Genomic DNA, 122,264 nt, shown 5'->3' with positions numbered 1-122,264 from the left:
ACTTGAAAGGCAACTTCCATGTGGTTATCTCACCTAGATTTTGTTTCACAATCTTCATCTTCGTAGCAGCATCCAAATGCTGGTATGGTATGAATATCTCATGTAGTGTAGACATGTACAAATGCTCATACCAAATTATAATATTAAGTCGGCCTATATTGATCTTGAAGTTGATTTTCTTTTCTTTTCTCTTTTTGTTCTGTTCATTTATTATTTTCATAATGGCAATTTTCAGGCTCCTCCACGGGCTGAAGTTGTGAAAAGCTTGAGAAATGGCATAGTAGTGAATCTACTGGGCATGGGTGCTGCGATTCTCGGCATGCAAGCTACGGTTGGATTATTAGTTGCTAAGGCTCTTACTACCTCGGCGAATCCATATTACCAAGGAATCACTCCTGGTACCAGTCCTGTTCTTGCATTGGATGTCTTCTTGGTGCAGGTATTTTACTTATTTATTTATTTTCTGTGGAATTATTGGTTTCCAAGGCTGTAGGTACCATTCTTGCTATCAGAAACAATAAACATTATTAAGAAACTTATTCTGGTTAAGCTGTTACTAATATTTACACCAAATAATCTATACTTTCATATAAGCTGATGAGTCTGTCTTTTCAGGCATCTGCAAATACGATCCTCTCTCATTTCTTGGGTCTGGTTTTCTCGTTGGAATTATTACGCTCAGTGACATTACCCTCTCCAGAAAATACCCCTGTGCCAAGACTCGCATGAGTTCTGATGCCTCTGTAGAAGAAGAGGTGGTGCTTCACAAAATTGGAGAATAGAGGTGACTTGTTTTTGGAATCTGTGAATTGTGAATTGCTTTTCTCAGTATGGAAAACATTAGTGAAAAATAAACAAAGAAATGCTTTTGGCCGCTATGTTAGATGAGAAATGTCAAAATTTTATTTTATTTGAGAGAACAAGTAATGAAACAGTTTCAGGCTTTGAGCTTCCTTAGGCATCTTGCTCTTTGCTCTTTGCTCTTTGTTTTAATAAACGCTTACTATGGATTCTTTTGGTAGAAGTTGGAAATTCCTAAAGGCAGACGTTTTAGCTAATGGATTTTATAATTGATTTGCTGAAAAAAGGGAAAGAATTTCTTTATTATATTATCACATAAGGCAGTATCCCAAAAAGCTTCACATACGATGAGACATTTCAATCATTTTACTACATATATTTTTGTGCAAGATCAGCATATTTGTTTAACAAATCCAGTGCAATTAAAACTACAAAGAAAAACACATACCAAGGCACTAGTAAGTAGTAAATTCTGCCCCATTCTCAAAGATCGAGATGAACATGAAAAGAATAACCTCGAAGTCAAGGGCTAGACTGTATATACCAAAAAACTACCCCATAAAACGAGTCCAAAAGAACCCAAAGGAAAGAAAAAAGAAATTGGAAACGTTAATACTGTAGTCAACTCTTGTAAATCACCATTCTCCCTTACTCTTTAATAGGGGTGGAATTGCACCAGAGAGTAAAAAGGAACCACAAAAAGCCTCATATATGTGGAACACCCATCTATAAGGTCCTAATATTACTTTGCCTGTCCTGCATCACATGAAAATATGCACAAGTACATTGATATATATATGTATCAATACCAATACGATCAACAAATAGAACTAAAAATGTAGACTCGATGTAAGAAATATGCAATCGAATTGGATGAACGAGAAACACATCATTAGGAGTTAGGACAAGTCATGGACATTGTATCTTGAATTCCAAGTTTTCCCATCTCAATGATTTGAGTTTGTGCAGTGTGTTACGCCATAAAATCAAACTTAAAGCATAAGCATCCAAGTTTGATCAACCATACCATATAAAGGCATCTTAAAACTGCATTGTGTAATATTGAGCTAAGTTTTTAGACAATTAGGAGTGCGAAAGTACTCTTGGGCTTTTGGATTTTTTTCCAATTTCAGAAGTGGATGGCAGACACAACATGACATTAGGTAGGTTCTCTTAAAAGCATTTTGCAAGCAATTTATGAAAAGTAACCTACACAAGCTAGAAAGTGCAAGCCATTGGGAAGCATAAAATCAATATAGTGTAGTCAATGAGCAAGAGTAATCGCCAGAAGACAGTGCATAAGTACTAGAGTCCTAATGAAAATTGCCGAGCTGTACAAATGGTGAGGTTTGACCTTTGAACTATCAGCACCAACCAGAAAATGGTAAGGAAAAAAGAATAGACCGACAAAGAGGTGGTTGCTGTGTGTGTGAGAGAGAGAGAAAAGGAGATTTTACCTACTGCACCTTCTTTTCCTTATTAAGTGACATAGGAATCTTCTTTAGAACGTTTTCATCAATTTTTCTGTACTGTGTCTGAATCATCTTATGTGTTACGCAAAGTTTATCATCAATATGGTGCTGATACTTATCATACAACACTGGAACTGAAAAACTAAGAAGAACCCCTGCATTATAAAATAAAGAAACAAAAAGAATGAGAACATATTTGGTCATGTGAAATCACTTAATCGCAAACATTTATTGGCACAGTAGAAATCTCACCAACATAGGCAAGAGTGAGAAAATTGAAGAAACTTCCAATATAAGATGCCACCCATAAAACTAAAGCAACCTGCCCATCCATAGTAATATTGAAAAAGAAAGTTAAGCAAATAAAACAGCAAAATTCTGTATAATTTGACCAAATTTGCTGGAGTAAAAATTCAACTGGGATGGTAACACCTAACCTGGAAGAACAATTTCAAATTTCTACCAATTGCAATGTCTCGTGCAATTAATAATGCTTGATTAACCCATACCCGCAGTACATCGGCGGCAATCACGACAGAGTTTTCAGAAATTTCTAAATCAGGAAGAGGAGGCAAAGGTCTGCAAACAGATTAAAATCATCTGTCACTACAAGTATAGAATAACTCATCACCATCCTGGAAACTTCTGAAGTTTCCTAAGCTTCTAAACTAATTACATTTTGTAATTATGTCTTCTTATAAATGATGATTCCCATCATCTAAATCTCAAAATAAATCATCACCCCATCTTGAAAACTTTAACTTCACACCACGTAAATTGACGAATGTCATTTTAAAAACTACATGTATTCAATAATCAATACGAGTAGCTTCTTATTTCTTCAAACAGAACGAAAATTCCGGTAAATTATTACACGAATCTAGTAGAGCCATAACTCATCTCTGTTAAATCCACCTTTTTTTTCAGAAACCACGCAAAAGGGAAACTCATTTCTTAATCTGCATTGGTTCTTATATAACTTGAATGCACTCTGATTTCGCTTAGAACTTCTAGTTATAGCAAGCTCAATTAACATTCACTCTCCCATCTTTATTTTTTACTGTCTTCAAATTTAAATTGGATACATTAGATAAATTATTCGTCAATAAATGGTTCCTCAGTTGAAGGAAATTACTCAAAGAAAAAATTCCCATAACCAAAACCACTACAAATCAGACAAGACAAGAGATAACCAACTGAAAATGGAATCAAGGTGAAAACACTTAACAAATACCTGTTAAGAAGAGATGCAGATTTTGCCCAGAAGAAGAGAATGACGACAAGTAACAATAGAACATTGGCCACAAAAGATAACGGGTTGTAGCCTGCTCGTTCAAATAGGAACCATAACGCCGTTGATGAAAGTAGTACTGCAACTCCTACGCTCCATTTCTTCCATAGCAGCACATCAGAAACTAACCCCAAAAAAGAAAGAAAAATGAAAATTCAGAGGAGTAGACAAATAGTACAATCAAGTTCCAATATCAAGCGCGATATGTAACATAAATATGCGTAAATCAAATTCAAAATTGAACATAAATGTAAAGTAATTAGTTATCAACTGTCATTGGATGCCAAATAGATTTTCTCTGCAGTTTAATTAAATGAAAATAGATTGATTTGAAATTGGGGACAATGACGAAGAAGCGTATATAATATCAAACAGAAGATATATAAATATGAAAAAGGAAAGAGTACCATATCCACCGCCGAGAGCTTGGTGAACGGAAATGCGACGAGGAGGCATAGAATCTGCCATGGCGACTAGGGTTTTCAGAATGGGAAAAGTGAGAAACAGAGGGCAGATCACAATTTGGCAGAGAAATTATATTGTTCAAAATTCGTACTTTAGTTTCAAAATCTCAACAAATAAATGATAACATTTTCAGATTTGTCAAATGTTTCGAATTGGAATTTTTTGCTTAACAATTGGAAAGGTATACTTTGTTGGACGTAAGTTTATTTTTATTATTTTTTTTCTTTTTCAAAACAAATGTTAGAAAAATGTAGATTAAATATTATTTCGATACCATTTCAAAAAAAAAAATTATTTGGATAGTATTTATGTATTTATTTATTGGCTAATTAACAATTTTTCCCCCGAACTTTGACATATACTAAATCATGCTCCCTAAATTTTTTTGGCCGTTAAAAATTCCCACTGAACTATTGAGATTGTTAAATTTAAGGACTTTTATCCAATTTTAGTAAAAAAAATTTAACATAGATGAAAGTTCAGGGAGCATGATTTAATATATATAAAAGTTTGAGAGGCATGATTTGGTAGATATCAAAGTCTAGGGAGCATTTTCCTCAAAAAAAAAAAAAAGTCTAGGGAACATGATTTAGAACCTGAAACAGTAAAATTGAATGAAATTAGACAAAAGTCCTTAAATTTAACAATCTCAGGGGAATTTTTAACGGCCAAAAAAATTCAGGGGATATGATTTGGTATATGTCAAAGTTCAGGGGGAAAAATTACTAATTAGTCTTATTTATTTACTTAGCGGGAACTACATACAAGGCACGTTGTATTTTCTTTTTAGTTTTTTTTTTTTTTTTTGCAATTTTTTTTATCTAAAATATTTAATGTAATAATAGAAATATTATTTAAATTTTATTGAAAAAATTAGAAGATAAGATGTTTACCCATTTAAAAAATATTACATAGGATAAGTTTTTTATTATAATTTTTAAAATATTAATTAAATGTAATTTATAATTTAAGATAAAAATTTAGCAATTTCTTCTTGTTTTATTTATTCAATAAAATATATATTAAAATTCTTATATCGATCTTTGAGTCTTTCATCTTCTTTTGATCAACGTAAATTTGTAGTACCAGCACTTAGTTGACAATTTATTAAAAATACTTTCAATATATTTAATTTTTTTCAGAAAAATAAATTATAAAAATTGGTATTAATCTTCAATTATTGATGATGTTACTATATAAATAAATAAGTATAGCCTGAAATGTTACTTCTTCATATAATGATCCATTATTTATATTACATTAGATCTCAAAAGTTATTTTACTTCGTGATTAATAAGATACACTTTTAGTGTTGCTCTTTATTTAAGCATATAATCTTCCACTAAAAATATAATTATTTTTAGGCTTGGATGAACTTATTTGAAAAGGCATTTATGTATTTATTGAGGGTATAATTTTATTGGTTTTGAGACAATAACAATGTGTTATATAAATCTTAAAAGGTATCATATCGATTTCCAAATGTTCTTAAAAATGTTCTTTTCCGTGCTGAGGTTTTTGTCCGTACTACCTAGGTCTCAATCCCTATATTGATCCGTCTTGCGTGATCCTGGACTCTGTGCGTCCCTGTTTGTTATTCTTTCATCCTTGCTGTGGTTTTGTGGGAGTGTGTGTGGCTCACAATGGCTTCGAGGAAAGGAAAGGAGATAATGGAAACTGTTGAATGTATTTCGAAGGAGGCTCTCATGCTCTCGCTTGAGCAACCTGGTGAAGAAGGCGAGGTGGGTGCTGATTACATCGAAAAATCAGTGGTAGGTAAAGTGATCTCCAAACGTAGTATCTTCAAGGGACTACTGAGGAATGTTCTTTACCAGAAATGGAGATCGTTCAGGGGATGGAACATGGCTGAGGTGGAACCTAATATTTATACTATTAGGTTCCAAAAGAAGTTGGAAGCAGAGATGGTAGTAGAGAGAAGTCCCTGGCCTGTCTGTGGAGGCCATCTGATTCTGAAGCCTCTGGCTGCAGACGGTCGTTGGAACTCTACGGATCTTAATGTCGTCCCGATTTGGGTCCGTGTGTATGATGTCCCACCGCGGTTCTTTACCAAAAAGAATGCTACGACGATTGCTAACAGGATTGGTGGGGTTATTAGCATAGACAGAATGTGGAAGAATGGTTTCCCTACTGCGGAATACATTAGACTCCGGGCCAATATTCATCTGAAAAAACCTTTGCTAGTGGGTCTAAACCTTCCGATGGATGAAGGCGTAAGTCTGTGGTGCTACTTTAAGTACGAGAATCTCCCCCGTGTTTGTTTTAAGTGTGGCTTAGTGGGGCACGAGGAGGTTAACTGTAATCGGAGACGCCGGGTGATTTCGGACGATCTAAACCACACAGTGCCGATGTATGGGCCTTGGATGAGGTTCGGTTCTAGGCTAAAGCATTGTTTTGAAGGAGTTTTGGCGGAGGAACTGGCCAAAGAACTGGAGGGGGTCCATTTGGGATCTATGGTAACTAACATTGGTGAGGTGGAGGCTCCGTTGGCTGAAGACATCATAAGCCAGCGGGACACCGGAGTTGCAGGAGGCCATGAGACGGCCCTGGAATTTGAACCAGGATTGATGGGAACTGTGATACACCAGGAATACCTGGAGGGGAATGCTGGCACGACGGTCGCCGGTGAGATGGAGCCTATGGGGCTTTCTCTGGAGGGACAGGTGGCGAGTACGGAAAAAGGTACTGACGGAATGGTGGACGTCGAGGCCATGCATACGGGGGCTACGGATGGCACGAAGAATGTGTGTCGTGAGGCTGAGACAGGTGTGGGTGGCCCCACAGAATCACAAATTGGACATCTGGCAATGGTGTTTAAGGGTGTGCTGGATCCTACCAATGGATCAAATTCAAAATTGGCAAGGCATGATTGTAAAAAGATTAATAGAAGAGATATTACGGGCCTACTTAAACCCAGTGGGAAACCTCTCTTGGGCCCATGTCCAGGCAAGAAAAGACGCCTTGATGATAGAGAAGGAGAACCATTCAACTTGGACCAGGCCTTCTCTTTGCATCTTGATGGAATGGGCCTTAATCCAAAAAAGAACTGTGTGGAGGTTGCTTTTGAATCGAAGGAAGTGGTAACAGATGGGGAAGAGACTGTTAACCAGGCCCCAGGGGAGGAAAAGGGCGATGGAAAACTGAATTCGAATGTGAATTCTTTGGAGGTCGACAACTCAGGGAAAGAGAATGGAGACGAACCGGATTTTTCTCAGGCCGAGGAGGCGGGCCATTACATGCCCCCCATGTCTCAATGTTAGTGCTATCGTGGAACTGCCGAGGACTTGGCAAGCCTCAGGCAGTCAATTCGCTGCGTTCTTTGATACGCAGTGTGAACCCGGATCTGGTGTTTTTGATGGAGACTAAAAGAAACAATGTGGACATGGAAGGTATTTGGCAACAATTGGGTTTTCTTGATGGGTTAGCGGTTTCTTCCATTGGGGCTTCTGGTGGCCTGGCTTTGTTCTGGAAAGCGGGCTGGGATGTTCAAATTCTTCATTCTAGCGTGGACAAAATAATTGTTAGATGTGGGGCTGATCGTAACTTCAAGCCTTGGGTGGGTTGTTTCATCTATGCCCCTCCCAAAAGAAGTGAGAGAGACTCGTTCTGGGCTTCTATGTCTACAAACATGCACCTTTATGGGGAGGCATGGATGGTTATGGGGGACATGAACGCGGTGCTATGCCAGGAGGAAAAGATTGGCGGTAGACCGGTGTGTGATGGAGAGGGCAGAGGTCTGCGTAATTTCATTTTTGATAATGGGGCAGTGGAATTGGGGGGCTCTGGAGTGATGTTCACTTGGACTAATGGTCAAGATTGGAACAAGCTCATCAAGGAGAAACTGGATAGGGTGCTATGCTTAACTTCGTGGCTCTCCCAATTCCCTAAGGCAGGTACGAAAAATTTGCCTATTAGACATTCAGATCATTCTGCTATTATTCTTAACACTGTGATGGAGACTGAAAGGTTTAAAGCCCCTTTCCGATACATCGATGCGTGGAATATGGATGAAGGATGTAGCCGGGTGGTCAATGAGGCTTGGCAGCAGGTGGTTTATGGCTTCCAAAGCTATATCCTTTGTACCAAACTCCGCAACACAGCCACGGCTCTCTGTAAGTGGAATGTGGAGTGCTTCGGCCATTGTAAGAAAAAACTTGACTTCTTAGAGAAGGTGTTGACTGAGATTCAGAATAAAAGCCCTTCTGCTGAGAATCTCCAGTTAGAAAGTGCAGTGATGTTGGAAATTGATGAGATCGAAGCCCGTCAAGAGGCGATATGGAAGCAAAAATCTAGAGAGCTTTGGTTGAGAGATGAGGATCGTAATTCCCGATTTTTTCATGCCTCTTTGATCATAAGGCGGAAAAAGAACTTTATTTGGGCAGTTTCTGAGGATGGGGTTCACTGGATGGAAAATCGAGCACAAGTGGTGGATTACTTTCGCTCAAATTTTATTGAATCCTTTAAGTCCTCAAACCCGGTGATTGGTGAGGAGGTCTTTTCTCTGGTCAGTCCGAGCATTCTCCCTTCGGAGAACGTAATGATGTCGGCGATCCCCACGATGGAGGAAATAAAAGCTGTGGTTTGGGATATGCCAGCTCTGAAGTCCCCTGGTCCTGATGGATTCCCGGCTAAGTTTTATCGTACCCATTGGGAGACAGTTGGAGCTCAGACAGTGAAGTTTGTCCAAGAATTCTTCACTTCGGGTAGTTTCACTAAAGAGGTTAATCGGACCTTCCTGGTTCTTATCCCTAAGAAGAAAGAGGCTTATAAATTTGATGATTACCGACCGATCAGCCTCTGTAATGTATGCTACAAGATCATAGCAAAAATCCTGGCGAATAGGTTGAGGAAAGTGCTGGATAAGATTATCTCTCCCTATCAATCGACTTTTGTCAAGGGTCGATGGATAGCGGAAAATTCAATCATTGCCCATGAAATTGTTCATGATATGGGGAAAAGGCAAGGCCGCCAGGCGTTTATCGGGATAAAATGTGATATGTCCAAAGCCTATGACCGCCTCGAGTGGGGGTTCGTGAAAACGGTTCTGAAGGCCTTTGGCTTTAGTGATTGGGTTTCTGGTTTTATAATGGAATGCATAACTACTGTAACTTTTCAAGTCCTTGTCAATGGAGGCCTCACAAAAGCTTTTACCCCGTCTCGGGGTCTGAGACAAGGGGACCCCCTCTCGCCCTACCTATTTATTCTGTGTTCAGAAATCCTGTCTCGGATGGTGCTGGAAAAAGAGAGGTTGGGAGAGTTAACTGGCTACTGTGTATCAAACAACAGCCCCTCGGTCTCCCACTTAATGTATGCTGACGATACCATTTTCTTCACTAAGGCGGACTCCCAAGAAGTGGACACTCTTGCAGAAGTTCTGGATAGATACTGCTATTGGTCTGGCCAAAGGATTAATGTGAGCAAATCAAAAATCCTTTTGTCCAAAAACTGTGATACGGCTGTTGGGGAAGCTATTGCTGAAGCTCTCGGATTCAATATCATGCAAGGAGATGAGACCTTCCTGGGCAATCCTTTATTTGTTTCTGGGAATCGGAGACAAGACTTCCAGTTTATCATTGATAATGTGCGCAATCGGATGGATGGTTGGCGAGCTAAGCTTCTATCCCAGGCTGCAAGAACGGTCCTAATTAAGAATGTTATCTCGGCTATCCCTATCTATTCGATGTCCATCTTTCTCCTGCCTAAAACCATCACGGACTCTCTTGATGCTCTTGCGAGAAGGTTTTGGTGGACTGGGAGTGTGAGGGAGGGCCGGTTTCTTGCTCTTCGAAGCTGGGAGTCGATTTGTAGGCCCAAGAGCTGTGGGCGATTGGGTATCCGAAAGTTCCAAGACATTAATTTTTGCCTCATTGCCAAATTGGCGTGGTTTCTGGTGTCCAACCATCAGTCTCTTTTGTGTCGCATCTTCCTTGGGAAGTATTGGTATTATCATTCTAATTGGAGTGGTGGCCTTGGCTCGGGTGCTTCTCCTGTGGTGAGAGGCATTTGGAAGACAAGAGAATTCATTAGAAGACAAAGCTTGTGGATCATGGGACGCTTCTCCAATGTGGAGTTTTGGTACTGCTCTTGGACTTGTGCTGATGGGGTCATTTTTGGGCCTCAAGATTTGAATCGTGGTGTTGTTTCGGAGGAGAAACTTGGCTGGTTGAGATCTGATGACGAAGTTTGGGACGCTGGCAGAATTGAGAGGCTGTTTAGACCGGAGGCTGCCACTTCCTTAAGCTCCTGCAACATTAATGAATTGAGCCCATTTGATTCTCTCATTTGGCACACTTCTCCCACGGGGACTTTCTCTCTTAAGCAAGCGTACTGGGATCTCAACTCGCATAGATTTGGGAAGGATAAAACCTGCCTGGCTCTTTGGAAGTCGCCTATTCACGAAAGGCTCAAGTTGTTCCTATGGAAGATTATGACAGACTGCCTCCCTTTTGGATCACGGCTAAGTTATATTTTCGGCAACAATGTTGGTAATTGTATTCTGTGTGATTCCACCGGTAATGATACGTCTTCTCATTTCTTGTTGCATTGCCCCATTACTCAAAGTCTGTGGCGGTCTAGTAAATGGGCGATACAACCTTCGGATTTCCCTCTTCACTCTGGTGCGGAGGTGATAACTTGGATGTTGTTCCCTCAGTCCTTTGGGGGATTGGTTTCTGAGAATGATAAGGAGGAATTCTTAATGTTTGTTGCTGTGATGTATCATAATCTGTGGTTCTTTAGGAATGACAAGTATCACAATCATACGATTTGGACACTTGATGAAATGAAGCGAAAGATAGACCGTGAGTTTGTGCAGCACCGTGGGAGTAAGCAGCGCAGTGAACCCCACAGGATGGACCCGCCTGGGATTATAGCAATTCGGTGGCTGATTCCGAGACCGGGAAGGATACGGGCACATGTTGATTTTGCAAACAAAGATGGAATAGGTGCGGTGGGAGTGGTGATCCGAGATGAGAGTGGCCACATTCTTGCCATGTACGCCTCTAAAACCCAATTTCTGTCAATCATTCATGGGGAGTTATGGGCTGTGTACTGGGGATTAAAGGTGATGATCAGACTGGGATGTGCTGCGATGGACATAATTTCGGACTGCCAAGTTTTGGTGGTGGTGTTTCTCAAGAACATTGCTCCCCACTGGAACATTTCAAGATTGTTTGCTTTGGTAAAGTCTCTTCTAGTTTCTTTTGATGTTTCCCTTCTTTGGGCTCCTAGATAGTCTAATAGGGCGGCTCACTTGCTTGCTCAATGGGGTTTAAATAATGTTTGCAATGGCTTCCTAAACTTTTGGGAGGTGAGTCCCCATGTACTCACCAATATCGTTAACTCGCCTTAATGGAAGGCTTTTCTTAGCAAAAAAAACAATGTGTTATGCTATGATAATTTTATCTTTTTATGTATTTATTTAAGATGAGAGTCTTATTTATTTTATTTTATTTTTTTAAAAGGGATGAGAGTCTTATTTATTAAAAGTGATTTGCAAGCACGTTCTTGTTAAAATTATATCTCTTTGAATTCTAATAAACAACATCAAACTTTAAACCAACAAAGAAATTATTGAGAGCTTGACTTATTAAAAAATAAAATTTAATATTTTATTGTTTTTTAGGGATATATTTTTATTAAAAATTAATATTATATAAATAATTTACGCTATAAATATTTTAATTTAACTCTTAATTACAAATAAATAATTATTTTTAATTTTTAGTGATAATAATATGTAACTTATAATTTTAAAACTAGACCAATAAAAAAAAATGAGAATAAAATTAAAATTAAATATTTATACCATAAATTACCGTATTATATATTTTCTATTTTGGCTACTTCATTAATTTCCCACTCTATAGTCTATAATTTTATAAGTTTTATCTCAATAATTCAAAGATAGAATTATTTAAAGTTAAGTTTGTAAAATCTTACAATAAATTTAACTCTATTTTTCTTGAAGAATGATTTATCGTTTTTTGTTTTGTTTGGCTGCAAAAAAGAATAAGAATTTCTTCTTCTTTTTTCATCCTAAAGAAGAAGGGATCAAAGAATTTAGACTACAAAAATCCAGAACATCAAATGAATTTGTTGTTCTTCTTGCTACAAATATGCTACATCTTAAGTTTGAAAGAAAATTTGAAGGCATAAACTTAGTATTGGGATACAAGCTGTTCATTTCGGTCCTTCATTATCGGACTCCTCTTCTTCTTCTGAAGATTCTTCTTTCTTATTCTTTTCCCCATCTGCATTGGTGATGCTCTTCTTCTGCCTTTTCCTTTGCTTTTTCTTCTGACGTTTTAAACGTCTTTTTGCTGTTCGTTCTTCAGCGGCTTTCAATCTTTCCTCCCTTCGCATGATGAATTCCGCCTCTTCTTTCCTTCGTTGGTAATCTACATCCATCCGAGCAAGCCTGTCTTGCTCTTTCCGTCTCATTTGTCGATACTGTAGCAAGCAGAGATAAGGAATTTATATTTAATAGAATATTCATACAAACCGAAGTATTTAAATAATAAAAATATTAGAGGAATCTATATTGGAAAATTAAAGCTTTCTTAAACTAGAACAGAAAATAATCATTTATGAAAAATTCCAGAAATAGTACAAGTTCACAGAAGTTAAACATATTATACTGCAACTATTAAGGATTCAAATTTCTCAAAGACATAAACCTTATAAAATAACATAGGTTTGTAATGTGCTGTTATAATTTGGTGAAAAAAGGTTACCCAAATTTGAGCAGAAACTTTTGGTTTAGGAAAGCAATGTAACTCTTAGAGCTAATTGCCTAACGGCTACATATCAATTTGAAGATTGATGCATAGCACACCCAGCAATTATAGCGCAATTTTTTTTTCCATGAATAAGCAACGTTGAATGGCAGCAAATTCATTGTTAACACAACTTTGTGAGTACCATACTTCTCTTTTGGTCTCGTCGGCCAACATCAATTATTTGCAAGCTGGTGACACATGCCATTCCTAGGTTGCAAGACCAAGAAGAAACATAACAGCAAGCGCCAAAGGCCTTTCTATAACAGAAAAAACTACTAAAATCCTTATATGATTGTGTATCAATAGTGTAAAACACATTTACTTTTCTTCAATAGCTTTATCCAAACTAACCCAAAACGGATAGCTCGAATGGTGAAACATGCGGTTTGGTCCTATCCTATGAGCAATTGCTATAGTTTTTTGGTTCCAAAATATGGTGAGACAAGGTGGGGATAGAGAATTGGGGCAAAAGATTATTTCTTTGTCAGAGCCCAGTCTCAAAAAAGAAACAAAGTCTCATTCAAACTACTGAACTACGGCCAATGAGTTGGACTTGAGATAACTTCCATCAAATACATCAACAAGAATACCAAACCTACCACTAGCTCTCCTATCCCCAAGTTGACTCAGAAAAGTATCTTCATAGATGTGATCCAACATAAGCTTTCTCAGCATATAATCAACCTTATTTCACTGTGAAATGGCCTTCCCTTCTAATTTTGGTAGGGACTGTAATAGACTACAAGTAAACAAATATATTCCAACATTCTAAGGTAAGCCCTTCTGCAGTCCTTGCCATAAAATGCCATTCCCATCTGAGGAGTCGGATTAAAACTCCAAAGATCAAATGAAGATATATGTTATCTGTCTAATAAGACAGTGAGTACATTCTGAGTCCAAGTTAAGACCTGAGGACCTATGGACCTATCTGAGTCCAAGGAGAACATTCTGAGTACTCCTTTGCCAACCTGGTATTTTCCCACTCGATAGTGGATTTACAGAAAGAAAAAAGCCCCTTAAATGATAATCAAACATCACTAATGAACCCAATCATAATTGCAACCATGACAACTCTGAAAGTGTTAGAGAGATGTGTGGGAAAATGCCTCCCAGTTACAAAACTATATCCAAGCACCACAACAAGTAATGTATTCCCAAATCACCATACCAAAAACCCTACATGTACTAAACGCATACAAATTAAACAAGGCTGATCAATCCACGGTTTCGGAACAGTAGAAATGAAATTTCAGAAATCAGTACCTGATGAAAGTCGCCAGAGCCAGAACCAGCTGAGCTACCGGAGGTGTTGCTGACGCGAACAGGAACATTATCGATGATTCGACGGAGCTTAATCTCTATATCTTCTTCCTCTTCCTTGAACACTGGAGGAGTATACTCGACAATGGCCGATGATGTAGACGCTGAGGGTGGCTTCGGAGGAAGCATAAGAGATCTCTTCTCCGGCGCCGCCATGAGCTGCAAGTCCCTATCTTTAGGTCCACCCGTCGTCGACATATGGATCTTCCAAAACCCTAAAAATTTTGAATTGGATTTGAGTTCAGAATATTATATTTTGAATCGAATTGTGGTCAATCAGTGTTCGAAGGAGATGAATTTAGCGGCACACATAAATTGGAACAAGCCTTTTGCTTCGACGGACCCTTATTTGCTGTCTTTTCTATAAAAATTCAAATGTGTAAGAGTAAAAAAAGTCCATAAACAAGTATAAAAAAAATAATTTACGACATAAATACTCAAGTTTAATTCTCGATTATAAATAAATACTTAAGTTTAATTTTTGGTTGTATAATTATATTTTAAAATTTTATAAAGATCTCTCAGTTATATGTCAAAATATAATCCCCGTGTCATTTTTTTACTGGTATGTTAAAATTATTTTTTTTTTAAAAAAAATAAAAATTCATGATATGGACCAATCAGGAATTGTCACGTGACAATTTACTTAACACACGAAGACACACTACATTTCCTAGATGTCAAGTGAAGATATTCTAACTCATTAAAGATAACATTTTTAGCAATCACAATCTTTGGTCTATCCTTTTTGGAAATGTAGATTTTATACCTCTTGGTTCCTAAGGAATAACCTAAGAAAGTTCCCTTCACGGATCTAGGTTCTAACTTGTCAATAGATTAGTGTATATATGATGTACACCTAAATATTATTAAGTGTGTTAGATTGGGAGTTCTGCTGTACCACATTTCATAAGGTATTTTTAGGTCTATCACTCTATTCGGGCTCCTGTTTATAAGGTAGGTTGCAGTTGCTAAGGCTTCCTCCCAAAATAGTTTTTCTAATCTAAAACTAAACAGTAAACATCTAACTTTGTTCAATAGGGTTCGATTCATTCTTTTAGCAACACCATTTTGCTGTAGGATCTTCACTACGGTTTTATGCCTAGTGATTCCACTCTCTTGACATAACTTGTCAAACTTGGAGTTAACAAACTCCAAACCATTATCTCTCCTAAGGTTCTTAATTTTAAGATTTGTTTGGTTTTCCACCTGAGTTTTTCAATTTCTAAACTGTTCCAAGCACTCATCCTTAGCGGTTAATAAGTAGGTCCAAACACATAAACATCAACTATGGAAAGAAAACATTGCTTACCAGAGTGAGTAGACACCTTTTATGGTCCCTAAATGTCAGCATGCACATGTTCAAGTATCTTCATAGTTGTATGCCTTGTCGGAGTAAACTTTAGCTTATGTTGTTTTCCTAAAACACAAGCTTCACAAAATGGTAAGGCACAAGAATTTAAATTTTCAACGATACCTTGTTTGTGCAATTTTTTGAGGCCTTGTTAATTGATATGTCCAAGTCTGTGATGCCACAACTTCATGTCCAATTCTAGCCCTTTCACCATACTTGCTTCTCCAGCTGGGACAATTTCTCCTTGGAGAACATATAAACCATTGATCTTTTCTCCTTTCAGTACTATCAAAGAACCTTTGGTGATCCTCAAGCTTCTGTGAATGGATTTGTATTCGTACCATTCACCTCCAAGCACACACAGGGATATGAGGTTTCGTCTAAGATCCGAAATGTGCCTTACGTTTATCAGCACCTTGATTCCGTCATCATATTGTTTGATGGTGACCTTCCCAGTTCTAATGACCTTGCAAGAATGATCATTTCCCATCAGAACTCTACCTCCATCAATTGTATATAATTAAAAAATGACTCTCGATTTGGACACATGTGACAAGTGCATTTGGAGTCAAGAATCTACTCCATATTCATTAAAGATTAACAATTCTCCATCTTGGAGCAGTCGTCACTATCTTCCGCGATTATAGCAGAATCCTTCCCGTGGTGATGGTGCCAGAAGTCCTTCCTATCTCCATTGTGAGATTTTTTGAAGCCTTATTGCTCCTTGTACTTCTTGCAAAATCTTTGCAAGTGTCCAGACCTTCCACAGAAGTAACACTTCCTTGCTTCCTTATCTTTGGACTTCGATCTTGATTGAGAGTGGTGGTGTTTACCCTTCGAACTTCCTTTTTTGGGCGATCTTCCTCTTTCTAGGTACACTTCTTCTTTCTTAGATTCCTTCTCCATTTGTAACTCGAAATATTTCGATTTAGGTACCGTATGAACATCTTCCAAGGCAATAACATCTCTGCCATACTTGATGGTTGCATTGACTTCTCGATGTGCGATTGAAAGTGATCTTAACAGGATGATGGCCTGGATTTCTTCATCGACCTTGTGATTTATGCTAGCCAAACTTACAATAATCTCATTAAATCTATCAATATTCTTATCTAAAGAAAGAGAAAAAAATCATTCTACAACTGTATAACCTTTCTAGCAAATTAATCTTGCTAGCAATTGATGGCTTTAAGTATAATTCTTCCAATTTATTCCAAACTCCTTTTGCTTTCTTCTCTGCGATGAGTTTCCTTCGAACACTGTTTGATAGATACATGATGATAGTGTAGTACACCATCTCCTCCATTTATATATACTTTTTTCCTCTGGTTTCTTTTCTGCCAACAACTTCTCATCTCCAAGAACCTTGGAGACTTTTTGGTGCACTAAGATTCCTTTTAGGCTTTCTCTCCATAGTGCAAAGTCCCTAGTTTCATCGAACTTCTCCAATTTAAATCTTGCCATTGATGACATTCAAAGTTTCTTTAAAAATTATAATGGAATGACTCTTGATTCTTCGATCTTGATCGATTACCAAGCTTTGATTTGTGGAATAATTACGAATAATGGTGTAGAATCAAGATGTCAAAACTTTAAACAATCAAGCGATTAACGATGATAAGATTAATATATCGAGAACAACAATCAAATAAAAAATAGGACCAAACAGAGTATTGCAAAACTATAAAATAGTAAATGCATAAATTAATGAAATTAACACCAAGATATACACTGGTTCAAGTCCCATAAATCGATGTGATCTATGGCTCTACTCCAGTTCTAGAACCCTGTCGAAATCCTTCCTTATTGATTGAGCAAGAATAGGTAGAATACCGTCGAGTTCGGATTCTCTGTTGAGTTCTCACTAAGTGTTTCAACTCTCACACTTACACCCAAGAATCTGCTTGATCTACAGAAGATTCTTCATATAAATCCCAAACTCAATCTCTCTCTTTTCTCTCTCAAAGTCTCAATCCCAATATGAACCGAGCTTTCAATGTCATGTCTCGAAATAAATAACAAGTCAAGGTGATATTTATAGGCTTATGATCAAGATCCTAAAGTCGGTGGCTGCAAGAAATGAGATTGTTAAGTTGGTTAGAAATAACTAAGTTAACCAACCTCTCTTTGAGCGAAGTCTTCACGTCAGCTTAAGTATCAGAGCATTCGAGAACATATATGAGCTTCCAAACTCACTGACCAATGACACTCGCTAATGACGCTTCCAGATAGGATAAAGCCTACTGGAGTCGACTATCCAGAACTACCATTCCAGGTTGGACAGCTAGCCAACAGGAGCTCCATCCTGGAGAGAGGCTAGTTCTTCCTGACGCTTTTTCCCGGAAGGACAAGGGAGCCTTAGGAAGAACGATAAGCAATCCTGAAGACCCTTCCCGGAGGGACATGACTGTCTTCTAGGATTGGCTTCCACGAGTGAACAACTTTCCATGAATGATGTTTGCAAAGACCTTTTCATTTAGATGAACTATATACCACATTTGGGTTATTAAAGAATCACAAAATTACAACCCTAAATCATAAAAATGGAAGAACAACACCTATATTTTTTTTTTCCAGATTTTTAGAAACCACCAAATTTCTAGAACACGAACCTTAAATTCTCAAAAAATCAATCAAATGTGACTCTAATACTACTTGTTAGAATTCTTTATTACTTATAAAATATATATCAAAATTTAACCGTATAAACTTAAATCTAAATATATCTTTGTTGATTCAAAGAGAAAAACTCAAATAGCGAAAGCGTATCTGAATCTATAAATAGTGATGATTTTAATCCATTTAATATAAATAATTTTTGTGGTGATTTTAGGTAATGATTTTTCAAGAAAATAAGACTTGGATTTTTTTTTTTAATTTTCTCTCTTGATAAGGAAACATGAGAACAGAATTGACTAAGAAAATTCTAAAATGTGACCAAACCAAAAAATCATAAACAATTCAAATTTATTAAACTATTTACACCAAATTTATTTGGTCCAGATTAAAATAATTTGGTGGTTTAGGTTTGAAAGAGAGAGGAATGGTATGAACAGCTTAGAAATGATAAATGAATAAAGCATTATTATTGTTAAGCTTCTTTTTTAGTTGGGCATTATTGGTAAGTTAAGTTAGGGAAAGGAAACATCGTGTAGTCTTCTAAGCACGTGCAAATCGTTGTTATTATAAAATAAATAATATTCTTTGCACAGTCCACAATCCGAAGCAATTTTTAACTGACAATGTACCTAAATAAACTAACATGTTTTAAGCAAAAGATAAGAGTGTTGAATCAGAGGTTTTCCACTTTGATTTAGAAAAACTTGTCTTTATCATCATAAAACTACAACTACACCTTAATATTTTATTAGCTACGTTTCTCGGATACGAGTCATTTGATTATTCTTTACAATTTTGTAATGAAGTAAACATGTGCATTTGTCTGGAAAAAGCAAAACTCTCTTTGTTTAATACGCTAATTGTACCCCCAAATGGCCAGAGAGAAACATCCTCGATCATTCATTCTACACTCTCCACCACGTGTACACTACTTATATAAATATATGAGAATTGTTAAAATATACAGTAGAACCTCTATCTAAGAATAGAGTTACACTAGAAAAAAAAAATTAAAAAACCAAAAAATATCAATGTAACAATAATAACAATAAATAATCATTAATAATATATCATAATAGAAATATTTTAGAGTAAATATAATTCCATACATGTATTATAATTTAAAATAAAATTATTAATTTTACATGAATAAATTTACAAAATACATGTATATATTTTATTAAGATGTAATTATTCTTATATAGAGAGGTATACTTTGTTAATACAGGACTTAGAAAATGTATAACTAATTACAATTTAAGGGTTATTCTTATTTATAACTGGCCCAAATCGGGATTTGATTTTTTTATAACAAATTAGAGGTTATTCTTAAATAGAGTATTCTTAAATAGAGGTTCTACTGTATTACTCTTAACATCTTTTTCGGTATTATATTACTATTAGTGTAAAGTTGTATAAAATTTAAGAAAATAACTTTAAAGAAATATCATAACTAATTATAAAAAATTACTTATAAAAAGTGTTAGATATTACTTGTGTTTATTTTGGGTATTAGTAGTGGACTAGTAATACCTTCTATACGTGTTGTATTGCGATTGACTAGTAATATTTTTTAAAAATTATTACATTAAACTATATGGGACCCGTGGACTAATAACAATATTAACATGTAGGAGGGTACTAGACATCACTATGTTTTTTACTATTTCTCAAATATATAGGAAAATGCTGAAGGGCATGATGCTTAATATTTTTGTGAGGTGTAATATTATTATTTGTACAACTCAATATCGGATCCGATTTGTTTTATTTTAATAAATATTATAAAAAATTACTAATCAACTATAGAAAGGACATTTCATTGTAGTATTTAGTACTATGAGTATCTCATAGAAATGCTCAAGTTAATACTAATAATACTACAAATCCTTTATTAGTGGGTTGCCGTTTCTGGTTTCATGAACAAACAACTAAACCATTATGATTTAATATTCAAGATAAAAAAACAGATTCTTCATAAAAAGGAAAATCAGTATATATTTATTTTTTCTTTATAATTGTACTGTTTAACTGCTAATAAAAGTTGTATAACAAACACCAAAAATAATAAACTGTAATATTTTTTGTATGTTTATATATTTATACTTTGACAGTTTTTCTATAATGATCTAAATTTGTATTTTCTATATAGAGCTTGATATTCACATTAAATTCATTGATTTTTTTTAGGCAAAAATATCTAATTTAAATTATCATATAAAATGATCATTTATTATGTTTCGTTTATTAATTCAACCCAAAAAAGTTAGAGCACTTTCCTAATAGAAAAAGTAACTAGCAATATATTTATTTTGGAAATGGAAATAGAATTAATGTGTGGTGAAATCTATAAATAGGAAACTACTAATTTATTTATTTTCTTAAGGAAAAATTATTTCATTCTAGAATATGCTAATTTGACAATTATTTTTTTTAAAAGTTAAGAATTCAAATTATTATTATTTTTTTTTTTGAAAGTAAAGAATTCAAATGACAATTAAATAAAATAAAATCTAACAACCAACTTTTTTTTTTAAAGAAAAAAAAAATCAAGAAAAAGAGAGTAGAGAGTCCAATGCCTTTAATCTTAGTCAGCTTTCCGATTCATATGCAGCAAAAACGCCGTTTGTCTAAGTTGGATTCAGCAACCGACCACTTAATGCTTATCTTTTGAGTTAAACCATTAACTAATTAATAAAAACCTATTAAAATAATGACTAATGATCCTTCAAATCTACAAGTACGTATTTAATTATATTAAAAAAAAAAGAATCAGGTAATTAATTAAACAAATAATCAGAATTAATTAGGAGGGTGTCACGGTTGTCAACATCCGTACCGGTTGACGTGTTTAAAAGCTAAACGGCGACGTTTTACCGTTTATGATAATATCATTCGGTGACCGCCTCGTGTCGGTGGAGTTATGGCCGTTAGTATATTACCGCGCGCCAGGTATACAGCCTGGAGCTGGCAGCTTGACAGTAATCATCTACTTTCTCATTCCACGCCACCCAATTTGTCGTTTTCTCCACGTCAGCATCCCCAATTTTTTTTCAAAAAAGTAAATGAAAAAAAATGTTAAAATATGAAATTGCAAATAATAACATAATAAGGTTAAATAGATTTTTATCCTCCAACTATAATATATTAAATTTAATAATTTTTATCGAATTTTAGTAAAAACAAAATTAATATGAATAAAAATTTATAAGATAAAGTATTATTTAATATATAAACAATTATTAAATTAATAAAATTGAATAAAATTTGACAAAAATTTTTAAGTTTAATAATTTTTTAAGTAAAATTTTAGGGTTAAAAAAATTTAAAGAAATGATTTTTTATATATTTAAGTTTGGGCATTTTACAATTTTGTATACATTATTTTAATTAATTACAAAATATGTGCAAAAAAACTTATTATCATTTTCTCATACACTTTTATATATAATTAAAAACTTTTTTTCAATTTTTATTATAATATATATATGGTAATAATTATTGATTAGTATATATATGGTAATATTGGTTATGTTTATTTTTATGTTTACAATTATAATAAACATACTAATAATATAAAACATTTTATATATGTGTTTATTGGCTATGTTTATTTTTATGTTTACAATTATAATAAACATACTAATAATATAAAATATTTTTTATATGTATTTATTTTATATTCTATTAATTAAACATACTAATTTAATAAACAAAATAATAATATTCACATAAGTTTATTATATCACTCTACGTGTGTTATGTTTATTTGTTTTAGTAATTTTTTAGAAAATAAATAATATATATATAAAAAATTGTTTATCTTTATCTTTTTCTTTGTTTATTAATTGTGTCGTGTTTATTTTTTTTAATTAAATAATTTTTGGAATTTATAAAGTTATGTTTGTTTATTTATTTTTTGATGTAAGAATTATACTTCAATAAAAAACTTGTTCACTAACTCATTAGAAAATAATCAATATATAAACAATGAAAATATACTTATTTTAGTATAGTATAAATTTTATTTTTATGTTTACAATTATAATAAACATACTAATAATATAAAATACTTTGTATATATATGTTTATTTTATTTTCTATTTATTAAACATACTACTTTAATAAACAAAATAATAATATTCACATATATTATATCACTCTAATTATTTTTAGTAATTTTAAGTATTGATTTATATTTATATACATTAATGTTTATAATTTTGATATTGTATTTTATTAAAACAAATCTTATTAAATTATAATAATTCATACTAAAATAGATAATAAACATTTATCTTTTAATAAAAAATATTTAACTTGTTTATTTTTATAAAACCGTTTAATTAATTTTACGAAATTGTTTATTTTGAGGTTTAATAAACATATTAAAAATGTATGGTTTCATGTAATAAGTTTTCAAAATGTATAAATTTTTAAAATAATTTTTTTTTGCACATTTTTTGTAATTATTTTATTTTTGTTGTACATTTATGAAAAAAGCCCTTTAAGTTTAGTGCTAAAAATTCTAATTAGCCACATAATAATATATAAAGTAATTTGTATCATAAATATTTAATTAAAATTTTAATTGTAAATAAATATTTAAGTTTTATTTTTCACAGTAATAATACATAAATTATTATTTATGTTTATTTTTTATTAATATATTTAAATTAATTTTTAAGTGAAAAATAAAAATTTTATTAACCAGGCTAACACGTATTTATTAATTTAACTTACTTATATATTTTTTGAAAATATGATTTAAATATAAGGGGAATTATCCCATATATTATTTTTTTAAATTTACGGTTTGAGTTTTTAAAGTATTGCAACGCTTTTTGTTGCAATTTAAATTGCTTGCTATAGAAATTCTTATATAAAATTTCGTAAAAATACAAAAAAAAAAATTATTTTGATTTGTAAAAATAAAAAGCCAAAGCCACCTAAATATTAATACCATATAAATTGAAACAAATAATGATTTGAAAATGAAGGAAAGGTTAAAAACTTAAGTAGTGCAAATTATTCTAATATGTATAAAAGGGAATTTGTAAACGGAACCCAAATTCATCACGTAATGCTATCCAGCCTGGCTCGCTCAAACTTATCCCTAAAAAATAATTCTTTTCCAATATATATATACTCCATCCATTTATAATAAATTACCGGAAAACTGCCTTTACTAATTTCCATAACTGTACGACTCAAAACGGGAAACTAACTCACGTTGATAAATTCTAAATTACCGAGATTTTAGTTCTAATTTTTTCTTAATTAATAACTGAAACCTCAACTTACGTGTCAATTCAAAAAATATTAACATTTTGTAACGGGCCACCGCGAAATACCGGTTTCTTTAACATCCATTACCAGATTCGGTTAACCCGCTATATCAGTTACCCTAATACTGTCTTATATAAACCTCTCTTATTTATTCTCTCACCATATAATACAGAGGCTCTCTCTCTCTTTCTCCTCTCCTTCCCCAACCGTTTCGTCAAATAATAAAATAAAAAACATTCTAGTCATTTCTTTGTTTCTCCATTAATGGAGTCTTTATTATCGCGTAAGGTAAAGGGACCATGGAGCCCCGAAGAAGACGAGAAATTACAGTCTCTTGTCAAACAACACTCAGCTAGGAATTGGTCTGTCATAAGCAAATCAATTCCTGGAAGGTCAGGTAAATCTTGCCGTCTACGATGGTGTAATCAGCTCTCTCCTGAAGTTAAACATCGTCCGTTTACCGATATGGAGGATCAGATCATAATCGACGCCCATTCAAAACACGGTAATAAGTGGGCCACCATTGCTAGGCTTCTCGAAGGTCGTACGGACAACGCAATCAAGAATCACTGGAACTCGACTTTGAAGAGAAAGTGTTCGTCGACGTCTGAAAACGATGACGGCGACGACGATGAAACATCGAATCCGTCTAAGAAAAGGTTTGCCGGTGGCGGCGATCGTCCGGTTTCAGTACAGCGAAACTCTTGTAGCTCCGGCGGTAGCGAATCCGAATCGGATGATGCTTGTGATGTAATTTCGAACGGGACAAACTTTTTTCCGGTTTATTCTCAACCGCTCTTGAATCGATCCCTTAGTCCACAACAACATGTTGACAATCAGAGCGAAAGCTTCAACGATCCGTTCACTCAACTGACGTTGTCATTACCTGGAAGTTCGAGTAAATCTGAGAAGACGAATAAGTTGAACTTTGGACCCGAATTCACGAGATGGTTGCAGGAGACGATAAGGAAGGAAGTAGAAGATTACATGGCTAACATAGTTTGAGAATCAACAGCATTGCCATTGGTATAATTACTAAGCTCGATTCAACACAACTTAGCTACTCTTTTTTTGCACAGAAAGAATCAGATTTAAAATTAGGGATTCAGAAGAGATAGATATATTGGCTGTTCTCTGCCATGGTTTTTTTCTTTTTCTTTTTTTGTTTATTTTTTATTTTTTAAACTTTAAATAATTTTGAATTGTACATATATTAGATGATGAGAAACACTTGAGCTCGAAGAAATTATTATTATTATTATTTACTTTTAATATATTTTTTTTTTGATTTAGTTGAACATTTGAAGATAACTACGGATTTAAAAAGAAAAGAATAAAAATAAATTGAAAAGTGTATTTTTAAAAATGACGTCATAATCATCATAGTACGGATTGTACCGGGTAAGCATGTACTAAATTGCATGTGATTTTAGGTGTTTTGTGTTTGTTTTTTCTCTCTTTTTCTGGTGGAACTGTGGTACAGTCTACAGTAGTGTGAGACTTGACTACTGGTGATATGAATTTGGTATTGAGATTTTTTTTTTGAATTCTAAAATGATCTTCAAAACTAGATATTAGTTTGGTAGTAAAGAAAATTAGAGGAAAAGAAAATATACTGAAGAGATAAAAAATTGGAAAGATAGAAAAGAGAGAACATTTCATGCGCTCCTACAATCTACACAATTATGAAACAAATTAAATTAAAAAAAAACTCTTTTAATGTCGAAACAAATAGAGCATCGATGCACTCTTACAATCTACATAATTATGGAAAAAATTAAATTAAAAAAAAAATTCTTTTATTTTTTAATTTTTAAATCACAAAAATAAAAATATTTTCTATAATTAATTTTGTTTTGCAATTTTAAAACGAGAAGTGAGTTGTGTAAAATTTATTTTTATATTTATCTTTTTATTTTATTTAAGTTGGGGTTGGATCGATTTAGTCGGAGTTTAAAATATTAGTTAAAAAAATTATTTAAAAAATATTAAATGTAATTTTTTTATTTTTAAAATTTTAATTCTCAATTATAAAAGTGAAAAGTAAAAACTTTTTTTATAGAATATAATTTACAAAATATTTTCACTATTTTAATTTTAAAAACTAATTAAAAATTATTATATATGCAAAAATAAGTTTATTAATACACTTCATTTTTGTATTTATATATTTAAGATATCTAACATCTTCAAAATAAGATTTTGACAGTCTTATTATTGTACACGTTATATGCCTATAAAATAAAATATTCGAGCTGTACTTTTTATATTTTAACTTATTTTAAATTTTTTAAAATTTTTGCATCTTAAATATTTACAATATCTTCCTTCAAAAAAAATAAAATAAAATAAAATAAAATATTTACAATATCTAAACATGACGGAGTGCTTATCTATATTTTCAGGGTGCTCCGTAGAAGCATCCTATATTTACCAAATAAACACTGAAAAAACAAACAAAGAAATAAGGACACGAGAAGAAAAATAAAAAAAATATATAATTATACATAACATAAATCATTAATTAGTTTATTATTTTTTTATGATTTTTCTTTCTAAATAAAATAAAATAATCATCCAATAATAAGAAATAATAAGAAACTCATTCTATATTCCAACAAAACAATTGAATTAATATAATAATTTTTTTTTAATATAACACAAGTTAATTATTTTACATCTATTCTATTTCATTATCCATACAAAGTTTGACTATTTTATTTTCTTATTTCTTATTTTTGTTATTAACTGCCAATTATATTAAAAACACTCAATTGAGAAAACCAAACCACAATAAAATTTATGAGCCCCACCATTAACTCGTTCAGAGCCTCAAAAACAGTTGCAGACCTCCAATCCAGAGCTTTATGAGCTAAAATCCCATGTACTAGTTGTTGGAAATATGAAGCTAGAGTCACACTGATCCAGCCATGGAGTCTGCATAATTGAGCAGCATACAATAAGGCCCAAGTCTCTGCTTCCAACGGGTCACTCACATCAATCGTAACTAGCATGGCCTCCACAAAAGCACATGTAAGATCAGTAGCAACTAATCCTTTATAGGCAACATCAGAGTAAACAACAAAGTTTCCATTATTAAGAACCTGATCATCAAAGGAGCATTGGTTGTTGCTGCAATGAATGAAGTCTCTCCCGCAGCCACAAGCAACCTTACTGCTTCATTAATTCTTCCTTGAACTCCAAGGGCAGTTAGAGTGACCTGATCATGGAAAGAACGATTCCTAGAAGTTCAAAGTTCATCGCACAAGCACACGCTAAACCTTGTAAAGGAGAGTCGCTAGCATCTGAGGGCTATTAAAGCTCATATTTTCACTATCAATACCCCATTGACTTGTAAATCCAATCGATTTTGCCAGTGGACAATGTCAGTTTATGTTTTCGAAAGAATCTTCTAAAGCTCCACAAATAGCACATCTCACAGTATTGTCGAATAAACGTTGGAGCTTATTCCTGAATAGAAGAATATCCCATCCTAGTTTCCACAAGAAGTGTTTCAATCTTTCAGTAAGATTTAACTTCTGAATTTGGCTCCAAATTTGATCGTTAGATCCTGTACGATGCTTAATGACAGCCTGGTAGACCCCATTAGGGGAGAATTCACCATCTGTTGCTTGTTTCCAAACAAGCAGATTAGAATGGTGACTTGGAAGGCGAGGCACCAAATTCAAGGAGCTAGCAACACTCGACACTAACCAAAAATTCTTCTGATGAGGATTCCAATCTCCATTATCCCACAGCAGAGAAGCCACATGAGTCGAATTCGAAACTATCACTGGATTCCAGTTCAGTCAAGGTATCCAGGGAGAATTTCAGACCTCAGCTCTACTTCTGTTTGCAATAAGAAAGCAGGACTCTTCTCTTATCAATTCCCTAGTTGCCATAATTCTTTTTGTCCAAAAGACGCATTCTTAGGAATGTTGAAAGACCAGAAAGTTTGGTCCCAATACTTAGCCTTAAACACTTTACAATAAATCGATTCATCTTCACGCCAACTTCCAAAAGAGTTTGGCCATACTTGATGGAGACCATACTTGGGAGTTAACTTCTTTAACGACCCACCCCTATCAAAAGGTAAGAAAATCGAGTTACAATCCTTGAGCGCAAGGAACCTATCCTTATGAGCATAACCCGTCCACCAAAACTTCCTAACCACTTGATTCATCTAGTGACACAAGGTTCTTGGCAAAAGAAATGTAGACAAAGAATATGTAGGGAGCTTAAAGCTATTGTACAGATAAGCATCGAACGTCGGCTTGGGACAAGAGTTTACACCGCCAACCTTCAATCCTTGAGCAAATCACTACATTTCCCAAAAATCTGTCTTCACGTCACAACCTATAGAAACCCAACTGATTCACTATCATCCCTCGAAAGTGCTCCCTAGTATTATTCAAGAAAACATAATTAGCATATTTACTCACATTCAGAAACTGCCCAAACCACTCACAATACTTATTGAGACAATCTTCAACCTCAGCCACTTCCTCCATTTTAGCTTTACAAAAGATACGTACATTAGGTGCAAGAATGATGGGCTGCCACGACTAACCTTGAAGCCCATGATCAAGCCTCCCTCCTCTTTTTGCATCAACATTCTCGAAAGCACCTCACCGCATAAAATAAAAGGAAAATTTACTTGGTATCCTAACTTTTGCTATTTTTTTACAAAAATACTGTCAGGCGGTATTTTTTACTTTTTTACTATATTTTTTTATAAGTTTCATACTGCAGTATACGGTGTTAAGTTTTCACTGGTGTTCTACTAGTGTTTTACTGGTGGTCTACTGTTGTTTTGAGTTATGCTTTGTGTTTTACTAGTGTTTTATAAAAACACAGTATTTTTGAAAAAATTTCCGTGTAACAGTATTTTTGTAAAAGTTAATTCAAATTCTAATATTTTTGTAAGTTTCCCAAATAAAAAGATATGGAGAAATCAAATCACCTTGATGGAGACCATGCTTGGAGGCGAACTTCTTTAATTAACGACCCACCATTCAAAAGAATCGAGAAACTGAGCTTACACATTTCATAATAAGATGAATAAAATTTACCTCTCCGAAGTTTTTTCCAAAAAGCTCCATTTATAGGTTATGCATTTTATATGATTGGAACTTAATTTGGTGTAATGGTCCAATGTTTCACCTAAGGTCCTGTTGGATACGAACCAGTAATTTAAGTAAACACATATTCCACTACATTTACATATTATTCTGTTTTATAATAGTATTAATAGATGTTTATTTATTTGTTAAAAAAAAATATTTATTTATTACTTATTTCTTATTCATATACTTTATTTAAAGAGTAAACTTCAGTAGTATTGAGATACACCAACCATAAAGCAGGCATGCATGGTTGTGCTAGAGAAAATATGGGTCTAAGACTAAAATTATAGGACACTTAATAATTATTTTTTAAAGAACAAGGGAGAGTCGAAGAACTGAAAAAATCGTGATATAGAAAAAGTTATATGCATTTTATATGATTGGAACTTATTAATTTGATGTAATGGTTCAAGTGGTGTTCATATGTTAAACCAATTAAAATTTGACACGTTAATTAATTTTTTATTTATAAAAAATTTAAAGCTTTAATAAAGTCAATAAAATTAGTTAACATATCTAATATAAATTAAATTAGTTGATGTGTTAAATTTTGATATGTTTAATATAATATGGAACACTAATTTTTAACAGAGGATCTTGATTCATCCAATGTTTCACCTCTGGATCCAAACCAGTAATTTAAGTAAACACATATGCCATTATGCTATTTGTTGTCTCTCTCGTATATATTTAACTACTATTGTGATATAGAAGCTAAAATATTATTATAAATTTGTTGTGTCTCTCTTATAAATATTTAACTACTTATTCATTTTCAGCAATCTAGCAAGCGGATGTGCTTAGAAGTCTAATCTAGATTTCTGAGTCAACAGTCGCATATGTTGTAGTTATTTAAGATATTTGATAAAAATTTTAGAAATTCAAAAAAAAAAAAAATTAACATACTGAAAATAGGATATAAAGAGTCTGCTGCACGTGTAATTTTTATTTTATTTTATACGCTTGTGAAATAGACGGTTTAAATATTGATTTTTACATTGTAAATTGTTCTGAATTTTTTAAAACTTTACAAAATGTCTTAAATAATTATAACGTACACGATTATAAAAAAAAAATTAAACTAAAAAATTCTTATAAATACTAAAATAGTTAGAGATTGTATCAGTATACCTATATTAGTAAGATGCATGGTAAAAACACCCTACATATTTGTATCATGGAATAAAACATATGATTGTTTTTTTTCTTTTTTTGAAAACAAAACATATGAGATTTAATTCAATATAATTGAAACTCTCATGTAACACTACATTTAATATGTTTGGGCTCTTTTTTTCTAAGAAGCCCTAAAGATGAATGGGCTAATGGGTTCTAGTAAAAATTGACAGGTGGGCCTTCCCATTTGAGAGTAGAACTAAAAGTTGGGCCTTTGAGACAAATAAGGGAAAGAAGTCGTTGTAAAGTTTGCTACCTGCCATTTCCAGCACAGCGAAGCTTTTTCGTTTAATTTTCTGAGATCTTCGATTTCCAATCGAAGAAGAAGACAAAGAAGAAGAAGGTGAAGGAGAAAGATGTTGCCTACGGTTTCGAAAGGACGCTCCTCGTCTTCGGCCTCTACTTCTCGAAGTAATCCAATGTTCATTCAGTATCTTAGACGAATTATCAAGGTGCGTTCTCTCAAGTCGGATCTGATCTTCTCTAACATTTAGACTCTTTTATTGTTGAATTTCTGTATTTATCACGCTCTTTTATGCATAAACTAGATCAAATTAGGAATGGAAATGTTGGACTTGAACTTTCGAACTGTTGTTCTTCATTTATTGTTGAGAAATTGAGAGAATTATCTATCATTAGGTTTTTCGCGGGCAGTTATTCCGGTAAATTTTAAATATAGTTTGTCATAGCTCCTTGAATTTGTATAGGATTTTTTTTATGGGAGTTTGAGTAGTATATCTGGTATATGTGTGTATGTCTTAATTGTGAATTGCGTTGATTTTCCGTGGGATGCTTTACTTCATCGAAATGCCAATTGACTAATTTATATATACGATAATGGAAGACGTAGTTTAAGTCATGTCTATCAGTTCAATCGTTTACGACATGTTAAAGTGGGGTTAGGCGTCGTCTCCCAAATATGCTCTGATTTCAACTCTGGCCCCTAGGGAATTCAATCTACATTCGGTAGTTTTTGAGGATTTTGTATTCAGTTAGAGATGACACTGAACATTGGTTTGCTTCTTAAGCTATTTACCTTGGCTGCTCAAATCTAATGGATTACACCAGAGTAACCGATTAGATCTGAAAGAGGCTTTTTAATGGAATATACGATTTGAATTCCCGCACATTAGGGTAGGTTGAATGGTTGGACCTAGCTCCATGAGGATTGAGGTGTAGGATTGATTCATGATAGTGATGTACCTAGCAACATGCTATTTCTTGCCTTCAAATTTGTAGGGTAAAATGGGAGGAAAAATGAAAAGAAAAATAATAGAATGCCCGATTACCTAAGCTGCCCTGAATCTTGAGTTTTGATTTCCTCACGTCACTATTACAGTATTGCCTTTATTTTGTTTCATTTCTTTTAAATCTATTAGTCAAGATCTTGATATATCTTCATGGCCAACTTAATATTTAAGATAGTTAGAATGATTAATTTTGATAGGACTTTTTGCTGCGCTGTTTTCATTTCTTTTTATAAAAACATAGATTTCCAATTCTCCAACAAGTAAATGTTTGTTATCCAGGTGCACTCAGTTCCTGGGCACTATATGTATATATACATAAATGAATATTTAATTGGAATATGGATGACACATGATTCCTGTTCCTGTATCCCTGTGGAGTTTATAGGTGTTAACCTCTGTACAAATGTTTTTTTTTTGTTAAGTTTACTGTCTGTTTCTCTTCTATGCCTGTCACCGTGCTACTCGGTTTCATTGAATTCTCCATAGACCTATTAATTGAATAATTTAAAAGCTGTTTTAGTGTGTTGGTCTTGCACTTCTTTTATTTTTGCTTTTTGTTGATTAATTTCAGTGGCAACAAATGGATGTGGAATATACATTTTGGCAAATGTTTCATCTATGTACATCACCAAAAGTTGTGTAAGTTCATTATTGGATGAGGAACCTGATATTTTGTGGAGGATCACTTATAAATCTTTTTCATGTTTTTACCATGAATCTAACTTTTTATGCTTTTCTTTCTGGCTCAACTTTTGATCTTGCATGTGAAGTTATCAGCACACCAAGTATCACAAGCGTAAGTTTTTCCATTTCTTATTGTCAGGACTCTGCAAACTTTGTTGTATTCACTAGTTACTTAGAAGATTAACGCTGCAAAAATTTGAAATTATAGTGGAAGTTTGATGTTTTCTTTTGTAATTCTATGTTACTGCTAAGTGTGCAATCATTTTTGACCAGCTAATTTCATTGTGTTATTACAAATTTTATATTTATGGCTTTAATGCATATGGACTTATCAATTAATCATGTATGTGGCTTTCCTATTGTGGTTAGATGCCATTTATATTTTTTATATATGTATTTACATGTTGATTTGTTCACAGAAACTAAGAATCAATGGGCACGTGACGACCCTGCTTTTGTTGTGATCTGCAGCCTCCTACTGGCAGTTGCAACTATGGCATATTGTGCTGCGTAAGTTTATTATTCACTTGCATATTTATAACTCAGGTTAATAATGGCCTGAATGAGAATAGCTACTGCTGTATTTCATGAGAAAGGAAACCAATACAAAGATAAAGTGTTCATATTTAATATCAGAGTTGGATAGGGTAATGTGTAGTGTACCCCTTTTTTGCTTTAATTTTTTAGGTGGGAATGTGTTTATTTTTCATGGGTTTCACTGGATTTTAAAGGGTAATGTCCATTTGAAAAGTTGAGTTTCACATTCCCCCACATACTAACTCTTTCTACACTTTCCTATCCTAACAACAAACAGCCCCTTATTTGTGTATGATAATATTGTCTTAGATTCTTAAAAGTAATTTATTTATATGTTTAGTTGAAAATGAGACTTGTTTATTTTTATCCAAATGTCATAAATTCCTTAATAATTAGTGGGGCCCCACAACTTTAAAACTAGAAACAAGCGCTACAGTGTTTTGAGATTAACATTCACCATTATCTTCATGCCAAGTGGTTTTTAAATTTTTTTGATTCATTGTAGCGTTTGTTATGAAATCGAAATTGACTAATTCAAAAGTTTTACTCAAGGATATATGTGAAGGAGAAAGGTTACCAGGTTTGAGGACTTGCTTTGATTGTACAACTTTGAACTACTGATTTTTTTAATAATTGAGTTCTTCAAGAATGCTATTACTACTCTATCTTATGGTGAATATGAAGTTGAATACAGAAATGTTTCTATTTTAGTCTGCTTATTTGAAGAAAATAAAATTATATAATGGTTTTGGAATATCTTCAGTTGTAATACTTTGACATACCGAGTTTCTATATTATTGAGTTATTCAAGAACGCCGAAATTTATGTTTCTTTTATTGCCTTTTTCAGGTACGACCACAGTGCTGGGCATGCTTTTTTTGTAGTTATTTCAGTATTGATTTTCCATTTTTTATTAACCGGGACACTTCTGGCCACTTTTTGTTGGTAAGTGATATTAAATTAGCGGGATTTTTTTTGTTAGTCTTAAAATTGTCCCTATTAGTTTGCTGTGCTAATTTGCTCTTGTGATATATGTTTTAAACAATCTACAAACTCACCATACAAAAAAAAGGCAATCTACAAACCTAAAGGTCGATACTAGGCAGGACACTTAAATATATGTTCTGCCTATACTGCGCAGGATAGTTGATATTATGTTCTACCTATATTGATTAATTCTTCTATGTTGGCTGATTCTTCAATTTATATCTTTGAACACAATTTAATGGCAAAATCCTCAACGTAATTGCAGGTTTATCACTAATTCTTACCTTCGGGAAGAAGCTCCAAACAGTCATGTAGTAGAGCAACGGGTTGAATGGCAAGTCTTCAATCCTTTTCTAACTTGATTAGGAATCTAAATTTCAACTGGAGAATTGAACATGTTTTTTTTTTCCTGAACCTAAATCATCAGCACATGCATCTCTTAATCCTTTTATGTGCGTGCAAACATATATTTTGCATTCTAACTGTTCCTGTAATGAAAGTCATTTATTTGAGAAAAATGTGTAGTTTTTCAAAAGAAATCTGTTTCTTCCTTTTTCAGTTTCTGTGATTTACAGTTCATATTGAATTATTTTGGTGACTGAAACTATCTTTCTTCTTTTCTTGATCACTGAAGGCTGTATGCATTTGATGTGCACTGCAACTCTTTCTTCCCGATGTTTGTGATGGCTTATGGTAATAGCGGCATTAATAAATCGTTATTCTTTATTTTATTCTATATTTCTTTTTTTTTTTTAAAAAAAGAAAATTGATTCTAATTTAAGAAATAATGCTACTATGTCATGATTTTGCAGTGATCCATTATTTTCTATCCCCTCTCTTGGTAGCTCACGGATTCATTCCAGTGCTACTGTCAAATTTACTATTCATGGTGGCTACTTCTTACTATCATTATCTCAACTTCTTAGGCTATGATGGTAAGATAAAGATTTTGCTCATAGACAAGAGTTTGGGTTTGCTTTGCATGATGTAGGAATTTATTTTTGGCTCGTTCAATATGGCATTGACTCGTGTCTTCAATATGTTTTGAATTGGCTTGAAGCAAAAAGAATTTCTTCTTCATTCTTGAGATCTTTAAATTGAAAGATGAAGTTATAGCATTTAGTTTTTAAATCATGCCAATAAGTTACTAAGCGCCACCAAAACCAACTGACTTTCATTATTCATGCAACTGGAGTTGTTTTGACAATGATCCAGCTAGAGTGCACTGTCTATAAATTTGTTTTGATTTTCCAATTTGGTTTTAGAATAATTTTATCCTCAATTACCACCGACTCAATCCAATCTTTGTTTTTACTTTTCTATTAAAGTTGTAAAACGACAACCATAATAACATGGCTGCCAATAGTTGGAATATAGGTACAAATAACCATGGTCCTGTTTTCTGCAGTTCTTCCCTTTCTAGAAAGGACCACTTTTTTCCTATACCCAATTGGTCTTGTCATCGTCCTTACTCCAATCTGTAAGTGTGTCTGCTCAATTTTCTTTCTTTATTGAATTAATGTTACAATAGCTTACACTACTAACATTCTTTTCTCACTCTGCAGTTATTTTGAGTGGCTTCAATCCATCGAGATATTTTATGAACATGTATTTCAGTCACCGCTTATGATTCGTTAGGTCTAGATACTTGTAAGAACACAATTGAAACAACAGGAATGCTAATTGGAAGATATCAGCCTGAAAATTGTTTTTGTGGATCCTATCTTATTGTGCCTAGAATATTGAAAAGGGATGATGTCCCTCTAGGAAAGGAAAGGAAAGGAAAGAAAAAAAGTGTTGTGTAGCATTTGTGGGCGCCTTTAACACTGAATGAAGTTGGTACCAAAGAAGCAAGAGTGTCCAAAAGTATCTGATTTTGGTGATCGAAATGTTAATCAAAGAGATGTATTCAATATAGCGATGATTTTCTTCCCTCTTTGTTGAAACTTTGTTTTGCATTTAAAACCTATATTTCAAAGTCGTAGTTGGCCCCTTTTCATAGGTTTACTTTACCTTCTTTTATCCCATTTTCCAAAATGTTTCTTTCATTTTATTTTTAAGAAAGACTTGGGAATTTTATTTACAAGGAAAGAAGGGCCAAATCTAATACAAACTTTGATAGAATAAGACTCAAACATTTGCCAAAAAAAATGAAGTCAACTAATAATACCAGATCTAAAATCAACTTCCCCAAAGAAGCCAGGCCTATAAGCTCTTGTGTATTCTGTGTTATGTTATGGGTGAATACCATTTTGACATGATACGAGTATGGTTAATATATATGGAGTACATGCCTACAAGTTAGGCTAAGAATCACGAATTTTGATTTTCCAACAGAATAAAATCCTAAACTAAATATAAAATATTTACAATAATATAATAATTAGAATAATTACATATATATTCTATCAAACTAGTCCTTCCTGAGTTGTTTGCTTTGAAGATGTTTTGCTTTGAAGATGTTTTCAATGAAATGAATTATTTATATAAATGGGAAGATTGAGAAGAAGTGATCCCAATAATACACACAAACTAATAAAAATGCATATAAATAATTATGGTTCTTTTTCTTCATCGGATTATGATCTCTCTCACAATAAGGTTTGTCCATGTCATGCCTACAAGTATTTTCTAATAATAGGAAGAAGTCTACAAATGATTTATTTGTTGTCTCAACTTCTTTGTTCTTGACATCTTACCTTATAATAGTGATAATGCTTATTTTTTTAATGATAATGTTTCAAGACATTGACTTTATCATAATTTATTCTCTTAATTTAACGATACCTTATTTTTATTTATTTATTAAATTGCTTTTATAATGTTTGTGTTGTACAAGTACAAATTTCCCTTTTAATTAATCACTCACCAAATTTATTTGTGATGAATAAAAAAATAACAAATAGAGAATTCGTGTTGTTGTGAAGATTAGTATCTAAATAAGAGTATTGCTATTAGGTATGGTGCTAGATAATACTTTTATGAAATAAAATCTTATAATTAGCTAATGCTTGTATCAATTAATTGATAAAAATAATAGTCTTTAAGATATGAATTTATTTTTTATTATTCTTTTCCTAATCAATGATCATTAAGAATCTTCAACTTTTATAAAATATTAATTAAAAAATAAATCCTTAACGACGTTAGTGGCAAACACAAATCACTGAAATAGAATCCCATAAATTCAGAATTCCATGTCTTTCACCCTTATTACCAATTTACATAAATCAAACTATTGGCGTTTGGTTGGAGGTAATGAAATGGAATGGAATGGAAAGGAAATAATTTTCATTCCATTCCTTTGTTTGGTTGCATTTTAAAGTATTGGAATGGCATTCCAATGGAATACTCTTTTCACCATTTTGGCGGAATGGCTATTCCATTTTAAAATGGAAGGAATGACCATTCCAATGTAACAAGAAAAAAAATTTAATTATTTTTTTATCAATTTTTTTTATCCATTTTAAATTTTATTCCATTCCATTCCTATTCTCATTCCCATTCCCATTTCTATTCCTATATTTTCATTCCTCCCAACCAAACGCCTGTATGTTTCTGAAAAAAGAAAAAGAAAAAACTATTAAGTTAGGATTAATTCGAGATAATTACTTAATTTGTGAGTTTATTTCATCATATATTCAAACAGTAACTAACTAATTAAAAGTAAATACACTTCTCATTTCTTTCCCTCATAAAAATTGGAGTATAATTTTTATTTTATTTTATTTTAAATCAAAACCAAACACCCTTTGTAAACCTTGTATTTTAAAATAAGAATATTTCCAGCAAAATTCTTTTAACATTTACAATTATTATACATATCATCTTAATAAAAAAAATGACAGTACCCTTTTATGACCATTAAATATCAATTCAAAAACAGTTAATATATTATTGGACTATGTATTAAATAAATTAACAAAATATATTACCATGTATTTTTGAACTGATACTTGATGGACTTAATTGACACTTAACAACTAAAAAATAGTTTGACTGCAACAAATCGTAAAATAAAATATTTTTATTACAATTTTTTTTATTAAAGTAATATGTGTAACAATTACAAATATTGAAATTTCGCCACAAATATCTCTTTAAAATATTAAAGTGTGTAAAATATCAATGCATATATTGAATTATGAAAAAAAATTGTAACTCAAAAAAATAAAATAAAAAGAATTATGAAAAATCTGTTACTTAACTACCAATAACATTGCAATAATAAAATTTGTCAATTTTCTTTTCTTTTCAAAGAAAAATTGACAATTAACAAAAGCATCAACACGATGCCCACTTAACGAAATTGTTCACAAACATTACATAGAAAGACGAAAAGAGCACTTGAAAAGAAAAAAAAAATAAAAACTTAAAACACTTTTGTTTTCATATTTTTGGGTTTGGTATGGTATGTCTTATACTTTTCCTCCCTTTTAAATTTCATACAAGTAAATGTCCTTGTCTTTTCTCATCATTTAAGTAAGCTTGCTTCCAACAACATCAACAACGAACCTGTACCTAACATCATTCTTTTCCAATCTTTCCAAAGCTGTGTTAATGTAATCCAATTTCACTGTCTCAATTGTGGAACTCAACTTCTTCTCTTTACAAAACTCAAGCATTTCCTCTGTTTCCTTTATACTCCCAATAAAGCTTCCAGTGATGCACTTCCTCCCTACAAAAACATAAGAAAGAGTATAACAATAAAGAATTACTAACACCCTTCTTCTCGGTGTCAAACTACTATTAGTGTAATTAAGTATTAAAGGATTAAGTTACCAAGCATAACCATAGGGCTGACAAATTGAAGTGGGGTGTTGATAACACCCATCAAAATCAGCTTCCCATCAAGTTTCAAAAGTGAAAGATAAGGCTCAAGTGGATGAAAAACAGGGATTGTGTCAATTATATAATCAAAAGAATCAAATTGCTCTTGCATTTTGGCTGAGTCAGAGCTAACAAGGTAATCATCAGCACCAAGATGAGCAAGAGCCTCTTCTCTTTTCTTGTCAGAAGAGCTCACCACAGTCACATGGTGTCCCATAGCTTTGGCTAATTTCACTCCCATGTGTCCCACTCCTCCTAACCCCAAAATTGCTCCTTTTAGCCCACTTTGCATCAATCCAAAGTGCTTCAATGGGCTGTAGATAGTCACTCCAGCACAAAGTAGAGGCGCAGCCTGTTCTGCCCCCATTCCTTCTGGTATATGCACCACAAACCTTCAAAAAAATAAGAACATGTTTGGTAAGACAATAATACTCAAGAATCGAGGTAATCCTAAATAACTATAATTTATAATAAGATGTACTTTTGATCGACCACCATGGCCTCGGCGAAGCCACCTTGAGTAGGCTTTTGATCGGTGTAGACATCGTTGTAAGACCATATTTTTTTGTTGCAGTATTGCTCATTCTCAGACTTGCATGGCTTGCAGTGTTGGCAAGAGCCCACTATGCAGCCTGCTCCGACTATGTCACCCACTTTGAACTTGGTTACTTCTGATCCCACTTCCATAACTTCACCAACAACTTCATGCCTAAGAAAAAAAAAATCAATATTTGATAAAAAAATCAATTAATTTCAATTGTTATGTGTGTGTGTATATATATATATATACCCTGGGACCATTGGATAGTTTGACATGCCCAAATCATTTTTGACTTGGTGAATATCAGTGTGACAAACTCCACAGCATGTGACTTTAATGTATACATCTTCAGGACCAGTTTCTCTGCAAGTTTAAGTATAATGATTATGAATAAAGAATTAAAGAAAATGAAAATTAAAACAATTGATTTGGGTGATGATGTTACCTGAGTGTGTAAGTGTATGGTGAGAGAACACCAGATGAGTCCCTGGCAGCCCATCCTGTTACGGTTTTCTCAGCCTTAATGGTTCCCATTTTTCTACTGATAAAGACAAATAGGAAGAAAAAAAAGCGTATTTGGGAAGAAGAAGAAGAAGAAGAAGATACTGTTTGGAAAATGATTTTGAAAAAAATGAAGTAATGGCTGTATTTATATATAGAGTACAAGACAATATGACCTTTCTTTTCTTCTAATTTCTTTTTTTTTTTTTAGTTTTGATGATAATGACAAATGACAATGGGACCTTACTTGTTATGGAATAATAAATTTATTTAGAGTAATTAAGGGCCAAATTCTTTTATATTTTAATTTGAAACATCTTTAAAATGTCACCCTTGTATATATATGTGAATCAATTTTTTTTTATAAGAAACTAAATTATTATTAAGAAATGAAAAGGAGTATCATAAAAAATTGAGGTATTTTAGGAGGTTAATTATTGACAGCCTCATATGAGTCATGGTGGGTCCGGTGGTAGTAGGTGGACACACGGGGACTTATCTCCTGCGGAGGAGCACACCGGAGCATAATATATTATTTGACCTCATATATCTCAAAATTAAATAATAGAGTTGAAGAGTGCGGTTAAGTTTGAGAAAATGTGAATAAAAATAATGGAAAAAAGTGAAAACTCACAAAAATTGGTAAACTAGCATTGTTGAATTAATAGGGCGCCATTAAGAAAAATAAGAATAATAATAATAATGAAGTGTTCTACAATAATAATAAAAGTTGTAATATATTTAAATAACAGATAAAATTTGAGATGAAATTTGAGAAGGCCACCATGGATGCAGAAGAGGAATAACACGCAAATTAGTAGCACACACTTTAGATGGAAGACGACAAAGAATTTCAATGTGATTGTAATTTTGGCCAAGTATTCGACATTGAAAAATCTCAATATTATCTTTAATTCTATTATTAGAGCGCGAAAAGAAAAACACATCTCCGTCATCTGGATGAAGAGCAACAAGGCAAAAGAAACTCATAGGACAATCAAACCTCATCGTCATATGATAATGATTATGCACCAAATTCCAACTATACGTCTCATCGTCATCGTTGTCACCCCCATCAATTAGTTCCCATGCCTTAAAAACAAAGCACTCTTTTTTCTTATATGAATAGAATTGTGCTAGTCGCACCTTACCTCGAACCACCCCAATATGCACCCTCGAATCCAAACAGCGCCAATCACGTCCTAACTCCTCCTTAGGCAAACCAATCAAACGGTATCGTTTTGAACAAATATTCAACGAAACAATACCTTCATTTTTATTTGAGGAACCATAAGGCAAGTATACAATTCCATTACTTCCAATGATGGTAGAGCGAGAACTGCATTTAGTCAAAGCTTCTTTTGGAAAGTCAAAAGTTGAATGACTCCATTGTCCTGTCTCAGAAGAAAAAATATCTAAATCAGGTAGGGATTCTGAAATTCTATCGAAAACTCTTCCCGCCGCGCTAATGATCACCACCTTATAGCTAATCATAAGGTTATTACTAGTATTAGATACTACTAAAAAGCGTCTACTATAATATCGATAGATATTCGAACACCATGGAAGCAAAATGTAATGCCTTAGAAAAGGATTGCATACATAAAAACAGAGACCACTGCGATCGGGGTATAATAGTTCAACCAGCAATAAATCTTCGAACGATGAACATATATCAACACGGTCAGATTTTACGTCCCTCGAAGGTAAAAACTTTAATGATGGTGTTAGTCCATAGTCGAGAATTGTTGATCTCGGAGAGAAATATGCAAGTGAGAATGAATAATCCGGGAGAAAAGAGGCAATGAAGAATAGGGCAAATGGAAGAGGTGAGTCGGGAGAATTATTAAGTCTTTTTTGACGGTGATAGTGATTGAATCTGCCACTGAAATATAGTCTAGAACAATAAATAAGAGAGAACCAATGTTTGCATACACAAGCACAATCTATTATAGACTTAAAATCTGGAAGACGAAGTAGTACCTCCAATAATAAATCATCACTAATAATATTGAAAATTTGTGTACTCATTGTCTCCAAGCACTGCCGATTATTAGCACTACTGATTAACATTTTTAGGTATAGCTGTACGTACATAAACCCTAGCTACAATTTGTTTTGAATTTATATATATTCTTAGAATGATTGACGGTTAGTTTATTTGTTTTTTTTTTTAAAAAAAAATATATTAAATTATATATTTTTGTGTATAGTTTGGTGAGATTGTTGTTTTGGTAACTGTTTAATTATCTAAGAGTTTATACATACATAGTATAATATTAATTTCGTAAACCTATATTTGTGGAAATTGGTTGAAAAGGAATAATAAGAATTTAAGTGGCTTTTGGTTGGATTGGAGGTAGTAAAATAAGGGATATTTTTAATTATATACGTGTATTTGTTAAAAAGATATCTTAAATTTTCTAGTATCCAATTGCAAATAAATATCTTAAGAAAAAAAAAAAATTAATTACTTTCGTATACATAGTTTCAAAATTATTGATAAAAAGTTGTGGAATAAATTAATCACTTATTTTTTTGATTATTTTATTGTGCACACCGTATACCAAGACGAGAGCCAATTCAACTTTTTCTTTTTTATAATTTATTATTTGAATGAAATGAGAAATATACTTTCTCAAATTATTCTCAGTTTTTTTTTTTTTTTTAAATAATTCTAGCTATAACACAGACACTAATCATTTGACTCAAGTGGTAGATCTATTTTTTCGACATAATTATGTGAGAAATATAATTTTTTTACTATAATTTTTTTTATATATTTTGTTAATAAAAAAAGAAGTAATCAATTTTTTTAAAAAATAATATGTCAAACTAATTTTATAAGTTACTAAGAATTATATGTAATTGCATATGTAAAAATTACCATATAGTATACATTTTACGTAAGCTTATTTTATAGTTAGAGTTATCAATAACATCATACAAAATAAAAGTTACACTTATTTTGCTAATATAAGCTATTTGAAATTTTTTTCTTTTTTTCTGTAAGTCATTATAATGTAAACATAATATAAAAATTGCTATAGGAGTAAATAAAAAAAAAAGTAACATAAGTATAACTTAATTAACAATATTATATAATTTAAAAATAAAAATATAATTTTAAAAGTTAATTAATTGGAATAAGTAACCAAACTATATAAGATAATATTATCTCACAAACTAATAATATTGAAAATTGATTGTGTCATTGTCTCCAAGCACTGCCGATTATTAGCACTACTGATTAACATTTTTAGGTATAGTTGTACGTACATAAACCCTAGCTACAATTTGTTTTGAATTTATATATATTCTTAGAATGATTCACGGTTAGTTTATTTATTTTTTATGAAAAAAGTATATTAAATTATATATTTTTGTGTATAGTTCGGTGAGATTGCTGTTTTGGCAACTGTTTAATTATCTAAGAGTTTATATATATAGGGATATGATTTTGTTCCGTTATTGTTCTTTCACGGATTGTAATCCGTGATGGCACGTACCCTGAGACCCATCTACCATGGAGGTATAACATTAATTAGGTAAACCTATATTTGTGGAAATTGGTTGAAAGGGATTAATAATAATTTAAATTTAATAACTTTTTCTATTTTAAATTTTATTCTATTTCATTCCCATTCTCCTATTCTCGTGTTTTCCCAACCAAACGTCACCTTAAAAAAATATTAGAGTTGCTAACTTAGTTATTAATTAAATACTAATAATAAAAATAAATTTTGTTGCTTTCTAATTCATTTGTATTTTTTTCATCAATATTTTAGACCCCGAACTTAATTTTCGATAACATTTTTTTTAATATAACTAACTTGAAGACAATTTCTAACACGAACAGATACAGAAAATGTAAACAGTTTTGTCAAACACATTTAGATCAGATTATTATTAAATGTTATTTTGACAAAAAAAATAGTTCAAGATCTTATTTGTACTATTTTAGAAAATACAAGGTCATTTTTGCCAATTAATAAAACAGAGGATCCAATTAGTAACTTTTACAAAATACAAAGTCCAAAATAATATTTATTCTTTATTTTTGTATTATTATTTTAGTCAAAGTCTTTAATTAATTATGCTATAATAAACATTAGCATTTCCGTTAGGTTGAGTACTTCTTTTAAGAAATATATTTGATAATAATATTGATTAACATGTATGATTAATATTGCTTATTATTTTTGTCAAATGTATGATTAATACATTTGATCTACTAAATTATTAATCAACATGTATAATACTTCATTCAATTTATGTATATACCATTCAATTTATATATATATTTTTGTATCTTCAAATCGTTGGATGAAAAAAGAATTACTCTCTCCTCCTTGATTGATCCCGTCTGGAAAAAACGTGCGTTGATCAAGATTTTCAGAAACTGATTATAATATGGTGACGTTAATAGTGTGCGAATTTTAAAAGAACCATGGCAACCTCGACCAATATGTTTCAAGATTTATGACAAACCAAGTTTGCCAAATAGTTTATATGTGTTTTATTTAAAAATGTCAAACGGGATGTGAGATGAGAAATTCATTTAGAATACATTTAATGATGAGGATGCTGAAATGATACTAAAGATGCCTTATACAAGAGGGGAGCTGGACGATAAAATTTTGTAGCATTACAGCAAAAATGATGAATACTCTGATAAAAGTGGGTATCTAATGGCAGCTAAATTGAGGCGAGAGCTTCATCAATATGATGATAGTCAGCTAGTTTTGTGGAAGAGGAAATTATGGAAGTTAAAAATTCTGCCAAAAGTTAAGCCTTTAGACCACCCTTGTTTAAAGGCTTTTTCACAGTTTCCCAATTAGACCAAAAAAATAAAAAGTCTATCTACGCTCTTCAGCAATAGAAAAAAGAATTCTTAGGCAAGTCCTCTAATGACCCCCTAGAACTTACTTAATGAGTGTCAGTTTTCCAGCAGAGGATCCAAAATGGTCCTTCCCGGTAGTATTCCACTGAACCTGGCCAACCAATTTTGAGCATCAAAAACCTCACTAGCTCTGTCTTGATAATTAAACATAGCATTAAAATCCCCAAGCACACACCATTTGGTCAAATAGCTGAAACTAGAAAGCTTGTCCCAAAGAACTTTCCTTTCAAACAAGTGGTGAAACGCATATGAATAATTTACCAATAAATAAACAGGACTTGCATTATATATTTATTTGTAACGTCGAAAATCAAGTGGCAGCTACTAATAGTAAGAAAAAAAAATTAGCAAATGAAATTAAATAAAGTCAACCATCAAATGACAAGTGGAAATGAATGATGATCATTTAGGGTTTTTCTTTCTTTTGTTAAGGATGATCTAGGTATTTCATGATAGTAATAATAAAACAGCTTGATCATATGAAAGGAATACAAGTGTAGCCAATCAAATGAAACTTTGTTCGTAAAAATGAAAAACATAAACAAAAACAAAAACAATGGTTATTAGTATAGTTTAAGTTCACATTAATTTAAACTTATCAACGTGCGATCAGAATGCTCATAGATTTAAATTTAAATTTAAATTCTCAGAGAGATTAGCTATGGTGCCAAGAATACTCATAGATTATTGTCCCAAGAGTACGGCTTCACATAAATTGAATCTGGGGTATAAAAATTGAGGATCATTTTGTCAAGAAACCATGAAATTTGGAACTAATGATGAAATATGCCTAACATGTATTATGGTTGCCACAGAAAGAAATGAATGAAGCATCTGTCTTTCTTGTCTTCACCTCGGATTTAATTTGGTCACAATTTGGTTTGGCTCAATGTCATGTGTGAAAAACCAAAAGATTACTCGACTTCAAATGAGGAATCTGCCTTGCAAACATACCTAATAGAGAATAAGTATAGGACTTACCAGAACCATTTTGCTAGTCTGTGGGGCATCCCAACTTATGATACACCACCACACCTAACATTATACAACCTACCGTAGCTTAGGAATTCGTGATATTCCAACTTCTTTCCATGTAGGAAGGCATAGGAGCATCCAGTTTGAGGCTTTCTAGTTGTGAAAGATCATAGTCTGAATACTGTCCCAGATTTTGCAAAACTTGAGTTATGTTTGGCAAAACCATTTGTTTACAGTGAAGATGTAGTCGAGGATGTTTCTCTGAAATACTTCCATTGTGCATGTTAATGCCAAACGGGAGGTTTTTCCTCTTTGGCAACTCTTCATGTTGGCTCTCAACATTAGACAAACTTAAAGGCTTCAAGTTTCTGTGAGCCTGCCAACCATATTTGTAGTCTCCAACTATTGGTGTCCCCAAAACCTCAGCACAATGAACACGAAGCTGTGGTATCCGCACATGATTTAAGTTGTTATGGGGAAACATAAGTCAGTAACCAATGGAAAAAGTTTGCAGTCAGTCATCAAGATTATTACCGAGTTGTGATTTATACCTGGTGCTTTCTACCCGTAAGAGGAGAGAGCTCTAACCACGTGTAACCTGCATAATGAACTCTGGCATTAGAAGAATACTAGTTATATGATAAATGTTGTTAGTATATTAACTTATAGTCTACTACTGTTTCTGAGCCAATTTCCTACACCATCATTCAAAACAGCTTTAACTACGTGAGTTTTAGTTACTATTGCTTCTGATCTAGTTTCCTAAAGGCTATATAACAATCATGTTTTAAATTTGAATAAAGTTTGTATCCTAACCTTGAGATGATGATCCGATCACTTTATACTTCGTAACTGCATGCTGAGATGACAAACTTTGTGAATTGTTCACAACTGTAATTCGCTCGGACTTTCCGTTGTCCACCACCACCTGAAAAGAACCCATTTAAAAACTTCAGTAAATGCAACACGTGAATAAGTTCATAAGAGGAAAACTGTCATCTGTTACTTGCAATCCTCCATCAAGTATTGGCTATCTTGACATCCAACTGATGAGCATTAGCTAATGCAATATACTAATAAGAAAATGCATTTATTCTTTTATGCTTTCCTTTTTCCACTCTTTTAATGTATTAATTCTCTCTATTGAGCCCTACAGTCTGTGGGAGGTAGGAAACTCTAGCAAATTGCTAGTAAGGTCCCCATGACCAATTGGAAAGCAAAATGCATTTTATCGTATCAGGGAAGTGCTGTCTAAATAATGAGAATGATTCAGCAGTAAAATGACAATAGAAAAGACAAAAATCAATACAAAAGCTCAAAGGTCAACATTTTCAGAAAACATTCAACAGCTAACCTTTCCCAATGGAGCTGAAACTAAACCCTTTGGATGTCTCGGAGATCCAATGACAAGTGCCCAATACCTTCTTTCCAGAACTCTTTTTTCATTAGAAGTGTCCTTTAAGACCCCAAAAAATAGGAGAAATCAGATAAAGACTGCAGAATTATAACACACCTAACTACCTTGACTTCTCATTAACATATACATTTTTTACCAGTGACAAGCACAAACATTTCTCACATTTCCAGATGCTCCAAATGTCTTCTCTCGGAAAATCGAGTGCAAAACTGTTGCACTTATTTGTGTACGTCCCATGACCAAGATCCCACTACAATCTCTGTCAAGTCTGTGTACCTAATGGACTCAATGTTCATAATTATAACAATGAAGTCTTTTCAAGCAAACAAATGGTATGTTAAATTCATAATAAACTCACCAGCCGAGGGGATTCTGAGCAGTCATAACTTAAGCAAGTAATAGCCAGTTCATCTAAACTTGTCTTGATTCCAATACCACCCTATCCAACCATATACAAACCATAAAACTAAAAAAACCATACAAAATCAAAACGAAAAACAACTAACTTCAAAACATAGCTAACCTGAACAGGCATTCCCGGAGGTTTATTGACAACAATAATGGCTGGATCCTAATTCCAATTCAGCACAAGCGAATCAAATATTTGTTATGAACAATATACCAAATTACCAGTACAAGTAAAATACAGACTTAAGTCCTTGAAAACCTTATATAGCTCAAGACTACGGATAAAGTTCACTTCTTCTCCATTGCAATGCAACTCTTTTTTCTCAACAGGGACTTCTTTTACAGTAACTGGAAGAAATATTCTGTCCCCCAAGTTCATGGAGTCTTTAGCTGTCACCTTCAAATCGATTTTAAATATTTACAACATAATAATAAATGAAAAACTCATATCAGTAATCAAATAGATATATGAATCAAAATTCTGATCAGTTACCCTTTTAAGTCGAGGTTTTTGTAACTGAGCACTGGAATCAGAATCTTCTATGTTTGAGGATTCTCTTCGAACCTGCAACGACACAAAAAACATAAATAATGGCTTGATCACACTTGAGGAGCCATGTAAGAAGCTTTACGAACCTGTCTGAGTCGAAAGAGCTTCTGAACAAGGCTTCTCGGAAGCTCGGGGCAGCACCGGAGAATCCATTTCAGCGCGGTCGTTGAAGCAACGTCGGTGGCTGATTCTTGAGTTTTGGAATCTTTAATGGCATCCTTTCTCGATTCCGACCACCTGCCGGCGATCTCCTTACCTAAAGCGGCGCCGTTTACTGTGTCAGTGTACGGGGGCAAAGTGAACCAATTTGTATCATTCTTCTCGTCGGGCTTTTCGTCTTGCGCAAAGGATTCGGGTGTGGCAGTGGAATAGCGTGAACGCCAATTATTAATGCCTGAGTTACAGACTCTTGTACTGCATAGGTCGGCGGCGTTCGACGGCCATCGAAGGAGGAGGTGGCGGAGAGGGTTGGGGTTCGCCATTTTTGTGGTTTTGGGCTTCTGATAGATACTAATACAATGGGGCTCGATTAATGGGCCGGGCCACGAATTTTGGAATATTATATTGGGATTATTTCACAAATACAGAAAAACAATAAAAAAATTACAAAAATACGGCATTACGAAATTTTAAATATTTTTACGATTTTTTTTTTATTTTATTTACAAAAAATACGATCTTTTCATGTTGTACTCTTGTTAATTTGTTGTTATCTGTATGTTATTTTTTGTTGTTATTTTGATGTTACTTTTGTGTAGTTTTCTTATTGTTTTCGTGTTATTTTTATGGAAAACTGTAAAACTGTAAAAAAAAAAAAAAATCCTTTAAATGTAAAAATATAATTTTTTTTATAAAAAATAGTGGCTTATGTAATTATTCCAATTATGTTTGATAAAATAAAAAAATTAAGTATTTTTTTTAAAAAAAAAAACTGAAAAAATAAAGTATTCTGTTTGAGAATTTTTTTACTTTAAATGTTCAAAAAAGTTCTTTGTCTCATGTTGGTATACCTTTAAATTAGATAGTGAGCTTACTTGGTTGGGCGAAGATTCTTCACCGTTTGTAAATCTTAATAATGTTTCTAGCTAGTAATGTTTCTAACTACTTATTAAAAAAATAAAGAAAATTCTTATTATTTTATTGATGAAATTTAATATTTTATTTACAAAGTGTAAAAGAAATTAAATTGAAAATAAAAAATCTCCAAAATGAATGCAAAGAGAATAGAGACAACACCATACAATTTTTACTAGGCCGAGACACAAATTTAATTCTCCCATTGCATAAAAAACAAAACCAGTTAAGTGATAAGAGATTTAAAAATTTAAAGCTAAGCTTAATAAATGATGAGAAAAGACACTAATTTAGAAACTCCTTTCTTTTCATCTTTTATTTATTTTTTTGACTTCTTATTGGTAGGAATAGGAAATAACAAAAGGAGGCACAAAAAACTGAAACCCAAGTACATAGCAAGTTCAAATAATCTTGTTAAATCATGTCAAAAAATGCACCCAGGGCAAAACTTTTACAGGGACAATTATACATATTACAAGGTATGATATTATTATTCGGGTAAATACTATTTTAGAATTTGTGTTTTTTAAAAGTTACCAATTAGACTTTTGTTTTGTTAAATAACAAAATAGACCCTATATTTTCTAAAATGATAAAAATAGGATCCTGAACTCAATTTTCAACAATTTTATTTATTACTATAATTAACTTTAAGACAATTTCTAACACGAATAGATACAAAAAAATATAACCAGTTTTATCATAAAATTTCTAGATTAGATTATTATTAAGTTTTATTTTGACAAAAAATCAGTTCAGGATCCTATTTGTACAATTTTAAAAAATACCAGATCTATTTTATCATTTAACAAAACAGAAAGTCTAACTAGTAAATTTTACAAAATACAGACTCCAAAATAATATTTACCCTTATTACTCTTATTGTTATCTTTCAGGATCTGTGACCCGGGCCACCTGGGCTTGGGCCGGAATGCTTCATGAGCCTGATTGTGAACCGGTCCAGAAAACCGGGTGTCTTTGTTGTTCTCCATGGTGGGCCGGCCCACTTAGCGTTCAAAGCCCGAGCTTCTGTTTCACGGACAACAGAGAAGCTCAACAAGAAGATGAGAACAACAAGAGCACAAAAACGCAGCGTTCTACCTCTTCCACTTCCACCCATATTTGATTTTGATCTTGGCAGTCAACACTAGAGAGGCTTATACAATATTATAACTTATAACATTAACAACTATATATATATAACTATATTAATGTATTGATCTTTTGATGATGATGGATATATATATATATGTTTGTACAATAATGAGTGAATTGGGTCTTACTATATATATACATTGAATTAGGTAAAGTTATTGTAGATACATTATATTTTGAAAATTTGAACTGAGCACGTTTGGAGTAATTCGTAAGGAATTGGAAATGCATTTATTGAACAAAAAAAAAAGTAGGAATTTTCTCGCCGCTGTTTATGGTATTTTTCATGTTGAAAATTTGATGTGGACTGTTCTCTAACTAATATAAGAAAAATATAAAGCAATATTGTTCAGCCAAATATTTTTGTAATTATATTAAAAGGCTAGTATGAGTGTAATTTTATTGTTTTAGTACAAGATATATATTTTCTTTTATTTGTGGATTAGGGCCGAACAACTGACCAGCTAAGATTCTTCTACTAATTGGGTGAACAACAATTTTGTTTTTATTGTTGTCAGAATATTTTATGAGGAATAACATAAATAAGTATTGTTTATTTAATGTGGATCTTAGTATATAATGATAATTATATAATCGGTAATAGATGATATTACTATCAGATCATAATGGAATGAACATAACCTACTAACACACTCTAAAATATCTTTAGTTAGCTTATTGGGCCAAAATAATTAAGTGCATGTTTGACATCATAACTAAAAAACTGTTTTTTGTTTTTAAAAACAGAAAATTGTTTTTAAAAAACCAATTTTGTTTGTTTGGCCTTGTTTTTTAAAAACAGTTTTCAGAAAACAAAGTTACAAAAAACAAGAATTTTGAAAACAACAAAATGTTGTTTTCTGTTTTAAAAACCAATTCACTTTTGGTCAATATTGTTTTTAAAAATCACTAACCAAACGTGACTTGTGTTTTAAAAACTTCAAAAACTATTTTTTGTTCTCAAAACAATTTTTTAAAACAAAAAATAAAAAATAATACCAAACATGCTCTAATTCTCTTTTTTTTTTTTTTGATTTAAGCGTTTATATATTACATCAGCATAACCCGGGACTCGAACTCAGGACCTCCAATACACACGCACCCCCTATGGCCACTTGAGCTAGCCTCAAGTGGTTAACATGCTCTAATTCTCTCACAATAGGCATGTAGACTCAATTGACCTATAATTACTTATAAAAGGAATGTAGTCTTTATTGGTGATTATTATAGAATGAGTGTGGCTATATGTGTGTTGAGAGTGAAAAGAGTAGTGTCTATAGAAATCTTTTGCACATTTTGTTTTCTTTTCTTTTGATATATAGATTGAAGGAATGAAATGATCACAAAGAGAAATTTGGTAATCATTATGATTATTACAAAGTAAAATTTTTATTTTATATTACATTTAATGCTTTAAATAAGATAATGTTTAGTAGTGATTATTGAACATAATTGTTATTGTTAATGTTGATTATGTTGTTTGATGCTCAATTAATGATTTAACAGGGTCAACAACAATAATTTATGTCAAATAAGTTTAAAATTATTTTTTATTGGAAACTCGTGGGAGTAAATATTCCCCATTAATGAGAAAAGAAAATCTCAGTCCTCACACATGCCATAATTTTTGCCACACATTCCTCCCTATAAGTACAACCCAAATTTAACATCACATCTTTCATAAACTACCACTCCACCCAGCAACATCTTTAATGGAGTGCTAGTGTAATGCTATATTCTAATACTTTTAAGAAAATTAACTTTCTAATATTGTACTAAATCTTATATTAAATTTAACGCATACTAAAATTTACATCAAAGTGTCAAATTTAGCATAAAATATATTATTATGATAAATTTAACATACAATAAATACAATTATTTTAATTACAGTGTTTCTATTTATCATCAATGATAAACTTAAGCGTAAATTGCAGGATAATTCTAAGTACTTTTACTTCGCTAGTAATTTTATCTATGTACATATGACATAATTTTATTAATCTAAGCAAACAAATAATTAAAAAAAATAGAATTATTTAAAGAGAACATTATTTAATGACTTTTTTTTTACTTTTATGTTTTCATATTTCTTTTGTATCATTACTTTCTTTTATTTATTTTTACTTTAAAATTATTCTTTTTTTACGGTAAGATTCATTTTTTTCTTTTATTCTTCTCTAAGCTTCCATTTGATACCATAATCTGACCATTGCTCTGCCATTGGAGACCACCATTAAAGATTATCATCAGAGAACTATCATTGGAGACTACCATCGGAGACTTCCACATTGGAGAACTACCATTGAAGACCACCATTGGAGACTTCCATCTAAGACTACCATTGGAGACCACCATTACAGTGCTTCTCCATCTCTCTATCCCCATATAAACCCATATCACAATCTTAATTGAAACTCAAATCACAACCCACTGCTTTGCTCTACCTTGCTCTGTCTTTCTCTTCACCGGTGAGTTTTCTTCTTTCCTTTACTTTAGTGAGATTATATAACTTTGAGAGTACAAACCCAAGCTGAAACTCAAATTGCAACCCTCACCATCGAACCCAAGCTGAAACTCAAATTTATATATTTTTTATTTACAATATTTCATTAAGTTACTTTTTAAATATTTAATTTATTGATGATTATTAATGTCATTTGATTTTTTTTTTTCATAATTTACAATATAAAATGTTATTATGTATTAGAATACAATAATAAATATTGTAGCAAATATAACATTTACTTATTTTGTATTTATCAAATTTAACACAATATTTACATCTTATCATAAATTAATCAATATATTTACAAATTTGTTTGACTACCCCTATAGTTAGGCCTAGGAACAAACCAAAAAGAGAGGGTTTCAAAGAAAAAAAAATCTATTGGAATGAATAATTATCAAAGCTTATAGTATTGAGGTAACTTCTAAAGTACTAAAACACAAAGAAAATAGGGAAAAATAGTGAATTATTACTAATAATAATGTTCAATATCTACAATGCTTGTGTTTCACGTTGTGATCCTTAGACAGCCAGCCCAACCTTATCATATCTCTATAAACACCATATATATATATATATATTATATCCATATAATTGACAGACAATTAACAAAGCTACTCATCTGCAGTAACATGCACCTAATTTAATTATCTTATCTCTAAATTAAGAAACGTAATATATGTATGTTGACAATATTTATTTTTTCTAGGAGTAAATTCTTATTTTTCTTATTTATTAGTTTCAACTTTCGATGAATTTGAACGTGTCACGTAATTAAATTCTTCAGCTTCGTCCTTACCAAAAAAAAAAGAGGAAATTTTTGCCGAATAGAAATATTTTATATATATAGACTATAATACGTATTAATACAACTGTAATTTACCTATGAAGTGACTATCTAAGCTTGAGTTTGGTTGGAGGTAATAAAATTAGAAGGAATTATATTATATATTATTTTTTGATTTTTTTTTTTTTAAAAAACGGTTTGAGTTGCTCCCGTGATTTCTATGTGGGTTGCTGGATTTTGATTGCGATTTATATTGTTCCGTTAGTTGCTATAGGGATTTTTGAATGAAATTCCATAAAAATACAAAAAAAAATTATTTTAAAGTGTTAAAATGAAAAACCACATAAAATTAAATGGAATAGAATAAAAAAATTTTTTAGGAGAATTACCATATACTATTTTTTTTTAACTTTTTTTCAAATTTACAGTTTGAATTTCTAAAGTGGTTGCAGCGCTAGTTGCAATAGGGATTTTCATACGATTTTTTGTTGCAATTGTGGTTGCACCGCTAGTTGCAATAGGGATTTCTAGGTAGAATTCCGCAAAAATTGCAAAAAAAACTGTTTTGAAGTGTAAAAATGAAAAATACCCTAATTTTTATTAGGTAAATTACAGCAAAACTCTCAAATTTTTTAATTTACTAGTATTTAATCTCCAAAACTCATTTTTTAGTGATAAAATTCCCAAAATTCGTGTTCTCCTACCAATTTATTATTTTAATCAAATTTTACTGTTAAATGTGACTGTTACATATATTGTTGACGTAAACACTCACATACATTCTATTAAAATGACTTTTTCATTATTTTAGTAAATATCATTTCAATATAAAATGAAAAAAATTTAATAACTTTTTATATAATTTTAAATTTAATTCTACTCTATTTCTATTTCTATTCTTAAACCAACCCGTTCTAATTATATTTATTAACCCATATCCGATGTTAATAAATTATAAGTTGGTTAGGCTACGTACGTACGTCAACTGAGATTTCACATCAGTATCACTTTCATATCAACTTTTGATTTTGAATTCAGGTTGCGTAACAATATATGTATATATATAAAGTCAACTTAGTTTCAAGATTAATAATATATTCTTGGTTGGCAGCACAGTTGAAATTTGGCAATTTGATCATGGTTTCATTGTGTTGGAGTCAAGGAAACCTTGACATATAACGAATTCATCATTAGAATAATGTTACAATATGAATTCAATGATTTATAAGTTAATCTCATCAAAATATATGCGAATTTCTCTTCATCGCTTAATATATATATTTTTGAAATTGATAGCCTCTATGTATTTTTTTATTATTATTAGTATGACACAAAATAATGGTATATAAATACAGTGAAACCTCTATTTACGAATACATTGTAATTAGTTATATATTTTCTAAGTCCCGTATTAACAAAGTATACCTCTATATAAGAATAATTACATTTTAATAAAATATATACATATATTTTGTAAATTTAATAATTTTATTTCAAATTATAATACATGTATGAACATTATATTTACTCTAAAATAATTTTAATATAATATAGTATTAATGATTATTTATTGTTATTATTATTAATGTACATTGATATTTTTTAGTTTTTTAATTTTCTTTTTCTAGCGTAACTTAATTTATTGAATTATAACCTCTCAATTAAAATATAATTTATTTGATCCCAAGTGTATTCTTGGATAGAGGTTTTACTGTATTACATCTAATTGTCAGAATCTGATTACACTTAATTTGAAAACTAAAAGATTTCCTAGCTCAATTCAATTCATGAAATTATTCTTTAAAAAGTTGAAGTTGTTGGCTATGTAGACCTATATTTTAGGTACTCTACAATAGTTATATATGTTCGACAAAAGTAGACTAAAATTTAATTTACAAATGATTCATTTTCTTTCTTCTTTTAAGTATTCATTTTCTTTCTCAATGAAGAGTGGTAGGAGTTAAAATTGACTACGCTTATTCACTACGAAGGCAACATTAAATCTTGTTAAGCTTAGATAATGTAAAGCTCCTATAGTACTTATGTAGGCTCAGCTTGGTTGTGGAACTATTAGGATTATGACAAAGTTTAGAACCATCCATATTGAGTTTGACTAGAATGTTTATTATGTACTTAGATTGAGAAAGATACATACCAAAGTCATTCTTGACAATCTCAACACCTAAAACGTAGTGTACTTCCCCTAGGTCTTTTTTTTTAAAAAAACAGATTGATTCAGGTCTGTTACGTACCAACTTGGAAATGAAACTATGATTTAGACCAGTCTCTAATATGTCATTAACATATACTCGCAACACAATCTGGTTAGCTCCTAAACCATGAACAAAGAGAGGTATCAACTCTAGATGTTTGGAAATCCCGCTATATTAGACTCTGTTTTAGCTTTTCATTCCAGGTTCGAGGAGCCTATTTTAATCCATATATAGTCTTGTGTAATAGACACACATGATTTAGATATTCTATATCTTCAAAACCTGGTGGTTGTTGCATGTACATAACCTCATTTAAGGTCCCATTTGAAAAAACATTGCTTATATCAAGTTGTGTAACTCTCCAATTATTAAAAATTGCTAAGGAGAGCATTAGTCCTAACTGTTACAGGTTTGGCACATGCCATGCGCATCACAAGCAGGTTTATTTCTTACCCTGGAGAGAGCAACAATATGAAGCTCTAAAATGGATAATGAGGTATGTTAAAGGAACCCTCAACACTGGTTTAGCTTACTATACTAGTTGCAATTCAAAAGTGGAAGTTGCAAGGTATGTGGACAGTGACTATGCTGGATGCATAGACACTATATAAGAGATCACTTACAAGTTATGTTTTCACAGCTCAAGGTGGATGCATAAGTTGAAAATTAACTCTGCAAAAGGTAGTAGCTCAATACTGAAGAGTATATGGCTAAAAGGTAGTACCTCTCAAAATGTAATATCACTATTGATTTAATATAATAATTTTTATAGAATATCATTAATACCAATTGCAATGTGCAACCTTTAGGTAGTATTGGGCACCACTAATACTTAATAATAATTCATATCAAGTCTCATATAATTTAATATAATAACTTTTAGGGAATATCGATCGCTAACCAATCGCGTGTAGGGCTACCTCTAGAAGGTGCTAGACACTACTAGTACCCAATAACAATACTCAATACTCTATTCATAATGAAATACACTAAATAAATAAATAAATAAAAAGCATTCTACAATAAGGTAACGTTTTATAATTGAGTTAACAGTTTTTTATAATATTTATTAAGTAAAATATGTAGAACCAAATATTAAATTACACCGATAGCAATTTACACAAATGCTAGATGCTAAACACTTTGTGTGCCATTTTAACATTTCTCCAAAATAAACTTTATAAATTACATGACAAAACATCCCCATAATAATTAATATTTCTTTTGACTACGTACCTCGAAATTATATTGTCATAATTAATAATAATTTAATGTTTCAGGGATTATGTAATGAATGCATGGAACTCATGAAAATCACAACCCATTCGTTTTGGTAATTTAACACCACTACTCATCCAGTACCTTTCAAACAAGCCTAACTAACAAATGCATGCATGCCGGCCATCCTCTTCAGTCGTTTTTTCCAAAAAGTCTCTGAAAACCACAATCACTATAAAAAATTACTATAAATAAAACCCTAGTGATGATCACCAAATACAATAGTTTTGTAAGCTATATATACATAATAACATGGCTAGAGGATTAATAATACATGTCCATTATTCTTGTGTCATTTTTGTCCTTATTATTACTCTCCTAATTGTGTTGAGCTTCATAGTTGTTTCCCCAATAGAAGGTCGTCCATTGAAGAAGAGTACAACAACATCGGTGGTGTCCATGAGCGATGTTAATGTTTCTAGGTTGGGTGCCATTAATGAGGATCAACCGCATGAATTAATCATTATTCAAACTCTGAAATGGGCTAACCAATCTGGGCCTAGTCCTGGGGAAGGACACTAAAACGACATAAGGATTTATATGAAACGACATATATATATTTATCTATATTATCTGCCAAGTTATCACTAAATTTGTGTTTCGTGAAAAGGTTGAAATTGAAACTACACGTATGTAATATTGAACATTAACCTTTGTTGTAGGTATGCTATACATCGTATTAATTTTTTTTTATGCAAATTATATTTATATATATGTATACTTATCATTTATGAATAATGAAACTACAATACTATTGAAAGTAATTTAGAGATTCCAATTCTCATAACCCTCAATTTTTCAAGTGAACAACACTCATTTTCATAAAGAAAAAACACTATGCTATCATTTCATTTTTATTTGAATCCCCGGAAAAAGGCCCCCTAATATTTATTTCTTATTCCTACTCAAAATCTAAATTCCAAAATACTTTGTATACTTTTATTCATTACAAATGACAATATTGCAACAACTTTTTCGTTTACAATACTCCAATTAAAGTTCACATCCAAACACTCAATATAATCTGAGCCTAAGCATGATGAGGTGACTATCAATGTTGGCTTGTACAGCTATGGAACCTTCATTGTTCCTCTATGACCGCCTAATTTCCTCATCGGCCAATGTCGACGTTCTTGTTAATCTGGAATCAAACTGACATTTGCTTCTGCTCTTTCTTTTACTCCCTTCTTCCACTCTTTACCATATACAATATTCACAAGAAAATAAAATGATGAATATTTACAGTATATACAATCACATTTTTTTTCTTTCTTTCTCTTTTGGTACAATAGTAAACAGTCACTTTAAACTACTAGATTTTTCCCTAGAGTTGAAGAAGCTAATCATATGATTATAAATATCTTCCTTTGCATGCACGCTGATAATGAAGTCAATATGACCATAATTCTCAAGATAAAGCAACTCTGGAGTAGACTGCAATTCCTTGAGCGTGTGCTTCACATCGGTCAAATCTGCTAAGGCATCATCTCCTCCGTAGGCCATCCATAACGGCAATGACTCGGGTATATTCCCAAGATTGAATACAGGGGGTTTCAATTGACCATATTGCATCAGGTTTTTTACTACTCCATAGTCATACTTGGAGAAAGTACCCTTTCGAATCACTACCAAGCCAAATGAAATAAAATAAGATTAAAATAATAGTAACAGAGTCATGCTTTAATTCAGGAAAAATTCAATATTACTTATGAGTGCTATGCCACTGGAACTCTCAACTGCCTATGAAAAAAAATCATAAAGAGCTATTACGTACTTTGGAAGAGATGGCGTATGTTCTTTGCTGATGATGGGTGTGGTTCATACTCAAGATAGAAATCCACACGCGAGTTGTTAAAGCAGCAATTCTTGCCTGTAATGTTTTTGCCAAAATAACGTTATGACATAAAATAGTGTATGCAAATGAAAAATGAAAAACATTATTGAAGACCAGAACTAGAAAGTAGAAGATTAACCTGTAATGGATGTTAGCAGGTCATTGCAATCCAAATGGCCATCACATATGGAATCCACAAGATTAACACCCCAATCACTGAAAATATGAGGCAAAACATAGTATTAATATAATGCAAACCCATTGTACTAGAGGGAAAAAAAGGAAAGGACAGCTAGAATAGACCTTCTGAAGTTGACTTGATGAATACCCATGGCAAGAATCATCTGTTGAAATGCGCAGAGATTATCATCTTCATCATCAGAAACACATAGATGTAGTTAATAATACCAGGAAAAAGAATACCTGATCTAGATGCATATTAACCATTCTAAGTACAAACTTGGAGTTTATATGCTCCAAGTACGATATCGGAGATAGAAGAGCAGCAGCTTCAACCATTTCTGCTATATTAGGCTGAGTGAAAGCAGCCAAAGACATTATTGTCCCCTGGAAAGAAAAAACAAGCTATAGTTACACAGAAGTAGCAAGCTCGTAGTTAAGCTTTGAGAAAAAGACAAGTTCAGATACCTGTGAATGTCCAACGACAAATATTTTTGTACTGGTTACTGCTTTAATGTAGCGAAGCATTGCTGCAAAATCATGTAGAGCCAATTCCTGCCAACTCCAATCCCAAAAATCCTGCAAAGAAACATTCAAACACGCGATACCAATTGATAAGACCCGAGATCTTCCGCTCAAGAACACAATAAAACAGTAGCAATAATAGGAATAAAACAATAGCAAAACAATAGAAAATGTGTATTGAATGTATGAAAAACCCAATTACAAAAGATAGGAGCCCTTAGGCCCCTTTGGTGCAAATAGAGATTTACTCAAAACATTGCATACCACTCAATTCCCTTTAATATTCTATATATACTATTGTATTCCCTCCAAAACACTACCCTCAATACAAAGACTCAATTACCCTCTTATTTAATATATGCTAGCACACCACCTTAATCCTAGGTCCTAACAGAAACATTCAAACACACGATATCTTCACATGCAATAAATCCTTTAACGTGCTCTACCTATGTTTACCCCTTCAAGCCTCTTTTGTTTTCTCTCTTTTCATTTATATTATCTATACAAAATAGACCGAAGAGGGGTAGCTCAAATAGTTAGACATGTAATTTTCTCCCACAATGTTTGAGCTGCAAGTCCCTCCTGAATACCTACATAACAATTACTATAATTTTCTAGTTACCAAATATTGTAGAGAGCCTAGTATCAAATATATTTATATAATATATATACAATTTAGTTATATTTATGTAAACAACTCTATTTCTCAATCTGTATCATTCATTTGTCTGTTCTCTTATATTCATCGACGTTCATTCTATGACAGTGTTTCCCTTTCAAGATCTATTTTGTCTTGTTTCTTTCAATCAATGATGAAACCACAAGTTTATAATCTATATAATGTATTGATGTATGTTTTTCAATTCTATTTCTCAATCTCTATTGTGTGTACTCTGCTCTCTTCTATTTTAATCCCTGGGATAATATGAGGTGGGAATAGTGCAGCAGATAATACTTCATTCATCCAAATATTAGTTCACTGCAAATTACAATCTTGAAACCAAATCTATAAATACAATTTTTACGTGACTTGAATCCTAAACCGTGTTTCCACATACAGATCTAGATACAGTCTCAAGTGACAACTGATTACAACTTCAATTGAATGTCAAGGAGCATCCAAGACAAATAAATATATGCACAGAAGCAATTAAAACAACATCCACTTGCCAAAATAGAGAAACCATTTTATGGATGGGAAAAGTGGAAATGAAAGTTTACACAAGGAATACCTTATCTTTAAGTGATAAAGATACATGACCATGGCTCCAACGTGTTCCACGCACATTTCCCACCCAAACATCAAAACCACGGTCTGCAAGGATGAAACCCAATGATTCTTCTGGAGAATTTAAAAACCACGCATCTCCTCCCTACTTGCAAAATAGGAAAACATAAGAGAGATACACGTTATCAATTCCTTTCCTCATATAGAAATGAGTAGAGGTAGTTGAATTCTCCTCATAAGTAATAAATAGTTAAATATCCTATAAACACCACAAAAGCACAACACTAGTACCAAGCTTAAAATCTGATGATTCAACTGTGATCTTTCTTGTAGTAGTCTCATAATTAATCATAATAAATGCCAACAAAACTCATAATACTTTCAGACTACAAGTAATAAAAAGCTCAATTTCAGATTAAACACAGAAAAACCAGCATCTCTTTTTTGTAAAATATTCATAATGAAATAATTAAAACCATTTAAGAAGCCATGCCCATTTTCCAATTGCCAGTAAATTTCTATTATCTATCTTAAATTTATTTTGCATCTGGTACATTCTCATTCTCAATCATTATCCTCATTTTAATATGTCAAAAGAAAAGCAAAGCACAAGGCAGTAAGAGACACACTAACATAATAAATCAAAATGTGCAGAAGCTGCTCAAATAGACATTGGAAAAAGCTACTGCAACTGCTCTTTCTCCTTTCATCGACTACTGCGATATATTATCTTAAGCTAATTCAGAGAACGAAATATTATAACCAATTAAAAATATAAACACAAAATTTCAAATGATTCTCCATTTGTGAAACAACAATACATCCATAAATTTTTTACACTAATTCAGGCAGAAATTGTTTAACTAGAACATGTTTAACCTTTAAAAAATAATATTAATTATCTTCAAAGACTGTCAATTAGCAATGTGTAACACCATACTTAAATTTCTATTTGGAGAACATAGCTTTTCAATCAGTATTTCAACAACATTCTTTCTCTTTTTCAGCTTGAATATTCGACACACCAATAATCCGAAAGCTTTATGATTTCCTTTCTTGCCGCAGCTATACCACAAGTTTTAAAGACATTGTCCAATTTTTCATTTTTATTATATCATTCCTAAAAAAATATTTCAACAAATAAAGGAGCAAAGCAGTAAAATAAACTGAAAGAAGTATCACCATAAAGAGTCCATGCTGAAGCAAAACCGGAGGACGTGGATTTTGTCTTAAATTCCCAATTTTGGACGATGACACCCGTTGTAGAGCCAATAAGTAACCATCATCAGTCAAAATCTAAACACAATAGTATAAACAAACCACAACTCAGCTCCAAGCTCTTTACTTTTGCTTAAGATTTTTAATAAATGACAAAAATAAACTAATACAAACAATGCTACTAAACAAACCAACAATTATGTAACGGAAATTCAACACAATTTAAGGAAGAAAGGCAAACTCTACTTCAGTGTGTGGGAAAATTTATAACAAAAACAAAACTTGATTTGATTCAAAACTTGATTGGCAATCAAATATGTCCAAAATGGATATAAAATAGAAACAAGCTAAGCAATTTTCTGAAATTTAATTCTAATATTCTTTTATTTGTTATTATCAGCCAGTTTCTTAGCAACCAAACAGAATTTTAATAAATACAAAGAGAGAGGACCGTGTGTTCGGAGCAAGCATAACCAGCAGGACGAATGATCAGCGCACAGAGATTTTGGTCAGGTGAGAGGCGATTAGAGGTGTAAGTTTCAGCGGAGCAGACATAAATTAGGGCAGAGAGAATGAAGATAACGGCGACCATGGCTTCCGAAATCGCGAACTGAGGAGGAATTAGGCGGGAAGACAATGGCGGAAACAGGGTTGATGTGAGTAGAGTGGAGCAGCAAAGGTTGGGATTTCTCCTTTGTCCTACTCCATTTTAGTTCCATCCATTTCTCCAAATGGATAATTTCTGTGGCTCCATCCAACTGTAACACTACGCGCGCTCTCCAGAGAGTGGTGACAATCCCCAACTACCCCTGCCCATAACAAATGAATATTGTTATTAGGTACCAGTGGTGCTTAACATCTCTACATGTCATCTTGCAATTAGTTAGCAATACTCTCTAAAAATTATTACATTAAATTATATAAAACTCGAAATTTAATTGGGAAATTTACAAAAATACTGTTTTTTTACCAAATATTTTCAAAAATACTGGGACTCGACAAACTTTACATTTTTACTGTCCAAGCCCATTTTTATTTCTTTTATACTGCCCAGGCCCAATATATTTACTTTTATACTGTAAACAGTAACAAAACACAAACAGCACCTCTCCTTCGTGGTTGGGGACGAACAAATCAACACCAGAATTATAGGAACACCAGGAAAAAACCATAAAATCTGGCAAAGAGAAAAAATTACTAAATCAACAACAAATTACTGTTTTGTAGTGTTATTTTACTGTTGTTTTAATATGGAAAAAAATACCATGTAAATGAAATATTATGAAAAATGACAGGACATGGAATCTATATTAGTTCTCATAAAGAGCAATGGACAATGAGAAAAAGAACATAATTATTTCAAGAGAATGTGACAATGCTCGAAAACAACACAACAACACTTGAAAATAACACACCAACAACAGACTCATACACATTGGAACACCAATTAGAAGTAGGAGGAGAGTCAAAAATAAGAGAATTTGAAAACGACAAATTCAACATAGTTGACTAGTGGAAGCTGGTTGCTAAAAAAATGGTAGAAAAACTTGAAAGCAACAGTAAAAAACTAGATCCAGAAATCGACATCAACAACGCGAAGCTAATAACAGACAAACACCAACCAGAAGTTGAAAAAGGTCAGGCATACAAAGACAAGGAAACACTGAAGCAAGTTTACAGCTTCTAAGCAATCAAAAACAACTTCCAATACAGTTTTTGAAAACATATTTAATTGGAATTCAGTAAGAATTTTTTTAATATCTTCAATAACAGAGTAATAACCAGAGTTTATAACTCTGGAATGGTAGTATTCCGATCGGGTGTACTTATATTTTCAATCCTATAAAAAACATAAAAAAAACACTACTAAAACAACACAAAAAAAAAACAAAGAACATAAAAACAAGCATTAAAAAACTCTGGAATAGTAGTATTCCGATCGGGTGTACTTGGATTCCCAATCCTATAAAAAACATAAGAAAACACTACTAAAACAAAACTAAAACAACAAAAAAAAAAAATAAAGAATATAAAAAACAATAACAAAATATGTCATAAGAGCCTTCAAAAGATACAATACCATCACTCACAAAACCAGAGCTAACTATAACCCCAAAAAATAAAAGAAAACATAATTAGTAAAAACAACAAAAACCCAATAAAATTTATGTCGTTTTAGAAAAAATAAATAAAGAAAAAAAGAGATTTTTTTTACTTAGAAAGTTTGAGTTGTTTGGTGTTCTTCTTCTTCCTCTGTATTGTTCTTCTTGAAGATATTCTTACTGAGATATGATCTCTTCATCAAGAGAGCCTCCACACTCCTTCATCATCGTTTCAAGTTTTTTCTCTTAGCACACCCGTAAAAAATTTCTCTCTATATATATATTTTTATTTTCTCTCTCAAAACTCAGGTGAAAAAATAAATGAAAGGAATGAGCTTTGTAAGTTTTTGAAATAGTGAAGAATGGAGAGAAGGGTTTTATGTAAGGTTATTATTTGATGGTCTTTATCTTGACACCAATCTCAAGAATTTTTCTATAAACATCAACCCACAAAAAGAGATAGAGAGAGAAACAAAATACATTTATAAGCTTAGGAATGGGAATCACGTGGGTGATGGGTGAGTTGTATTCAATTTCAAATTTAAGTAATAATAAAGTTGTCAAATCATCCCTTTTTAAAGCACTATTTTTTTAAAAAAATGAAGAGGTTAAACCTCATAAAGACGCCTATAAGACACATAATATATAAAAACCTATAACTAATGTCCATATTTTTGAATCAACGCAGTATACTGCCAAATTAAAAAAAAAAAAAAGTAAAAATGTTATATTGAGCGTGTCACACTATAATTGTAAGATTATTAGAAAAGTTAGTAAATGATGTAAATTTCCCATTTAATTTGACCAATAGCTATATTGACACATAGAAAGATACTAGTCAGCACGTTACTCATGGTTTTACGTGAGTTGTTTTTAATAGAGATTTTTTATTTTTATTTTTACACTTTAAATTAATTTTTTTTTAATATATTTACAAAAAATTATATAGAAATTCACATAAAAACTATAAATTATAATCAAAATTCATATAGCAATCCACTTAAAAATTATTAGAGTAAATTTGAAAAAATAAAAATAATATATAAGAATTCTATGTGAATTGTTATATAAATTTTAATTGCGATTTAAATTATTATGTCGATTACTATGTGAATTTTAGTAAAAAAAAAAATATGAAGACACCCTTTTTTATATAATTATTATTACTTTTTCTTAAAGAGAAAAAGAAAAAAAGAAAATTTGGCAAGAGATAAACGACCTTTTAATTGTGATTAGTAAAGAAAAATAAAAGAATAATCAAATATATACGAATGAGTAATCTAATTAACCAATTAATTTATTAGAGAATCCGATTCTATCCACGCCACCCATACAATGGTAAATAAAATATTAAGAAATGACTACATTCAATGCACCAAAAGTCTTCTCTAATCGAATCTCTCTGTTCAAATGTTGAACAATACGAGGAGAGGAGGGACTGGGACACCTTTTTCTACTTTTCCCAGGTTTTTATTTCGCATTTAACCCTACTCACACTCACACACACTTCCACTTCCAACCTCTTACCCCTCCTCCTGCTTCCAAGCATCTCCTACTTGGATGGCTTTCTCTGAGTTTCGTCCGTTGGATGAGAAGACCCTTGTAGATTACGTAAAGGCCGTACCTGTTCTCTCCTCTAAGCTCGGAGGCAACCTCGACGATTTGACCATTAAGGAAGTCGGAGATGGTAATCTCAATTTCGTCTACATTGTAATCGGCTCCTCTGGTTCTTTAGTCATCAAGCAGGTAAGTTACAGTTATTGCCCAATGGGTTTCATTTCTTTTTCAAGAGTTTCTGGCTGAACACTGTTTGTTGATGCCAATTTTAGTATTTTCTTTTGATGGGCTTGTCGTATCGAGAATTTGTTGGGTAATATTTTGGTATGGAGTGGAAATTAAAGAGTTTTCATTTCTATATTCTTAGCTTGTAGTTTTATTTTGAGAAAAGGAAAAATTAAATGTTATTAATATTGTAATTGATTTTGTAAATGAGAGTTTTAGAAGCTTTCTGGATTTGTCTGTGTAGAGTTCCAAAGGTTGAAGGTGTAAATTATTCAACTTTTGTGTGAAATAGATGAAAGGGAATGGTGTATTGCTTCTTTGCTTCAATGAGTTGACTCATTGATAATCAAATATCTCTCTTTGAAATTTACTAGTTTTGAAAGTTTAAATTGGGCTTATTTACCAGTAGAGCATGGAAGTAAGGACCCTTTAAACTTTTCGATTTTATTTTTATGTTTCTTTTTTTGTAACTGTAAAAGGCTCTGCCATACATACGCTGTATAGGGGAGTCATGGCCAATGACAAAGGAAAGAGCATACTTTGAAGCAGTGACATTAAAAGAGCATGGTCGCTGGTGCCCGAATAATGTTCCAGAAGTTTTTCATTTCGACCGCACCATGTCTTTGATTGCCATGCGGTATTTGGAGCCTCCACATATAATCCTAAGAAAAGGGTTGATTGCTGGAGTTGAGTACCCACTGCTGGCTGAACACATATCAGATTACATGGCAAATACTCTTTTCTACACATCTCTCATTTATCGGTCCACAACAGAGCACAAAAAGGCTGGTATTGAGTTAAACTTCATAATTCTAGTTTTACTTGTTTTGAAATGTACTCTGTGTTTCTCAAATTAACGTATCTAGTCGGAACTATAGGCTTTAATAGTTGCTAGAGTCTAATTTGAACATTATGAGAAAATTTACAACATTTGTGTTTTTCATTTAAAATTATAATATATTGATTGCTGATATGTGTCTTGAAATTAAATGTAGTTTTGTGGCCCTTAACGATTCTAATTGTTATACAAATCAGCTCCTTGTTTTGCCATGGACTTTGCTCATATGCTTCTTATTTTCTGCAGTTGCTGAATTTTGTGGGAATGTGGAGTTATGCAGGCTCACTGAGCAAGTTGTTTTCTCTGATCCTTATAAAGTATCTGAATATAACCATTGGACTTCCCCTTATCTTGATGAAGATGCTGAGGCTGTTCGAAATGATGATGGTTTGAAGGTTGAAATCGCTGAGTTAAAATCCAAGTAAGTACTTTTGATCTAGAAAAGTTTCCTACATAATTATTTTTTTTATTGCAAATATTTATACAGCTGTTTTTTGTATAGGTTCTGTGAGAGATCCCAAGCGCTAATTCATGGGGATCTTCACACTGGTTCTGTGATGGTCACTCATGACTCAACTCAAGTTATAGATCCAGAATTTGCGTTTTATGGACCAATGGGTTTTGATATCGGTGCTTTTTTGGGAAACTTGATTTTGGCTTACTTTGCACAAGATGGGCATGCTGTTGGTGAAAATGATCGTAAGGTATTTCTCTTTGTTCATCCCTTGTTTATTAATTTCAAATCTCCTAGTTCTTCATGAAACAACATCTTTAAAGTGGTTGAGTTTCAAATTAGACTTTTGTTATTTATCTGACTGAATAATAATTCTTTGAGCTTTATGTTTGTAGAAGATAATTGTTACTTTGATCTTTTGGCATGAAAAACTATCATTTTTTAAACTGATTTTCTTCATTTCTTTGTAATTGTACGGTTTATTTGTTTTGCCTTCATGTTCCATCCTATGCTCTATTAAAGTTCTGGAAGTAGTAACAGCACATGGTGTTCACATTAAGGGAGTTGAAAATTTTCATTGCATAAGCCAATGGAAAGGGACTTGATAATAGACAAAACTGTAACAGCTTTGAATTATTGTGAATAGACAATTGATCATTGACCTTAAGAGAAACTTTGTATATAATGAAATATGTTATTGAATATGGTCTATAGAATTTTGAGTAATGCCATGGGCATTTGTGGTGTTTAGTGGAGTGGTTGATGTTGTCTTGGACTGCAGTTGTCTTGGTCTGGGTGTTTGAAATTAGTGGTGATAAGTAAATGATATGAACCTGGCTAAACCACCCATTTGCTTCACTTACTCTAGGGAAAAGATGAAGGAAAATGGATTAGGGATTAGCTTAGGCAGCAGGCTGCGAGTAAGTTAGGAGGGGAATATTCAGAGAGGGTGAGGGTGCGTAGAATGTTCTGAAGCTAATAAAGTGTACGAGAGACATTGTAAGGAGAATCTTGTTGAGTGAATATCTTGGATAGGGTACTGAGTATACCTCCATACATTGTCGATATTCTTCAACATTTTCTAATATTTTGGTCATTTTATCTAATGATATTTTTTGGGGTGTTTTGTATTATGGTAAGATACATATTTGCATCGAATTGTATTATTCCTTGAAGCTGGAAATGTTTTGACATATTTGTAAAATTGAACACAGGCAGTAATAGTCAGTAATAGTGACTCAACTGGTTTCTTTTAGAAACTCAAAAATCACATCCTTTCCCTTTTTTTTCTTTTCTTAAGGTTCACCTAATTTTTGAGAGATCTGAAATTTCTAAATGATTCAGAATTACAAGGAGTGGATTTTGAAGACAATTGAGGATACCTGGACTCTTTTCCGTAAGAAATTTACAGCTCTTTGGGACAAGCACAAAGATGGTTCTGGCGAGGCATATCTTCCTGCAATTTATAACAACCCTGAGCTTCAGCTGCTTGTTCAAAAGAAGTATTTTGAAGATTTATTACACGACACAGTTGGATTTGGTTCTGCAAAAATGATAAGGTGAGGAAATATCACATAGTTTTTTCAAATCTTTCCCACATATATTTGCATACTCTGTTATGTTCCAACGACTTCTAAAGTGAGTTCACTTTCATATAAAGTTAACCTTGTCATGATTAACTATTTCATATTAAATTGTTTTGGTAGAATAATCTGCTAGCTATTAATGCTTTTAAATTGCTCTGAACATTTTCTTTCATCCATTTTGATCGATAGGAGAATTGTTGGTGTGGCACATGTTGAGGATTTAGAATCTATTGCTGATCCTAGCAAACGAGCTACATGTGAGAAGCGTGCCCTTTGTTTGGCAAAGATGCTGCTGAAAGAAAGGCGTAAGTTTCACGACATTTCTGAAATTGTTTCAGCTGTTAGGAACGTCCAGTAATGACTGATTTCTTAGTATTAGGGAAACAAAATATATGATAACTGGCATGAAAAATATCTGTCTTTCTGGAAATGATTTCGAGTGCCCGATATTGTTTGTTTTTACTGCACAATATGAAGCTTTGCGTAATAATAAAATTTGTGTTCCTTGTGTTTTTGTAATGCCGAGTTGGCCCGATCCTCTTTGGGGGAAGCTTAGGCAAGGCTAATGGAAACAAATCTGATTCTTGGTGGGTGTTGGTTTGATTATCTACTTACAGTATTGTCTTTTATGTTGGAATAAGAAAATCCATACTTACCATTAGTTTGTTAGTGCATTGCTTTTACAAATATAATATTTGTTGTATTCAGTTAATTTCATTCCCGTAATTATAACTTGGATGAATTCAGACCAATGAATGTTTAATATGCAATATTTGAGTTAGGCTGTAGAGTCTAAAGTGTACATATTTGATTATTACTTTACATGATAGTGAACTAACAAAACACAAGCAAAGGCAGGCACTCTTTAATTTATGGGACGTTCTTATTATAAACCACTTTATAAAATCAATTAGTTCTTGCCAAGGATGCTACCTATATTGCCACATTGAAACTTTGAGAGAAAACATAAAATTTAATTGGTCATGTTTTATTATAAAACTTAAATAATTGGAGTAGTATCATAGTACAACATCCTTACATTACTCTACTTAAATTCAGCATATCCCCAAACTTGGTCTTGTAATCATTCCACAACTGCTCTAACAAATAAATTATCACTATAACCATTCCTCATTTTCTTGTCCAGCTCAACTACAAACCCGTTCCTAATCCAAGAATCTAGCAGTAACATCATACCCTTTATTTCACTTGCTCTATCAAAAACCCAACCACAGATGAAACCAGGTAGCCAAGGACCAATCTATCAAAATAACAAGTCCAAAACCAAGTCGTACGCAAATCCCCAGTTACACACAACAACCTCCAGTCGCACACAAAAACCCCAGTCACACACAAGAACTCCCAGTCGTACACAAAACTCAGCCACACACAAGAAACCCCAGTTGTATGCTAAAACTGGTCACGCACAAGGACCCCCAGTCGCACGAAAACTAGTCAGACCAAAGACCGATCACACAAAAACTAGTCGAACAAAAACCAGTCGAACCAAAACAGTTGCACAACAACCAGTCGGACCAAAGACCCAAGACGTTGGAGAAATTAATCACACCAGCCTTACCAAAGGGATGATCACTTACTGACGTTCACTAAAGACGACAAAGAAATGACTAACAAAAGATGAAACAGTATAAACCCTAACCATACCAATAGGCAGACGTGGATATTTTCTTTTTTACTTGGAGGTTTTTAATAAGTACTGCACACATCTAAAAATCTTAATGTTGAAATTATTGCTATGACTTTCTAATGGAAATTGTTGATTTAACCCTTTTTTTTAATTTTTCGTTAAAGTTAATAGTTAAAATTAACACGTTAAATTAATTAATTAATTATTTTTTAAAAATAAATATTTAAATTTAATTTATTTATTAAAATATAATTTAAATAATTATTTAAAAGTATTAACAAAATTAAATAATTATTATTTTATAAATTTTAATTTAAATTTGAATTAAACGTTTATTCAATTAATTAATCGCATACTCAATAATAAATTTATTAGTTATATTATTTAGAATATTTAAACTTATTTACTTATTTTATTATTTATTAATTTTTTAGATATATTTTCTTATAAATAAATTTAAAATTAAATTAAAATTTATATATTTTAAAAAAAATATAATTGAATTGTATTAGATTTAATTATTATTATAATTATTTAAATTAATAATTAAATAATAAAAAAATTAAATACTAATACCTGGTAAATATAAATAGGTAAACTAAAATCGAATTGGTCATGTTTTATTATAAAACTTATTTAACTATAGTAGTATACATATTATAACATCCTTATTACATTACTCATAATTACTTAAATTCAGCTAATATTCCCATACTTGGCCTTGTAATCATTCCACAACTGCTCAATATTTTTCCCTAGCAACTCAACAAAGAAATTATCACTATAACCATTACTCATTTTCTTGTTAAGCTCAGCTACAAACCCATTCCTAAGATCATTACAATAATCCAAAAACCTAGCAGTAACATCATACCCTTTGTCCCACTTACTCCCTTGCCCTGGCTTAACCCAATGTCCAGGTACATACCCAGACTTCAACCTCACAAAATCAGCAATTCCTTCTATCAACCACCCTGGAGTTTGCCCCTTACCATTCCACTGCCAAATATGAGTGTTCTCATGAAAAAGAACACCCGAGATCTCTCTCTTGAGATCTCCAGTGTAGCCCCCGATGTACCTTGCGCTAACATGGATCTCTCCATTGGTAGCGAAGGCTACACCGTCTATGTCCTCGATGATCAAGGTGATTTTGGGCACATTCTTTCTGTCTGCGTCCGTGTTTTGTTGGAACAACCTCCATATGAACTCTGTGGCTGTGGTTAGAGTTTGCTTGCTGTATTCAGCTCCAATATCGTTGTTAAATCTGATGCCACCATTGGTTGTTTCGGCTTTGTTTATGACCTCGTATTGAACAACTGCATGGATGTTGTCTAAGCTAGCCACGGCTAGGATAATTACTAGTAAAGAAAGGGAAATGAAAGGGTGATCAGCCATGGTTGGTTTTGTTTGTGTATATGTATACTTTGATAAATATTTGATGTGTTGATTGAGATCAAGTGCCTTATATATAGGGAAGAAATGGTAGGTTGGAAATGGTCACCAAAGTAGCTTGACATTTATGTTTGGACTTTTCTAATTGCCTAATACTTTTTTTTTTGATAAAAAACTTGATAATTATTACAAAACAGAATGATTTTGTTTGGATATAAATATATTATATGTGTTCTTTTATTTTTACATTTTATAGTAATATTTTTTATATTTTTACGAAAATTCACACAACAATTTATATAACAACTAAAATTCACATAGCAACTCACATGAAAACTACCGAAGCAACCCGGTTAAACTATAAATTTGAAGATGAAAAGTTAAAAGATAATATATAAGACTATTTCTCTATAATATAAAGAATTAATTTGCTGCCAAAAAAAATTAGAATTGAATGAAGAATTAGAACTTAATTGGATTGCTAATTTTGTGAGGCTTTTTTTCACATTGGATTTAATATATTAATAATTTTAAATTATTTTACACACGACAATTTATACATTTTTTTGTATTCAACGAATGAAATTTAATTAACAGTAATATAACTAAATATTTTTATATATAATTAAACACTGTTTTCAGATAGGGTGATTTCTAATTTTTACGGAGCGTAAGACAAAATTTAAAAAAATGGGTCTTGAGAAATAAAATGAAATTCTAAGTTATTTTTTAAGTTTAATTGGATATAAAATTTTTATTTATTTATTTATTTTTAGAAAAAAAGGTTTAAGAAACTCCACCTTGGATGAGCAAAAAACTCAACAACAAGGGGTCACCAAATCTTACTAGCAGTAGCCGATAAAGCATACTTAGCTAAGATGTGAGCTGCTAAATTAATTGTTCAATAATGCAACATGTTTGCTTTTTTAAACAGTTTGTAAGAACCAAAATTATTAAAATCAACCCTAAAGAGGAATCCAACAAAACATGATTATTAAATTTTGATATCAAGACAAATCAAACTAAAAAATAACTTTAGAAAAACCAAGTATAAAACATTTATTAGTTATTTTTTAAGCTAAATTAGATACAAATTTTTATTTATTTTTTTAAGCTAAATTGGATACAAAATTATTTACACTTCTTAAAGGATGGAGATATTCAAGTCGAAAATTAAAAGTTAGGCCGACACAGTTTTGTATTTTTTTAGGGGAGAGTGACCCGTTAGCTAGGTTCCAGCGAGCAAGTGAACGGGTCACTTCCAATCCAATACCAAATGTTAACTAACCTAAAAAAACATTTGAGCTAAATTGTGAGCAGCCGAATATTCTTTAACCTAACACAGTTTTGTATATAAGTATAGTCTTTTACCTAACACAGTTTTGTATTTAAGTGTATAGTTTTTTACCTAAAATTGTAGAATGAAAATGAGCATTATTAACTCTGGACTCTAATCATTCATTATTGCAGTTATGCATAATTTACGCGTTTTGGTCACCATTGACCTTGACTTGGATTTTTTTTCTTCTCATAAAGACCTTAACTTGGACTTGAGATCTTGGTCCACAGATTTAAACCATTCCTTGCTTGGATTGTCGGTAATCCATTTGGCCTTCAAAACTAACATTGATAATTGATTTTCCTTGTAATTGCAGATGACTTTTACAACAAAAATAATATTGAAAAAAATAATAATAGAAAAGATTAGTGGCCAAATTATCAAGAGTTTTAATTTTAGAATATTGACGGTAAAATTATTTGAATTTTTTCTTAACACGTAATAATAAAAATTAAAATTTTAACGGTAAAATCTATTGAATTCAGGTTTCATTTTGCTCACTATACCCTTCTGTTAAAAAATTTCAGTTAAGTGTCACAGTGTATTGTTTACGTGTACAGTAAGTTTTTTGTAGTCTACGTAATATTAATTATTAAAATATTATAAATAATTATTTACAGATATAAAAAACAATTTAGAAAAATAAAAAAAATTAAAAACTTTTTTTTTTTCTCTCTCGTTCTCTTTCTCTTTCTTCTCAAAAGACCAGAACCCCCAACCCCACTACAAGTCACTTTTACTAGCACAGTTCGTTACTGCGCTGGTAAAAGTAACTTTTACTAGCGCATTTCGCAAACTGCGCTGGCAAAGAGGTCAAAGTTTTACCAGCGTACATTTGCAGTGGCTAAAATCTAACTTTTACTAGCGTATTTATGCGCTGGAAAAAATCATTTTTGCCAGCGCTTTTCATTTTATGCTGGTAAAAGTTCTAATAGCAACATTGATTTGCTAATCCCTTTTTGCCAACACATCATAAGTAAATTCTATTTTACCAGCGTAATACCAACTTTTGCCAGCACAAAAATGTGCTGGCAAAGATAACATTTCTTGTAGTGCCCCTTGTAACTTCTTCTTCCTCCTCTACCTTCAACTCAAACCAAACTCCATCTCCGAGACAAGGTCTGGACCCCCACAAGCTAATCCAAACCAAACCCCATCTCCAAAAATTATTTTAGCTTTCAAAGCTCGAAACAAGGTATGTAACACCAAGGGCTCCTGCTAGCCAAAACGCTCACCGGAGCTCCACCGTAGATGGTGGTGGTTCTCGGTCAAATGAGATGTATGAAGGGTTGGGCCACAGATCCTTGAAGCTCTTGACGAGGGGAAACCAAAATTGGCTTCCTTTCGCTCATTGACTAACGAAGATGGATAGGTCAAAGCCGAAAATTCCTAACTCTGACGAGCGAGCGAGAGCGAGAGAGAGAGAGAGAGAGAGAGAGAGAGAGAGAGAGAGAGAGAGAGAGAGAGAGAGAGAGAGAGAGAGAGAGAGAGAGAGAGAGAGAGAGAGAAATGGAGAAGGGGAACTCAGGGGATCATAGGGTTGGGGGTTTCAAGGTGCTCTGATTTCACTATGACCTCCATTTTTCCATTAATGGACATACACACCTCGTCGGCATGGAGCCAAGGCAGAACTCGAAGAGAGAGAGAGAGAGAGAGAGAGAGAGAGAGAGAGAGAGAGAGAGAGAGAGAGAGAGAGAGAGAGAGAGAGATGGAGCCTTGTGGACCACAAAAATGTGGAGGAAGCTAAAATATTTTTTGGAGATGGGGTTTGCTTTGGGTTAGCTTGTGGGGGTCCATTCCTTGTCTCGGAGATGGAGTTTTGTTTGGGTTAAAGGTGGAGGAAGAATAAGAAGTTACAGGGGTTGGGGGGGTTTTGGTCTTTCAAGAAGAAAGAGAAAGAGAAAGAAAAAAAAAGTTTTTAATTTTTTTATAATATTTTAATAATTAATATTACGTGGACCACTAAAAATTTACTGTGTATATACTTTGTCACTTAACTGAAGTTTTTGGACAGAAGGTGTTAACGTAGATTTTTGTTAACTAAATACACAGTCTTTTACGTAATAAATTTACTACAGAATTAAATAATAATTAAAGAACACTAGATATTTTCATGGTTTTGTAGTTAAAATCTACATACTTCACGGATCCTTCTTATTAGAGATATTTACTTGAATACAGAGTACAATAAAATTTAATAATAGTATTTTCTCTCTAATTTGTTGTCCCTTTTTCTATGAATTTTATCCCTATTTATAGGTGTATAAGTTGGCAGTTATTATTAATCATAAGCTGAAACAATGGATAAGCTATCCTATAATCATCAATTAGAAAAGTTCAAACACTCTTTCTCTCTCTCTTTGGGGTTCGACCACAAGTAAACCAAAGGAAAACTCAAGGTTTTCATCACATTCAGACCAAAAATTCTAGGAGAATTCAGTAGAAATCCAAGGGCTTTTGTAGTTAAGCCAAGGTATAATCTCTTCCCTTTATTTTCTTTAACTTAAGATTAGATTTTCACATGTAATTTTAAGTTTTGGTTGCTGTTTTAGTTGGAAGTGTTTAGGTATGTTTTCTGAGGTTATTTCTTAACTAATTATGTCAATTTTTGATGTTTATGGTTGTTGTTGGGTTTGAACAAAGTTTGAGCTTGGTCATTAATGGTAATTTTTGTTTTACAAGCTTGATGATAATTTTTCCTGTTGGATTATGTTTTGTATGACCTAATTAGGTGTTATGAACAGTTATTGACAATTTGGGGTAGAATCTTAGGAGAAATGAAGTTTTTGTGTTTCTACAATTAAAAACGGTAAACCATTTTTCTAGAAATAATATATTTTTTTTAGCAGTCAGGACCAGAAAAACATGCATGTCATTTTTAAGAAACGGCTTGCTGTTTTTTTGAGTGTTTTTCTCAAAATCTTATTTTTTTAGTATTTTCTTGATATTTAGGGTATTGTCACGCTATTTATCGACAAAGAAATTATTAGTTTGGAGTTTAAGTCCCCAAAAAGTGATTTAGCATATTACTTACCAGTTTAACATATGTTGTGACTTAGGGGCATGTAAATCGTTCAGCAACAGTTTCACTTAGGTTAACCGGCACACCTGAATTTAGAATCAACGTAAGATAGTATAACAATTGCATTTAAGAATACATGCCCAACAGTACGGATGTACTCTTTGCATCTTCCATGTTGAACTTCTGAAAAATTTTCTTGATGTATCCAGACTGTTTTAAGCTTATCGTCCCTTCCTTTTTGGTCCTTGAGAGTACTTCAATACCAAGTATCTTTTGAACTGGTCCAAGCTCCTTCATCTCAAATTATCTCTTGAGCTTGGCTTTGATACTTTTGATCACAAATTTGTCGTTGCTCATGATGAGAATATCGTCCACATAGAGTAATAAAAACACAATTGTAGATTGCTCTAAATTCTTATAATATAAGCAGTGATCATATGCAAACCGTTTGAACCCGATTTGTTGCATATAAGTATAAAATCTTTTATTCCATTATCTTGGAGACTGTTTCAAACCATATATAAGGACTTGTTGAGCTTACATATACTAATTCAATTATTTTCAGTTCTACCTAAAAGTCAGGCAGTTGCTTCATGTATATCTCTTCATCGAAGAACCCATTAAGAAATGCAGTTTTATCATTAAGTTGTTCAACTTCAAACTCCATTTGAGTTGCGAAAGATAACATCAATCTTATCGTCTTGTACTTTACCACAGGTCAGAAGATTTTAGTGTAGTCAATTCCTTCCACCCGAGTAAAGCCTTTAGCCACTAACCTGGTTTTGAACAGTACTGGTTGATTCTCAATAATTTCCTCTTTCACCTTGAGAATTCCTTTTCACTCTACAATCTTTTTGTTCTCCGGTTTCGACACAACCACCCAAGTCTTATTCTTTCAGAGTGAACCCATCTCCTTATCTGTGGTCTATAGTCATTTAGACTTGTTTACACATGAAATTACCTCTTCACAGCTTTTGGGCTCTTCAATTTCAGTTTGTTGTACCACCACTAGTGCAAACGCAATCAAATTTGCCTTGACAAACCTTTTCGAAGGGTGAATCTCTCTTATAGTTCTATCATTCGCCAACTATTCCAGACCTACCTATTTGGATTTTTCCAGAAAATTTGTTTGGTCTTTGTTATCTTTCGGCTCTAGCTTTCGTCTATGTATCATCTTCTGGTTCCACAATAACTTTCGACTACGAACTTTCTTTCGGATGTTTGGTTTTGTATTTCCTTTTCATGTGTGTAATGTTCTTATTTATAGACTTTCTTGTATCACATGGAGACACACTACATTTTCCAGCTGTCAAGTTGGGATATTCTAATTCATTGAAAATTACATTTCTAGCAATTACTACATTTGATCTACCCTTCTTGGAAATACATATTCTATAACCCTTGGTACCTAAGGCATAACCTAGGAAAGTTCCTTTAACTAGTATAGGTTCTAGCTTGTTAATAGATTGATGTACATATACTGTACACCCAAAGGTTCTTAAATGCATTAGGTTTGGAGTTCAATTGTACCACATTTCATAAGGAGTTTTCAATCCTATAACTTTGTTTGGACTCCTATTTATAAAATAGGTTGTAATAGCTAGAGCTTCCCCCCAAAATAGTTTCTCAAATCTAAAACTGAATAGCAGACACCTAAATTTTTTCAACAGGATTCGATTCATCATTTCAGCAACACCATTTTTTTGGGGTCTTAACTACGATTCTGTGCCTAATGATCTCATATTCTTGACACAGCTTGTGAAATTTAGAGTTAATAAACTTTAACCCATTGTCAGTCCTAAAGTTCTTAACTTTCAGATCAATTTGGTTTTTCACTTGAGTTTTCCAAGTTCTAAACTGTTGTAGGCATTCATTTTAGTTGCTAGTAATTAGGACCAAACACACCTACTATAATCATCAACAATAGAAAAAAAAATATTGCTTACCAGAATGAGTAGATACTTTGTATGGCCTCCAAAGATTAACATGCACATATTCGAGTATCTTCTTACTTGTATTTCTTGCTGGTGTGAATTTCAGCTTATGTTGTTTCCCTAAAACACAAGCTTCACAAAATGATAAGACATAAGAATTTAAACTTTCAATTATACCTTGTTTGTGCAGTTCTTTGAGGCTTTGTTCACTGATATGTTCAAGCCTGTGATGTCATAGTTGCACATCTGATTCTAGCCCTTTCACCAAACTAGCTTCTTCGACTGGAACTGTTTCTCTTTGGAGAACATACAAATCATTGATATTTTCACCTTTCATTACTATCAATGAACCTTTGGTGATCCTCATCACACCTAGGGATATGAGATTTCGTCTTAACTTTGGAATGTGCCTTACGTTCGTCAGTACTTTGATTCCCCCATCATACTATTTGATGTAAAAACCGTTTTACTCATGAAATGGAAAATTTAGTTGACACTTAAAACTGGCGAGCCCATTTTCTCCGGCGAAGAAAATTGTTGGTATAATCCTCTTTTGTCGGCCCATTTATCAATTGTGCCAAAAATTATAAAAAAAAAAAATTATAAAAAATTGTTAAATAAAAAATTATCGTTAAATAGTCATTTTCAATATATAGATATATAATATATAAATATATAAATTAGAAAAGATGTTACCAAGTTACTTTTATATATATTGATTTATTGAAAATTGCTTTTTTAAAATATAAAAAATAAGAACAAATACAAACTTGAAAAAAATAAGTACTTTCACAACATGTTCTATATATAACATATAATTATAATTTATAATAAGGACATGGTTTATTTTATTCCTTCCATGTTTTATTACAAAGCTATCTTACATATAGCACGGCTCACCCTCAGAACACATACATATACTATCACTATATTTCATAAATGATCAGTTAATATTCCCATACTTGGCCTTGTAATCACTCCACAACTGCTCAATATTTTTCCCCAGCAACTCAACAAAGAAATTATCACTATAACCATTCCTCATTTTCTTGTTGAGCTCAGCTACAAACCCATTCCTAAGATCATTACAATAATCCAAGAACCTAGCAGTAACATCATACCCTTTATCCCACTTACTCCCTTGCCCTGGCTTAACCCAATGTCCAGGTACATACCCAGACTTCAACCTCACAAAATCAGCAATTCCTTCTATCAACCACCCTGGAGTTTGCCCCTTACCATTCCACTGCCAAATATGAGTGTTCTCATGAAAAAGAACACCCGAGATCTCTCTCTTGAGATCTCCAGTGTAGCCCCCGATGTACCTTGCGCTGACATGGATCTCTCCATTGACAGCGAAGGCCACACCATCGATATCCTCGATGATCAAGGTGATCTTTGGCACGGCCTTCGTGTCAGAGGCCGAGTTTTGCTGGAACAGCCTTCTTATGAAATTTGTGGAGGTAATTAGGGTTCGGAAGCTGTATTCAAAGGTGATATCATTGTTGAATCTGATACCACCGTTAGTTGATCCGGCTTTGTTTATGCCCACGTACTTTAGTGCATGGATGCTGTCTAAGGTACTAGCCAAGGCTAGGATGATAAGCAAGGAAAGGGAACATAAACGGTGAGCCATTACACACTTATAATAATTAGTTGATTATATGGTATTATTAATTTCATGGATTTTGATATCAAATGTTTGGTGCTTTATATAGAGGAATTATTAGTGAATGGTTGGGATAATGAATTAATTTAAAAATATTAGAATGTAATTAGATTGACTAATTTTCACTACAATAAATGTTATTTTTGTCAACATATTTTTGTATTGGCAAAATTGGTATTGCACTGGTAAATTAGAATTTACTTGTGATGCGTTGGCAAAAGAGAGTTGACAAATCAATGTTGGTATTAGAACTTTTGCCAGCATAAAATGAAAAGGCAAAAATAATTTTTTTCAACGCGTAAAAGTTAGATTTTAGCCACTGCAAATGTACGCTGGTAAAACTTTGACCTCCTTGCCAGCAGTTTGCGAAATGCGCTGGTAAAAATAGCGAACTGTGCTGATAAAAGTGACATTTTGTTTGATTTAAAATCTATTATCTAGTGATTAGTTTGGTCTTGCGCACTATTAAATGATGAAGTGGTCGATCACTAAAGTTTGGAATTCAATATATATGATGATGAAGAATTTAATGGTCTGGACTTTTGTAACCAAATCCCATTAGGAACCTATCAGGAAAAGTTTGAAAAAAAATATTTTCCTCCTTAGCCGGCCATTATAATATAAAGAATTAATATATAATAAACTATAAAAAAAAAATATAATAACTAAGTCACTGTCTATTTTGTGGTAATTGTTAGAAAAAATAGAGAGATTACAATGGAAGAATAAAAATAAGATGAATAAAGACTAAGACAATTACAACTCTAAACAAAATATTACAAGGACAATATATTAAATAAAGAGTTACAATCCCAAAGCACAAAATACAAATAAAAGAAAAGAGTTACAACTCAAAACTCAAAGATACAAGTAAATATAAACTATATAAAAGCATATAGAAATAATAGTGTATATATATATGATATAGAATATATATATAATAGAGTATATATATATGATATAGGATATATATAATAGAGTATATATATATATAATATAGAATATATATATATAATAGATGATATATAGTAGAGATATAAAGAGTGTATATATAGTATGTATATAAAATATATAATACTATATAATCAATATATAAATATATGATATATAGGAGAGTTTAGAGGAGGACAAGAAAACAATATAAAACTTGAGAATAGAACAAAATAAGAAAGAAGAACAAACACCCAAAGTGGAGATGGGGATCACCAAAAGCTTGAACAAAGTTTCTACACCTTTGTCCAAGAAGATTATTTCCCCCTCTATGAAACACTTAGGGCTTTGTGGAAATACTTCTAGGAATTATCAAGCCTTAGAACTCTCTAGCTTTGTGTTTGAAAGATAGAAGAGAAGAGTGTGTCCCAAAGGATGAACCAAGACCTCTATTTATAGTGTTTAGGATCACAAACTTTGAAATTCAAACATCACACACCCCATGGCTGTTACCATTTCTTAATGGGGTGTAAATGGGATTAAATGGGTGATTTGGAGGTTATGGGAGTTGTTCAAAGCCATCCCAATAGCAAAAAACGTTCTACTATTAATGCTGAAAAAAATAGTAACTAGTTACTAGTTACTAAATTTTTCAGCTTTTGCAAATAACACTCCAACATATTCCAAACCATTCCCACTTTATTTTATATCACTTATACACATTATAAATGATAAAATTCAATCCCCAACAACTATATTTGAATTATAGTTTTTGAATTTCAAAAATTAAGTTGTGTAACCACTCTTTACACACTTAATTAGTGATCATGTGGAAGTTACAAAATATTAACTCCACCTCTTATATGTTACAACTATATGTAACTCCCAATCACATAATATTGTGATTATTACATGCATATAATTCCCAATTATATTATATGTAATAATATATATAACATATCACAATTTTAATCTTAAACATTATATTATATAATAAATAATATAACATTCCCCCACTAGATTAAAATTTGTGATACCTCATTGTAACACTTTATTTAATCAATCAAATATATCATATATCCCCCACTTTGATTGAATAAATCAACACTCTCTATAGAGTCATTGCTTAAGTGCATAAAGTTAAGTGTTTTTCAACTTGAACTTAACCATAGTGTAATCATCACAAATTTTATTGAAAATTTGGTTGACAAAGCATTGAACCAACTTTTCTTTATAATAAAACGGTAATGACACACACACCTTTGCTAGGTTCACCCAAGACCTCATGTCTCGCTTTGCACTGTTAATGGCCTTGTGCACATTCCATTCATTGACCTTGTTGAGAAAATATACTCCCTATTTCTCATTTAGGGCGGCACCACCCTCGAGGTCAATATAGGTAGAATTCTTACAGTATTTGTTACCAAAATACTTGTTTTCCAAACTGAATTCTATTAAAGACTTTTAAAAGTCTAACCCTCAAATTGGTAACTCACTAAGTACTTCACAACTTTATAGGATGGGACATATAGTACTTATCACATTTGTTCACACATTGATTTGTTCTTACCTATTGAACCTAACACTAGTAAAGTTACTAGTATTAAGATAGGTTACCCTCAATTGTGAACCGGTTTAGGGAGTTTTAGTCCCATCCCTTTAGAAGTCTTTTCCACTAAATCTCTAGTTAGTGGCTTCGTAAACGGATCCGCCAAGTTTTCACTTGATCTCACATAGGATATTGAGATGACTCCTCTTTGAATCAACTCACTTACATATCCATGTCTTAGACTAATATGTCTAGACTTCCCATTATATACTCCACTATATGCTCTAGCCAATGTTGCTTGGCTATCACAATGTATCGATATTGTAGATACATCCTCTTTAATAATTGGAATCTCAATTAAGAGATCTCTTAACCATTCAGCCTCTTTCCCAATGGCAGCTAGAGCTATAAACTCCGCTTCTATTGTGGAATGAGAAATGCAAGTTTGTTTCTTAGACCCCCAAGAAACCGCCCCTCCACCAAGGGTAAATACCCAACCTGTTGTGGACAAATTATCCCCAAGGTTGGCTATCCAACTTGCATCGGTATATCCTTCCAAAATTGAAGGAAATTTGGAGTAGTGAAGGCATAGGTTTTTGGTTTTCTTTAGATAACCCAAAACTCTCCCTATTGCCTTCCAATGATCCACACTTGGATTACTAGTAAACCTACTAAGTTTACTCACCGCAAATGATATATCGGGCCTTGTACATTGAGAAGCGTACATAAAGCTCCCTATAGCACTTGCATACTCCAATTGAGCCACTGCTCTACCACTATTTTTAACTAGTGGTTTACTATGATCGAATGGTGTGTTGGCCTCTTTAACCTTTATATGGCTAAACTTATTCAACACTTTCTCAATATAGTGTGCTTGCCCTAAAGCAAAACCCCCACTATGCCTTGTAACTTTGATACCCAAAATAGTATCGACTTCTCCAAGGTCTTTCATTTTAAAGGTTGAAGAAAGAAACCTCTTAGTTTCTTCTATTCCTTTCATGTTATCACTAAGGATTAACATGTCATCCACATATAGGCAAACAATTATCACATAATTTTTACAAGTTTTTGAATACAAACACTTGTCTCCATTATTATGCCTAAAGCCATTTGAAAGAATAGCATTGTCAAACTTGACATGCCATTGTTTCGGAGCTTGCTTTAATCCATATAAGGATTTCTTCAACTTACACACTTTATGTTCATTGTTTGGTAGGACAAACCCCTCGGGTTGTTCCATATAGACCTCCTCATCAAGGTCACCATTTAGGAATGCCGTTTTTACATCCATTTGATGAACATACAAGTTGTGTAATGAAGCCAATGCAAACAACACCCTTATGGTAGTTGTTCTAGCAACAGGAACATAAGTATCAAAATAATCAATACCCTCCTTTTGCCTAAAACCTTTAGCTACTAACCTAGCTTTAAAGGTTTGTATAGAGCCATCAGTGTGATATTTCTTTCTAAATATCCACTTACACCCAATTGCTTTGCATCCTTGCGGAAGATCCACAACTTCATAGGTGTCATTGGAGAGAATTGAGTCCATCTCATCATCAACTGCTTCTCTCCAAAATGCACTATCTCTAGATTGCATGGCTTCTAGAAAAGTCTTAGGATCATTCTCAATAAGAAGTATTAAAGGAATTTTCCTTATTACTTCTTCTCTAGTTCCTTCTACCACATAGAAAGAAATTAATTGAGAATCTATTTCATCCTTATTTAGACTTTTCTCTTTTCTCACCCTTTGACCTCTCCTAGGTTCAATGGGTTGTTCTACAACTTTAGTAGAATTCTCCTCTTGAGATCCTCTTTGAGAAGTAGAAGCTTGAGAATTATTTTTATATAAAATATTCTCACCTAGAGGTGTAGAATTTTGAGAGTTGTCCTCATACAACTTATTCTCAAAAAATTCTACTTCTCTTGATTCAATTACAACATTGGATTCCACATCCAATAGCCTATATGCCTTACTATTGTTGGCATAACCAACAAATGCACATTTTATGGCCCTTGAACCCAACTTGGTTCTATTTGGTTCGGTCTTCTTACAATAAGCAAGACACCCCCACACCTTGAAGTAACCAATATTTGGTTTTCTTCCTCTCCATAACTCATATGGAGACATGTCATTTTTCTTCATAGGTATTCTATTAAGAATATGACATGCGGTTAAAAGTGCCTCCCCCCATAAGTTGTTGTTCAACTTGGAGTACACTATCATAGAATTGACCATTTCAAGAAATGTTCTATTCTTCCTTTCAGCTACACCATTTTGTTGTGGTGTATGTGGTGCCGAACTCTCATGAATTATACCATTTTCCTCACAAAAATGAGTAAATTCATTAGAGAAGTATTCACCTCCTCTATCACTTCTCAACACTTTTATTTTCATGTTAAGTTGATTTTCAACCTCCGCTTTGAAAATCTTAAAAGCACCAAAGGCCTCATCTTTTTGCTTTAACAAATATACATAAGTATATCTACTATAATCATCAATAAAAGTAATAAAATACCTTTTACCACCTCTAGTTAGAATACCATTTAATTCACATAAATCACTATGAATTAAATCTAACAATTTTGAATTTCTCACAACATTTGGAAAAGGTTTTTTAATCATCTTTGCTTTTACACAAGTTTCACATTTACCATAATTCCTTATATCACAATCAATCATGCCACATTTTTTAACTCTTTTCATAGTAGAAAAACCAATATGAGCTAATCTAAGATGCCACAAAAATAAAGAATCATGCTCAATCATATAAGTGGAACTAGAAGCTTTATTATTGCTAACATTAAAAGTTACATCATTGGTGCACAATTTCACCATTCCCTCACAAGAGTAACCCTTGCCCAAAAATACATTAGACTTGGTAAGTATGAGCTTACCGGATTCATAAACGGCCTTAATGTCGGGCTTTCCAAGTAAGTCACCACTAATCAAGTTTCTATTCATGTCGGGCACATAAAGCACATTCACCAATGTGACTTTCTTACCAGAGGTGAAAAACACATCAATGGTACCTTTGCCTAGTACCTTTGATTTGACCTCATTGCCCATTTGGATCTCATGGTTACCCTTTGACTCTTCAAAGGTCTTGAACAATGATTTGTCATATGTGACATGAACGGTGGCACATGTATCATACCACCATCCCTTCACTTTCCCTTGCACGGAATTCACCTCACTAAGAGTAGCAATGATATCCTCCTCGATAGCATTTACTTTGGGTCCCTTAAAGTCTTTTCTATGCTTACAATCTTTAGCATAGTGTCCAAGTTTGCCACACACAAAACATGGACCTTTTCCACCTTTGAATTGGTTTGGTTTAGACTTTGGACCCAAGTTATTACCCTTTTTGGTCTTTCCCTTGTTCTTATTAGGAACTTTGGAAGTTGCATTTGCTTTGGAAGTCTCTTCATTAGACCCCTCCACAAGCTTATCCCTACATATCGATTCCTCTTCGATTCGAATATGTTTTTGGATTTCTTCCAAAGAGTAATCCTCATTTTTATGAAGGATTCTCTTCCTATAATTCTTCCAAGATGGTGGCAATTTTGCCACTATTGCACCAACTTGGAATGCCTCGGGAAGTTCAATTTTGAGCACTTTTAATTTATTAACAATAACTTGCAACTCATGAATTTGAGGTAAAAGAGGTTTACCATCAAGAAATTTTAAATCAAAATATTGAGAAATTAAAAATTTCTTGGTACCTTCCTCCTCGGCCTTGAATTTCTTTTCAAGGTGATCCCAAATTTCTTTGGCATCCTTAGTGTCGGTGTATAGGTCATAAAGCCTATCCGAGAGTGAGTTGAGGATGTGTCCTCTACATAGAAGATTGTCATCTTCTCTCTTCTTCCTTTGTGCCTTGACCTCATCGGTATCCTTGTCGGTAGGTGCGGGTAAGGGCTCCAAGGTAGACTCAAGAATATAGGCAATCTTGAGTGTGGTTAGGAGGAACCTCACCTTGTCTTGCCACCTTGTGAAATTGGTGCCATCAAAACGGTCCAATCTCACCAAGTCTTGGTTCATCATCTTGATAGTTTCTCCTTCCATTGAAAACAAAAGATAATCTTCTTGATTGTTAGAAAAAATAGAGAGATTACAATGGAAGAATAAAAATAAGATGAATAAAGACTAAGACAATTACAACTCTAAACAAAATATTACAAGGACAATATATTAAATAAAGAGTTACAATCCCAAAGCACAAAATACAAATAAAAGAAAAGAGTTACAACTCAAAACTCAAAGATACAAGTAAATATAAACTATATAAAAGCATATAGAAATAATAGTGTATATATATATGATATAGAATATATATATAATAGAGTATATATATATGATATAGGATATATATAATAGAGTATATATATATATAATATAGAATATATATATATAATAGATGATATATAGTAGAGATATAAAGAGTGTATATATAGTATGTATATAAAATATATAATACTATATAATCAATATATAAATATATGATATATAGGAGAGTTTAGAGGAGGACAAGAAAACAATATAAAACTTGAGAATAGAACAAAATAAGAAAGAAGAACAAACACCCAAAGTGGAGATGGGGATCACCAAAAGCTTGAACAAAGTTTCTACACCTTTGTCCAAGAAGATTATTTCCCCCTCTATGAAACACTTAGGGCTTTGTGGAAATACTTCTAGGAATTATCAAGCCTTAGAACTCTCTAGCTTTGTGTTTGAAAGATAGAAGAGAAGAGTGTGTCCCAAAGGATGAACCAAGACCTCTATTTATAGTGTTTAGGATCACAAACTTTGAAATTCAAACATCACACACCCCATGGCTGTTACCATTTCTTAATGGGGTGTAAATGGGATTAAATGGGTGATTTGGAGGTTATGGGAGTTGTTCAAAGCCATCCCAATAGCAAAAAACGTTCTACTATTAATGCTGAAAAAAATAGTAACTAGTTACTAGTTACTAAATTTTTCAGCTTTTGCAAATAACACTCCAACATATTCCAAACCATTCCCACTTTATTTTATATCACTTATACACATTATAAATGATAAAATTCAATCCCCAACAACTATATTTGAATTATAGTTTTTGAATTTCAAAAATTAAGTTGTGTAACCACTCTTTACACACTTAATTAGTGATCATGTGGAAGTTACAAAATATTAACTCCACCTCTTATATGTTACAACTATATGTAACTCCCAATCACATAATATTGTGATTATTACATGCATATAATTCCCAATTATATTATATGTAATAATATATATAACATATCACAATTTTAATCTTAAACATTATATTATATAATAAATAATATAACAGTAATGGTGTTGAATCTGTAAATCATTTATTTTTTTAATGTCACCTAAGTGCACAATATTGGAAAGCTAGAAGTAATTCTTAACAGATCTGGTGCGGTGGCAGTGGCGGAACTACATACATCTATGGAGTGGCCATGGCCCCCCCTAACTTTTTAGAAAAAGAAAAAAATAAACATAATAATGTATAAATTAAATTAGGATAATTAGATTTTACTTATTAGAAAAATGTGATATTTCTCTTATTATTAAGCCTAATAAAAAATTGTGAAGTTGAAATTGAAAAATAAGCCCAAACCCAATAACCCATTTAAATTAGTTATCTATTTTATGGTAAAAAGTAACAAAAAAAATGATGGGTAAATACCATTTTAGACCCTCTGTTTTCTAAAAGTAACCAATTGGACCCTGTGTTTTGTTAAATGACAAAATGGACCCTGTATTTTCTAAAATAGTACAAATAGGACCCTGAATTGATTTTTTGTCAAAATAAAATTTAATTATAATCCGATCTAAAAGTGTTATGACAAAACTGTTTACATTTTTTGTATTTGTTCGGATTAAGCATTATCTTCAAATTGGTTGTATTAAAAAAAAATTTATCAAAAATTAAGCTCAGGGTCCTATTTTTACTATTTTAGAAAATATAGGGTCTATTTTGTCATTTAACAAAACACAGGGTCTAATCTGTAACTTTTGCAAAACACAGGGTCCCAAAATGGTATTTACCCAAAAATGATTAATATAATTTATTTTTTAAGACTATATGATATATATTTATATGTGTCTTAATATACGTATTTTTATGGTATCCAATACCATATTAATATGGCACTTTACAAGTTGTTACCAGTTTCTTATATTATTTATTAAATCAAAATATTTAAGACTCGATATTATTTTACACCAATAACGGTAGGTCACTTTTCACTACAAAATATCTTATTTTTAGTCACAATAAAATTTGTGACTAAACATAAAAAAGTTGTGGCTAATTATAAATTATCATTATTGTGTTGTGACTAAAAGGTCCATGGCTAAAAGTATTAGTCACAAAAATTACAATTTATTGTGACTAAATGTGTTTTTAGTCACAATATTTGTTGTGATTAAAATTAAATTAGGGACAACTTGTAACTAAATACTATGTTGTAGTCACAAGTAACTTCAACAAATTTATGTTGTGACTAAAAGGTTGTCACTAAAAGTAACAGTTTTTATAGTATTTTTTAGTACTTGGCACTATAAGGCGCTCTTTATTATTTTTCATTATTTTATATACATTGTATAAAGGTAATTAACTTTTTATATTGATTTATAAAATATTACATACTAAAAAAAATTAGGTGAAAATATATTTTATTTGGTCTCTCCTTATTTCGTCGTCTGGTTCCGCCACTGTGCGGTGGATTCATAGAGCAAAGCTGTGCAATTTGGTGGTGTAGAATTAAATGATGCTTTTTGGAATCAAGAGGTGAAAACAATTGATACAATTATAAAAAAGCTTGTAATTATATTTCTCAGGCCTATTTCTCGAATATAGGTGCTGTTAAGATTGTATTAAAGTTGAAGTAAATACAAACTAATCTGGCTTATCCAAAGAAAACAATTATAATAATAACTTAGTATAAATTGATACAAATTCCTCATCTAATTTTAATTAAACTATATATATTATTGGGATTTGCGTCATAAATAAATGGTGATTGTTGTGTTTGCTTACTCACATCATCTTTCTCTGTCCATCTCGTTCTCAATATACTTTTTTTTTTCTTAAGTCCGTTAGCAGCACGAGATTTAGATCTCCTTTGGTTTGCAGGTTTCATTGGTGAAACGAGGTCTAGACCTAGATCTCAAGAACACTGAGGTTTCTTTTCGAGGTGGTGTAGTGAAGTTTTTTTGCAATGGGAAAAACCCAAAAGTTCGGATTAAAACACAAAGGCTATTTAGCTTTATAACTAAAAAATTATTTTCTGGCGTAAACCTGATGTTTTTACGGTCAAGGTGAATGTTGATAGTGTGACTTTTGAAGCTCATCAAAAGTTTGGTTTTGGTTGTGTTGCTCGTGATAGTCATGGCAAGCTTATTGAAGCTATTTCTAGGAGTAGATGGGGTTGTGTGTCTGCAGAGATAGTTGAGGTAATTGGTATTAAGGAGGCGCTTAGTTGGATAAAGCGCAAAGGGTGGGGTGCGGTGGTTCTTGAGTCTGATGCTTTGGTTGTGGTTCAAGCGATTAATAGCTCAATTCATATGACATTCCAATTTGGTTTGTTAGTTGAGGACTGTCGTACTATTTTATCTAGTTTAAATAATGTCCTTGTCTCTTTTGTCAATCGATCTGCAAATAAGGCTGCTCATTGTGTTGCTAGGACATCTTATTTATCGTCAGGTTGTACGTTTAATGAGCTGAATGCTCATTCTTTCTTGTGTGACATTGTTCAGGCCGACGCCTGATTTTTTAATGAAATCCTTGATTCAAAAAAAAAAAAAAAATTATTTTCTGTTTTTTGAAACTGAAAACCGTTTTTAAAAACTAATAGGGGCGAATTTTTTTAAAAAAATTGTTCTTTAAAATTGAGTTTTAAAAAACTAGAAAACAGAAAGCATAAAAATGTTGTTCTCAATTTTCAAAAAGTAATTTTTTTTTGTCTAACATATTATATTTTATATTTTTGCTCGCATACTTGGATCCTAGACCTGAAACCATACTCGAACCCAAACTCGGATGGGTTCATGTCATAGTATGGTGTTAAAATATTAATTTTTTTTACTAAGAAAAAATCTAAAAATAGTTTTAAAAAATTTGTGCCAAACACCATTAAATTTTTAAAATGACAAAAAATTGTTTTCTATTCTTACTTTAAAAAATACAATTTTAAAAACTGAAAACTGAAAACACAGCCAAACAGAAAATACAAGTTTGAGACTTAGTTTAATTTGTGTTTTGAATTTTAGAACCTAAATATGATATTTTTAAGAGTATTCTTGAGTTGTTTTCAGTGTTTTTGAATTTGGTTTAATTAATTAGTTGTTATTTGTTGCTGAAAATTATTAATTACTACGCAAGTGCACGCAATCAAGTAGTATACTCACGCAAGTGAGGTCGAACCACAGGGAATTGGATTAATTACTACTAAACTATACTTATAATTCTATTTGGCAAATCAAAAGTATTTATGATTTAAAAAGAATGAAAGTAATTCAAAAAACTTAAATAACACAATTAAAAGTTGAGCAAGATGAGATAATAGAGAGGAGAATCCTGTTGTTGTTTACCCAAATCGTTAATGCCTAATTGCTATCCTATTATTGAAGTGAATGACAGATTATAAAGTAACCTAGCTCTTTTCAGATCTTCTAGGTTCTAAATCACATGTTATCTAATTAATTCCTTAATTAAACTAACATGAAATCAACATTAGGTAATAATCTACTTGTCACATAAGTCATGTGAATACTCTCGTTTCACATAGAACATCGATTATCCAATTTTAGCATTCTCAATTCTCACTTTTCAGATTTTGAATTGAGATCATAGAACATGCACAAGGTGATCAATCTTAAACATGAAATTAAACACAAATTAAGATAATTTCACAAACAAGAATGGAGGAATGACAATTAAACATTAACTAGGCAAAACATTAAACAACAATCATCATCCTCCCTAAATGGGAAATTTAGTTCAGAAATAAATCCATAACCATTCCTATGACAATATTCAACATAAATAAATTAAAGAGGAATAGAGAAAGAAACTGTTGGTGGATGAATTCTGGGTCTTCACTTTGATTTTCTCTGCTCTTCCTGCCTCTTTCTGCTGTGTTTTAGGGTTCCAAATCGCTTCCCCTGACTTCCAATCGCAGTTTTCTATTTATATCTAATTTTTAGGGTTCGTCGGACAAAAATACCCCTGACCGTACGGACGCTCGCCGCGGCCAAAAGTGGTCTCGCCGCGGCCAAAAGTGCATCAAAAAACCACGTTTCTGCCCAGACTTTCTAGCCGGGACCATGGAAATCTCGCCGCGGCGAGATGGAATTTTCTGCTTCGATCTGTTTTAGTAAAATGAGCATAACTTTCTCATTCGAACTCCAAATGAGCTGATTCAAGATGCGTTGGAAAGATAAAAAAGAGATCTAAAACTTTTATGTTTTGACTTTTTCCAAAATATGATCAGAACATAGTTGAATTTAGGCTTGAAGTTTCAGCTTTATTCTCTTTCAAAATTTTCTCTATTTTATAGATCACTGTTTTCCGAAATTTGTCCAATTTATACATCCCAAGTGTAGAAACCTGAAATCAAAGAAAACAAGCGTAATTCTATTCCAAAAATAATAATAAAGAAGAAAAACAACTATAAAATGTGACCCGAAACTTAGGCTAAAAATAACCTAACAAATTCCCCCAAACTGAATCTTTACTCGCCCCCGAGTAAAGCTAAAACTCAACTATAAACTAAAGAAAAAAAAACAATGCAATAGATAACTAAACCTTCCAATGATTGAACTACCACTACCACCTGCACAACTTCAAGCAAATCAATAACCAGAATTTCAACTCAATAACTCTAAGAACTAACTTGGATGCACAATTCAGAAGTAAGTAATTCATATGGACACAAAACACCTCTTTTGACAATCATATCACAGTCATTCTACACTCTCTGACATTCCGCTAACCCATGTTCGATAAGCTTGAGTGACATACCTTTCTCCACTAATGTTGACAATTCTTGCTCGAAATCAAAAGGTCTTTTTCGGTAATAATAGCATGGCTTAGGTAAAACGGGTAGATGAGAAGTCATTTAGGCTACATTATACTATAAGCACAATTATACCAAACAAGTACCCACACTTATCCATTCTTTCATCCCAAAGAAGATAGTAAGAGATTGCATATTTTTTCCTATGTGCCTACCTCATTGTCACATTTGATTCTCAAGAAGAAATTATCACATTTATTTGTTGGTGTGTTTTATTTTTTGGGCGATTTGGGGGGCAAAAAATGAGATGGTTTGGAAGGAAAAAGTAACTGGTCCTGCAAGTATTGTAGCTAACGCTAAAGGCTTCCTTGATCAATTAAAAAATGCTAAAAACTCAAATTTAGAGCATCACAATCTTTATTTTAGATTGAAGATGGAGTTGAGCATTGGTGTGTTCCTCAGTCTAATAGTATCAAGGTTAATGTGGATACTTCGATCTTTTTATGGATGACCATAGCTACTGTATGGATTTGGTGGCTAGAGACAATAGAGGCCTATTTATTGAAGGTTGCACAAGGCTCTTCAATGATACTGTTGTGCTTGAATTAGTTGAGGCCATGGGAGTTCGAGAGGCACTTAGTTGGATCAAAACCATACCATGAAAAAACGTGGTGTTAGAATCTGATTGTTTGGTAGTGATACAAGCTTTATGAAGTTCCACAATGTATTCTGAGTTTGATCTGGTTATCCAAAATTGTAAAGTTTTATTACGTGATTTGCAAAATGTTTCTATTTTCTTTATTAAGCGGTAGCTAATGTGGTTGCTCCCAACTTTGTTAGAGTATCAATTTTATATCCCGATTATATTTGGGAAATTTAATTTAGTATGCTTAAATGTAAAATATATTATTTTAATATACCACCAAATTAGAAATAGTATATATATACTTTTAATATTTTTTCCTCCTAAAAATAATGTACCACCAAATGGTTTTGTAGTCGTGGGTATTGGTTGGGTTTGGTGAGAGTTAGAGAGAGATGGAGAGAGGGCCAAGAGAAAGAAGGAAGGTATCAGGAGGGTATTTTGAAATTTAATAAATTTTAGAGTATTAAATTTCTATGTATTTTAATGTGGCATACTAAAAGACCATGGACAATTTTTAAATATAAATTATCAAATTTCTCTTGTATTTTTAGTTTGAGATATGTCTTAACTGATTTGCTACATGTTTTTTGTTTGATATATATAGCGGAGTTCGAAGGTTAATAAAGTTCAATTTTTCATTAAAAAAAACTTATTATATATATGTGTCCTATTTAATTAATTCAAATATGCTGTTATATAAAAAATATTGACTAGTTAATTAGTGTTTATATATATCATGAAAATCTTGTGATTCCGGCCGTTTTTGTATTAGCAATAATATTAATAGTATGACCGATTGTTAATAATTCTAACATCAAATTAGCAAATACTAAAGTTTAATATACATATACACAATATTCTTATAACATATTGTATTTTAAATTTATATATATATATGGATTAGAATAATACATATACGTATATCCAAATAAAATATTTGCAATATGTATGAAGTACAATCGGTACGTAACTACGTATGTAGGATCCTTTCTCTATGTGTATATCTATTTGTTACAAAAAAACAAAAATAAAAAAACTAAAGAAAAATCTATATTTCTTTTCCTAGAAAGTAAGAAAATTTTCTCAAAACAGAACAACTTAAAGTGAAATTACAGATGTAGCAGCTGGTATCATCATTGATTAGTTGGCCAAGAAAATAATAATGGAGATGAATGGAGCAGCTTGACATGTACACGTTGTCGATCCACAATGGCTCTTAAGTACTGTTACGAATTATGAGAATTAGTTACTTTGAGCCAATAAATTAAGCCATATACATTACAAGGTAGTAATTAGTAACTAGTGACCACGTCCTCTACGGCTTGGACCAGAGTAAGCTTGGCTCACAATGAAATTCTTAAAAGAAGAAACACTTGAAAAGGAGTACTGCTTATTAGTACTATTCTCTTTCAAAAGTCTAGAACCCTCCACTTGCATCGACAAAGAGAAAATAAGAAAGAAAAATAAGATGGTGAATGTAACATTAAAGATCTTAATAAGAGAATTCTGAGTGTATAGCTTCATTATGATCTGGCTTATGGCTCTGTATAAAATCTCTCTCAAAATCAGTAGCTATATATATATATATGGTTATATATTATGGGCTGTGGGGGGCAGTGTAATATATATAGGTGATATCCTTAATTTGACTTTATGTATATGGTGTGTGATTTTGCTTTCATACGCTTTGAATAAATATATAGATGGAGTTTGAAATTAATATGAGATTGGAAAAAGTCAAATGTCGGACAATGAATTAATATAGTATTAGTTTGGTGTTTTTTTTGTGTAGTGTAATAGAAAATTATAAGTAAATCAAATCAAACACTTTTTTTGTTCCTACCTTTTGCATAGATTTTAAAGTCTTTTCATATCCACATTTGTTATAGTTCTAGCCCAGTTACATGTGCTGTTGTTAGTTGGCTTTTTTTTTGCCTTTCCAACTGTGTAATTTTACCTTTTATGACCCAAAAAATAGACCAAAAGTCTTAGGTATACGTGTTACCATCTTAGCCGACTCACCTAACCATTTCTCTCTCATGTCACCGCTTCTTGCCACACACGAAATACTTGCGTAACACCTTGTCACTTGTTATGAGTAGTTACTTAATTTCAAGAGCATTGCTATAAGACACCAGTAGTGCTTAACACTTTCTCGACATGTTGCGTTGCGATTAAGTAGCGATACTCCCTAAAAGTTATTATATTAAATTATATGAGACTCGATACTTAGTTGGACTAATAACGATATTGACACATAGGAAGATGTTAGACACCACTGGTGTCCTTTAACATTTCTGTAATTTCAATTATCTTTTTATTTTAATTACTTTTAGTACTTTTTTTTGCTTTCATAATTTGTATTTGTATTATTGTTTGTACAGCAAAAAGTTGGCAGAAATATTAATCAAATTTATTGGTCATATTCCACGCGTATGTATGTATATGTATGTGTGTATATATATACAGCAGTTAGTTTTGGTTTGGTTCAAATGGTTGGTACCATACTTTTTGTAAGACCGATTAATGAGAAGATTTTAATTTTTAAAGTAAATTGTACACACCTAAGATAATCATATACTATATAGTAAATAATATACGCTATCTAAATAATAAATATAATTAATTGTTCAAAAAAAATATATGATTAATGACTCCAAAGTTCAAACTTTATACAAATGTGTAACTATAATTGTTTATGAATTGAATTCAACGACAAATATTTTTACAATCCTTCTCTCTTTGTAAATCCCTTATTAAATGACTATATATGAACATATTCAACTATATATATTATATGCTTAAATTATGTTGTATTAAATTTTATGTATTGAATTTTTATGTGGGATCACATTATTTTTGTGGTTGACATTATATATAATTTTCATATTTGAAATTAATGTAAGGTTTTCAAAGTTGGCCAATCTTTACTAAAGTGAGAAGACAAGTACTCTTTTATTTTATTTTACTGAGAAAATTATAGGGTAGACAAGTATGACTATTATATTAGGAATTTTAGGCTGCAATAACACTACTAAATATTTATATATATACATATCTTGTTGAAAGAAAACTATTATTATTATTTTCAAAATGAGATTGTTTCAAACACAAGAAACCATTTACATATATAGTTGTGTATAGTACGCAGTCTATTATATTTTACCAATCTAGCTAGACTAGTCTAAATAAAAATGAAGAACGATCTTTAGAAATAGTTTTTCAATCCAATTAACTTGGAATTCGAAGCATTTTGTTCTGTTTAGAGAAAAATTAAATAATTGAAACTAGCTATAGAGCTATAGTACAAACTTTTGAACACGCTATACCAATATCTACTATACTAGTTAATTAGGGAAATATATTTGGAACAATTACATAAGGCACTATTTTTTATAAAATATTTACATTTTTACGTTTAAAGAATGTTTTTTTATATTTTTACGGTTTTCCAAAAAATAACACGAAAAATAACATAAAATTAATAAAAAATAACATAAATGTAACATCAAAATAACAACAAAAAATAACATACATATAACAAAAAATTAACAACAACTGAACAAAATTTCAACATAAAAAGACCGTATTTTATGTAAATAAAATAAAAAAAAATCATTAAAATGTTTAAAATTCTGTAAAACCATATTTTTGTAATTTTTTTGTTGTTTTTGTGCATTTGTGAAATTAACCCAATATATTTTCAATATAAGTTAGGGGAGTACTTGGTGTATATATATCATTTGTTTGGAATGTCGCATTAGGTCGTATTTTATTATATTATTATTAAAATGAATTATATATCATATTTTTATATAATACTATATTAAATTTTAATTTATACTAAAATAGTTTTACAAAAAAATATTTTAAGAACTCAATTAATAAAGATACGCGTATGGTTGTTGTTAAATGAATATCCTTTAAGGACCATCACTATGTTTTTAAAACTCCAAGAACTATTTTAAGAACATGCATTTAAATGAGTGTTCTTTAAAAAGTGTTCTAAAAAAGATATATTTAGTAGTAGTGACACTACTGTTACAACAAAATTAAATTAAATTTTTTTTTTATAGGAATATTATACGGTTTTCAAAATTGCCCTTTTCTTTAATAAGTTAACTGTATACAAGTATGACCAAATAAGGAATTTTTGGTAGCTACATAACATTACTATATATTATGATATTTAAATTAGGAGAAATGAATAGTGCTATATGACCATTGATTAAAAAAAAACAATTGTTTTTCTCAAAAGAAGAATACTAATTCAAACTCCATTATATACAGTCTACTGCATGTTTTAGGTAGACTAGTCTACAGAAAACAAAATAATATGATCACTTTAATTTTCGATTTCAAAGCAAATTATTATATATCCAAATTGCAAATAGCACAGAAAATAATATGTTAGAAAGACTTATAAGATGGAGTTTTTATCTCAAAATTAATTGGCAACAAGAATAAATAGTTCATGAATTATATAAATATATATGCTATTTTATTTTCCTCAAAAAAAAAAAAAAACATTAATAATATAAGATTCTCTAACATATCTATCCTTACGATAGTAACTATTTTTTTTTTTATATATAAGTAAAAGTTTATTAAAAAGAAACCAGAAACTAGTAGTCACACACTACTACAAAAACACCCTTTAGAGGCGGTTTTTAAGCCCTTTAGGCGTCGGTTTTCGCGAAATTCGCTACCGACGCCTATCAGGGCGACGCTAAAGGGTTTATTTGAACCGACGCCATATATACCCCTATGGCGTCGGTTCTTAGCTAAGAACCGACGCCATAGGGGTACATATGGCGTCGGTTCCTAGCCCATAACCGACGCCATATGTGGCGTAGGAACCGACGCCAAAACTCCTCAGATTTCAGTTTTTTTCATTTTTTTTTAATTTAATTATATTATTTTAATTTTATATTTATTAATTTATATACATATTTATTTAATTTAAATTACATATTTATTTAAATTTTAAATTACATATTTATTTAATTTAATTATATATTAATTACATTTTAAATTAAATAGTAATTAAATTTGGGTAAAAACATAATTTGATTTCATAAAAATAATTAAATATTACACAAACATGTAAAATTAGTTAAAAATATTAATAAGTTAATAAATCTAATTACAAGTTAATCTATAAAAATTACATAATGAAGAAAAATTCTTCGACCTTTGAACCTCAATCGTCACCGTGAATCACCGCCATCAATTGTTCGATCCACTTTCGCTGTAGTGGTAAAATTTCTGTTTTTGGATCGTATTGCTTCTTACCCCCAAACTGTTAAAAAAATTAAAAATTTATATTAGTTTATGTATATGTATATTATATATTTGTTATTATAAAATTTATATACTATGATCAATAATTAAAACTTACAGCTTTTTGATCTTCTATGTAACGGTTGGGGTTGGCACGTGCGACGATGTCAGTCATATATTTCAAAACATAAAAACCGCATTCTTGGCTTTTAGGTTGTCTTGGACAGTTTGCTTGTGCAATTCCTTGCCACGGGCCAAGATACTGATGTGCGTCCCCTATATACATGAATGCCCTGTTTGGAAAAATTATATTAGCATTTCAATTCGTTAGTTAATTTAAATTCGTTACATAAGAAGTCATTAAATAATTACCTTCCGATCATTTGTTCTATTTCTTCGGGAATTGGGCGGCCTTTTAGAGGGTTTAAATGGATAATTTTATTTGGCGCAACCACCACTAGCGTCCAATGCATCCTAGAAAATTATATTGGAATATAAGTAAGATAGTATAAAAATAATTTGAAGACATAATATAGAAATGAACAATTAGCACTAAAGAATTTAATAAAGTTTACCCGATATTCCAAGGAATAAAGAACATTTGGTGGTTGTTGTTCATTAATGATAACCAATTAGCCAATCGTCTTGCCGCATCGTCAAAAGATCGACTCGTTCTTCATCGCTGATCCCATGCACTGTGAGAAGCTCTGGGTCGTAAAACTTGAAAATTTTTCTCAGACCGTTGATGCTCTCCCATATGTGCCTGCCAAAAAAAAGTGTTAGTGCCTTATAATAATTTAACTATAATTTGATATAAGGTTAATTAGATTAAAGAAGAGTATACATCATTCTTGCTTCCTCTCTTACTTAAATCAACCAAAGTAAAACCAAGCTCGTCAGTTTTTACTCCAACGTTGTTGTCAACCCAAGAACACTTAAAAAGTGGAATTCGGAACGCAAAATAATTGAGCTCCCATATTTCTTCAATGACCCCGTAATACGTCATAGTACCTAAAACAGGGTTTCTATCTTTTGCACTTGCAAAGTGCATAGTTTCTGCGACGATACGTATACCACTATTTTGAACCTCTCGAGCATCATCTCTTGACTTTGTATGAAAACGTTTACCCCTTACAATGTACGCTTCATGCTTTGCAACCGCAAAAGTTGGTCCAAGGGCAATACGACTCAACACATCAGATACTCCATGATTCGGTTCGTTCAACTTTGCTATAATGGTATTCCTTAACCACCCAATGAAAGTTTGACGATGTTGGTCTGCAACCCATTTTTGTTTATTTTTTTGATTTCTTGGAACCATTGATTGTAACAGCTCCATATGGTCACTGTAAAACAAGTAAGATAAATCAAGTTATTGTTCATCGTGACTTAAGTAATGTTAATCAAACAAAAGGTACTTACGTTATATATGGTTGAACCTCTGCGTTATTGTTCATCACGACTAATTGAGCTTGATCTAGTTCAAGCTTGGACACTGTCACCATTGTCCCTTTGCCCCTTAATCCTCTATCAACATCATCTGGGTCAGTTCTTGGTTTGCTAATTCCTATTGCCTCAACTCCAGCCATGTACTCTGAACAAAATTCCACAGCCTCTTCAGATATGTAGCACTCAACCATACATGCTTCCGGCTCGATGGGGTTACGCACATAACTTTTAAGTACCTTCATATTTCTTTCAAATGGATACATCCATCTCGCCCACACCGGCCCACACAGCCTTGCTTCTCTCACTAGATGAACCATTAAATGGATCATGATGTCGAAAAAAGATGGCGGAAAAAACTTTTCCAGGTTGCACAATGTTTTGACTACATGTTCATGTAATGCATCTAACTTATCCAATTCTAATTCCTTCCCGCACAACCTATTAAAGAAAATGCAAACATGTGTCAAACACTCTCGAACATTTTTTGGCAAGACTGATCTAATGGCAATTGGAAGTAGATGTTGCATTAACGCATGACAATCATGTGATTTCAGACCCATTAGTTTCAATTCAGTCTCATTCACCAAGTTTTTGATGTTAGACGAGTAACCATCGGGTACTTTCATATTTGCAAGTGATTTGCAAACTGTTTGTTTCTCTTTTTTGGACAAAGTGAAACAAGCAGGAGGCAAATATAAACGTTCACCTTTCTTCTCAGGTGCCAGAGATTGTCGTATACCCATTTCAACGAGATCTAAACGACTATTTAGACCGTCCTTAGTTTTGCCGGGAATATCAAGTAAGGTACCAATAATACTCTCACACACATTTTTTTCAATATGCATGACATCCAAACAATGTCGAACTAGTAGACTTTTCCAATATGGAAGACGAAAGAAGATTGACTTTCTTTGAAAACAACCATTAGTTTTTTTATTTTTTTGCGTCTTTCCATACTTAAAATCTACAAGTTGAACTTGTTGGAGAATTTGTTCCCCAGACAGTGGCAAAGGAGCCATATCACCCTCTTCAGTACCATCGAATGCTTTCTTCTTCCGTCTATCAGGATGATTTGCAGGCAAGTACCGTCTGTGACCCATATAACACATCTTGTGTCCATTTGCCAAGCGACGAGCCGATGTGTTAGTGCAACAAATCGGACAACCTTCGTAACCTTTTGTGCTTAAGCCTGATAAATTACTATAAGCAGGGAAATCACTGACAGTCCACAACAACACAGCTTTCAGATTAAAAAATTCTTTTTAAAACCATCATAGACACGAACCCCGTTCTCATACAATTCTATTAAATCGTCAATCAATGGTTCCAAATATACATCGATATTATGTCCGAGTTGTTGCGGGCACGATATCATTAAAGAAAGCATGTTAAATTTCCTCTTCATCACTAACCAGGGAGGAAGATTGTACATAACTAGGAAGACAGGCCATGAACTATGACGACTACTTAGAGATCTATGTGGATTTACTCCATCCGCAGACAGACCGAGACGAATGTGTCTTGGTTCAGATTTGAATTCAGGGTTTATGTAGTTCACTTTTTTCCAAGCTTGGGAATGCGGGATGTCTAAGTTTTCCATCTTTCACTCTCTTGGTCTCATGCCAAATCAAATTTTCAGAATGTTCTGCACTACGATATAATCGTTTCAGTCGCGGAATCAAAGGCATGTACCACATCACTTTTTGGGGGATAAGTTTCCTATTCTCCTTACTCTTGTTTACTTTATGGCGGGATAAACCGCAAGTCGGGCAATAATTCATGTCTGCATATTCCTTACGATATAAAATGCAATCGTTCGGACATGCATGAATTTTTCATACTTCAATCCTATAGAATTTAACGTTTTTTTCACTTCATAAGTAGATTCGGAAAGCGATTGGCAAATGGTAAGATATCTTTAAAAGCAATAAAAATTGAGTAAAACATTTATCGCTCACTCCATTTTTCTCGCTTTTATGTTGTAAAACTTTACCATTGTTGGTAATCTTAGTTTTTTACAACCATCGAACGAGAGGTTTATCGGCATCACTAAGAAAATTATCGAATTTCTCGGGATCATTAAGAAATTCCTCCGTGCTTCGTTAAGCAAGTCCAATGGATAATCATCCAAATCATTACCCTCGATATCATCTACCCCGCTTTCCTAATGGATATGGATCATTAGGTAAATGTTCGCCATGGTAATACCAATTAGTATAACTTCTATTGAAACCTCGTAAATACACATGGTTCTTAATCATTGTAATATTCCCTTTAGATACATTACAACAATCTACACACGGACAATGAATACGATCGTGATTTGTAGAATTCTTTAAGGCAAACTCTAAAAATGCATCGAACCCTACTTGAAATCGCAGTGTGTCTCTCTCCTCACGCATCCATGATTTATCCATAACAAAAATCCTATCCAAAAAAATTCAGTATTTAGTAACTACTTATAGCTAGTTACTAATTACACAATGTAACTAACTAAGTTTCTCACAATTTATTCATATTAATTTATAAATTACTTAAATTCTCGTTTTAGATTAGTTCATATTATTAGGTTGTTTTGTTGATTAGAATGTTATTAAAATGTTAAATATTTTTAATAAATAAAATTGAGGGGAAAAATTTTTGGTAAAGCAATAAAGGTATTAACTAATATTTTCCCCTTTTAATTAACTTTTGCTCTTTATTTTCTTTGAAAAATAAAAATCCACATTGAACCTCTCAAATGAAAGAAAAAAAAAATAAAAAAAGAAGGATTTTATATGTTTATTTTGTTAATTTATTTAGTAACTAATTATATCTAGTTACTAATTACACAATGTAACTAACTAAGTCTCTCACACAATTTATTCATATTAATCTAAAAATTACTCAAATTTTCGTTTTACATTAATTCATGTTATTAGGTTGTCTAGTTGATTATAATGTTGGTAAAATTAAAAAGTTTTCATAAATGTGAATATTATTTTTTTTTATGTGACCTAACTTCTTATTACTATGTTATAATTAACTATATTATGAATGGTTTTAGTAAGATTTATCCTAATTCTACCGAAATTTCGGCAGCATAACGGCTGTAATTGGACGTTCCCAAAAATTTTACAAGTGCCTAAAATAACAAACAAAACAGATAAACAATACAAAATTAATCCACCCATCCGACCGCAGTACATGTATTCGCAGAACCTACTTCACTACGGATGAATATTTAAGATATTCAAACTCAACTAACATGCATTGATAATTAATTATATATTAAGAAAAAGTTAGTAAAAGTATATACCTATAATTGCAAGCCCAAATACGCTACACACAAAATTATGCCGAACCCCTATAATATAAAAAAATACAACGAAATTACAAAATTAATTATTTCATAACTTATAACTAGTTATAAAAAATTGTAACAAGTTACTTAGTTACTAAATTATACATACATATATATAATCAATTATATCTCACACTATTATCTCAAAAAAATAAAATTATATCACACACTAATTCCATTTTAAAATTTTTATTTCTAAACTAATTTTTTTTTTGAAACTAATAAAATCCCTCCAATGTCATTTTATTCACAATAAATATACATTGCAAAAAATATATAAAATACAATTACAAAATTTATTTTCATAAAAAATATACACACACTATATACACACACAATATATACACACATTATATACAAATATTCAATAAAATATACAAATACATATATATACTATACATTGTGGTATAAATTATTACCTAATAACCGCAATCCGACGACCACCGTAAAAAATCCCGACACTATACACATAAAACACAATAATATTACTAATAAAATAAAAAAACTCAAATAATAATTTACAAAAACATAAAATAAAACAATATACATAATACAATAAGAATAGAAGCAATATTTATACCTTAAACGAGGTTGAGATTGAACAATTTCTCAACAAAAATAGGTGGCCGGATTTCACACCCAAAGTTTACTATTTGGGTTCGGATGACACTTTTAGAGGCTAAAAAATCAGAACTTTTTAGGTGTATGTTATTAAGTATCGAAAATGGAGGATTTTAAAAAAAAAATGGGCTGAAATGGTTGAGAAATGAGGGAGATAGGGTGGGGAGAAGGTGGTGGAGGCGAGGGTTTTGGCTGAGAGAAATGGGTCTCTGGTTTTTCTGGGTTGCTGAGTGAAGTGGGGAGGAAGAAGGAAGGTCGAGCAAAAGGGTTATGGTCTGATCGACCCTATGGCGTCGGTTCCTTCATAGGAACCGACGGCATAGGGTACACGTGTCAGGTTTACGTGTACCCTATGCCGTCGGTTCCTATGAAGGAACCGACGGCATAGGGTAATTCAGAAAAAAAAAAAAAAATTAATTTCCAACCGCCTCTAAATGGTATAATGCAATTTTATACCTACGGTTTTTATCAAAAAACCGCCTCTAAATGTCAATTTCGAACATAGCGGGTATTTTCACACCCTTTAGCTTCCCTTTTTATAAATGGGGTTGAAAAAACTGCCTCTAAAAGCTAACATTGTAGTAGTGACAAAAAAGAGCTACATCCCTTACAAGATCACCAGTGGTCTTCATCCTCAATTCTCTAGCCCAACGAGCTAAAGAATCGGCCAAACCATTGTCCAAAAGGGAAATGAACAAAACAACAACATTCTTAAAAGATTTACAAAAGCTCGAGACAGAAAGAAAACAAAGGATAAGTACCACAACCAAAAGGTAAAGAACCCGACACTCAAAGGCCAAAGCCGCCACTTTGGAGTCCGTTTCTATCTTAACCTTGCGAACACGACGATCAACCGCCTCTTGCAGCGCCATTTGAATGCCCAACAGCTCCCCTTCCAAAACACAAGACACCCTTCCAACAAACAAAGGATAGTGACTATTTTTGCTTATCCAATTTAGATAGCTCGATCACAAGCTGTTTTTTTATTTTTTTTTTGCTCACTATCCCCGAATCACAAATAACTCTTTTAAATCTATTTTTTTGGATCAAATTTTGGATGTTTTGTGACTCTTTTTAGCTCACTATATCCTCAAATTACAAATGATTTTTTTCGCTTTATTTTTTAAATCGGTTTTTGGATTATTGTAGCTCTTTTTTGTTTTTTTTGCTCTATTTTTTTATCAGCTTTTTTATTTTTGGATTATTTTTCGCTTTATTTTTAGTATATAATCGTTAGAGATTTTTGTGTTTTTCTCTAATAATACTACGTTAAAATTATAAGAATTAATATGCATATAGTTCTATTTTAAAACCAATTAACTAAATAATTCATAAATATCTTATATATGTTATTATCTTTTCACTAAAAATATATGCAAAGGATCCTCATTTACGTATATTTGTGGACTGTGGACACTTCAACTAGCTGAATTGTTCTTCATGCATGTCACGTGGATATATATGACAATAAAAGTCAACTTTTGAGCTATGTACAATTATAAATAACCCATGGTAGAATTAATTATTTGACTAAATGTTGGTGTTTTGTGTGATTAAATTTATTTAAAATATATATTTATAATTCAATATTCTAGCACGAATAATTTATAAAAATAGCAAAATTTCAATATATTAATACGTACTCACATTAGTTTTTCCTTTGACAAAGATTTCTATCCTATATTATTATATATGCTCCAAAATTTGTCCTCCATCTTTGAGAAAAAAAATACATACTTTGGTATATATAAATTATATATATGCAATTCCAAATATACAAAGGTCAATTTGTCTAAAACAAATAAAGAATGAATAATAAATAAAATACTTAATTAATTAACAGGCATTTTCAATATTCAAACTAATTGGTCAATATTTTGCTTCCTATATATATGCCCACAATTCACAACTTCTGCGTTTTGTGGGAGACCTGATCAAACCTGTTTGTGATCATTATAATTGATCATTTAAAATGCTAAAATTAAAAACCATCTTCATAAGATAGAAAAATATTTATTTATGTACGTGAACCAATTAAATTATAGTTTTCAGTCTTGGCTTGTCATATTTTATTTTTCAACGTAACGAATTTAAGAAAATTTATTGGTGTATTACGTAATAGTGAATTAGTAATACCAACATATAATAAGTCCAACACTATAAGCCTGGACTGGGGTGTCTGCAATTGACTAGATCAACCAAAACTTAATGAAATTAATTATGAAGAAAAAAGAAAACACCACAAACACATGACCCCATTTTATAAACAATTCCTTCTCTAAACAATTTTCACTAACCAAGCTAAAATTTCAAATTAACTATGTAACCTACTTTTAATATATATATATATATATATATAAATTAAACTTTTAGCTCAATGGAAGAGTTGTTTCCATCTTCCCTCAAATTCAATCTTCCAAACATGACACTACAAAAAATATATCTTTATATATTAAAAGTGTCTATTGTTGAACAATAAAATTTTAATAATAATAATAATAATTATTATTATTATTATTATAGGAATGGGTCAGTCAAAAAAAAAGGAAGAGAAAATTAAGGAGATATTTTCTCCACCTCCACCACTTTCACGATTAAGTGAATTTTATCAACAAAAAATAATAAAAAAATTGGATATAAAAAGAGAGAGGGTGGGGAACGGTTGGAAGGAGGAGAGAAAAGGGTTTAGAAAAAAATATCTTGGGCAATTGATACGTAAGAGTGAAACAGAGAAAAGAGATCTGAGAGAAGAGAGAAGGAAAAAAAAACTGCACTATTCCAAGTGATTTTTCAAGCTCTACAAGGGTAAGCAAAGATCCATAAATGGATCTACCTCTCTTTCTTCTTTCTCTTTATTTTTGTTTACTGCAAATAGTCATTCCAATCTCCTTTGATCCACTAAACTTCAAAAATAAGTTGATGTGATATATAATCAAAGGGAAAGGAAAAGACTAATATTTTCATGCTGTCGATTTCATTATTGATTTCTATCATTCTCTTCGATTCACTAGACTTCAGAAAATAAGTCAATATGTGATATATAATCGAAGAGAATAATACAAATCTTTATGGGGTTATGCTGTCCAATTTATTGTAAATCCCCGAGGTTTCCCTTTGGTTCACTAGACTTCAGAAAATAAGTCAATAGTGATATATAATCAATGAGGAAAAGACAAATATCTATATTGTTATGCTATCGAATTCATAGCATAATTTAATATTTTCCTTTGATCATTATACTTCGAAAAATAAATCAAAATGTAGTATATAAGCAAAAAGGGAAATACACATTTCTACTTGGTTGTAGAAGATAGATTTTGGCTAGTGTCGTCCACTTGGTTTACTGGCTCTTTTATAAAAAATTTCTTGAAGAAATCAAGTTGTGGATTGCATATATATATATATATATGTGTATTATACATATATTTGTGTATTTATCAATTCAAGAAATGAAAAAAATTCAGGTGGCACGGTATAAAAGGACGATGACCAAAACAAAAAAGAATCAAAATAAATCCAGTCATTTGTTATATTAAAATGTATAGCCTGTATATTCTTCTGCTATCTCAAATGAATTACTGAGAGAAAAATATTTCCTATTGCATCCTTTATTGAGTCAAATCTAGGCAATAGAATATTTCAATAAATATCATACAAGTTATATATATATATATATATCCGTGTATCTATGTATGGTATATATGAAAAAGAACTCTAAAGTATGACAAATTCAAATGAATAGACAGCAAAAGATTTTAAGACTATCTATCATGTAAATATTGATATAATGTATATCAATAAAAGGCTATTTATCAATATTCAAGTCTGGAGTTTGGATAAAACGGCCACCAAGCAGAACAACACATATGTTATACCCCTATACATATCAATATTACTAGCTATTGAAAGGCCTAAGCGAAAGCTATAACGCTAAAGAAAAATGATATGGGCTTATAATCGATTTGATAAAAAACTGAAATTATAAAGTATCAAACAATAATTTCAATATCAAAAAGCTGCAAAATGTATAGATGTATAAATGACTAAAAAATATAGTCAGTTGTCACAAATCAATGCATGAATATATATGTATTGATACATTATATATGTATGTGTATTAGTATATACCTGTCGTTGTTTGTTCCACAAATCAAATATCTTTAGAGAAATAACATATATATATATATATATTACGGCATGATATAAAATCTAAGAGAGTTATATATATATATGGCATATACGAATCAAGTAGTTAAGGAAGTAGGAAAAAATATCGTGGTAATTCAAATTCAAGTTAAATTCGAATTATAAGATATTTTAAATTCCTCCTATTTTGATAATTATTCTCAGAAATTAATTGAGAGATATTATCCAATTTAAAGATAAATAATTATTATTCCCCAAATTTTGGAATAGATAATTAAATATCAGTCAAACAATCTTTTTTTTTATTTCTAAAAAAAATAATAAAAAGATTGCAAAATTGAATTTCATCACAAAAATAAAGTGGTAAAATTCTAAAATTTATAAAAGATAATAAAAGATTCCATAAGTTAATTTATCACAAAAAAGTGGTAAAATTCTAAAGCCATACAAAATGGCACAAAATTCCAAATGAGCTCACTAAAATTAATCTTGGAATTTTAAAGAGGTCATTCACCTCACCAAATTTCAAAGAGGTCTTAACCTCATAAAAATCTCAAAAATGGTAATTTTACCTAAAAATTAAAAAGTGCACTAAAATCAAAGCCATAGCAAATTAAATGGCATTCCAAAAGAGAGGTCATTCACCTCATAAAAAAATTAAAACTCGGAACTACGTTTGACTTGATTCCTATAAAAGGATACGTAGGCAACTTAGTTGCTAAGACTAAGTGCAGTCACCGATACCGCAAAAATGGTATAAAAACACAAACTCTTAAAATTCCATACAAGGTCATACACCTAGGAATTTTTCCAAATTCTCAAAATAGCACAGGATTCCTGAAAGTGGTCATCTACCGGAATCCTTATATCCAAATTCTAAAATACCGTATTCTGAACTACAAGTGGCTTGATCCTTCACAAAGAAGGTATGTAGGCAGCTCGGTTAATTAAATGGACTGAGTTCAGCTGCAATTCCAAATTTACCCCAAATTTCCCAAATTTATTTTAATTATTTAATGTCATTGTAATTGGAATCAAAGGGTATTTCCTTTAAATAAAAGGATTGTAATTAAGAGATTATTCTTATAATCTTGGATGGGTCGAACTTAAGTTAATAAACTCTTATGCTATAATTCAGCATAGGTGAAATTGTGTTTTGCATTTATTTTAATATGTTAAATGTGAAAATTTTTGCTTAACATAATTTTTGGCACGCCCAGTGGGACCCATTCTCCTTTTCATCTCCAAATATGATGACTATTATTCAACTTTAACTTTATGGTGCTAATCATGTTTACTGTTTTTAGGAAAAAATGGCACCACAAGTCACGGTTTACTTCCACAAGTTACCAACAACCTCTTCTGCCCAAGGAGGGAAAAAGAGCCGCTTTTTGGCAGCATTCTCTATTGACCGAGCACCCATTTCATGCAGGGTGCCCGAACCAATAAAGAATGTGAAGACACCTACACCAGCTAAAAAGGCTGGAAGAGGGAAAGGTGTGAAAAACATCACTAAGACTGCACAGGCCTTAAGAGGCAAGGCAGCAAAGGGCTTTAAAAAGAGGCAAGCCCGGGCAGTGAAAAGGTCTGCAGCAAAGGTTGCCAAGACCGAAGGGAGGCCAACGAAGACTGGCTCCCCCGTAATGATCCAGGAATGGGAGCGTATCTTGATTGGTTCTGTTCCTATTTTCTTGCCCACTACCGTCTCAGTGATGGTTACCTCTGCGGAGGAAACTGAGGCAACACCGACTTCTCAACCTCGGAGAGGTAGGAAGGCGACAAAAGGGAGGAGGGGGACAAACACTTCACCTTCACCAAACCCTCTTGAAATGAGGGAATTAGTAGGAGGCACCCCGATTAGGCCTCCGATCGTAATCTCTGTCAACCGCCAAGGTCAACAGGGGGCATCTGCTTCTGCTGAGATCAATGAACGCCCTTTATTAGATGAAGGGTGTAGGACGCCTTTCTCCTTCCCAAAGAAGGCTAGAAGCGATAGTGTAAGGGTTCCCAAAGCAAGCCCTAACGCATTCCGAAGAGAACATGGTGACTGGATGTTTCTCCAGGGCTACCGACCAACAAGGGTCACCTCAACTGCTAAGCTTACCTCCTACACGGGCCCTGTAACTCGATCGAAAGCTCGTGCCATGCAGGAATCAGTGAATCCCTCTTTTCAAAAAGTTCAGGAAGAAGGGTGTACATCTGGACACTCTTTAGAAGACACTCCCCATATTGAACACAGTGAGGGGGTGTCTGCTGATCTCATTACTCAGTTCGAAGCACTAACCATTGGCAATGATAAAAATATGCCGGTGTTAGTAACTGGGACAATCAGTAATGAAGAGAAGATTCAGGAACTGCAAAGGTTATTGGCTGAGAGGGACGAAGAAGTAGCCCGACTCTCAACAGAATTATCTCATCAAGTTAATATGAGACAAAAGGAGAGTGAGATTGGGCAACAATCCTCGTCCTCAGTGCCGCCTGTAGGCAACACACAACCGCCACCACAAGGTGTGCAACCACCACTAGCTGGTGCCCAACCTCAGCAGGACCTGAAGGCTCTTATCATGGAGGGTATTCGGGAATATCAGGCTGCAACAATGCCTATTCTTGGATATCATAAGCCATACCCGGCTTACTATGATCAAATTCCATTTCCACCAAACTACATCAGACAAAAGTTTGAAAAGTTTGATGGAATTAATGGTTCTCCTCATGAGCATTTGGCCTATTTCACCTCTGCATGTGGTGAATCTGCCCAATCAGATGCACTATTGATCCGGCAATTTGTGCAATCTCTAAAAGAGGCAGCATTCACCTGGTATACTCAGTTACCCGCAGGATCGATAACTACTTGGGATGACATGCAAAAAGCTTTCCTGGCACAATTCGTGAGCTCAAAGAAGACCATAAGTCTCCATGACCTGGTGGAAACAAAGCAACGAATTAGTGAAAGCGCTAATGAGTTCATAACCAGGTGGAGAAACCTCAATCTCCAATGTCCAGAAAGGATATCGGAACAAGCGGCGGTTTCAATGTGCGCCAAAAACCTCAACCCCGAGGTGGCAACTTTTGTGGGCACAGCAGAACCCAAAACTTTTAATGAGCTCGTCTCGAAGGCCTGTAACGTTGAAATACAAATTTCTCGGCAAAGGGGTGGCAAACCCTCACCGAGATTCGAAAATAAAAAGCCATTCAAGAAGGGAGAATCAATGGCAACTTTTGTCAATACCGGCAACAAAGATAAAGGGAAGGCACGGGAGCCGCAAAAGAAATTAACTCTCAAAGAAAGGAAAGAAGTTAAGTATTCATTCGACGATGATGATGTCGACCAAATTTTCGATGAGTTGTTAAAAGCTAAGGCAATACGACTCCCCGAGCCGAAACGACCCAACGAGGTTGGTATGACAAATGATCCAAATTATTGTCGGTACCACCAAATTGTGAGTCACCCATTGTCGGATTGCTACATCCTCAAAAACATTATCGAAGGCATGATCAAGAGAAAAGAGATTGAGATTGACTCTTCTCTTGGGAAAGCGACAACAAATACAACTTCCCTAACCGAGAATGACCAAATACCAAATGATCCCACACAAAGGGACATAATTTCTGTGGCATTTGAAGTCGACAAGGAAGTTACAATAGTCCAAGCCCACTCAGACATGCCAAGGCCAGGAAACCCAAATATTCCTACATTATATGAGCTCATGACAGAGCCTAATTTAGAAATTTGGGAGGACTGGTATGATAGTGAAGAGGATTTAGAAAGTACATGGCAAACATGTACTCGAAAAAAACCGGCAAAAATTCCATCTCGGAAGCCATCTGGAAGCTCCGGAGTCAAACTTCGGAGTAGACCAGATATAAAGGATCAAAAGAGTAAGAAAAGGATCGGCAAGCAAAAGGCCGTTTCCAAAAGAAATGAACTCGAACAACCAAAACGAAATCTAGTAACTCTGGAGGAGTTTTTACCAAAAGAGTTACGGGACAAGGCAGCTAGTTGTAATGACAGTGTGTCGGATTCTTTGCATGACTTTAACAAAAGAAGATCCTGAATCTACCTCACCTGAAAGTGAAAAAGAGGTAGATGAAATTACCTTGCAAGATATGCGGCGGAAAATTTTTGCAAAGAAGGAAAAAGAGGTGAAAGAGCTTGAAAAAGCTAAACAAGACCTTCAAAAGCCCTCATCTTCGGCCAACCAAGAATCCACCAATGACAATCGAAGATGTAAAAACACTGGTGAAGATGAGATGACACGAGCAAAATATGACATATTGGCTCATCTAAAACGCATCCCTGCCCTTTTAAGCATTTACGATGCACTGCAAATGTCTCCTGAGCATAGAAATGCACTTGTTGTCGCATTGACAAGTCCTGAATTTTATACGGAGAAAATAGAGCCAATGAAACCTATATCACTTGAGACGCACACCTCTTGTATGACATGCATAACTTTCGATGATAAAGATCGTCAGTTGGGAGCTGCCTTACATAATCGACCTCTGTACGTGACGGGTATGGTTGCTGATAATCGCGTGAGCCGCATCATGTTGGATTGTGGATCGGCTGTGAATGTACTCCCCTTAAAAACTTTGAGAGATGTCGGGTTACACCCACGTCAATTGTCTCCATCATCATTGACTATTCAAGGTTTTAACCAAGCTGGAGAAAAAGTAAGGGGAAGTATTACACTAAAAATTGAAATAGGCGAGTTAAATTCTGAAGCCTTATTTCATGTCATCGATTCAGATACATCCTACAATGTATTGTTAGGGCGACCATGGCTTCATGAATATGGAGTCATTCCTTCAACACTCCACCAATGCTTTAAGTTTTGCAAGGAAGGCAAAGTCAAAAGTGTCAATGCAGACCCGAATCCCTTTTACGGGGAACAAGTGAATTATGCCGATGCAAAATTTTACAAGCCAGCTAATGTCACCATCTTAAAAGGGAAACCTGAGGAGAGCAAACATCACGAAAACTCAGTCGTACAAAACCCTCCACAAATTAAGCGACTATCCCTTGTGAAATCTCCCCAGCCCAAAGAGGAGAACTTGAAGGTATCTAACCAAAAACGAACCTTTAAGTATATCCCTAAAAGTCAACGAGGAGTAGGGCAAAAAGCGTTGACACCGATCGAAGATTCGATGACAGCCCTGATGACAAGCTTTACTTTACCACTAAGGAAAATCGATCAGTCACTACCCAAGGGTAAAATGCAAATTTCAGTTTCCTTTGGTAAAGATAGCAAGAAAAATAAAAGAGTCATTACTCTCAATAAAGCATCCTCCACTTCTGTAACTCCGAAAACCTTCAAAACAACGAAGAAAAATGTTCATTTTAAGAAGCAAAAAGGAGTCACAATCCATCAAAATAGTGATTGTTTAAAAGCTTCTTTTGAACCAGATGAGTTAACAGAGGAGGAACAAAAAATGTTTTACAACGATGATGTTCCTACACCTTCCCCGCGGGTCTCAGTATTTGATAGACTTGAACCAAGCACATCCACCCCACGAGTGTCAGCATTCGAAAGGCTTGTTTTCCCAAGTGCTCCACAATCAAAGGGAACTAAAAAGCAAAAACAGTGGATGCCAAAACAGAAGAAATCTTTGAGAATTACTATTCGAGGGCATGAAACACAAGAAGATGGAGAAAATTTTGCTCAAGTCAATTACCTCTCTTTCGAAGAAAGCTTGACCGTAGAAGATGAAGGCTCAAGCTCAAACCCTTCGGAAGATTTTATAGACATTTTTCAACCAGCACCTCAAGAATTCGAAGATGGAGGACAAGCAACTGTGGATGACTTAGTAGAGATCAATCTCGGGACCGAGGATGATCCAAAGCCCGTGTTTGTCAGTGCTTTATTATCTGAAGAAGAGTTACCACAGTACATACAAGTCCTTCGCGAGAACAAAGATGTATTTGCTTGGTTATACCGAGACATGCCGGGGTTGAACCGAAAGGTTGCTGTGCACAGGTTGGCAGTATCAAAAGATGCTACCCCTGTTAAACAATCTCAAAGAAGGATTCGACCAGAATTACTTCCCAAAGTCGAGGCAGAAATCGACAAGTTAAGAGACTGTCGGTTTATTCGGGAAGTTCAGTATCCTACCTGGCTTGCAAACATCGTCATAGTGATGAAGAAAAACGGGCAACTCCGCATATGCGTGGATTATCGAGATCTTAATCGGGCTTGCCCAAAAGATGAATTCCCACTCCCCATCACTGAGTTATTGATAGACGCTACCACTGGTTTTGATGCCTTATCATTCATGGATGGATTTTCTGGGTATAACCAAATCAAAATGGCACACGAGGACGAAGAGCTCACTGCTTTTCGGACACCAAAAGGAATATTTTGTTATACAGTTATGCCATTTGGCCTCAAGAATGCAGGGGCAACCTACCAAAGAGCAATGACCACAATTTTTGAAGACATGATGCACAGTACTGTCGAATGTTATGTCGATGATCTAGTGGTCAAAACAAAAGAAAGGACAAATCATCTTGATGATTTAAAACGAGTCTTTGACAGGCTCAGGCAACACAATCTCAAGATGAATCCTTTAAAATGTGCATTTGGGGTAACATCGGGAAAGTTCCTCGGGTTTATCGTCAGACATCGAGGAATTGAAATCGACCCTGCAAAGATCAAAGCAATTTTGGAAATGCCTCCCCCGCGTAATTTACGTCAACTACGTGGACTACAGGGAAAACTTGCGTATATTCGAAGATTCATCTCAAACCTGTCTGGTAGATGTCAACCTTTTTCGAGATTGATGCAGAAAAATGTCCCATTCATTTGGGATGAGGCATGCCAGAATGCTTTTGAAAGTATTAAAAAGTACCTGTTGCACCCACCAGTGTTGAGAGCTCCAATCTTAGGAAAGTCATTGATATTATATATCACTTCACTCGACCGCTCCTTGGGAGCCATGCTAGCGCAAAATAATGAGGAGGGAAAAGAAGTTGCTCTTTACTATTTAAGCAGAACTTTAGTAGGGGCAGAACAAAACTACCCTCCAATTGAGAAAGTATGTTTGGCTTTAATTTTTGCCGTCACAAAACTACGACACTATTTGCTCTCACATCCTGTGACTTTAGTGTCAAAAGCTGACCCGCTAAGATATATCCTATCCAAGCCCGTGTTGTCTGGAAGACTTGCCAAATGGTCCATGATGTTGTCAGAATTTGAAATTAACTTTGTCCCGCAAAAAGCAATAAAAGGACAAGCTTTGGCTGATTTTCTGGCAGCACACCCAATTCCAGATGATATGGAGTTGCGAGAAGATCTCCCGGACGAAGAAGTCTTCACAGTTGATACTTCATCGTGGCAATTATATTTTGATGGGGCAGCAAGAAGTAGTGGGGCAGGTGCGGGAATTGTCTTTGTGACACCGTCAGGAGGCCTGATACCTTATTCTTTCCATATTCTAGCTATATGCACAAATAATGTAGCAGAATATGAAGCATTAGTTATCGGCCTCGAAGTTGCACTCGAAATGAAAATACAATCATTAGAGGTATTTGGCGATTCTCTTTTGGTTATTAAACAAATGAGTGGTGAATTTGCCGTCAAGCATGAAAATTTAGTCCCTTATCACGAAAAGGCTAAATATTTGCTTGGCCAATTTCAAGATATAACTCTAAATCACATCCCCAGATCAAAAAATGGTAAAGCTGATGCATTGGCTAATTTAGCTGCATCACTAACACTTCCTGAAGAAAGGGATATTCAAATTACCATAGGGGAACGCCATGTATTATCCCAATCTACGGAAAGAGTTGAAGAAGAAGAAAATACAGTCAATTTGGTAACTTTCCTGGATAGTGCAAATGAAAATGATTGGCGTCAGCCAATCAAAGACTACATCCAAAAAGGAGTCTTGCCAGAAGACTTGAAGAAAAGAGTGGATGTAAGAAGAAGAGCGCCTCGATTTGTGGTCTTTAATGACACACTGTACAAGCGTTCATTCGATGGGATATTATTGAGATGCCTCTCGATAGAAGAAGCGGCACATGCACTTCAAGAGACTCATGCCGGTACATGTGGCGCCCATCAAGCTGGCCCAAAATTGTCAGCTCAATTAAAGCGGTTGGGTTACTATTGGCCTACTATGGTTCAAGATGCAATTAATTTTGCTAAATGTTGTAAGTTATGCCAATTACATGGAGATTTCATCCATCAACCCCCTCAACCACTCCATCCTTCTATACTGTCATGGCCTTTCGAAACCTGGGGAATGGACGTCATTGGTCCTTTTACGCCACCCTCTTCCAAAGCCCATAAGTATATTTTGGCCATCACAGATTACTTCTCTAAATGGGCCGAAGCCGTGCCACTAAAAGAAGTACGGGCGGAAGACGTCGCTGATTTTATAAGGACCCACGTAATTTATCGATACGGGGTTCCTTCAAAAATTATCTCCGACAATGCCCTTTATTTCAAATGTAAGGCAATGGTCAAGTTGATGAACAAGTACAAATTCAAGCACAGTTTCTCAGCTAGTTACAACCCGTCTTCAAATGGTCAAGCAGAAGCATTTAACAAAGTGTTATGCAAAATCATGAAGAAAACCGCAACAAAGAATAAGAGGGATTGGCATGAACGCCTCCTAGAAGCTTTGTGGGCTTATAGAACCACTGTGAGGACTGCGACTGGTTGTACACCTTATAACTTGGTGTTTGGGTCTGAGGCAGTATTACCTTTGGAGGTACAAATACCTTCATTAAGAATTGCTACTCAACTAACAAACCCAGATGAAAATGTGCAAGTCCGTCTAGCTGAGCTTGAAGCATTAGATGAAAAGCGGCTTGCTATTCAACAAAAGCTTGAAATTTACCAAGCCCAGGTAGCTGGGGCATTCAACAAGAAAGTTAAATTTCGATCTTTTTCGGTTGGAGATCTAGTGCTTACTGTGAAACGACCAATTGTCATAACTAGAAGGATGAAAGGCAAATTTGAGGCAAAATGGGAAGGACCTTATGTTGTTACTAAGGTCTTCCTAAGAGGGGCATATGAACTTTCAAATTCAGAAGGCCGACGCGTTTATCCGTGTGTTAATGGGAAGTTCATCAAAAAGTTCTACACTTAAACAAAAGGGTATTTACCCATGGTGTAGACAGTGCAATTAAAAAAAAAAAAGCGAGTGTGCAATGAACTACGTAAGGCTTGATCCCACTCCGGGTACGTAGGCAATCTAGTTTATAACTAGGCCCAGCCACACAAAATAAAAAAAATTATCTCCTCAAAAAAAAAAAAAAACAAATTTTTGCAATGAACTACGTAAGGCTTGATCCCACTCCGGGTACGTAGGCAATCTAGTTTATAACTAGGCCCAGACACACAAAATAAAAAAAATTATCTCCTCAAAAAAAAAAAACAAATTTTTGTAAAGAACTACGAACGGCTTGATCCCTTAAAAGGGTACGTAGGCAATCTGAACAAAAATTGGATGCAGCCACAAAATAAAAAAAAAAAATAAATATTCTTTATTCCTCCTAACACAGGAATCAAAATTCTAAAAGGTCTAAATGACAAAATACTATTAGTCCTCAAGGCTAATAAACAAAAAAAGGCTAACAAAAACTAAAACTAAAGCTAAAAAGTTTTAGAAGCAAAGTTGTAAGATCTTCAGTCCATCTGGAGAAATAAAGTCAAAGCGCCGAGTCTCCGCTGGAATTCTTCTTCTTGAATCTTGAGTGTTGCTTTCGCTCTCTCAGCTTCATGGAATTTTTCCACATTAGCTTGGTTCTTTGACTGATCTATCTCCTCAGCCAGATGTCGTTGCTCCTTCAAGGAATCATTGAGACTAGAAAGATCTACTTCAAATGATGCTTTTTCAGCTTCGAACTCAGCTCGTCGCTGTTGTATGGCTAGTTCTGCCGCAATAATCTCGGCTTCCTTTGCTTTAAAATCTTCAAAATCCTTTGTCTTGTTAGTAACAGATATGGACAAATGATCTATAGCTGCCAAATTATCCTTATCACGACGAAGAAGATCTGTGATAAGAGATTCATCAAGACTAAGGGCACTCTCAACAACTTGAGCAGAAGCGAGAAACTTTTCTTGAGTTTTGAGCAAGTCATTAACATTGTCAGTGAACCATGCAACCTCTGCTAAGCCACATTTATAATGCCCGCAAAGGGTATTCAACACGTCAAGTTGCACACCCACGTCCGCACAATGTTTTGAGACGTCTGTTGTTGTCAAAGGAGAAGATAACAAACGATGAATGTCTTTCATGCATTCAATCACAAACCTCTTAATGTGTTCACTCGAATCGGAGTTGGTGATTGTTGAAGCCGACATTGCCAACATTGGATCTGGTAAAGGAACAGGTTGATCAGAGGAAATAACAACTAATGATGAAATAACGGGTTCAAATGAATCAATTGCCTCTTCAGGTAATGCCTCACTATCAAATCTATTATCGGCATAACCATCAGACCCATCAAAATCAACAAGTTCTTCATCTTTAGAGCTTGAAGCGTCAAAGCGAGTATCAGATGGTGGCATCTCTACACTATGAGCAAGTGGGAAGGATTCAATATGACTAGACTCGTCATGCTTTGCACGCTTCGTCCGTTTGAAATATGGGTCAAAAGAATGGTCATTCTCTGAGCCAATGTTTGATTCAGTATCAGCATGGTTGGCGCTAGAGACAGCATGGTTGGCGCTAGAGACAGCGTAGTTGGCACCAGTAAACTCATGATCTTGAGGAGAACATCTCACAAAAACCTCATCAAGGGTGGAGTAAATTTCGCGAATGTCTTGGATCACATATTTCGACTCTTCCTCTTCATAGGGTTGTTTCAATTCTTTATGAATCTTCTTGACAGACCTCCCTAGGTACGGAAGACTACTCCTCACCCACCAACGACAATACCACCATGTACATTGACCCATACGAGTCATCTTAGGTATATGAAAGCGAATGTTGGTATTCCTCCTTAAAATCAAATTCCAAGCGTTGGCTAGATCTTCTATTCCACATTGCATCCTCCTAGGGATACTCAAACAAAAGTTCTCTGAAGGAACACCTTGGTCAAAACCAAATTGACGAGCAAATCTGTTGGGATAATAAGGTTCCATGTATATATCCTTGCCAACTCTAACGGGTAACAAAGCAGAGCGCATCGACATTAACAATTCAAATTTTTCGTCAGACAGATCTTCATTATCCAAACAGTCATGATTTTCCTCTGAAGGGAAATAATATGGTCGATGTATAACATAATCTTCCCCCCTTAAAATATGTCGAGCCCTATTCAAAGTATGATGCCTGGCTTGAATCCCAGCATACTTACTCAAATGAGGTGAATCGGGAATGAGATCCCAACCACGATAAAGATCACGAAAATGCTCAGCTAACCACCCCAACACATAATGCATGGGTAAGAAACATTCACCTCGCTCTTGACAATGTAATGCAGAATTATATAAAGCACGATATATATAGCCCAAAACAGAAGGTGCAAGTGAAACTCTGACCCCATGCGCCATTACCGAAGCCATATAAAAAGATTCAGGCCTAATATTTTGACCGGGAGCAGGAAAAACGAAACGGCTTAGCCATAAGGACAAGAATGCTGCAAGACTACCCTCCTTTGTTACATTCAAAGGAATAGAATGTAGATCATAACCTTCATTAGTATTCTGCTGGCTAACTTTTCTTGGAGTCTTAGCCTTCGGGTCCATTTTTACTCCTTCAAAGACAATTAGATCCCTGTAAAAGAACTCAATCCATTGCTTCCAGGAGACATCCATACCTTTAGAACGACTATATATATCCCTGCTCTTTAAGTAATCACAAAGGCGAGCGTGGATTCTTAAAAGCTCTGCGGTAGTAGAATAGCATGGATCACCGCTTACCAGTTTCTCATTAAGAGGGATAAATTCTTCATAAGGAACTCCTAAAATGGGCAAACCACCGATAACCTTCAAGTCATACAAAGAAATACCCATTTCGCCACTACTATGATGGAAGGTGTTGGACAGAGGGCCCCACAGTTCTGAAAAAGCCCGCCAAACATGAAAAACCCATAAAAAAGGGTACCGGGATACAGAAACAGCACCATAAATCCCGGCCTTATTTAAGACACCTGAGTGTTGAAGTAATACTTGATCAGTCCATTCAATGAGACACCTCATAAAGCCGGCTCGCCCCCGAAAGACAAAATCGTTATGCACTTTCTTATCTTTCAAGAAACGGTAAAGACACGGAAAGAAATCTTCGTCCACCCGGTAAGTCAAATCCCCATCATCTTTATTATCAACATCTCCTAAGACATTTGCCTGAAAAATGGCACCATAACCCCTGACATGGTGAACAGCGTTATCATCATCAGAAGAATGGTATCTTAAGTCTCCTGAACTGACACCCTCGATCTTGAAAAGAGAAATAGGATCTTGGTGGTTATTAGACGCCTGAATCTCTGTCAATGACATAGAGCGAGGATAACGCGGCCCGATATTGACCTCTTTCCCGAATTCATCAGGAGCTCTCTGAGAGCCTAGAGCCCCAAACGTAGACATGCTGCAAAAAAAAAAATAAAATCAGTATGTTCAAAAAATTCTCAAGCAAGATACGTTTACATAAATGACACGCACTTGCTTGAGGGGGCATCTGTTGAACAATAAAATTTTAATAATAATAATAATAATTATTATTATTATTATTATAGGAATGGGTCAGTCAAAAAAAGAAGAGAAAATTAAGGAGATATTTTCTCCACCTCCACCACTTTCACGATTAAGTGAATTTTATCAACAAAAAATAATAAAAAAATTGGATATAAAAAGAGAGAGGGTGGGGAACGGTTGGAAGGAGGAGAGAAAAGGGTTTAGAAAAAAATATCTTGGGCAATTGATACGTAAGAGTGAAACAGAGAAAAGAGATCTGAGAGAAGAGAGAAGGAAAAAAAAACTGCACTATTCCAAGTGATTTTTCAAGCTCTACAAGGGTAAGCAAAGATCCATAAATGGATCTACCTCTCTTTCTTCTTTCTCTTTATTTTTGTTTACTGCAAATAGTCATTCCAATCTCCTTTGATTCACTAAACTTCAGAAAATAAGTTGATGTGATATATAATCAAAGGGAAAGGAAAAGACTAATATTTTCATGCTGTCGATTTCATTATTGATTTCTATCATTCTCTTCGATTCACTAGACTTCAGAAAATAAGTCAATATGTGATATATAATCGAAGAGAATAATACAAATCTTTATGGGGTTATGCTTTGTCCAATTTATTGTAAATCCCCGAGGTTTCCCTTTGGTTCACTAGACTTCAGAAAATAAGTCAATAGTGATATATAATCAATGAGGAAAAGACAAATATCTATATTGTTATGCTATCGAATTCATAGCATAATTTAATATTTTCCTTTGATCATTATACTTCGAAAAATAAATCAAAATGTAGTATATAAGCAAAAAGGGAAATACACATTTCTACTTGGTTGTAGAAGATAGATTTTGGCTAGTGTCGTCCACTTGGTTTACCGGGTTTCTTTTATAAAAAATTTCTTGAAGAAATCAAGTTGTGGATTGCTTATATATATATATATATGTGTATTATACATATATTTGTGTATTTATCAATTCAAGAAATGAAAAAAATTCAGGTGGCACGGTATAAAAGGACGATGACCAAAACAAAAAAGAATCAAAATAAATCCAGTCATTTGTTATATTAAAATGTATAGCCTGTATATTCTTCTGCTATCTCAAATGAATTACTGAGAGAAAAATATTTCCTATTGCATCCTTTATTGAGTCAAATCTAGGCAATAGAATATTTCAATAAATATCATACAAGTTATATATATATATATATATATATCCGTGTATCTATGTATGGTATATATGAAAAAGAACTCTAAAGTATGACAAATTCAAATGAATAGACAGCAAAAGATTTTAAGACTATCTATCATGTAAATATTGATATAATGTATATCAATAAAAGGCTATTTATCAATATTCAAGTCTGGAGTTTGGATAAAACGGCCACCAAGCAGAACAACACATATGTTATACCCCTATACATATCAATATTACTAGCTATTGAAAGGCCTAAGCGAAAGCTATAACGCTAAAGAAAAATGATATGGGCTTATAATCGATTTGATAAAAAACTGAAATTATAAAGTATCAAACAATAATTTCAATATCAAAAAGCTGCAAAATGTATAGATGTATAAATGACTAAAAAATATAGTCAGTTGTCACAAATCAATGCATGAATATATATGTATTGATACATTATATATGTATGTGTATTAGTATATACCTGTCGTTGTTTGTTCCACAAATCAAATATCTTTAGAGAAATAACATATATATATATATATATATATTACGGCATGATATAAAATCTAAGAGAGTTATATATATATATGGCATATACGAATCAAGTAGTTAAGGAAGTAGGAAAAAATATCGTGGTAATTCAAATTCAAGTTAAATTCGAATTATAAGATATTTTAAATTCCTCCTATTTTGATAATTATTCTCAGAAATTAATTGAGAGATATTATCCAATTTAAAGATAAATAATTATTATTCCCCAAATTTTGGAATAGATAATTAAATATCAGTCAAACAATCTTTTTTTTTATTTCTAAAAAAAATAATAAAAAGATTGCAAAATTGAATTTCATCACAAAAATAAAGTGGTAAAATTCTAAAATTTATAAAAGATAATAAAAGATTCCATAAGTTAATTTATCACAAAAAAGTGGTAAAATTCTAAAGCCATACAAAATGGCACAAAATTCCAAATGAGCTCACTAAAATTAATCTTGGAATTTTAAAGAGGTCATTCACCTCACCAAATTTCAAAGAGGTCTTAACCTCATAAAAATCTCAAAAATGGTAATTTTACCTAAAAATTAAAAAGTGCACTAAAATCAAAGCCATAGCAAATTAAATGGCATTCCAAAAGAGAGGTCATTCACCTCATAAAAAAATTAAAACTCGGAACTACGTTTGACTTGATTCCTATAAAAGGATACGTAGGCAACTTAGTTGCTAAGACTAAGTGCAGTCACCGATACCGCAAAAATGGTATAAAAACACAAACTCTTAAAATTCCATACAAGGTCATACACCTAGGAATTTTTCCAAATTCTCAAAATAGCACAGGATTCCTGAAAGTGGTCATCTACCGGAATCCTTATATCC

General features: G+C 32.8%; 13 protein-coding genes across 15 annotated transcripts in view; 4 read left to right on the top strand and 9 right to left on the bottom strand.

Annotated features, from left to right (window-relative positions):
• LOC115702989 (protein TIC 21, chloroplastic) overlaps positions 1-3,673 on the top strand; it is a 5,191-nt gene extending 1,518 nt beyond the window's left edge. Inside the window, exons 3-4 of the mRNA XM_030630461.2 lie at positions 236-439; positions 616-3,673. Of these exons, the coding sequence (XP_030486321.2) occupies positions 236-439; positions 616-729 (318 nt within the window). The 3' untranslated portion in view covers positions 730-3,673. The remainder of the gene's footprint in view (positions 1-235; positions 440-615) is intronic.
• LOC115702997 (reticulon-like protein B11) lies at positions 1,150-4,258 on the bottom strand. Of its 2 annotated transcripts, none has more exons than XM_030630472.2 (6): positions 3,972-4,258; positions 3,508-3,688; positions 2,711-2,852; positions 2,526-2,595; positions 2,259-2,428; positions 1,150-1,557 (listed from the first exon to the last, which is right to left on the bottom strand). In XM_030630472.2, exons 1-5 carry the CDS (start codon positions 4,030-4,032, stop codon positions 2,259-2,261), a joined length of 624 nt encoding a protein of 207 aa, XP_030486332.1. In that variant the 5' UTR covers positions 4,033-4,258; the 3' UTR covers positions 1,150-1,557. The 2 variants fall into 2 exon arrangements, with proteins under 2 accessions (XP_030486332.1, XP_030486333.1); XM_030630473.2 differs by having other exon boundaries at positions 1,150-1,552; positions 3,972-4,254.
• Positions 4,259-12,004: 7,746 nt separating this feature from the next.
• Positions 12,005-14,546, bottom strand: LOC115703000 (uncharacterized). The gene is made up of 2 exons (XM_061105328.1): positions 14,091-14,546; positions 12,005-12,498 (listed from the first exon to the last, which is right to left on the bottom strand). The coding sequence occupies exons 1-2, from the start codon at positions 14,343-14,345 to the stop codon at positions 12,229-12,231; spliced, it is 525 nt and encodes a 174-aa protein (XP_060961311.1). The 5' UTR covers positions 14,346-14,546; the 3' UTR covers positions 12,005-12,228.
• A 9,016-nt stretch (positions 14,547-23,562) lies between these two features.
• LOC115702993 (transcription factor MYB73) lies at positions 23,563-24,655 on the top strand. The gene has a single exon (XM_030630467.2). The coding sequence runs from the start codon at positions 23,674-23,676 to the stop codon at positions 24,412-24,414; it is 741 nt and encodes a 246-aa protein (XP_030486327.2). The 5' UTR covers positions 23,563-23,673; the 3' UTR covers positions 24,415-24,655.
• Positions 24,656-29,941: 5,286 nt separating this feature from the next.
• LOC115702992 (uncharacterized) lies at positions 29,942-35,101 on the top strand. The gene is made up of 10 exons (XM_030630466.2): positions 29,942-30,163; positions 31,533-31,600; positions 31,732-31,757; positions 32,065-32,155; positions 33,032-33,127; positions 33,435-33,503; positions 33,804-33,862; positions 33,982-34,104; positions 34,578-34,649; positions 34,735-35,101. Exons 1-10 carry the CDS (start codon positions 30,068-30,070, stop codon positions 34,797-34,799), a joined length of 765 nt encoding a protein of 254 aa, XP_030486326.1. The 5' UTR covers positions 29,942-30,067; the 3' UTR covers positions 34,800-35,101.
• A 2,253-nt stretch (positions 35,102-37,354) lies between these two features.
• Positions 37,355-63,495, bottom strand: LOC115702986 (cinnamyl alcohol dehydrogenase 1). Of its 2 annotated transcripts, XM_061106836.1 has the most exons (6): positions 63,489-63,495; positions 38,986-39,098; positions 38,790-38,903; positions 38,481-38,708; positions 37,952-38,391; positions 37,355-37,847 (listed from the first exon to the last, which is right to left on the bottom strand). In XM_061106836.1, the coding sequence occupies exons 2-6, from the start codon at positions 39,072-39,074 to the stop codon at positions 37,648-37,650; spliced, it is 1,071 nt and encodes a 356-aa protein (XP_060962819.1). In that variant the 5' UTR covers positions 39,075-39,098; positions 63,489-63,495; the 3' UTR covers positions 37,355-37,647. The 2 variants fall into 2 exon arrangements, with proteins under 2 accessions (XP_060962819.1, XP_030486319.2); XM_030630459.2 differs by lacking the exon at positions 63,489-63,495 and having other exon boundaries at positions 38,986-39,172.
• On the bottom strand, positions 39,720-41,205 carry LOC133032695 (uncharacterized). The gene has a single exon (XM_061106835.1). The coding sequence runs from the start codon at positions 41,136-41,138 to the stop codon at positions 39,783-39,785; it is 1,356 nt and encodes a 451-aa protein (XP_060962818.1). The 5' UTR covers positions 41,139-41,205; the 3' UTR covers positions 39,720-39,782.
• On the bottom strand, positions 44,322-47,810 carry LOC115702975 (RNA pseudouridine synthase 4, mitochondrial). The gene is made up of 10 exons (XM_030630450.2): positions 47,381-47,810; positions 47,238-47,309; positions 47,004-47,141; positions 46,860-46,907; positions 46,695-46,775; positions 46,499-46,612; positions 46,274-46,375; positions 45,736-45,847; positions 45,471-45,517; positions 44,322-45,361 (listed from the first exon to the last, which is right to left on the bottom strand). The coding sequence occupies exons 1-10, from the start codon at positions 47,774-47,776 to the stop codon at positions 45,005-45,007; spliced, it is 1,467 nt and encodes a 488-aa protein (XP_030486310.2). The 5' UTR covers positions 47,777-47,810; the 3' UTR covers positions 44,322-45,004.
• LOC115702984 (triacylglycerol lipase 1) lies at positions 57,224-62,124 on the bottom strand. Its single transcript, XM_030630458.2, has 9 exons — positions 61,750-62,124; positions 61,263-61,376; positions 60,085-60,225; positions 58,793-58,903; positions 58,568-58,711; positions 58,448-58,488; positions 58,284-58,360; positions 58,085-58,180; positions 57,224-57,935 (listed from the first exon to the last, which is right to left on the bottom strand). Exons 1-9 carry the CDS (start codon positions 61,888-61,890, stop codon positions 57,610-57,612), a joined length of 1,191 nt encoding a protein of 396 aa, XP_030486318.2. The 5' UTR covers positions 61,891-62,124; the 3' UTR covers positions 57,224-57,609.
• A 1,210-nt stretch (positions 63,496-64,705) lies between the features above and the next one.
• On the top strand, positions 64,706-68,721 carry LOC115703014 (methylthioribose kinase). The gene is made up of 6 exons (XM_030630489.2): positions 64,706-65,146; positions 65,662-65,971; positions 66,267-66,441; positions 66,523-66,724; positions 67,819-68,033; positions 68,250-68,721. The coding sequence occupies exons 1-6, from the start codon at positions 64,961-64,963 to the stop codon at positions 68,416-68,418; spliced, it is 1,257 nt and encodes a 418-aa protein (XP_030486349.2). The 5' UTR covers positions 64,706-64,960; the 3' UTR covers positions 68,419-68,721.
• A 1,586-nt stretch (positions 68,722-70,307) lies between these two features.
• On the bottom strand, positions 70,308-71,205 carry LOC115702994 (uncharacterized). The gene has a single exon (XM_030630468.2). The coding sequence runs from the start codon at positions 71,101-71,103 to the stop codon at positions 70,405-70,407; it is 699 nt and encodes a 232-aa protein (XP_030486328.2). The 5' UTR covers positions 71,104-71,205; the 3' UTR covers positions 70,308-70,404.
• Positions 71,206-78,181: 6,976 nt separating this feature from the next.
• LOC115707831 (uncharacterized) lies at positions 78,182-79,162 on the bottom strand. The gene has a single exon (XM_030635916.2). The coding sequence runs from the start codon at positions 79,029-79,031 to the stop codon at positions 78,339-78,341; it is 693 nt and encodes a 230-aa protein (XP_030491776.2). The 5' UTR covers positions 79,032-79,162; the 3' UTR covers positions 78,182-78,338.
• Positions 79,163-97,284: 18,122 nt separating this feature from the next.
• LOC133031914 (uncharacterized) lies at positions 97,285-98,162 on the bottom strand. The gene is made up of 4 exons (XM_061105686.1): positions 98,089-98,162; positions 97,886-97,987; positions 97,632-97,806; positions 97,285-97,532 (listed from the first exon to the last, which is right to left on the bottom strand). Exons 1-4 carry the CDS (start codon positions 98,130-98,132, stop codon positions 97,434-97,436), a joined length of 420 nt encoding a protein of 139 aa, XP_060961669.1. The 5' UTR covers positions 98,133-98,162; the 3' UTR covers positions 97,285-97,433.
• Positions 98,163-122,264: the final 24,102 nt, after the last annotated feature.

This window comes from Cannabis sativa, chromosome X, assembly GCF_029168945.1.
Source record: "Cannabis sativa cultivar Pink pepper isolate KNU-18-1 chromosome X, ASM2916894v1, whole genome shotgun sequence".
In the NCBI taxonomy this organism is placed as follows: domain Eukaryota; kingdom Viridiplantae; phylum Streptophyta; class Magnoliopsida; order Rosales; family Cannabaceae; genus Cannabis; species Cannabis sativa.
Note: the sequence above shows the minus strand (reverse complement) of the source record. Positions and strands in the feature narration are given on the sequence as shown.

Excerpts from the sequence above, each read along its gene's own strand:
- LOC115702975 (XM_030630450.2), bottom strand. The coding sequence starts at position 47,776 with ATGGCGAACCCCAACCCTCTCCGCCACCTCCTCCTTCGATGGCCGTCG. Across the intron at positions 46,776-46,859 it reads CTCCGGGAATGCCTGTTCAG|GGTGGTATTGGAATCAAGAC; the intron begins GTTAGCTATGTT and ends ATGGTTGGATAG. Across the intron at positions 45,848-46,273 it reads TTTCAGCTCCATTGGGAAAG|GTGGTGGTGGACAACGGAAA; the intron begins GTTAGCTGTTGA and ends GGTTCTTTTCAG.
- LOC115707831 (XM_030635916.2), bottom strand. The coding sequence starts at position 79,031 with ATGGCTCACCGTTTATGTTCCCTTTCCTTGCTTATCATCCTAGCCTTG.
- LOC115702994 (XM_030630468.2), bottom strand. The coding sequence starts at position 71,103 with ATGGCTGATCACCCTTTCATTTCCCTTTCTTTACTAGTAATTATCCTA.
- LOC115703014 (XM_030630489.2), top strand. The coding sequence starts at position 64,961 with ATGGCTTTCTCTGAGTTTCGTCCGTTGGATGAGAAGACCCTTGTAGAT. Across the intron at positions 65,147-65,661 it reads GTTCTTTAGTCATCAAGCAG|GCTCTGCCATACATACGCTG; the intron begins GTAAGTTACAGT and ends TAACTGTAAAAG. Across the intron at positions 68,034-68,249 it reads GGTTCTGCAAAAATGATAAG|GAGAATTGTTGGTGTGGCAC; the intron begins GTGAGGAAATAT and ends TTTGATCGATAG.
- LOC133032695 (XM_061106835.1), bottom strand. The coding sequence starts at position 41,138 with ATGTACGTACAGCTATACCTAAAAATGTTAATCAGTAGTGCTAATAAT.
- LOC115703000 (XM_061105328.1), bottom strand. The coding sequence starts at position 14,345 with ATGTCGACGACGGGTGGACCTAAAGATAGGGACTTGCAGCTCATGGCG. Across the intron at positions 12,499-14,090 it reads GCTCTGGCGACTTTCATCAG|TATCGACAAATGAGACGGAA; the intron begins GTACTGATTTCT and ends TGCTTGCTACAG.
- LOC115702997 (XM_030630472.2), bottom strand. The coding sequence starts at position 4,032 with ATGGCAGATTCTATGCCTCCTCGTCGCATTTCCGTTCACCAAGCTCTC. Across the intron at positions 3,689-3,971 it reads AGCTCTCGGCGGTGGATATG|TTTCTGATGTGCTGCTATGG; the intron begins GTACTCTTTCCT and ends TTTTGGGGTTAG. Across the intron at positions 2,596-2,710 it reads ATTTGAAATTGTTCTTCCAG|GTTGCTTTAGTTTTATGGGT; the intron begins GTTAGGTGTTAC and ends ATGGATGGGCAG.
- LOC115702986 (XM_061106836.1), bottom strand. The coding sequence starts at position 39,074 with ATGGGAACCATTAAGGCTGAGAAAACCGTAACAGGATGGGCTGCCAGG. Across the intron at positions 38,904-38,985 it reads CCATACACTTACACACTCAG|AGAAACTGGTCCTGAAGATG; the intron begins GTAACATCATCA and ends TTAAACTTGCAG. Across the intron at positions 38,392-38,480 it reads GCCATGGTGGTCGATCAAAA|GTTTGTGGTGCATATACCAG; the intron begins GTACATCTTATT and ends ATTTTTTTGAAG.
- LOC115702992 (XM_030630466.2), top strand. The coding sequence starts at position 30,068 with ATGTTGCCTACGGTTTCGAAAGGACGCTCCTCGTCTTCGGCCTCTACT. Across the intron at positions 33,504-33,803 it reads GTAGAGCAACGGGTTGAATG|GCTGTATGCATTTGATGTGC; the intron begins GCAAGTCTTCAA and ends TGATCACTGAAG. Across the intron at positions 34,105-34,577 it reads CAACTTCTTAGGCTATGATG|TTCTTCCCTTTCTAGAAAGG; the intron begins GTAAGATAAAGA and ends TGTTTTCTGCAG.
- LOC133031914 (XM_061105686.1), bottom strand. The coding sequence starts at position 98,132 with ATGAACAACAACCACCAAATGTTCTTTATTCCTTGGAATATCGG. Across the intron at positions 97,988-98,088 it reads TTTATTCCTTGGAATATCGG|GATGCATTGGACGCTAGTGG; the intron begins GTAAACTTTATT and ends ATAATTTTCTAG. Across the intron at positions 97,533-97,631 it reads ACATAGAAGATCAAAAAGCT|TTTGGGGGTAAGAAGCAATA; the intron begins GTAAGTTTTAAT and ends TTTTTTTAACAG.
- LOC115702984 (XM_030630458.2), bottom strand. The coding sequence starts at position 61,890 with ATGGTCGCCGTTATCTTCATTCTCTCTGCCCTAATTTATGTCTGCTCC. Across the intron at positions 58,904-60,084 it reads CTTTATCACTTAAAGATAAG|GATTTTTGGGATTGGAGTTG; the intron begins GTATTCCTTGTG and ends GTTTCTTTGCAG. Across the intron at positions 58,712-58,792 it reads TTGTCGTTGGACATTCACAG|GGGACAATAATGTCTTTGGC; the intron begins GTATCTGAACTT and ends TTTTCTTTCCAG.
- LOC115702993 (XM_030630467.2), top strand. The coding sequence starts at position 23,674 with ATGGAGTCTTTATTATCGCGTAAGGTAAAGGGACCATGGAGCCCCGAA.